Source organism: Tripterygium wilfordii, chromosome 12, assembly GCF_013401445.1.
Source record: "Tripterygium wilfordii isolate XIE 37 chromosome 12, ASM1340144v1, whole genome shotgun sequence".
Lineage (NCBI taxonomy): Eukaryota > Viridiplantae > Streptophyta > Magnoliopsida > Celastrales > Celastraceae > Tripterygium > Tripterygium wilfordii.
The window spans coordinates 9,186,141-9,330,319 of record NC_052243.1 but is presented as its reverse complement, the minus strand read 5'-3'; the positions used below and the strand labels follow the sequence as shown (position 1 = coordinate 9,330,319).

At 38.1% G+C, this 144,179-nt stretch overlaps 6 protein-coding genes, 1 long non-coding RNA gene and 2 pseudogenes across 9 annotated transcripts; 5 read left to right on the top strand and 4 right to left on the bottom strand.

The window, feature by feature from the left end:
* Positions 1-8,108: 8,108 nt before the first annotated feature.
* Positions 8,109-10,949, bottom strand: LOC120010534 (zinc finger MYM-type protein 1-like). Its single transcript, XM_038861321.1, has 7 exons — positions 10,944-10,949; positions 10,769-10,810; positions 10,474-10,551; positions 9,994-10,338; positions 9,520-9,855; positions 8,473-9,406; positions 8,109-8,320 (listed from the first exon to the last, which is right to left on the bottom strand). Exons 1-7 carry the CDS (start codon positions 10,947-10,949, stop codon positions 8,109-8,111), a joined length of 1,953 nt encoding a protein of 650 aa, XP_038717249.1.
* Positions 10,950-23,809: 12,860 nt separating this feature from the next.
* Positions 23,810-28,831, top strand: LOC120010135. Of its 2 annotated transcripts, none has more exons than XM_038860841.1 (5): positions 23,810-24,181; positions 24,359-24,489; positions 26,821-26,946; positions 27,288-27,403; positions 28,202-28,831. In XM_038860841.1, the coding sequence occupies exons 1-5, from the start codon at positions 23,977-23,979 to the stop codon at positions 28,503-28,505; spliced, it is 882 nt and encodes a 293-aa protein (XP_038716769.1). In that variant the 5' UTR covers positions 23,810-23,976; the 3' UTR covers positions 28,506-28,831. The 2 variants fall into 2 exon arrangements, with proteins under 2 accessions (XP_038716769.1, XP_038716768.1); XM_038860840.1 differs by having other exon boundaries at positions 23,812-24,181; positions 27,288-27,415.
* Positions 28,832-46,417: 17,586 nt separating this feature from the next.
* On the top strand, positions 46,418-50,091 carry LOC120010235 (rRNA-processing protein FYV7). Its single transcript, XM_038860963.1, has 4 exons — positions 46,418-46,477; positions 46,580-46,727; positions 47,909-48,021; positions 49,569-50,091. Exons 1-4 carry the CDS (start codon positions 46,475-46,477, stop codon positions 49,878-49,880), a joined length of 576 nt encoding a protein of 191 aa, XP_038716891.1. The 5' UTR covers positions 46,418-46,474; the 3' UTR covers positions 49,881-50,091.
* A 2,076-nt stretch (positions 50,092-52,167) lies between these two features.
* LOC120011478 (chloride channel protein CLC-b-like) lies at positions 52,168-55,952 on the top strand. Its single transcript, XM_038862603.1, has 6 exons — positions 52,168-52,521; positions 52,608-52,808; positions 52,896-53,073; positions 53,455-53,987; positions 54,347-55,496; positions 55,585-55,952. Exons 1-6 carry the CDS (start codon positions 52,328-52,330, stop codon positions 55,690-55,692), a joined length of 2,364 nt encoding a protein of 787 aa, XP_038718531.1. The 5' UTR covers positions 52,168-52,327; the 3' UTR covers positions 55,693-55,952.
* Positions 55,953-58,304: 2,352 nt separating this feature from the next.
* LOC120011479 lies at positions 58,305-60,208 on the bottom strand. Its single transcript, XR_005471038.1, has 5 exons — positions 60,181-60,208; positions 60,044-60,096; positions 59,863-59,930; positions 59,624-59,712; positions 58,305-58,727 (listed from the first exon to the last, which is right to left on the bottom strand). It is a non-coding gene; the product is annotated as an uncharacterized LOC120011479 (long non-coding RNA).
* Positions 60,209-68,857: 8,649 nt separating this feature from the next.
* On the top strand, positions 68,858-89,413 carry LOC120010532 (annotated as a pseudogene).
* On the bottom strand, positions 78,830-78,929 carry LOC120011619 (annotated as a pseudogene).
* Positions 89,414-97,251: 7,838 nt separating the features above from the next.
* On the top strand, positions 97,252-100,488 carry LOC120011222 (receptor-like protein EIX1). The gene has a single exon (XM_038862285.1). It carries the CDS (start codon positions 97,331-97,333, stop codon positions 100,274-100,276), a length of 2,946 nt encoding a protein of 981 aa, XP_038718213.1. The 5' UTR covers positions 97,252-97,330; the 3' UTR covers positions 100,277-100,488.
* Positions 100,489-100,814: 326 nt separating this feature from the next.
* LOC120011224 (uridine kinase-like protein 1, chloroplastic) lies at positions 100,815-111,373 on the bottom strand. Of its 2 annotated transcripts, XM_038862287.1 has the most exons (14): positions 110,997-111,371; positions 110,060-110,151; positions 109,852-109,921; positions 109,458-109,576; positions 108,847-108,943; positions 106,440-106,519; positions 104,912-105,106; positions 104,348-104,431; positions 104,185-104,245; positions 103,280-103,340; positions 102,396-102,489; positions 102,236-102,308; positions 101,325-101,407; positions 100,815-101,240 (listed from the first exon to the last, which is right to left on the bottom strand). In XM_038862287.1, exons 1-14 carry the CDS (start codon positions 111,184-111,186, stop codon positions 101,094-101,096), a joined length of 1,446 nt encoding a protein of 481 aa, XP_038718215.1. In that variant the 5' UTR covers positions 111,187-111,371; the 3' UTR covers positions 100,815-101,093. The 2 variants fall into 2 exon arrangements, with proteins under 2 accessions (XP_038718215.1, XP_038718214.1); XM_038862286.1 differs by having other exon boundaries at positions 102,236-102,489; positions 110,997-111,373.
* Positions 111,374-144,179: the final 32,806 nt, after the last annotated feature.

Here is a 144,179-nt window from a genome sequence, read left to right as displayed (position 1 = left end):
CCGAAGAGGACTACCCAAAATGGAACCTTTACGTTGATGGTTCTTCTAACCAAGAGGGTAGCGGAGCCGGAATACTCCTCCTTGGTCCGGGGGGCATATGTATTGAACATGCACTTCATTTTCACTTCAAAGCGTCAAATAATGAAGCAGAATACGAAGCGGTACTAGCTGGATTGAGACTTGCTGTCGAACTTGAAGTTAAGTATTTGTTGATCAACAGTGACTCTCAGTTAGTAACCGAACAGATGAAGGGAGACTATGAGGCGAGAGGCTCAAATATGGTCAAGTACTTAGCTGCGGTCAAGAAATTACTGGCCAAGATTCCCAAGGTAGAGATCAATCGAATACCTAGGGAGGAAAATGCAAAAGCAGATGTCCTTGCTCGATTAGCTTCAGCCTGTTCAGCCAAAGGACCTACTTCGGTCAGAATTGAAGTACTTCCTCAACCAAGTATTTCGGCTAAACTAGAAGTGGCTGCGGTTGAAGCTGAACCAAGTTGGAAGGACCCAATCAGAGAATTCCTACTTGAAGGGAAACTTCCTGAAGATAGGAATGAAGCAAGGAGTCTCCGGAAAAGGGCAGCAAGATATACTCTGATTGATGGAGAATTATACAGAAGATCCTTCACACTTCCATACCTGCGATGTTTGGCCCCCAGAGAGGCCGATTATGCCCTAAGGGAAGTGCATGAAGGGATTTGTGGAAGTCACATAGGGGGAAGAACATTAAGTTATCAGGTGCTACGTTGTGGATACTACTGGCCTACAATGGTGTCAGACGCCAAAATGCTTGTTCAAAAATGTGATAAGTGCCAAAGGCATTCAAATGTACCCCACCTTCCTCCTAGCCAGATGGTGCCTATTCAGAGTCCTTGTCCATTTGCTCAGTGGGGTATGGACATTCTTGGACCATTCCCACCAGCATCGGGTCAAAGGACATATCTGATAGTAGCCGTGGATTACTTCACTAAGTGGGTAGAAGTAGAGCCACTTGCAACTATTTCTGAAAATAAGATAATAGACTTCATCTGGAGAACCGTCGTCTGTAGATATGGGATACCAAGAGCCCTAATTGTTGATAACGGCAGACAATTTGTCGGAGGAAAGATGAAGAAGCTATGTGAAGAGTTGGGGGTTGATCTCAGAATCACTTCGGTCAGTCACCCACAAGCTAATGGGCAAGCTGAAGTGACAAACCGAGTGATCCTCCAAGGTTTGAAGACAAGATTAGATAGTGCCAAAGGAAGATGGGTCGAAGAACTACCGAGTGTGTTATGGTCCTACCGAACCACAGCACGGACTTCTACAGGAGAAACACCCTTCTCCCTGGCATTTGGGTCCGAAGCCGTGATACCTGTAGAAATTGGAATCCCGTCTACAAGGATCATTAACTTCAATATCCAAGAAAATAATGAAGCACTTCTGAATAATTTAGACTTGGTGGAGGAAGTTAGAGAAGAGGCTCGAATCAGAACTGCAGCATACAAGCAGAGGACGACCCGGTATTACAACCGAAGGGTCAAAGAAAGAAAGTTCGACCCATGGGATCTTGTCTTAAGAAAGATGGAGGCCGCAGGAAAACACCCTGGGAAGCTAGGGGAGACGTGGGAAGGACCTTTCAAAGTAATTGAAGCATTCAAGGAAGGAACCTACAGGATTGAAGACCCAGAACACCCTGGGAGGAAGATGCGTCCTTGGAATGCTGATAATTTACGCAAATATTTTGTTTAGTTAAACAATAATTTTTCAATAAGTTGTTACTTGTTAATCAGCTTAATAAAACAACAGTTCAGAAGTTGTTGCATAATCTCTTCGCCTCAAAAAATAGGCCACTTCGGCCCAATCAGACCCTTCGGTCCAAATAGGCCACATCGGCCCAAAACTTAGAAGAATTTTCTAAGTCCCAAAAATAGGCCACTTCGGCCCACAGACCCTTCGGTCCAAATAGGCCACATCGGCCCAAAGCTTAGAAGAATTTTCTAAGTCTCAAAAATAGGCCACTTCGGCCCAATCAGACCCTTCGGTCCAAATAGGCCACATTGGCCCAAAGCTTAGAAAAATTTTCTGAGTCTCAAAATTAGGCCACTTCGGCCCAGATACCCCTCGGTCCAAACAGCCACTTTGGCCCAAAGAATAATAAAATTTTTTAAGTATTTAAATGTTATGCTTAAGTCTTGAAGTGGACTTCATCCGAAGCTAACACTTCAACTACCAAAAAGTACCCCACGCCTGAAAAGCACTTCGGTCATGTGAGGTTCTTCATTAAAAGAAGCCACTTCGGTCAAAGAATTAACGTTAAGCAATATAATACTCTTCGAGCATCCCAAAAAGAGAAATATTATTACAAAATGGTATTAAACTGTTCATACAAAAAATAAAATAAAATAAAATTTCTAAAGTTAAATGTCTTCGGTTGAAGGGGGCAGCTCGGTCTCTGAAGGTTCATGCAGGGTAGCTTCTGGCAAGATCGGTTCAGGAGGATTTGGTGGAGGAATACCCTCTGGCGTAAAGGGACGAACTTCACCAAGCTCGGCTGAGTGAATGGGAGAATCACCTTCGGTAGGGATGACATGTGGGGGATCTTCATCCGAAGTAACTACGGTAAGATCAACAGTGGAAGGATGTTCATCCCCATCCTCGAAATCTTCTTCAGAATTCTCGTCATCTTCAGCCTGACGACGAACTTCTTCCTCAGCCTTAGCAAGTTCAGCATATATCTCCTCTTTGGACTCCTCCAGTCCGTCCTTTCCAACCAAAACTGGGCAAAGCTTATCAAGAACACTTGGATCTTGCCCAGCCTCAATTAGAGCCTTCCTGGCCATTTTAAAGGCACCACGACCACCGAAGTAACCTTCTTGACGAAGAGTTAACTTGAACTCCTCAGAGGCTTTGAACTCTTGAACCCCGAGGGCCTTGCCTTTGGCAATAGCCTTCACTCGTTCAGCTTCAGCAGCTTGGGAAAGCCTAGTGACCTCAGCCTCCAGCCTGGATTTTTCCTTACGGTATTTGAGCTCCTTGGCGTTAGCGGCATTTAGAGCTTCGGTCCTCTCCGTTAGTTCGGCCCGAAATGTCTCTAGCTCAGCTTCAGCTTTCGCCTTCGCCATGGCAGTTGCTTCGGCCCTTTCAATTGCTGTCGTTTCATTGTGAGCCATGTTCGCTATGCCTCCAGGAAGTGTAGCAAGAACAGAGCCAACCTACATAGGCATAATGAACTTCAGTACTTCGGGACCAATTTCATCTGTAAAAATACCAAGTCAAAAAAGGAGAACCGAAGTTAAATGAAATTATTATACCTTCATAGCTGCAACGTTCAGCTCTGACACCTTGTCTGACAAAGCAAGCGCTTCGTATCGACTGAAGTCAGCCGGAGTTGGAGCCTTCGCAACCATCCTGCCCGCAATAGTTGGGTTATTGGCTGAATCACTCACCAGAACATCCCAGTTCGGTGTATGAATAGTAAGGTCTTCAATTTCCATCCTTCGGGGAGGTTGGGTCACTGGAAGAGGGATGTTGGCATAATCTGAAGTCCGAGAGGGGTTTGAGCTCAGTTGAGTCACCCTGACCGAACTGTGAACAGTTGTGGGAGCGTTGAGCACATTGGCTGCAGTAGAAGTCTCTCCCGTTGTATTCTTCCTTGAACGCTTCGGGTTCGGCTTCCTCCTGTTTCCCTTACCAATGTCATGCTTCTTGCCCTTTGAAGCCCCAGCGCTGAACATGTTGACGTAGTCCTCCATGCTCGCCATATCTGCACAATGGATGACCGAACATGTTAATAAAGAAGTAATACAGACAAATGAATTTCTCTAAGTCTAAAAAGACCAACCGAAGCACACCTCTCTGTAGAATAACCGAAGAATAGGCATAAGCAGAATCAATTCTACTGAATGATAGAGAGACCGAAGGATTGGGAGGAAGGTAAGACTTCAATCGATCTAGTAATTCTCTATCAGTCTCAAGCCTGAGTTCGAGGGGATTATTGAACTGAAAAAGGTGAGGAATACCGAAGTTTGTTCGGAACGGAAGGTTCTCTCCGGGATGAAGGGGGGCCTTCACAAAAAAGTAACCCTTCTTCCAATCTTTAATTGAAGCTTGGTAGTGAGGGGCTTCAATTGGAGACCGAAACTGAAAGTAGTACAGCCCGACCTCCCTACCATGTCGACACAATCTAAAAAGGTGTTGAATGATAAAAGAATTGAAGGGTATTTTGTACTTGGCACACAGGTTGATGACGGTATTAAGGAATAACCAAGAGTTCGGGGTTAGGAGGGTCGGGCAAATACCGAAGATACGGAAAAAACTGGTCAGTGCATGGGGATAAGGAATCCTTGCACCATATTTTAGAGAGTGAAGCGAAACGGCGAATTCACCTTCCTGTGGATGAAGAGGGTGTTCGTCTGAAGGTATACGACGACATGCCCAGGGGATACCGAAGTCCCTCTTGATGTTTGACACCCCATGATCATCCAATCCTGAACCAGATAGACAGGTCGGTTCGGAATCGACCTCGTCTCCCCCCGCTTGTTGATTGGGTGGAAGCTCACTTGGATCAGCAATTTCGGGATAAGCTGACCGAAGTACTGAAGCCTCGCTAAGGCCGGGGGTAGGAGAATCGATGATGTTCACTTCAGAGTCAGACGCAGTCTGTTCACTCGAAGTAGAGGAAGAAGACGCGTCTCCCGAAGAGGAAGACGAAGCGGAGGAACTTACAGACATAATATAAAAAAAAAGAAAGGAGTAAAGACTGACCTTGTGAAAATTGAGAGAACTAGGGATTGAAGTATGTTCGGTTTTGCAAAGGAAGGCTTCGGTCGGTCAGTCAGATTAAACGCTCTAAATAGTAAAAATGAGGCGAGTAAAAATCGAAGAGAACTGCAGGCCACCTATTTATATAGGGGGAAAGATCTGATCTAACGGTACGTAGGTTGAGACGCTCTGCATCCTTCGATCTTGTCCGCAAAAATGAACCGTCGAACAAACATTATTACACTCATACCCAGTTCATCATTAAGATACCTCGGTACGAGTGTAGGGGGCAACTGATATTCCCAAAATACCCCCTCTAATGGGAGAAGGCCACGTGGCAGAGTAAGTTCCAGTGAGGACAATGTGGGTGACGTACCGAAGGGTAAACTTCGGTTCTTGACCGAAGTGTATACCTCTACACTATCAGACCGAAGACCACACTTCGGTAACCGTACTACAGAAGCATGTACGCACGAAGCTTCAACTAATGAAGAGTCCTCATAGGACGCCAATTCTAGGTAGAGTCCTACTCCCCTTTGGAGAGGGATACGGATGGAATTTACCATCCGAGAAACCCTCTGGAAAGCCAATGAGAGAGAGTCTGACTCCTACTACAACTTAAACACTTCAAACTCATATAAAAGGGGAACCTCTACTCTCAGGTAAGCTATCTAACTCCTGCACTCTAAAATACTTACTGAGCAAGAGGCAACGCTCGAAGCAACGAGCCATCCTCCCAAGTTTAGTACTGTACTGACTTGAGCGTCGGAGAGGTCCCCCCGAGTACACCCTCGGGGCCCTACCGAAGCTTACGTTCGTTTCTTGTGCAGGAAGGAAAGAAGAGATCACGTACCAGCAAAGGAGAAATTAGTTATTCCAGCTCAGTCTGACTTGGCTGATTTGTCTGATAGGGTAGACCTGTTTTAGACATCATCAAATTTATATTATAATGCATATAATTTAGAACAAAGTATGGTATACCTTATATTAATATAAATGACTTAATATTATATAATTTTTTTAAAAAAAACTGAGGGTGTTGGGCCCCCTAGTCCCGTGTGGCTCCGCCACTGCATGTCACATAGAAAAGTAATAGAAGATAAAGTTGCAAAACGTAATCTTTGTTTAATTATTCGTAATGGAATGTAAAAATTAGAGGTGTAAACAGTAGTTACGATCAATTTTATTTTTTTCCATTTCTTGACATGAACATAAATATTTAACCCACCAATCGGGCGGTCATTCCTGTTTCTTCAATTATTTTGGTCAGTTCTAAGTAAATTTTTTATTTAAAATTGGTCGATTTGATTTCTACCCTTTTTTTAAAACCCTAGTAAAAATTAACAACTTCTTCATTCAGAAGCATGCGACATATTCGTTGGCCAATTGCATTATAATACTATATACTTGTAGAGGAATAAAATCCAACAATACAAACTCAACTCAATAACCAATGGGGGAAGACATGTGTCATGATCCCACGTCTAAACTAGGGGATCGGATTGGATCACATGGCCAAGGCAGGGGATCGGACTGAACCAAAGGATTGGACGGACCAGTCCAAACCTTGAGATCGTGGCTCGTAATTAGTTATTAAGACAATAATAAATCTTTTAATTTAAGGAGGATTTACAAACTATAAATAAGAGGAGGAAACTCAGGTAAATGACTCTCTTTTCCTTTACAAAAATTTTAGTGACACTTCCTATGAGATTCTAACTTTAGTGTCGGAGTACGTCTTCAGTCACCACCGTGGTCATCGGACCTACTAAACTTATCGTTGCAGGTGATCAAGAATTGAAGTGAAGCATTCATATTCCATTGAAGGATAGGAGTTCAGGGACCTCATATTGCATTAAAGCCTAAGAAAGTTAGATTCTTGTTCCACAATACTAATCTCCACCATCTCTCAAACTTCAATGGTTTTATTTATAACTACTGGAGAGGAAACATGTAGCACGTAAACTCCTCATGGATGAAACAACCGAGGAAATTCATGCAGCAAGCAGATCCATTTTTTTACAAGCAACAAAAGGTAGGATTTGTTACAATTCTTCAGTCAAAGCATCTTAGGAGAAATCCAAAGCACAATAAAATTAAGAGGACCCTAAGATTTCTTTTCAATGTTCTCTCCGTCTGGCACATACCGCAAACCCCTATCTTTGTGAAAGAAGACAGACAATTGTTCAACTGCGGGATATACGTACAATGTATTGGGAACTCAAATCGATCTTACGTACATGGCTCGTATCATGAAGAATAAAACAATCCACATACGTCCACACAGTCCGGACGAAATGAGTCTAAAACAGCTAAAAAAAACAATGACCCAACCATTGGCTCAAACCAGCAAACATAAGTAGCATATATATTTTTTTTTCTTTATTAAAAAATAAGAAAGAAGATACTTAAAAGTTCTAAGATTCAAGTAAGATTCATTAAAAATTAGTAGCATATACGTCGACGACTTGTAACCTGAAGGCCCCGTTTGGATAACATTTTCTCCAACATTTATACTACTTGCTAGTATAAACGTTGGTGGTCATCCAAACAACATAATATGAGCACATGTTCCCAGAGATGTTTTTGAGAGCATTTATACTACTTCTGAAAATGTTACTACTTCATACAATTTTACCATATTTGACTAGTTTTTCTCCATTTTGTCCCCATCATAAAATGTTTTTTCCAATTTTACCCTCATATGTGTTAAATTGACGAAAAACTGCTGCCATGTTGATTTACTTTTTTGACTCTGATTCAAACGCTTACTGATGATAGTACCTGTCACTAAACTACCATGTTAAAAAAAATATATTAGATGATCTTTTTTTTTTTTTTGAAAGGCCCACAGGCCACACACACTAAGCCATGCCCGAGGGGCATGAAGGCCACCACTGCGGATGAAAAACTACCCAAATCCCAACTTATTATTGTGTTGCCTATGTTATTAATTAAAACTTTAATTATTTATTAATTGATAATTAAGTACGTATATTTAATTTATTAAAATTAATATATATTAATTTGCACAATTGGATACATGTATATTTGTCAATTACAATTAATATGAATAATACCCCTGCACGTAATGTATCATAATATGCTACACAACAAAAATGTTATCAGCAAAAGTTCTACCAAACACCACACAGCATTCAAGCAGCATATCTGCTACCAAATTGTCAAGCATTTTTTGTTAGCATATCTACTACTTTGCAAATACTTTACCAAACTAGCCTGAAGAATAAAATGTCCGTTTGGTATAGTGGTTTGAGTGATTTTCAACGCTAGCTAGAAAGCCGTGGGAAAAACATTGAGCTTAAAGTTGTAAAACAAACGAGCATAAACAATATAACATAATATCTATTGAAGTTGTGCCCGACGAGACTTCAAAGAATAGAAATCATCTATTACTGAATCTAAGTTGACTTTCTCTACAAGTTCTCGTTTAATGTAAAGAACCATACAATCTGCAAGAAATTCATCATCCGTTTTGTTGCGAAGTGTTGTCTTAACAAGTTTCATAGCTGAAAATGCTCTTTCTGTAGACGTCGTCGAAGCAGGAAGAGTTAACACTATTTGAAACTCACAATCAAGTATTACATCATACGGATAATGTTTCAACTCACATCTCAATGCATGGATTTCTTGCGAACTAAAATCTTGAGGATAAAATTTACGAGCTAGATTACATATGTCTTCAATGTTAAATGCTTGAAGGAGTCACTTGGATCCAAAGCAGAGCTGAGTGTAAGAAGTTCTATAGATTTCTCGTTGAATATACTATTTAACTCCATCAACTGAAAGTCAATTACCTCATTGAAGACATCAAAGTGATAATGGTGTTCAACTGTAATAGGATCTTGTCGTTGACAAGAATGACGCACTCTATAACAACCACCCATATCAAGAATATCAATGTCATGTTGGCCACAAAATAACTTCACTCTCTCAAAAAATGTATCCCAACCATCTTTTCTTAATTTCGAAAGGAGAGTTTTCATTGTTGAAATCAACCTCAAAGCATTTAAGATATCCAAAGATTTATGTTGTAGAGCTTGGCAAAGTACATTTGTGATTCCCATGATTTTATCAATCAAATGAAAGACAAATATGAACTCAAATGTCGTAATTGCTACATAAACACCACTAGTTTCCCCACGTATAGAGTCAAATGCCCCATTCTTACTGAGATTTTCAAGAACTTTGCATGATGCACCATACATTTCTAGCAAGCTCCTAGCAGAGTCATAGTGAGAGCTCCAACGAGTAGCTCCAGCTCGTTGTAGTGAACTCATTTGATTAGCTCCTCTACCAGACTGTCTTTCTCCACTAGCCAACATTATAGCAATCTCATCCCTTTGAGCATATTGTAACTCACTAATGCGTTTAGGAGAAGAAACCACAAGATTAACGACGAAAGTAAGATGTGAAAAGAATTGCCAAATGCAAGGCATCTCCTTGGCTACTGCCACTAATGCTAGTTGTAGTCGATAGGCAAAACAATGAACATAATATGCATATGGACAATCTTTGAGAAATAATTCTTGAAGTCCATTCCAGACACCCTGCATATTACTAGCACCGTCATACCCTTGACCATGCATCATGTGAACATGGAGATTGTACTTTGTAAGAATATTAGAAAGCTCAAACTGACGCTATAATTCATAAAATAATAATTGGTGACAATAAGCTATTAAATCAATAACATGGAGATTATACCTTGTAAGAATATTAGAAATTTCCTTTTTTAGAGTAACTGTTGCATAACATCAAAGAAATGCTCAATTAGAATGCCCTTGCGATTAACAAATCTTAACACAATGGCCATTTGCTCTCTTTTAGATTCATCTTGCGCTTCATCAACAAGAATACAAAAACTTGCATACCCAATTTCCTCACGAATCATCGTTCTCACTTTGTTAGCAAGAATGTTCAAAATTTCCTTTTGTATTTGTGGATTAGTATATTTGGAATTCTGAGGGACATTATCCAATACAACCTTTGCAATGTCCTCATTTAAGGCAGCCATCATCTGTAGCATTTCAATAAAATTTCCTTGATTTAATGACTGAGGGGATTCATCATGACCTCTAAAAGCACATCCCTGAAATGCAAGCCAATGAATACTCTGAATTATTTTCTTTAGGCGCAACCTATTCTTCATGACATCTTCCTTTGATTGTACAATGATTACCTTGTCAATATGTTGAGTTGGTTTCATTAAATCCTATACACATCTCACACAATTGTTATGTGATGAGGCTACACTCTCGACATGAACAAGAAATACACATTTCTCACCGTTATTAAATCTCTTCCAATTGTTGAACCCTTCATTAACTAAAGCATAGCTACTTCTAGTCTCAATGATGAAACACGAAAAACAATATGCTTTATCCTTAGAAAGAGAATACTCCAACCATGAAAATTGTTTGTACCAAGCATATTGAAATCGACGATGCTGGTCCCTAACTTCTGTCCCAAGATACTTAGAAAGTTTTGGTTGAAAAGGCCCTGCTTTTAGATATCTCCATCTGATCTCATCTCGTTGGGCTAACTGGATAATCACTAATTGGGATACGCAAGCCTGGATCTCGTTCAAAAGAAAAAGTGTTTGAAATGTGCACATTAGGAATTGAGCTTTCAACCACCACAGTTTCAGAAGTCCGCACATTAGGAATTGAAGTTTGTGCTGCCTCAGTTTGTTGATCATCATTAATACCATCTTTCTTTTTAAAGAAGGAAAAAAGAGTTTTAGTCTTTTAGTTGATGGTTGACGACGAGCCATTACGTTTATAACCTAAGTAAACAAAACAACTTTAACAATCAATTCAAATGCAATGGCATATCACCCACATGCCTGGGGCTAACAAAAAATGATATATGAAATTTAAATGCAATGGCATGTCACCCACATGCCTGGGATTAACAAAAAAAATGATAAATGGAATTTAAATGCAATGGCATGTCACCCACATGTCTAGGATTAACAAAAAATGTAACATTGATAGTGATACGTTGATATCTCCGCCGGCAACTTCAATAAACAAATGAACTTTCTACAATAACAAAATAATCAATTATCAATAGCGATCTCCATTCTAACCAAAGAAACACAAAATAGTAGAGAGAATGATTTCATAGATAGAACTATAAAAGTTACAATTTACAAAAAATAGGGATCTCACGTACCTTCATTGATCATTTGATCTCAAACTCCTCAAATTCCTCGTCATTGTAAAAGCACTAGTATGCTCTGGGGCTGGGCCAAGGAGGATTTGAGTAGAAACCCTAACTTTGTGAATCTAAAGCGAAGAAGTCAAAGCCTAGTATTATCTAAACTATAGTGTTAGCTACGGTGCTTGATAGAACGACAAAAATTGGGCTTACAACGAGATTCTTGTGTGCTGTGGGGCTGGGGATTCTTCAATTCTTTGTATTAGGCCACAATAAGATTAGGCCTTGGGCTATTGAATAGAGGAATGGGTCTCTAAGATGGGCTTCTTCAATTCTCAATATTATATATATGTAGAAACTTCAATATAACTAATACAAGTGAATTTGTAAAACTAAAAGTATATTATTACATCAGTATAACTAAAATATGAATAAGTGTATTTTTTAAAAAAAATCTGGGGGGGGCTACAGCCCAGTGCAGCCCCTCACCTCCGCCCCTGAATATGCCATGAACTGTCTGGTGAGATAAATACTTACGCTAGTGGATAAGCCATTAAATAAATGTATTATCTTAAACTTTATAATATTGTATTTTATGATTTTATAATAATTCTTGTTATTAATTTATTCTTAAATTTAATTTAGTAAGTATAGTTTATTACTAAAATTAATTTTAAGTATATATTTTAAATATATAATTATTTTAATAATTACTTAAATTATAAATATTTTAATTAAAATAATGTGTCAACTTAAAAAATATTTAACCAAAAAAATTAATTAAAAACGTGGCCCCATTGTTTACAAAAAGATAATTAAATTTCTTTATAGTTTATCAAGTAGTTTATGGGCCCCACATGACTTTTTGAAAAAATTAAAATATAGAAAGACATTAAATGCCTATCAGAAGCTCCTAACTAAAATTTTTGGTATGCCATCGAATCCACTGACATCTAAATCTCGTTTGGTGCAGCGGAGCCGTAAAGCAGAATCGGCGTGCAGTCAAGCGGTTCCGCTGCACTAAACAGGTATAAGGATTCGATGCACCGATGCACCATTTCCTCAACAATTGGTCTTTGGGGACACACTTCATTCTCAATTACAATAGATTACAACTTGGATTATTCATGCAGTTGGTTGATCTCGTTTGGTTGGTTTATTTAGAGGCTATTTGGTTTTTTATTTTCATTTTCATTTTCTAGAAAAGGAAACCTCGTTTTCTGAAAATATAGAAACGTTTAAAAGATGTTCTCAACGCAAGGATATAGGGGTCTCCATCAAAATTTTCATAAATATTAACTAAGAGATTGTGTGTTTTCTTCTTCAAGACTGATGGTGTTGGGCTATTTGAATTATGGGGCTTCTTTTAACTTTGAATAAAGATTGATTCTATGTAGGGGTGTACACTAGGTCGAAAACCCTGTCCGATCCGGTGACCCGGTCCGTTTCGAAGGTTATCAGGCTAACCCGATAACCTTTTTATCGGACCGGACTAAACCCGACCCAGACCTCTGTTAACAAGTCCGGGTATCGGGTCTAGATATATTTGGTTACCGGGTGACCCGATAACCCGATAACCAATTATAACAAATAAATTATTAGTTACAAATTAGTAATTATTATATGTTTATTAGTTAATAGCTATAACAATTAACAAATGAAAGTAAATCTAATTTCTTCGTGCAAAATTGAAAATTAGAAGATGGAGTCCTAAACAACTACTCAAGCCTCCAATGCCTCCCTCTCGTGCCGTTGTCTCTCATCAGTGAAGCAATTAGTAAACCTAATTTCTTTGCTGCTTCATCGCCATAGGAGAAGGCTTCCCTGACTCTTGGTGTGCGCCTATGATCTTCTCTTGGTATGCGACAGTCAGCATCTCACTTCTCCTCTACAGTGAGCATCTCATGTATCCTCTATTACTAGCTCTACATCTATGACCTGTTCGCCTCTGTCTATCCCTGTCTTGTAGTTGGTTAGATTGATGTTATGTTCACTTGTTCAGTTCAAAAAGGGAATTTCTTGGGGTTTTTTTCTTTTTGATATGCTATATTGAATTTGAATATTGGTTAATTCATTTGTTCTGGGTATTTTCATGTATGTTCAATCATCAATTTTCATTATTGGTTTATTTATCAAGCATTTACAAAGTTTATGTAAATTCAGTTTTCAAGGTTATCGGCTTTTGGGTGTGCACCACTGCACCCAAGCAAGCAATATGCAAACCTCACCACATGCATGTATCCTTTTTTAGCTATTTTTTTCGCCTTTCTGTGATACAATATTGGCTTTACCTGTGCCTCTCTCTTTCCACTATATTTGCTGGTTTGGTACTTGTTTGCCTACTGTTTATGTTTCTACAGTCTACACACACACATAGATATATAAACATTAAACAATATAGTCCAGTTTTGCTTTGGTACTTGTTAAGCCTTGTTACGATCTATCAATAACATATATAATTAGCTAGGCTTGCATAGTTGCATGCTAGACAGAGGAAGCTTCATTTTGTTGATGCAATAATGCATATATACATTATTCTGCAAATGTGGATCATTTTTTATATTTCAGTGTATATGTTGGTTGTAATATGCTTAAGGAATGGAGTTTATTAGCAATTTTAAAGTATACTTTTTATATATCTGAAATTTAGACAAATTGTTTCAAATTTCAATACAGATGGCTAGAACTAAAAAGAAGAATATGGGTCCTCCACAACCAGTACCTCCCCCTGTGAAACAAGTAGAAGAAGTAGACAATTCATATTCTTCTGAAGAAGAGCGTACGCCTTCGAGTCACCAAGCTAGTAGCCACGAAACCTAAAAATAGAAAGAAAATATCAGAAGCATGGGCGCATTATGATAGAATAGTGATTGAAGGGCAGGACCTACAAGCTGAGTGCAAGCATTGTGGTGCGAAGAATTTGAAGATGCATGTCAAGAAGTGCAAAGTTTTACTGTCTCAAAAAGGTCCAATGGACAACTACACCATATCTCATGATGGTGATACTACAAGCAATGAAATGAGGCTTCACAAATTTGATTCTAGTCTGATTCGTGTCGCTCTCATTGAGTGGATTATTTGCGAAGAGCTACCGTTCAGAATTGTTGAAATCGAGAAATTCAAAGAGTTTTATAAGGTTATGAAGCCACGATATGCGGTACCGTCGCGTATCACAGTTGCCAGACACATCTTCAAGATGTATAATGCTCAGAAGGAGAAATTGAAAGTTGCTTTGAAAGGTTTTGTTGGGCGAGTAAGTCTTACCACAAACATGTGGACTTCTTTAAATAATTCAAGCTATATGTGCATAACAGCTCACTTTATTGATAAAAGTTGGAAGTTGCACAAGAGGATCATTAGCTTTTGTATGGTTGAGGACCATAGGCGTGAGGGCATTGGGAAACAACTTGAGAAGGTGACTAAAGAGTGGGGGATAGAAAAGATCATGTGCATAACTATTGATAATGCTTCTGCAAATGAAGGTGCGGTGGAATGGATGAAAAAATATGGGTGTAAACATGTGTTGGGTGGAAATTATCTATATGATGTAAGATGTTTCGCTCATCTATTGATTATCATCGTGAAATTTGGATTACAGAATTGTATTATTTCTGTTGAAAGAATTAGAAATGTAGTGAAATATGTGAGATCGTCTCCTAAAAGGCTTTTCAAGTTCTTGGAGTGTACGAAACAAGTTGGAGTTACTTGTACTAAATTTTTGTGCCTTGATGTGGCTACAAGATGGAACTCTACTTATTTGATGTTGGAGGTTGTTGTGGAGTATGAGCTTGTGTTTGACTGTTTACATGATAAAGATCTGGGTTACCGAAACTCTCTCCCAAATGACATTGTTGTTGGTTCTCCTACCTTTAATGATTGGATGACTGCTCACGAGTTAATCCCTTTCTTAAGATCTTTTTATAATGCCACTATAGCATTATCGGGGAGTTCTTATGTCACTTTCAATAGCTATTTCTTCCAGTTCCAAGCAATTTGAGATCACTTGGAAAATGCTCAAATTGATAGCTACAAAGTGATTTCAGAGATAGCAGGAGAGATGATGGTGAAATATGATCAGTATTTTGGAAACATTTCAAAGCTGAATGTGTTAGTTTATGTTGTGTTGGTGCTTGATCCAAGGAGTAAGTTGGATATTTTTAAACGCTTTTTACAGCTAGCGTTTGATGAGAAAACTAGTGACAAATTGTATGAGGGGACAAAAAAATTATTGCAAGACTTATTTGAGGAATATCATTCAATTATAGGAGCTCCTCAATCACAATCACGTGTTTCACAAGTATTTGGAAGAAATGATACAAGTTTGTCGTCTTCTACATCAAGCACGCGGGTTTCAAACACGTGGGATATAGTTTGTGACCGCACTGAGTATGTCATTTCCCTTTCTAAATCTAAGTTAGAAAAGTACCTAGTTGATGATCGCGAGACACCATTAGATGACTTTGATTTATTGAATTTTTGAAAAATTATGGAGGGCAAATTTCCAATTCTTGCATCAATTGCACGTGATATTTTTTCTATCCCTACTTCAACTATTGCGTTAGAATATGCTTTCAGCACCGGTGGTCGTGTTATAATGCCTCGACACAGTTCTTTGCTACTAAGAACTGTTGAAGCATTGTTATGCATACAGAGTTGGATTAAAAGTTTCATTGCGATCGATGCCGATAAGGTGATTCTGGATGACGAAGATGCTCAAGAAGTGGAGAGGGCTGCTGAAGAAGGTACACATAAATCTTTTTGTTATTTTCTTCACTATTTACACTAATGTATATGCTTCCTGCTACAACAATTTTCCAGGTCCAACGATAGCAACTTTACCCAAAAACTCAAGAGAAGCCAAATACTAACTACGGCAATCTGCCATTAATTCCAGAGTGCTTACAATTAATGAACTCATTCTAAGAATCATAAAACCATCAATAGAGATAAATTCAAAAAATAGTAACTTGAAAGATATTCCATAGTTGCAGCAAACCAAGTAGCCAACAATAACAAGTTGAAAACATGTAATCTTGCTTCTAGGGAGAGGAAGGGAGCTGCCAGACAGTCACTATAAAGTATAACCTTCCAAGTTCCAAGTTCCAACCTTCCATGATGACACTATAAAGTATAAATCATAAAACATCAAAAAGTTAGCCAAATATGTAAATACCATGCAAAATCAATTAGCAAATATGCCATAGTTTGTGTAATTCACTCATTCTCACGTACCAATATACCATGTCCTCAATTAAGCTTCCCATACAACAATAGGTCCAGGCTCTTCATCGTCAGCTCCACCATCCAATTCTAGAACAAGGTTAAGAAGACGGTTAAGAACAAACAATCTTAAAATTATAAGGTGGAGAAATTTTTTTTGACTAGTTATATTGGTTTTATGATGCTCGTTGCTTACAGCAGAAGGCCTGGAAGCTGTTTTATGATGCTTGTTTTATGATGCATAGTTAGTGTGGGGAAGTCTCTCATGCACTTTGGAGTTTAGACCATGTTTTCTACTCTGAAGGAGTTGAAATGGAGGCCTGATATCAAGTCTCTTGTTGCCTAACACATTCACTTAGAGCAATGGTAGTTAAGTGCCATTTGAGCAAATGTTGTACCAATATGACTAGTCATTTGCTAGTTCATCTAGTAGGTTGATGAGGAGCTAGCTTAGGAAATAAAATCATGGTTCACTTGTTACTATATTTGCCCCTTCTTAAGTATAAATGTAGGTTCGATCTCGGTGTCAGTACATATGCTTGTAGAAGTATTTGTTTATCCTTTCCCAATTTTGTAATTAGGCTCAATTAGCATATCTTATGTACTTATAGTTTGATAAACATCACATTGTGGGAGATTGTGAAAGACTTTGAATTTTTGAGACTCAATCAAACTGGGTTACTCGAAACCCAAACCTGGTAACCCGATAACCCAGTGACCCGGTAACCCGGTTTTCCTTAACAGGGTTATCGGACTGGGTCTAGAGCTCCTAAAAAATATCGGATTGGGTTAGACCCAGTCCATAACCCGACCCGATATTCACCCTTAATTCTATGTTTGCTTTGGGCCTTTTATTAGTTAGCTCTTTGGACTTGTTTTACAATCCATTTTATCTGTTCCTTTTTTCAAAGCCTTTCTGCTCCTTGTAGTCACATCACAAATTCTACCGTTTATTTTTAATTCTCATTGTACAGCTTAGATGTTCAATGGTACTTCACTTTTAAATGAATACAATAATGTGCTTTCTTAATAACTATATTAACATAAATGCAAACAAAAACTTAAAAAACACTTTTTCAGTATTTCAAACCAAACATGTTTTTTGTTTTCATTTTTATGAAATGGAAATGAAAACAAAAATAGAAAATAGAAAATGGAAAATAGAAAACAAACCGAACGGACCCTTAATGTTTCACATACAAACAACGTTTTTAGGCAGAGAGTTGCACCTTTGGAGAAGTTGAGCTTGACTCTATGACTGGATAGACGATTTGCAGCATCCACAAACCCAAACACATTAAGATATTGTCCGTTCTACACCAAGACCCACACGGATTTGTTCCTCCAAACCCAACGTCCTCGCTTAGGCCTTGAAAATCTATCTTAAAGGTTTAGACTGTGGGTTATCCTTATCTATTGTCACTCCTCCCTCATTATCCTCGTTGTGTGATCTTATAGTTTAATCCCCCTTGAGGACTCTACACGTCATTGGGAAGTAAGTTGGAGAATGGTAAGGTTGTGCCCGAAATCTACCTAGCTACTACCAGAGGACGAGCAGACTCCTTAAGAAGGGGGAAATGATGAGATCCCATGTCAATTAAGAAAGGAAGGAGTGACTAGTAGATAATAAGTTTCCAAAACTTAACCCTGTATGACTGGTTTTTCAGGCCTAAGCGAGGACTTTGGGCCTGGAAGAACAAACCCGTAAGGTCTTTAGACACTTGATGTAGCAAGGAGATTTTGTGGCTAACCGTGTGTTCATTCTGTAGGAATTATGATTTTATCTAAGCTGAAATCCAAGATTCTATTGCTGGAAATCAGGAGTATTGTCCAAAATAGCTAAAATTCAGGGATTTCTTTTCAAAATCGTTTTCTTCTATTTAAATGTGGTTTGTTATTAAATGGGAGACATTCTAGATGGCTAAGCTCAAAGAAATTTAGAAGATCACGGAGTTTGACACTATCACGCTCCTAGTTTGTCTCAAACATGATTTCAACTAGGGGTGTCAAAAAAACTCGAAAAAATCGAACCGACAGATCGATTGGTCGGTTCTAATATTAATGTGCTAGAAAAAACCAATTGATCGGTTTTGTAGATGAATAAAACCAAATGTTTGGTCGATTTTTGGATTTTATACAAAACCGATCGATTAAAACCGACCAACCTTTATTAATTATATATACGTGTTTAATATTTATAGTTAGCTTAAGTTAATAAGTTATTAGTTATATTTGATATAGAAGTGGTTAACTTATAGTTGAAAATCAAACGGTTCTTAAAATGTTTCAACCCTATTAAGCCATAATTTATTCTATATGAGTTTTGTTTTTTCACTATTTACTAATAGTATACTAAGTCTAGAAATTAAAAAAAATAACAGTAGACTAAGTCTGATATTTACATAAATTAAAGAAAAATTTTGGACTTAAGAGTGCATTCATGCATAATGCTCTATTTGGAATAACATATTTAGGCCTTTTTTTTTGAAAGATATTGATTGAAAAAGTCATTTTTATAAAGGCCCGGCAAAAAATAGAAAACCGAAAATCGACCATAACCAAATGGTCGGTTAAGACCGAAATTTTCAGAAAACCGTTGGTAATTGGTTATTAGAAATTGGAAAAATCGAAATTTGGACTCAGGTTGAAATGTTATCAAAAAACGACCAAAACCGACCGTCAACACCCCTAATTTCAACTATAGCACATCAACCAGAGACTGTAATTGACTTTCTCATGCACTTTGAAAATCAAGCCACCTTTAAGGGGAATGGGACGAGCTACATGAAGAAGTCAAGGATGATAATTGTAAGCCTCAATTCATCAACAAACTACATGAAGCCTATCTTTCAGGGGAGTGGAACGAGCTACATGTTTTTAGTGCCTCAACAACTATAATGAAGGAAGACTATGATCCGGATCCATCACTACTGATTCACCAACTTTGAAGACATGAAGGTTATAGGGAAATATAGGCCAGTAGCCTAAGCAGCAAACCGATAAGTAGTTTCCCATGATCTACCACGTAATGACATGGCAAGATCATGCCTAGAAGCTAGGAGATGGTGACCACGATGAAGACTATAAGAAGAAGCAGAAGCAGAAGTTGCAAGCACTCTGTGTCAAACACAGATTCCATGTCTCTTAAATTTTATTCTTTACTTTGGTTGACTTCGATCAACTATTTTTAGTGCAATATATTTCATTTCAAGCTTCCATGACTATAGCCTCCGTGGCTATTATCTTGATTTAACTTGTAAAACATGCGTTTCATACATTTCAGAATGTATTCCTAATGAAAACTCTAATGCACTCCAGTAATGTATTATTTTATTTTAGTTCAATAGAAGTACTCTCATTTCAGTGTTTGTCTTTTATCTCCGGTTTCTCTCACTTGACACTTGATAAATTTTAAGTCATTTTCAAGAAGACACCCTCAAACCAATAGTTTTGTGTTTTCAAATTGCACACAACTCGTTTGATGACAAGTCAGATTGATGCGCACATTTCATATCAAATTTTTTGGATTGATAATACGTCCTAGAACGCTCAAACACCATAAACTCAAACAATCAAACTCCTACTCTTAAGAGTCAGAAGTAGTTGATCTCCTGCCTTAGTAGAAAGCACCAACAGTAATCATAATAAATGAATATACAATCACAAATCATTATTATTATTATTATTTTTTGTAATTTTTGAAATTATTTTATGAGGGCTTAAGAGCATCCACAATGAGACGATTTTAGAGTACTTGAGATGATACTTTCTTGATAAATTAAGTGGTAGATATTCACATTGGATACTTGAGATAATACTTTCTTGATAAGTTAAGCACTACATGCACACTTGTGATAAAAAATGACACTTGAAAAATTAATCCATACTTGATCTTTGAAGTTCATGGTAATTGATGAATAGTGAAGAGAGACATGATGAAAAAGGAATAGAGATGTGATAAAAAGTAAGAGAAAAATGATGGAAAGAAAGAGAGAGAGATGAAAAAGAAGAGAGAGGTGATGGAAAGTAAGAGAAAAATAATGAAAAGAAAAGGAGAGAAAATAAAGAAAATGGGTATAGAGTGTTGAAATGTATAGAGTGTTGATGATTAGTGTTTGTTATGGATCCATTCATTCAATTAAATTGTGTCATTTAAGAGAGAGGAGAAGAGAAAATATAATTTAAGGAAATTTAAAGTGTGCGAACAAGTTTTATCACTAGGGTTTTTTGGAAAAGTAGCCCTTTTTAAACCCCAATTTTGAAAACTAACCCGCTTTTTTAAAAACATGAAATCTAACACTTTTTTGAAAGGAAGTGTCCCAAATAACCTTATTTCACATGGTTTCATTCAAAACCCATTTTCCCTTCCTAGAACATCACTTTTCACCTTCGTTCTTCTTCTTCTTCGTCTTCGTTCTTCTTCACCTTCGCTCTTCTTCACCTTCGTTCTTTCATTGTATTCGATGCTGTTAATCTACTATTTTTGCCTCATTCGATCACCCCTCTGCACCTGGTTATTCATGGGTATGTTTTATTTAATTTTGTATTTGTGCTTCGAGTTTACAATGGTTAGGGTATGACTTTTTCAATCTAGTAATGCTTAGGGTTTCGAGTATTCATTCGAGCAGTTTAGGGTACTTTGTGTGCTATGTTCTAGGATTTCATATTTATTGTTTCGAGTATTTTGTTTTATCTGGTCGAGTATTTTGTTGTATCTGTTCGAATATTTCAGATTTGTTGTTCGAGTATTTTGTTTTATATATTCGAGTATTTTAGTTTTTCAACTTTGACCGCCCGTAACTTTTGATCCGCTCATGTGTTTCATTATTATAATATGTTTCCGAGGACTGATTTTGAAGACCTAAAAGTCAATTTGGGGTTTACCCCAGTTGAGATTCGAGAAGAGATCGAAAAGGCGTTGTTTTGAATTACATGTTATAGTAATTGTAATTATTTGTTCGAGTAATTGTAATTATCTGTTCGAGTATTTCAGATTTGTTGTTCGAGTATTTCATTTTATTGTTCGAGTATTTCAGATTTGTTGTTCGAGTATTTTGTTTTATATGTTCGAGTATTTCAGTTTTCTAACTTTGACCGTCCATAACTTTTGATCCGCTCGTGTGTTTCCTTATTATAATATGTTTCCGAGAACTGATTTTGAAGACCTAAAAGTCAATTTAGGGTTTACCCCAGTTGAGATTCTAAAAGAGATCGAAAAAGCGTCATTTTGAATTACATGTTAGAGTAATTGTAATTATTTGTTCGAGCAATTGTAATTATTTGTTCGAGTAATTGTAATTATCTGGTTGAGTATTTCAGATTTGTTGTTCGAGTATTTCATTTTATTGTTTGAGTATTTCAATTTTCCAACTTTAATCGTCCGTAACTTTTGATCTGCTCGTGTGTTTCCTTATTATAATATGTTTCCGAGGACTGATTTTGAAGACCTATAAGTCAATTTTGGGTTTACCCCAATTGAGACTCGGAAAGAGATAAAAAAGGCGTTATTTTGAATTCCATGTTAGAGTAATTGTAATTATCTGTTCAAGTAATTGTAATTATCTGTTCGCGTATTTCAGATTTGTTTTTCGAGTATTTCATTTTATTGTTCGAGTATTTTAGATTTGTTGTTCGAGTGTTTTGTTTTATATGTTTGTGTATTTCAGTTTTCCAACTTTGACCGTCCGTAACTTTTGATCCACTCGTGTGTTTTCTTCTTATAATATGTTTTCGATGATTGATTTTGAAGACCTAAAATTCTATTTGGAGTTCACCCCAGTTGAGATTCTGAAGAAGATCGAAAAGGCAACATTTTGAAGTCTAACGGAGTTAATAAGAGATGTGAAGAACATTTTTTTGTTATACATTTTCTTGTTCGAGTAAATGGTGTATATGTTGGAGTATTACAAATATTTGTTCGAGTAAATAGTTTATATGTTCGAGTAAAACATTTTTTTTTCTAAATGGAAATGGTGTATATGTTCCTATATTTGGTTCGAGTAATACAATCAACCGTTTCGTATGGAAATGTGTGTGAGGTGGTCATGAAATTTTTCTATATTTGGTTTGAGTAATACAATCAACCATTTCATATGGAAATGTGTGTTATAGAAAAATTTCATGACCACCTCATTCGAAGTTCAATCAATTCCTGTAATATTGTATATCTTCTCCAAAAAATCATCATATAAAATTGACTCATTCACTACTAAACATTTCCTAGTAACACCAATAAATTTATAAATTCCTCTTGAAAATTCTCAGTCTTCGCCGTATATAACAACAAGGTCAACAACACTCATTTCTGTAAAAGAAAATGTAAAATTCATTCAGAAACACTTTATAAATCAAAATGCTCGAACAGATAATTACAATTACTCGAACAGATAATTACAATTACTCGAACAGATAATTCAAAACGACGCCTTTTCGATATCTTTCCGAATCTCAATTGGGGTGAATCTTAAATTGACTTTTAGGTCTTCAAAATCAGTACTCGGAAACATATTATAATAAGGAAACACACGAGCGGATCAAAAGTTACGGACGATCAAAGTTGAAAAATTGAAATACTCGAACATATAAAACAAAATACTCGAACAACAAATTTGAAATACTCGAACAGATAATTACAATTACTCGAACAAATAATTACAATTACTCTAACAGGTAATTCAAAATGACGCATTTTCGATCTCTTTCCGAATCTCAACTGAGGTGAACCCTAAACTGACTTTTAGGTCTTCAAAATCAATCATCGGAAACATATTATAATAAGGAAACACACGAGCGGATCAAAAGTTATGGACGGTCAAAGTTGAAAAACTCAAATACTTGAACATATAAAACAAAATACTCGAACAACAAATCTAAAATACTCAAACAATAAAATGAAATACTCGAACAACAAATCTGAAATACTCGAACATATAATTACAATTACTCTAACATATAATTCAAAACGATGCCTTTTCGATCTCTTTCCGAATCTCAACTGGGGTAAACCCCGAATCGAATTTGTGGTCTTCAAAATCAGTCCTCGGAAACATATTATAATGAGAAAACGCACGAGCGGATCAAAAGTTACGGACGGTCAAAGTTGGAAAACTTAAATACTCGAACATATAAAACAAAATACTCGAACAACAAAATCTGAAATACTCGAACAGATACAACAAAATACTCGAACAATAAATATGAAATACTCGAACAGATAAAACAAAATACTCGAAACAACAAATATGAAATACTGGAACATAGCACACAAAGTATCCTAAACTGCTCGAATGAAAACTCGAAACCCAAATCACAACTACAAAATTAAATAAAACATACCCCGTGAATAATCAGGTGCAGAGGGATGGTCGAATGACACAAAAATCGTAGATTAACAGGGTTGAAGTGAAAGAAGAACGAAGAAAAAGAAGAACGAATTGAAAAGTGATGTCGCAGGGGAAAAGGTTTTTGAATGAAATCATGTGCAATAAGGGTATTTGGGATAATTTCTTTCAAAAATTATTAAATTTTATGTTTTAAAAAAAATGAGTTAGTTTTCAAAAAAGAGTTTTGGAAAGTGTTATTTTTCCAAAAAACCCATATCACTGAGCAGCGTGACCCAATCCTACAAACAAATAGATTATGTCAGACAAAAAAAAAAAACAAGTACATTATAAAAGAAAACAAGGGAAAGGGAATTAATTCGTCAACCTTTTGTCCGCTTCCTACACCCTCCGATCACCGGGGTTAATGGTCCCGGTGGCCGGATCCTAAATGCTATACATCTCTCCGTCATACTGTAATTTCCGACATCCCCAATCCAATACGATACATGGATACTCGAGGTACTCCTGAAAATGCGAAGAAGGGTTTCCGAATTCACTTCCTGCTGTTGCGACTCGCTCTCGCATTTCTCTTCCCTATCTTCGTCTTCGTCTTCTTATTGGTTCTAATCGGTTTCATAGCTGTTCTATTCGTGGACTTATCAGTGGTCAGCCCAACCTCTGTTCCCTCCCAGTGCAAAATAGTCTCCAGTAGTAAGCCTTTTTTTTTACTTGCTTTTCTGAACTAGCAATGTTATGGGCTTTTTTTTTTTCATTTCCCCAGTTTCTTCTTTTGTTCCATATGTATGTTGCGGGATTATAAGCTTAGGAGACTCGTGTTATCATCTTGACATGCTTGAATAGCTAAAATTTTGCCATTTTCTTTTGCAGGTGTGGATATTAGGTCATCTAAGGTTTGTGAACCTGAGCTGTTGAACAACGGGGGAAAACATGTGTTTTATCCCTTTGATAGAAATAAATTCGGTTGCCGTTACGATTACTATTGGGCTTCTGTATTTGAGGTAATGGTTTTTCGCTCCCAACAGCACACTCAAAGGATTATACGATCTACCAGGTGTGGAAGTAGGTCAACATTTCTATTGGGAAATAGGAGGTTTCCAAATGCATGGCCAATTTCTATATTTTTCTGCAGACATGTAAATGTGTTTTTGTTTTGTTCTGGTTAACTTACAGTTCCTGATGCCCATGTGTATTGCAAAATTTAACGTTCCTTAACATATTTTTGCAAATGTACACTAGAAAAGCTTTATAAGTGGACATCTGTATTCCTAATTTTGTAAGATAAACTCAAAAAGTTAAGTTCATTTAGGATCCTTTTTTTGCTACAGTGTAAAGTAAGTTGCATGTGGAACTTCGCTTGCAATTGCTCGATGTTATGAATGTATGCTAGTTGTTTTATTACCCAAGGTGGAATTGCTGTCTTGCTCTAGGCAATAGAAAGTCCATGGAAAAGAGATGTTTGAAGATCAAACAAAACTGTAGTTGTGTTCTAATTTGACAGATACTAGATTCAGGCCTTCGAGTCTTTTCAGTTTATTTGGTATCGCATTTTTTTCATTCTTATAAAGATTATTGTGTTTCTAATAATTTCTGTTTATGTTTTCTTTAATGATTGAAAGTTGTATTCTAGTTACTTCGTGATTTGCGTGAAATGTTATCTAACGGTGAGCATGGTCCGTCTCTTAGGTCTAACATTTTATTGGGCCTTTCAATGTGGTTCAAGATTGATTGTAAATCAAGATTTATTTGCTGCGTCTTTTGAGTTCAAGTTTTGTTGGTGCAGGATATATGATTGCCAACATTTATGCACTTTTTAATTTTCAATAAATGAATATATATATGGAAAGTCTTAGAACCCTTGCAGTTCCTCTCTTTTGATCGTGTAATGCAATTTCATTCCTTGGTAGCATACTGATGTGGTCATGAGTTTGATGCTCAAGGAACGATAGGGAAGGAAAGAACTTGAATTTGCTATAGCAGCTAGGGCTGCGCAAGAGGGTTGTTTGTTGGCTGCAACAGAGGCCATAAAATACACCCAAAAACAATGTTTAGCTTACGGTTTAAGGACACAAGGGATAATTAAGTCCATAGAATTTTAAAGAGCTTTCATTGATTAGTTTTTTTTTCAAAATAGGTTTAGGTTCTAATAGAGTGGGGAAAAACTACTGTCAGAATATACTGTTTTAACTAACTAGTTTTTCAATCAATGTTTTTCAGAATAAGAACTCAAGTGTTTTCAGAAACTTGTGCATGTAAATTCTGTTCTATCATCTTCTTCCTTCTTTTAGGGTTTAAGCTTTTCAGAGTGAAATTTGGTATTGCTAAAGTATCTGACATTTGGTATAAGATTGAAGACACTAACTGCAATTCAGGTTCCAGTTACTGGGAACAGATATTGTTATTGTTATTTAATTCAATTTGGACGAAGCAAGAAATGTATGTACCCATATTATTTGTATCTAGTTGTGTATGACGTTCATCTTGGTAGTCAAGATTGCCATTTGGTTCTTTTGACCAGGGGTCATATATCTAATCAGCTGCAAAACAAGAAAAGATATAAGATCAATTGTACTGTCCAGTTGTAATGTTTTCATGAGATGATTTTCGTTAACAAAGAAAGCAAGTGTTCTTTGTACTTTTACCAAGAGGATTTCATTTTCTAAATAAGGTTCTAAACCTTTCTGCTAAGATATGGAAAAAAAAAAAAGTTATAAAAACTGTTGGATCCGATGAAATTGTCCTTTGTAGGTAGGGTTGAAGCAAATGCCATGAAAACCAGAAGGCATAATTAGTATGGGGAGTGGAAAGAAGGCACAGTGGAAGGGGGATTACAGGCAGAATATTAAGATGTATAAAATCATCCTAGTTTTGAGTAGACATACTAAGCCAAAAATCATCCAAAATGTATTAAAAATTGGAGCATTTCATTCATTACAATGATAGAGTTGTAGAGGCGCAACCTAGAGGTCACAGGTTCAATTAGTGGAAACAACCTCTCCACATATTATATGGGGGTAAGGTCTGCGTATATCCTGTCTGTTCCCACTCTGCCTACCATGGAGTTGTTTACCTTTTTACAGGCGAACATGTGGCCCAAGGATAGAGTTACAATGATGCAACCTAGAGGTCACAAGCTCAATTCCTGGAATCTGTTCCCGACCCCACCCATTGCGGGAGCCTTGTGCGCAAGTGTTTTTTACCTTGCTTTGTTATACATACTATTTATAATATCTCATCATGAACTTGTTAGCTTTAGTAACTTCTTGACATTCAAATAATTTGAGTCAGTAGTCTAGTTATGCCAATAAATTAGTTCCTTTCTACCATTGCAGGTGGAATACAAACATCAGTCTTTAGGGGAGACACAGGTTGCACGTGCTGAGGCTCCAAATGAGGCCCTTCCTCTTGATTGCAGGCCTAGCTTTGGTGCTGCATGGTTGACTAAAGACAAATTTAAGGTAGGGCGCAAGGTCTTTGTTCTCACTCATGGCATGTTTTAAAGTGAGTTTCGAAAATCTATTGAACTATTAGAAAAGAGGAAGGTTACATGGCGAAAGAATTTGCTGTTTATTTTTTTTATTAGCACAGTTTACTGCTTATTGGGATTTTGAACACGAACTTGTGCAATATACCTGTATGTGTTTTTTGATTAGTACAGTTTACTGGTTATTGGGATTTTGAACATGAACATGCGCAATTACCTCTATGTGTGCATAACAACTCATGCTGCATGCATAATCCATAAAGTACTTGTGATTTGGCATGCTATTTCTGTTGAAACATTTTCTCCCCTTTTTAGGTCAATAAAACTTATGACTGCTGGTATACATCTGGAATTTCAAAAGTGAGCTTATATCGTGATGGCTTTTTCAATTGCCGAACAAAAGACCTTTCTTCAGCTGAGAAAATGAGATGGTATCCCATGCTGTGAGTAGAATGTTCTTTCCTTCCTTTCAATTTCCCTGGCCATGTTTGAATGTGTGCTATTTATTTCAGAAGATATAACTGGATAAACAGACCCAAAAGGAAGTTGGTTCAATGGAAAATCTGAAGATCTAATTTTGTCCAGTCTTTAGCAAAGATCACTCTGATACCATGAGCATAGTGTTAAACATCATCCAGCAGGGAAAGTAGATTTGACTACAAAATTTGACTTGGCGACCAAGTTTTCTCCAATCTGCATTTCCTAATTTATTTGGATCCTTATTGACTCAAAGTAGATCATACCTATCCCACTGTTAAAATAACTTATGAAAGTGACTTGATTCTGCTGCGAGCATAATTTCTAAATTTCCCAATAGTGAAAAAGAAACTCCAAAAATAACACTTCCTCCAAGACAACCAAGCGTCAAAAAACTTACAAAATTTTTCTAAAACAGTTACATGGCCTTTTTTGTTGTTTCCAACTGTGGTGAGCGTTTATTTCTTTCCTGTAGCTTGAACGCTCTTATCAAGCTCCATGTTGATTATGATGCTACTGAATCAATCTTAAATTTTCGAACTAGATTTGGTTGTTCTGATATGAAATATGATATAACCAATAGAGTAAGTACATAGCCTTACCCCGACATTGAAGTGTGTTATGGTTACCATATTACCTTGCAGTATCCCGTGTTCTTGAATTGAGTTGCAAAATGTGAGATAGTTGTGCATGTGTTTTTCTTTTTGTAAATGCACATTTGTCATCAATCTTATTTTCAGTTACTTTCTTAGGGTCAGGTCTACAAAGATTTTGCGCTCCTGGGTTTCCAATAAGAAGGGAAGAGCTGTATACTGGAGGTGGGAAACTATTGCTGGAGTTATTACTGGTTTTTTGACTTCCTTGATTACTATAAGCTTTGTAAAAGTCCTATCATGGTTGCCTCGATTAGCAAGGATGATTGCTGGGGCTGTCAATCGAGTTTGCTTAAAACGTGCTTGCTTTCTTGTGGCATACTTCTCTTTTATGGGTTGGTTGGCTGTCCAATATGGAAAAAGGCTCGGCTTCCCTGAGATTTACAGGATATATAATCATTAGGCATCACTTTCTTAGTTGTGTTTTGGGTGCTGAAGTACTACAAAGCAGCACCGAATGCAACATTTCTTGTGCAAAACTGTGTAATTGAATTGCTGCCTTGTGTGTCTTTACGGCAAAGACTCAAGGATGTACAGTAAAATTCGTCATGCCGGAAAAAATTGTTGTAAACATCATCCGACATAAAGCAGCAGCTTGACATATAATAATGTGTCAATGCATCTGAAAGAATTACGAATTAATAACAAATCACCCTTCATTTTCTGCCCCATGGAAGGATATATATTCTGTAGAATGAATTTATAAGATATCTATTACAGTTTCTTTTAGCTCTCTTTTCTTGCTTCTTTTCCTTTTTGGTGTCAATGCTTCAAAACTCAAGATTTAGGATTAAGTATGATATTAGTCTGATTTTTCATCTCTGAAGTACAATTAGTTATTTTGTTATTTTTGAGGGGTGTGCCGAAAGTATGTATTTGAATCGATATTATTATTGTGAAATCCTCGTGTTTATCTTGCGATATTTTTAGGGTTTCTTTCGCGTCGTATAATGAGAATCAGCTGCAATAAAATTGTCAATAGGATTTGCTGGTGACTGGTTAAATTGCTATCAATAAGCAGGCGATGGTAACTGTTAGTCATGGACAGTGTGTTGGTTTTACCTAACATGTTTTGAATGGTGAATTGTAAGAGTGATGTTGAATGGTAAGATTTGGCTGGGATTACACATGTAGGATGTTTGTACAGAATCTGTCTTCCTGGGGGAAGGCTGCTGCAATGTGTATTTTTTGCCGGAGCAGAACACTTTGCCATCCATGAGCAAATGTCTGAGCAAAAGCCCCCAGCAACCTAGCTTAAACACCCTAAACTGCAGTCCAAATAGATAAATATGACGTAGAATATGGAACTGCATGTACTCTGTTTCTTTGGACAGCAGAACAATGAACTCTATTAATTGGAGACTCTTTCTGTCATCTTCCAAATTGTCAATTATCTGTAGTCATTTTTGCAAATCAAACAGAACCTGTATCAGTTCACCATGTACTTTCAGGAATGCACATACCCTATAATTTGGATTGAAGAAACCTTCGGACGCTAGCATAAATGTGACAGAGAATCAAATTGTACAGATTTGAAGTTCTTGATATATTCATATGGCCCTAACTATCCATTATTCTCCATTCACTATAGTTCGCATAATGTTGATAAATGAATTAGCGGCGAGTAAATGATGATACATACGAAAAGTAGATATGTCTTTTAGTTTTCATTTGTTGACGCATGTGCAAGAAAAAGAATAGTCCGTGAAATGTGTCCAATCAATCATATAAGATCACTAGATCAAGCTATCCTTGTCTAGGCATCTTGATTGACTTTGATATATATCACTTTGGAGCAACTACAATGGTAATTTTTTATTGAGACAACAAAATAGGTTAAGAGATGTGTTTTGCTGATGAGGCTGAGACAACAAAATATATTGATACAATGGTGTAAATTTGGTGGCTTGATTTTTGTGTAATAGAGACTGAACTCAGTATTGATTTAAAGATAAAAATATGAGTCTGTGTGAGATGTGGATCCCATTTTGGATCAATATGTAGGCATTGTATGTTCCATGCCTTCATGTTTGGGTAATTAAAAAGATGCCAACAAATAGGCATTGTTGGAGCACAAAATTTTTTGATGGGTCAAGAAAAAGTCACTTTGTTGCTCCGATGCCTAAGGAAATGCATACCATTATAAGTGCTCTAAGAGTGTGTTTGGATAGAGAGATTTGGAGGGAATGAAAGAGAAGGGAAAGTGAGTTTCCTTCAAGTAATTGGTTCAAGTCACAAGACACATTTCATCTATGCACTAAGTCTGACAAGAGAGAAAAAGAATCATCGTCTATTATTTTGAAAAATGGTAGGGGATTGTTGGAAAATTTTCGAACATATTTTTTATGGTGTCTTATATGAAGAGTCACCATTGTAAAGACATGATCATTCATGGTAAAAACATATTTTTTTTATGGTGTTTTATATGAAGAGTCACCGCAAACTCTATGAATAGAGTCATCCTCCAACCATTTCAAGAATCCAAATTTTCTATCAAATCTCTCCCATTCTCTCTTAGTAAAAGATTTTCAATTACTACAAAAATAGAAAGACAAATATATCTCTATCTCTTGATTATTCTCAAATTATTCTGACATTTTACTGTCATTGCAATAAGAAGAATGCAGTCCATAAACCAGGCTTCATTATATCCTGGAGGCAGAATTGTTGTAACCCAATACAATCATTTGGTGTGGGCAAATATTGTTTCAAGGAAAACGACTACACACCTTAAAGCACCAATTTTTGTATAAAATTTGTTGCGATCACTACTAATCCTACCATCTTTTCCAACAAAAATTTTAGTATGTTACAATAACTCAATGATATAATGTTGTAAGAATGGTCACCTCAAACCTATTATTCAGTATTCATACCTAAAGCATAACGCGCGTAGCGTTGGTATCACCTAGTACACTCCGTATTCTTGAAACCTTTTTTTTCTTTTGCTAAATTAGTTTGTCAAAAAAATAAGGGGAATTGCTAAATACACATAATTTTTTTACTAAATACACACAACATTTCAATCAATCATTCTACAAAATTAATAGAAGATTAAAATAACCAAAGAATGATGTGATGGCATCGGGATCAGTATTTTACTTCTTTTTAATAAAATTATGTGTATTTAAACTAAAATACTTTTAATTATCATTTTTTATAAATATACAAGCATAGTTCATAAAAAATTACTTAGCAAAAACAATGGACATGCTTGAACACGTCTCCCAATAAATTGACTTCAATTTTATTAAAAAGAATGTTATATATATATATATATATGATCTCAATAAGATATGATACATATGATTTAATTACCTTATGTAAATTTATTTAAGCACAATAGCACATGTTACATTACTAATCTTCTACCACAATGGTTTCAGGAGAAAACCTAAAACGAGTATGATGCATGTATGCATCAAGTTGTTCCATATATGATAAAACTCATGCAGCTGTGCACTCATACTTGAAGTAATTCCACTAAGGCATAATGGTATGCATCGGGTAACCCCCAACTAAGGAAACTTGGATGTAGTGATTATTATTAACGTGTCCAATAGCGATAGCAACATGTTGATACTGCGGTGGAGGAGTTGATCAAGTGGTAAATATATGAAGCTCTGTGCAGAACTAAAAACGTGTAGTATGACATTGTACCTCGAAGCAATAAAGAGACTCATGTTTGGCATTATCATCCAGTGCTGAACTAGTGCTGCTCTATCTAATTCAAAGAAGTTTAGTGAGTTGTGAACACAATATGAATGCTCTTCACTACCAAACAATGCAACATATTCATGTCAGAATGCGCCCAACTCACCTATCAAGTCATGACGGATAATATCGCATGCATGTTCGCCAAAACCAAGACAAGCATCTATCACCCGAAAGCCGCAATTTCCATCAGGTATTACATCTTGTACAGACCCAATGTAAGGATGCAATATTGGCGGAAACTGACAAACATAAATATGGTCATGCTTAAAGTTACTTGATCTGGAACTCCTTTGTGTAGGGAGTGGTGGAGTACTGTAGAGGGATGAGCAACTGTGTCTCCCTGGTTGTTGGGAATGATGAAATTCATGGTGAATGAATTCAAACGTAGACGAATCTGTATAAGTTACTCCACTAGCCTTTTTCATCGAGGATGGGCGTCCCACTAAAATACTATGTCTACTTTGTTGGTAGGACTGAAGAAAATCATGTTCTATGGAGTCGGGTGTGATAGGATTACAATGAGTATGTATGTCTGCTTTTTTCTTCGAAGAGGGGCGTCCATGTGTACTTTTCCTAACAACCGGATCTTATACTATAGTAGTTGAGGGTTTAATTATCTCCCTGATCTTTCGTAGTATACTAAACTTTTATGGTCGTGAGTGATGCTTAAATTGTTCTACAAACATTTGTAGCTCAACGGTACAATCAATGTCATCGTCTCTAAGAGAAACACATGGCGATAGGTCAAGTTTCTATCAAAATGCATCGATGGAAGCAAGTGATATGGCTGAGTATCGTTCATGTATATTGAAAGCTCGTGCGTACACGGTAGTTCGTAGATTGTACGAAGTTTACATCCGTAGGCGTACGAATCTTCTCTGACACTTTAGATTGCTCATATTCTTTGAAAATCACATTCAACGCATCAATAGAAACAAAACCACGTAATTCCCCGAATTGATTTGTGTTAAGGACGATATGTCTACTTTTCTCCAAACTAGCCTTGATTGATGTGGCCTAAGCTTGAATGAGCTGATGAATTAAAGATAATACGGACTCAACATCTGACTGTGATGATCCCAGGTATTTCTTTAACTTTGCATGCTGACTCTCGACCCTATTAGTGGTCAAGTTCCCTAAATGCAAATACTTATTCGTCCAAGCGGAAACAAACATCTCCTTATATGATATCCACCACACATCTTTAATGTAACTAACCACAACTGCATAGTTTTGTAGGATTACCTCTAGGTGCGACAAATCGTACATGTAGGCAATCTCATTTTCAGATTCCACCAACGTATTCCAGGATGAGTAGAATGCATCCCATGATTCCTTGTCTTGAAATGATCTTTTGTAATTCGCCAAAACACTCCTATATATGTGCCATCTACAGAGTAGTTTCTTTGCACCATGAAATACCAGGGCACATGATTTCTTCAGCGTCAACTCTCTATCGACGACAATAACTCTTGGGGCAATGCTTTCCTCAATTGTTGACTGCAAACACCTTAAAACCCATGTATAATTGTCCTCCTTCTTGGAATTCAAGAGCATGAATGCTATGCAATATGTCATACTTGTTGGAGTCACCCCGACAATCTCAAGAAGAGGCATCCTGAACCTGCTCTATTAATGAAACATGCGGGAATGCACGTAGTAGTTTTAACGAGCCTGGATGAGCAAAGAATAAATCATGGAGCTCATTGGTTATATCATCGGTTCGATAATAGAAAATGTACATGTGCTCGTGTAGGAATGACATGAGAGCCTGAATGTGGGATTTATTGGCTTTTTTAGAAATTCAAAACTTATGTTGTGCATTGTATATTGTTTTAATAGTGGACGCATTATTCGGATCTCATTTCTTCAATGATGCCAATATGTCTCGTGGCTTCACATGATTGCTAGACATATCAACCGTTCAGGATCAGAAAGGTGATGCACGGGCATGGTTATGTGCTCCACATAGCACTCTTATCATCCAATCATCATCTTCACGTAGTTTCAACTCTTTAAGTCTGAAAGGACAATCAAGCTTTTTCGTGCCTGTTAGCTTCATGGAGGATTTTTTTTCCTTCTGTATGTGCCACCGTGATCGCATTGCAACAATAATGATGAGCTCGATGAGCTTCTTGTAACAATGATGAATCCCAAATTACTCCTTGTTTTTTGAACCCAATCAATCAACGATTGACGTGAATCGAACACCTGAAAATAAGTTATAAATGAAAACAGGTTTGCTAAATATGTTCAAAATAGAAGACATATTATTTCCCTAGTTGTTATATCGCCTCGATTAAAAATGGATTTGTAATGTCAACTTCAATTTTCTCTTCACAATCATCCGCAAGTTCTTCTTCTTTTTTCATAGTATAATCCTGTCAACAATAAATTTCACTTGAGTTTATGTAGTTAATCAAAATATTTTGTGAAACAAATAAAAAATGTCTTCATTATCTATATTTACCTGATCACTAGAACTACTACTTGACAATTGTAGATCTTCGACCCAAGCTCTCATTTCTTCCAAATGATCCATATTTGCAAGAACAAAAATTGAGTCCGGAGGTCGATTGAGTGTATGGAAGATGTTACCACCCTACAACACCCATTTAAAAATGGTTACCAAACTTAATCAAAGGCTAACTAAAATTTTTTTTTCCGTTATCCCTAAAACCAATTAAACTTATTAAGACTAGCCAACTCAAATAAAACAAACCAAATAATTTATGAACTTAATCCAATCTGCACATTTACCCAAAATTAACAAGTATGACCCATTTAATCATTCACACTTTATAAATAAAACCCATTTAATCTTGGCTGAAACATAACACTTACTGGGTTGGATAAGATAGATTATCAACATAAATTCCATAAAAATCAGGTTCATTTGAGAAGGAAAGCGTTGTGGATACCTTAACTGTATAGCTCTGTTGGCACCAAAAATATGTTGGGCCAAATGGGCTAAGAATATGTGCAAGGCCCATTGTGCTACCTATTTATGGTTTGGATTGTTATGGCCCATAAGCCCATATTATTGAAGAAGAGAAGCCCATTTGATGAGTAACTGCCAGGTGCAGTTGTGCTGAGAGTGATCCATGAAAAGAGGAAGAAGTGATGACAGTTATAACAAGATGGTCCAGGTGGCAGCTTGTGAGAGATTTAAGGGAAAACTAACATGAAGAGGTGGTAATGTGGTAATGGTTTCAAACTGACAGAAGATGGCATGAATCAAGGATAACTGCAGAGAAATCATGGTTTATGGAGGAGATTTTAGTGCAAAGACAGAAGATATATAAGATGGTAGACAGACGAAGGACAGACACACACAACCAGTCAATCAAACAAACTACTTAAGCCTAAAGGCAATTTCAACTTCCAACCTTCCTAGCATTCTTGCATTTCAATTACATTTTCCAAATCCTTGTCAATTTCAAGCTATGTCGTTCATTCCAAATTTTCTTGTATTTATTTCCTGTCAAGTTTCAACGCCAACCATCGTTGTGTAAATTGTTCTTGGTATCTGTTTTTGTTTCTTCATTTCAATCTCAACAAAGCGGACTTCAGTAGAATTGGGGAACCTAGAACTATTGAGGTCCCAAGATAGTTCGCTCAATCTTCTAGATAGAAGTCATATTTACGTTCGGTGCATTTCATTCACATTAGTGTAGGAAACTATAATCCTTGGCACACCAGCAAATCATCATCACCTTGGGCCACATTTTGGTGACAACAACCTTTTTTGGCACACCCGGTGGGACCAAAGAAGAAGCACTGCAAGTTATCATGTCTCCAAGCACTCGTTTGTCAAGAAAGGAACCAGTGGTTGGGGAGAATCTATAGGAGGAAAATCCACTGGTAGAAATGGAAGAGGCTGCCAATGATGGCGGTACTGAAGAAAAACAGGAGCTGATTGAACGACTAGCTGGCTTATCCGATGAAGCCGCTATCTTGTTTGAATATCTGGTCAAAACTATCAAAAATCTGGAGGCATGTTCAAATCAAACAATGGAAAATGCCATGAAGCAGATGGAGTGAAAGCTGGAGCAGAAGTTTGAGGATATGACTATGGGGGGGAAATTCCCATCACAGAAATGAGGCAAACTACCAGGCTGATGGTGGTTACAACAAATACACACCTCCCCCGATGCGCTCTCCATCTGGTAATGGTCAAAATTTCAGACCTGTTACATATGGGAATACTAATCCTATGAGTAATCTAGCTGCTTATGCAAATACTGAACCCACTGGATCTGGAGGTAACATGGCTACAAGAGTGGGTACTGCTTGTAGAGTTCAACCTATAATTCCACCAACACCACCGGTTGATCTCGAGATTCTCAAACAGCTAGTTCAAGACTTATATGGCTATGGCCATAGACAGGTTGGTCGACCAGAGTATCACAAACCTTATCCAGCTGTTGTGGATAGGGGGAATCCTTACCCAAGAGGATTTAGAGTGTCTGACTTCACTTTATTCTCTGGAGAAGAAGGCTGTCCACCGTGGAGCATATTGGTCGTTTCACAATGCAGTGTGGCGAATTGGCAAATTATGACAACTTTGACAACCTTCGTCTCAGGTTATTTCCAAACTCTTTGACAGGAGCTGCTTTTACTTGGTATTCCACATTACCAAGGAATTCCATCAATACATGGTGGGAGATGGAACGGTCATTTCATACTCAATTCTTTAGAGCTAAACCAGAGGTGTCTGTGGCTGAACTATCCAGATTGGTGCAGAATGCAGAAAAAACCACCAATGCTTATATTGCTCGTTTTAAAAAGCCGAGGAATAGATGCTGCATCTATCTGCCTGAGTCAGAATTTGTCAAGATGGCCCAGCGAGGATTGGATATTAAATTGCGTAAAAAGTTCCAAGGTGTGGAATTTTATGATTTTTATGAAATGGCAGCAAAGGTAGCAGAGTATGAAGAATTGTTGAAAGAAGAAAGTAGGAGAAATAAATCTTCTATGGGATCTTACTACCAGGAGATGGAGATGGCTGCTGCGGAGGTGACTTCAGAAAAGAAAGTGTGGGTTTGTCCCGCATTATCCAAACCAAAAGCAACTGAGCCAGTAAAGAAGCAGCCTATGGGTGGTAACATCAATTATACTTTTGATGTGACCAAAACAGAGGAGATTTTTTATTTTCTGTGGCAGGAAAAGTTTGTTACGTTTCCAGCTGGACACAAAATACCATCTCAGGAGGATATGAAAGGGAAGGAGTATTGCAAGTACCATGACCTATGGTCTCATACCACCAACAACTGCTGGACTCTGAAGAACATGATTCAGGAGAAAATAAACAAAGGTGTCCTACGATTCCCCGATAAGGAGTCCATGCTAGTAGATGAAGATCCATTTCCTCCGGTGGCAACCACAATGCATGCAATTGATGTAGATCTTCGTGACTACCTAGAGCTTAAAAGGAAACTAAAGGAGAAATCTCAGGTATGGGAACCAAAAGCTCATCATTCTCAGGTCCACAAGGAGAAGAAGGGATGTAAACCGCGCTATGTGCAACCACCAGCTAGCACCGTTACCAACAGATGGCAGTTGGTGAAACATAAAAAGTTTCCAGCACCTTTAACCAGAACTCAGTTGAGGAGAAAGCAGAGACAGTATGCTGCCTATATGAGGAGTCGCTATAAACCTCCAGTGGTTCAACGTAGAAATTGGACATGGGTTCGCAAAGAAAAGAAGCAAGAGGACAACCACCAAGTGAAAAAAGATCAACCGCCTGCAAAGGAATTCATGGTGGGAATAATTCAGGTACTATATGAATGTTCTACTACTACTTTAGTTTTGCCAGCTGCTTGGCAGGCTAAGAAGCACATAAAAGAAAATCAAAAGCCAAAGCTTGACCGGCTAGCAAAGAGTGATCAACCTTTCAGTTCAGTGACGGTGTAGATAGTGGATGAAGAGACCCCCAAAAGGGTTATCTTGAAGAAACCTTCAATCCAAATGTCATAACACATCAAGCCATTGTACGTCAGAGCACAGATAAATGGCAGGCCAATTGACAGAGTCTTGGTGGACAATGGCTCTACGGTCAATACCATCCCACGATCAGTTCTCAGGCTGCTGGGTAAGAAAGAAGATGATTTCATTCCAGCTGACGTGACTATGGCAGGTTTTACAGGGGAAGTTACTATGGCAGTTGGTATACTGCCAGTGCAGTTGACTGTCGGGCAAAAATCGTCCATGACTGCTTTCTTTGTCATTGACAGTCAGGCCAAATATCAAGCTTTATTGGGAAGAGATTGGATTCATTCCAATTGGTGCATTCCATCTTCACTACATCAGCTCTTGGTGTGCTGGAGAGGAAATGATGTGGAAATGATTTGGGCGGACAACCAGCCATTCAAGACTACATCAGTCAGGTGGAAGCTCTCTATTACCATGCCCAATGTGGACCAATCCAGTTCGGAACCCAGAAAGAAGAGATGCAGAAAATTGCAGAACAATTATTGCAACCAACGACCATTGTTCCTTACATGCCGAGGAGGTCAGAACCAACCATTGAAGAAGTTCCATGATGTGGTCGAAGGATGAAGAGAAGATAGTGGCAGCTGCAATAAATAAGATTATAGTACAAGCTGCCATTGATAAAGTTGTAATAGAAGAAATTAGTGAAAAAGAGATGATAATAGAAGATGATGGCTGTTTAGCCACTAATAATAAAGAAGAGTTGAGATGGAATGATTGGGAAATAGCATCGGCCAAATTAGATGATTTGAAGGCCGAAACCCAAGATCATTTGGAAGAAGTGAACTTGGGAGGGCAAGAAGAGTCCAGAATTACTTACATAAGTTCTACCTTGGATCCATCTATCAAGGTAAAACTAATAGCTTTACTTCATGAGTTTCGTGATTGTTTTGCTTGGGATTACCAGGAAATTCCAGGATTGAATAGAAAGGTGGTAGAACATAGACTGCCTATCAAGCCAGGATACAAACCATACCAGCAACCATCTAGAAGAATGTCTCCAGAAGTGGAGTTGCGTGTCAAAGAAGAAATACAGAAGTGGGTTAAGGTCGGCTTCATACGGCCAACCGGGTATGCTGAATGGTTATCCAATATTGTACCGGTAGTTAAGAAAAATGGCAAAATTCGTATCTGTGTTGATTTTCGTGATTTAAACACTGCTACACCTAAAGATGTGTATGGTATGCCAATTGCTGATATGCTAATAGATAGTGTGTCTCAACACGAGTTACTATCTATGATGGATGGTTACTCTGGGTACAACCAGATATTTATTGCAGAAGAAGATGTTTCAAAAACGACATTTAGATGTCCAGGAGCAGTGAGTACATATGAATGGGTAATAATGCCCTTTGGCCTAAAAAATGCCAGAGCAACCTACCAACGAGCAATGAATGCTATCTTCCATGACATGATAGGCATGAAACTGGAAGTTTATATTGATGATATCATTGTCAAGTCAGTTAAGGCCAATGACCATGTGGCCGATCTCAAACTTGCAGTTGAAAGGATGAGGCAGTACCAACTAAAGCTCAATCATTTGAAATGTGCCTTTGGAGTTAAAGCTGGAAACTTCCTGGGATTTTTGGTCCATCAAAGAGGCATGAAGGTTGACCAAAACAAAGCCAAAGCTATATGCCAAGCTCAACCACCGAAGAACAAACAACAGCTCCAAAGTTTCCTTGGTCAGGTAAATTACCTTAAAAGATTTATTTCTAATCTTGCAGGTAAAACCAAGGTATTCTCAGAGTTATTGAAGTTAAAGAAGGAGGATGCATTCAGATGGGAGACAAAACATGAAAAGGCCTTTCAAACCATCAAGGCCTACATAAGCAGACCTCCAGTTCTCATGCCACCTACCACGCACAAACCATTGAAGTTGTATATATCAGCTACTGACAATTCCATTGGGTGCCTACTAGCCCAGGATGATGATGTTGGAAGAGAAAGAGCAGTCTACTACCTGACCAGATTGCTGACAGATACTGAAGGATGATATTCTGCAGTGGAGAAGCTCTGCCTTGCATTATATTTTACATATACCAAGTTGAGGCACTACTTGCTTCAAACTAAGGTGTACATGATCTCAAAGATGGATTTGATCAAGCACATGCTGACCAAGCCATTGCTAACAAGAAGGATAGGTCGATGGTCATTGGCCTTGACAGAATTCAACCTCAAATGGACACCACAACAGGCAGTCAAAGGGCAAGCACATGCTGATTTCCTTGCTGACCACCCATGTCTGGAAATTCATGAGACCTTACAAGGCATGATAGATGCGCACATTACACCAAACCTTAAAGATGAAGGTGAATGGGTGCTAAAATTCGATGGGTCTAGTACAGAGATGGCTGCTGGAGCTGGGGTAGTCATTCAATCCCCAAGAGGTACAAAAATCACCTTAGCTTTTAATTTGGATTTTGATTGTACTAACAACCAGGCAGAATATGAAGCGCTCATCATTGGCTTGGAGATTTTGATTGAACTAAAAGCCAAAAATATTCTGGTGGTTGGAGACTCTCAGTTGGTGCTAAAACAACTGGCTAGAGAATACAAATGTGCTAGTTTCGCATTGGCACCATACTACAGTACAGCCTTGCAATTGCTTGATGATTTCCAGGAGGTGGAGTTGAAGTGCATTCCACGAAAGCAAAATCATGAGGCCAACGGATTGGCCCAATTAGCTTTTGGTTTAATACTCCCAGAAAGTTTGATACAACAAATCATCACGGTGGAAAGACGATCTCATCCATCTATCAGAGAAAGAGGTATGGCAGTTGAATGCCTAGCTCTTGACGATCAGATGGAAGATTGGAGGAGAGATATCATTAACCATCTGTCATATTCCAATGCTCCAGCATCCAGGAAGATCAAAGTGATGGCACAGAGCTATGTAATAATCGAGGGGGAACTCTTCAGAAAAGGAGCTGATGGTTTGTTACTTCGATGCCCTAGTTTTATTGAAAGTATGAAAATAATGCAATAGGTACATGAAGGTATCTGTGGTGCACATCAAAGCGGGCCAAAGATGAGATGGTTGATAAGAAGACACGGCTATTATTGGCCGACCATCCTGAAAGATTGCATTAAATATGCAAAAGGCTGTCAATAATGCCAGAAGTTTGGCAACATTCAAAAAGCACCAGCAGCAAACATGCAGCCTATCATTAAACCATGGCCATTTAGAGGGTGGGCACTTGATATCATTGGAAAGATTTTTCCTGTCTCATCTAAGGGTCATCATTTTATTCTGGTGGCTACTGACTATTTCACAAAATGGGTAGAGACAGTACCCCTGAAAAAGTTCGAGCGAGCAGAGGTAGTAGATTTCATCAAAGAACACCTCATTTTCATATTTGGCATTCCAGAAACCATCACAACTAACCAGGGGACAATGTTCACTGGAGGGGAAGTCAAAGCATTCCTAGAAGACTATGGAGTCAAGTTGCTTACATCTACTCCATACTATGCGCAGTCCAATGGACAAGCAAAAGCTTCAAATAAGGTAATCATTTATATTTTGCAGAAAACTATTGAGGATAATCCTAGAGCATGACATAAGATATTACAAGAAACATTATGGGCTTACCGCATATCCAAAAAGACAAGTACTGCCACCAGTCCTTTTGCTCTCACATATGGGCATGATGCAGTACTACCTATGGAGTTGGTAGTTCCATCTTTGAGGGTCATGAAACAACATGGTCTATCTGCTGGAGAATATTCAGAAGCCATGAACATGGAGCTGGAGCAGTTGGATGAAAGCATGATGGAGGCTCTAAACATAATGATAGTCCAAAAGGAGAAGATAGCAAAGGCCTACGACAAGAAAGTAAAGAAGAAGGTGTTCCATGAAGGCCAAATGGTGTGGAAGGTGATCCTACCACCAGAATTAAAGACAGAGAGCTAGGCAAATGGTTTTCCAACTAGGAGGGACCCTTCAAAGTGCACAGAATTCTCAAAGGCAATGCATACTGGTTGGTAGACTTAGATGGTCAACCACATAAGAGATTTATCAATGGCAAATACTTAAAAGCCATATTTCCCAAGCATTTGAGAATCTACATCTGTAATGGCATAAAGAATGTAAAAGCAGGCTATTTAGCTGCAGCCATGAGTTGGCCTTAGCGGCCGCATATTATGAATAAAATATTAGATGGCCATAGGGCACACAAAAGAAAGTGCAAATAAATGATTAGCAATTATAAAAGAAAATATTCAAAATTAAGGCCAAGTAATGGCCAAAGTCAAGTACTAGAAGTCTATAAAGTAAACCAACCAAGGCCGAACAATGGCCAAAATCCAACAGCCAAGTTAGCATGTGCTTTAAGGATGGCCAGGTATTTTGATGAGCCTAAAGACAAGCCTGAGTCAGTTGTAGATCTGAAGACCAAGCTTGAGCATCAGGTAGTCGGGACTTGATAGAAGAACCTAGAGTATTGATGCTTTGCTGAGCCTCTTGGAATTTTTCATGCACCTGGCCTCTTGCATCATGCTGCTGCAGAATCTTATCCTTCAAACTTTGGATTTTGAGCTCCAAAGCTTCAATCTCCTCTTGAGCAGCAATAATGTCTTTTTGAATCCCAAGGTCTTCAGCAGCCAGACTTTCAGAATTGGCAAGTAAAATTTCATAAGCAGCTCAGTCTTTAGATAAACCCTCTAATTTACTAGATAATGTTTGTTCCAGAGAGTAGTCGTGATGAAAAGCAGTGGGTAGATGATGCAAATCATGCTCCAAACGTATGAGCCTGCTTTTACTCTCTGGAGCTATTTGAGGATCTGCCAGCAAAGTCTTCACATGCTTCAAAGCTTCCTTACCATCTGCTTCTTGAACATCTGGAAGGTTTGTCTCAAAAAGCTGGACCAATCTGTCTGTTGCATGCTGTAGTTCTTCCTCAGTTGGCACTTTGCTAGCAAGAGGAGGTGGAGTCAGGAAGGAGAAATCCAAACCTGCTAATGAGTTTACTATGCTGGCTGGGATGATAGAGGTAAGCACTTTAAATGATGTTGCTGCCTGCATACATATAGTACTGTCATAAGCATCAAAGTATTATTTATGGTAGCAAAGTAAAAGAAAAATATCAACCTGGGAAGAGATAGGAGTAACTGAGCTAGATGGTGGGTTGGAGATTTTGGGGGCAACAATTGGCTCATATGTTGAAGGAACTCCTACATAGCTGGTGGAAATCTTTTCACTCTCATCTCTAGAAGCTTCACTGTCATCATCCCCTGAGATAGTAACAGGCTCTGAACTGGATTGTGTAGTCTTCTTTACTCTAGTGGAAGATCGTTGAGATCTTCTCATAGCCGTTACCTTCTTATGAGTTTTCGGTTTCTTCTTAGGAGAAAGTGGCTCACTCTTAATGTTCAATTTTTTAGAGGAGATTGGAATGGCAGGAATAGCTACATAACATACTGTCAGATCAGAATTTCATAGACAGATAAGCAAGTGAAAAGGAGAGCAAGAAACATACCAGGGGTAACATCTGCAATATCTGCCTCAGATTTAGTATTGAGAGGAGGAAGTGGTTCAAGTGGAAGCAAATTTATATAGTATCTTTCCTTCCAGGATTGATAGTCGGAGGTACTACCAGGACTAAATGGTGGTAGCAGTTGGAATACAAACCTCCTCAAAGTATTATTATTGGCAGCCACCTGGTTTTCAATCCTTTCTCTGGACTGAACACTGGTCCTCTCTTCTCCAGGAGGGTTGTAATGGAAAAGGCGGTTAAGAGGCACATTTTGGGTATAATCCAATTGCCTAGCACAAAGCTGAGGGTTGTAGGCTTCAAAGCCACAAAAAGGGTTCATAGGATTATCAATGTTGGCACCTTCATGAAGATACCTGGGTGTAACAAGACTGGCCCAAAAATCGCGAAGGAAATGGTCCATTACCATAGAGATGGTAACTTTTGAAGTCAACAAGGGCATCAAAGGACCACCAGGCAGGGTATCAGTAAACAAAAAAATATTCAGAATTAGGTCGGTCTGAAGGCAAGGACAAGAAGAAATTGAAAATTTCTACAAAAGATTTATCACTAGTACAAGTTAAGACAGACTGCCCATAGGAAGTGAATTTGGTAGGCAGTCGATAATCAGGAGAACGTAAAGCAGGGAAGTAAGTGAACAGCCAAGGCTGAAGAATCCAAAGGCTGCCAGAAAAGCGATGATAAAGGGGTTTTCAAAAGTAAGCAAAGAAGGACAGTGATAGACACGGCCTAGCCAAATGCTACCCAAAGCTACATTATAACCTTCTGCTAGGGCACATGCAAGAGGAAGATAATCTTTGGCAGGTTGATTAGCGAAGGTACCAAAAATGTACCTGCACAGTAGACACCACAGAAACAGAGTATGTTCTTTGAATGTAGGTTCTCCAAGATGCCTTGTGGAGCTCAGATCTTGGTAGGAGAAAATTTTCTTTTCCTCCATTACTCCTACCTCAGTGATCCTAATAGAAGAAAAGAGGCAGGGAGCATCTGGACCTGTGATGGGCAATCCAGTTAGGGCATACATATCCCTCAATGTGATGGTCATATGGCCACCGGGAAAGACAAAAGAATTCATCGAATGAGACCAGAAACAATAGGCCGCTGAAATCAAAGATGGGTCAAAAGGAATTGGCTCAAGGGTCATGTCAATAAACCGATCAAGTCCTTGCTTCATCCATTGTACACCGAAGGTAGTTCGAAGTCGATTGATCCAGTCTCTCCATCCCAGAGGAGGTTTGGGCCAGGAATGATGTCGTTCCAGTAAAGGTAACTCTTTTGCATGATTGACAAGGAGTTCTTCACGAAAAGATTATGAAAAGCTGTCAGTTTTTTGGGGGAAAGGTGGGAGTCAATAGGAGCAGTATTTGGAAGGAAAGAAGCCATTGTTAAGAGACGAAGAAAGGAGAAAGCTAGGGATTTCTCAAACAAGTGAGGAAGTAAAGATGCGTGCAGGAGAAAGAGATTAAGAGGCATCAACTCAAATTAAATGAGGTAAGGGAAGAGTTTGAATTTTAAATGGATTTTATTTGATAGTAATTGATATTTGAAGAATTGTTGAGAAGGGCTGAAAAATCAGCTTGAAATCCAACTTTGAATAGTTGAAATTCAAACGGGGGGGGGGGGGGGGGCAATTGTTGGCACCAAAAACCCACCAAATGGGCTAAGAATATGTGCAAGGCCCATTGTGCTACCTATTATGGTTTGGATTGTCATGGCCCATAAGCCCATATTATTGAAGAAGAGAAACCCATTTGATGAGTAACTGTCAGGTGCAGTTGTGCTGAGAGTGATCCATGAAAAGAGGAAGAAGTGGTGGCAGTTATAACAAGATGGTCCAGGTGGCAGCTTGTGAGAGATTTAAGGGAAAACTAACATGAAGAGGTGGTAATGTGGTAATGGTTTCAAACTGACAGAAGATGGCATGAATCAAGGATAACTGCAGAGAAATCATGGTTTATGGAGGAGATTTTCGTACAAAGACAGAAGATATATAAGATGGTAGACAGACGGAGGACAGACACACACAACCAATCAATCAAACAAACTACTCAAGCCTAAAGGCAATTTCAACTTCCAAGCTTCCTAGCATTCTAGCATTTCAATTACATTTTCCAAATCCTTGTCAATTTCAAGCTATGTCGTTCATTCCAAATTTTCTTGTATTTATTTCCTGTCAAGTTTCAATGCCAACCATCGTTGTGTAAATTGTTCTTGGTATCTGTTTTTGTTTCTTCATTTCAATCTCAACGAAGCGCACTTCAGTGGAGTTGGGGAACCTAGAACTATTGAGGTCCCAAGATAGTTCGCTCAATCATCTAGATAGAAGTCATATTTACGTTTGGTGCATTTCATTCACATTAGTGTAGGGGGCACACCCACAAATCATCATCACCTTGGGCCACATTTTGGTGACAACAAGCTCCACTCGTAAACGAGAACACTCTTCAAAAAATTGAACAAAAAAAAGAAAAAAAATCAAAAAAAGGGGGGAAAGACCGTGAAATGATGAAAAAGATCAAACAGAAGTTGAGCTATTTGAGGAGAATGAAAGAAGGTTAGGTTAATAACAAAGAGGTTGTGTCTGATTTATAAAAGAAAAAAGCTATCAAACTACTCATAAATGTTTCTAACGTTTGAAACAACTCTTTAAAGTCTGACGTACGTGAATTTCGTGGTCTTAATACCCCTATACTTGAGTCCAGTAGAATAACACATGTCAAACCAAAGACCACATACTAAGCAACCCATCATTTCACTTTTATTTTTCTTTTACTTTCTCCATTGGAACACCACTCCTCTCTCACATGAACTCATTGTCACAAAACACACATGACCCACCACACGTCTCTTCTCCGCAATCAAAGAGACAATTAGACAGATGCATTGATACTAGTAGACTATATTTGTCAAAACTAGCTTGACTGACTGTTTTTAGTAGGATCAAATCAATATTTGTGTGTTTAGCAAAAAATAATTTGTATTTAGAGGTGACAGAAAATAAAACAACTGAGAAAAAAACGATAGTTTCGGTTTTTTTGGTCACATAAAAACGACGTCGCCTTGAATGGGACCCACCGAATTCGGTGAACATTTTACATTTAGGCCGAGAAAGGCGAAACAGAGGCAGATTGGTTAGGGTTCGACTTCTGTTAGCTAAAAAGCGGCAGCCATGGTTAACAATTCTTGCTTCTCCTTACAAATTAAATTATCTTTTTCTTTTCAATGATTTTCGGATGATTGTAGCCTTGTTTTAATCTGTGGTTCTGATTATCAGAGTACACAACGGAAGGAAGATGAAGAGAATAGCAAGAGAACCAACCGTTACAAGAAGAACGAGAAGAGATTGGGAGGGCGTGGTCTTTCGTTACAAGCATTCGCTAATGCTAAATCAAGAGTGGACGGCTATAACCCTGCCTTAATGAGTATACATCCTTTTCTTTAATCCTATTTAATACGAAGCCTCGCTTTTAAGTTCTTAAATTATCTTTGGTGATTTTTATTTTAAGTGTGTAAATTATCTCATATGTTCAAGGGCTTATGTTACTGGAAGTTTTCATTAACTGTGTTACTGATGTTAATTAAAGAGAATCTATTTATTTTGTGTGAAACGTATAACCACATGTTTCAAGTCAAATTACGAATGCAGTTGGAGTTGGCATGATGTGCAGTGTTTTCAACTTTTTTTATTTTTACTCTCTCTGTAATAGAGTAATAGACTAGTTGCTAGCCTAATTTTTATGTTACTACTTTCAATTTTTGGAAAGAGCATGTTTGAGACGTTTGTTAGCATTGATAAAGGGGCGTTTGGTAGAAAAAATTCATTCGAAATACTAGCTTGACTGAATTCCCCGTGACTGGACTGAAATAAGTTGAGATTAATGATAAGTGACAATTATTGGCAACCATCCATTCCCTTCTCAGTTTCTGCGACGAGCTGACCACAAGTATGCCACTAATGTTTGTTGTGTGATAACTCCTTAGGAACAATGTCAGGAAAGAGTGGGATAATTAATCTCTCTCAGATGTCTTAAAGGGTTGGGAGAGATGAGAAGGTTAAATGGTTGTATGGTACCTGGATTGGTAGCTACCCTGAAAGCTCAATTACCATCACTGTTTGATAGAAGAGGAGCCAATTAAGAAGTTGACATTAAAGATAATGTTAGCTTCTCCTTTGGGAACCTTCTTCGCTTCTTAGGAACATCAATCTCTCTAGAAGCATTCATGAATGGGAAGTGGATTCAATTATGAGTTTATGGGAGCGGCTTTGCAAGCAAAGATTTGAATGTTATTGAGGAAGGCAAGACATGCTGGAAATTTTCCTACGACAGATAATTTTCTGTGAGTTCTTACCACCAGATTCTGGCTTTCCAGGAATACCTTACTGGATGCCACCTTTTTATGCTATTGTTTGACATCTGTGTTCTCTTCTTGTTTTGACTAGCACCTGCTTAGTACCTGGCCTTAATGAAAATTTCCTGCTTTAAAAAACAAAGAAAAAACAAATTTTTGTTGTGAGCAAGGGTGGAGTTAAAATGACAATTTTTTTCATGTGTTCTTTCGATCTAATATGTATGTTGGCTTTTTATGTATGTTTTACCAATAGAGAGACGAAGAGAGTTCTATAAGAATGCAAAGCATGTCAGCAAGTTTAAGAAGCTGGTCAAGCAACAGCAGCATCAGCAGAATGCTTCCTCCTCAACTCTAAAGGCACTGCAGGTTTGACATTTATCAACCTCATTGATTATCAGTTTGTTTTATTCTTTTTTTTTTTTTGTGAATTCCTTTTCATTAAATTCAAGGGTCTGTATGGATAGTCAAATACTGTATTGTTTCATGACTTTCATCAATGCTTTTGCTGCCTTCATCTTATTTTTTCTACATGTAAAGTATTCTTCCTTAGCATTTGGATTCATGATTTAGTCACTTATCCTTTCCTTGCCATTTGGGGAGGGGGAGCGCAAGGGACATGTACTATGAAGGTATTAGTCTGGACATGTACTATGAACTATGAAGGCAAGAGTCTGGATTTATGCACCACAATCGAAATGGTCTTTCCTGAATGATTCTTTGTCTTGCCTTTTCAATTTACGCGGGGGGAGCGCAAGGGACACGTGCTATGAAGATATTATAGTCTGGACGTACTATGAACTATGAAGACACTAGTCTGGGTTTAAGCACCGCAACTGAAACTTGTCTTTCCTAAATGATTCTTTGTCTTGCTTTTTCAATTTATGGGAGTGCTAGGTTGCATTTAAAAGATTCATACTAGCTGGACTTTTCACTAAACCATATCCTGAACCCAGAATTCCAATTCATGAACATAAGCACTTTATGCTGTACATGTTTCCTGTGGATCTACTTGTTATACCCCATTTGTACCTCTTCAACTATTAAAAGTAAAGGCTCTTGCAGTGGACGGGGTTGGGGGGCATGCAGGATGTAAGCAAACCTTAACCCCCACATAATATGTTTAGGGGGGGGGGGGGGGTGGAGGGGGCAAGGGACATGTACTATGAACTATGATCTGGGTTTAAGCACCACAATCAAAATTTGTCTTTCCTAAATGATTCTTTGTCTTGCTTTTTCAATTTACGGGAGTCCAGAATTCCAATTCATGAATGTAAGCACTTTAGGATGTACATGTTTCTAGTGGATCTACTTGTTATACCCCATTTGTGCCTCTTCAACTATTAAAACTAAAACAACTCTCGTGCACAAAGCTCCCGTGTACAAGGCTCCCGCAGTGGGCGGGGCCGGGGGTGGGGGGGCATGTAGGATGTAAGCAAAGCTTAACCCCACAGAATATGTGGAGAGGTTGTTTCCAGGAATTGAACCTGTGACCTTTAGGTTGCACTTGTACCCTTGCAATTCTACCACTGACCACATGGTTGCTTGTTTTTGTGCCTATTCTACAAATCTTCATTTTACATTAGAAAACGATGTGCATAAATACCATTGATGTCATGGTCTGATCTTTATCTGCAGTCATTTATGAATTGGTATTGGGCTCAAAATGTTTTTGAACAGTGACATTCAGGAATATCTCTCACTTAGTAAGTAGGCATAAATGAAGGCTACATTGCATTTAATAGATTCATGCTGCCTGGGCTATCAAAACCCATAACTTGAGGAATTCAAACACTTTCATATGTGTGCGTCAGTGCCATGAGCTCTTGATTTAATGCTATATGCCACTTTGTAAAAGTAGGCCACCTTGTATGCTTGGTTTAAGAATTTGATTTGCTGACTTGCAACATAATCAGCCATCGCAGGATGAAAATGAAGCTAGAGATGGCAATGAGATAATCAAAGAGAACCAGAAGAGAAAAAGGACTAGTTCATTCGGTTTGGAAGATGTGTATAAGAAAAAGTGTGAGGAGGAAGAGAAAGCAAGGATGGAGAGGGAGGCAATTGTTCAAGCAAAGAAAGAGGAAAGAGAAAAGGCTGAAGTGCGGAGAAAGGTTATGAAGGAAAAGATGTTTAAAAAGACGCGGCATGGGCAGCCAGTTATGAAATACAGAATTGAGAATCTCTTGCAGACCATTCAAAGTTCAACCAGAAGCTCCATTGGCTGAAACTTTTGCTAACGGTCAACTTCTGCTGCTGTACCTTAATCCCAGTTGGAGGTAGCTTTAGATTTATATCGATCATTCTGTGTGATAACGGATAACCAGAAGTTTGATACACCTTTTTTGTTTCATGGTTTTGAAGTTATATCAACACCTTTTGATTTGCTGCCAATGTACAACATCAAGTATATAAGTGGCCTTTTTGTTGCATTTTATAGCTTCTCTGGAGAGGATGAAAAGCTAAGTCATTGGCAATTCTTCTCATACCTGTCTTCAAAGTTAAAATCATTTTATTTATTCAGAAGAGGGTAAACTGTTATTGTTTCGTTACTCTAATTTTTTTTAATCATTTCTATCCTTGTTTAGATTGTAGGGTTAGTCCCTGGATGGATTATCCCATCACCTAATTTTTAAAGTCGCTAGTCTTTTTTGGTGGTAGGAGGATTGAAAGTTTGAAACCATGAGCTCATGGTTATGTGGTGGGTAATTTAGGGAGCCTAATCAACCAGATTAGGACTTAATCTCTTAGTCATTAGTCTTATCTATATGGTGCTGAATGTGTGTTGCCACGTCAGCCTCATGAATATTATTCAAATCTTTTCTTTTTCATTTCAAAAATACTAGTTTTTTAGTGTTAATTAAAAAGTGTTTCATTATCAAACAAAATTAGTTAGTTTACTCCATGGAAACAAAAATTATATTAAAATATGAATAATGTCGGGATTGGCGGCGTCCTTCGCGACGCTGATGGATTATTTGTATGTAGCATTGTTTTAAACTATTATATATAATTTTAAAAATATTAACCCAACTTCTCAAAATCTAATAAATTTGCCGGACGATTGCCTCATCGAGAATAAAAAATTAATTTATTATTGGCTACACTCTGTTTCGACAGATATGGTTGAAATTATAAATATATTCACACAAAAGACTTAAAGCAGATCATAATTAAAGGAAAAAAAAAAGAAGACGACAGAGATTCAATCAAGTGGTTGGCAGTGAGCGACATATGAGGATTTCTGCATGGATCCCATGCTCATCCAGTCAAAGAGGAAAATGATACAACATGAGCCAAAGTATGGGGGACCTCCTGGAATTCCTGATTGGTTTTGAGATCAAGAACCCACACTCGAGTAGAACAACCACAATGGTGTTGTTTTATTGGATCAACAAAGTATATTAATGAATTTGTTTTGTTGATGTGATTAGGTATTTTGATAATGTGGTTGGACCAACAAAATGTATTGGTACAATAGTATAAATTTGATGACTTATTTTTTATGTAATAGAGGTGAGGTTCAATATTAATTTTTAATGTAGTTGTGAATGTGGTTTAAGTGAAACCCATATGTTGGAACAAACATGGAGGCCAACCATCTCCCATGCCCCTATATTATCTACAACAAATTAAAGACAATAAATTATCACCATTAGAGCTATTTTATTCTCGTTCTCTATTAAAAGAAACAACAAAAGAGTTCCATGCCCCATTAAAATTGTAGTTGCTCTTGACAATCAACGATGCCAATATTTTCGGAATTAATAAAATAAAATAAAAAATGGATATATTTTCTACATGAGAATGTTCTAGAAGGGCAAAAATAATTTAAAAAATGGACAGGAATGGCGTTTCAATGACCTGAAGGGTCAGATTAACGTGGGCCGTTGATCACTTTCATTAACACATCAACAGCCGTTCATGAGGTGTTGTTACAAGTGGATGTAAAGTGGCTGGTGCTTATCTGCCACAAGTAAGACCTATACATGTTCAAACTGCAAAGCAACATGTGCATATAGATATGATGATTGTCATATTATTCAAAATCCCTTTACAACAGACAGTGTCATTGATTAAGGAGTAAGCAATAAACAATCATGGAGTAAGGGAATCACCTGCAGCTAAGCTGATAATGTATTACCACACCTAAACATTAGATTTAGCGTTCGATCCCCCTTCATCCAATGTATATTATCATTTTAAAAAAATGATGGAGCACGGAAAATTTGCTTTCAAGATTTTGGAGGAAAAAAAAATTGATATGCAACTAAAAAAATGCAGGAAAAAAAGTTAAGAACTACAATAAATCATTCACATACAAAGGTCTATCATCATCTACAAACCCAGATTACCTAATATGTAATCAAATAAAATTTCTCATGAATGGTGTGATACCTTTTGCCATCATAATTTATTACCAAAAGTCCAAGGCGGTCATCTTCAAGAAATGGGTCCCAAGTAATTTTTTTTAAAAAAAATTCCTTTTAACACAATTTTTGTACAATTGTATATGCCATAATCTTGGACAAAACTAGGAGAGGGACATCAGATTGCATTATAAGTGGATAACTGAATTCTTCAATTTCGTACTCCAAGAAAACAAGGAGCATAGTTTGCTTGAATCCAAAAACAGAAACAGAAGCACAAGCAAGAACTTCTAAGGGTGTTGGCAATGGAGGAAGGATCAAGGCAATTGTCAGAAACAACAACATCCAATTACCTGGAACGCCAAGCTGATGAAGGAGAAAGGGACCCGGAGAGCAACACACTGCAACAACCGCTCCTCAAGAGGAACAGAACACTCTCCTCCAATCCACTTGCCTTGGTTGGAGCCAAAGTCTCACATATTGAGAGCTTAGACTATGAGTAATAACACTCTCTAATCTTCTCCACTTTAGGCTCTGCACTGCTACAGGAGGCAACTTGAATTGACATGGATTGATTTTATGCAGGATCAATGAGAATGATCTCTTTAAGCATGATTGGAGAACCAGATCCAAAGTTCAGGTGCTGCAATACATATTCTCCAAATGGTCATTGGCCTTCCTTGTTGGACTCTTGACTGGCTTAATTGCCACCATTATCAATCTTGCTGTGGAAAACATTGCTGGCTACAAACTTCTTGCTGTTATCAGTCAAATAGAGAAGAAAAGGTTTTGTAACATCACCTTGTTCTTCTGATCACTAATTCCTCCAAATACTTTCAGCTTCATGGTTCTTACAATCTCAATAATCTGCAGGTACCTTACTGGGTTGCTCTATTTCACAGCAGTCAATTTTTTCCTGACCTTGTTTGCCTCTCTTCTCTGCGTGTGCTTCGCACCCACTGCGGCTGGTCCTGGGATACCTGAAATCAAAGCTTACCTTAATGGAGTTGATACCCCCAACATGTTTGGTGCTACAACATTGATTGTAAAGGTGGGTACACAAATTCTTCAGATTTGGCACAATGTATCTCTTGTTCCTCCCTTTCTTGGTGCCTGCTTTAAGAGAGACTGGATTTAATAAAATAAAAAAAGGTGAACTCCTGTGCACCAGCTTCTTGCAATGAGCGGGATTGGGGACAGGTTACCCCAACATAATATATGAAGACACTGTTTCTAGGAATTGAACCTATGACCTTTTGATTTACTCTTGTAACTCCTAGAAAGAGTCTCTCCGCATGTTCTTGTGTAAAGACTGGATTCAATATGATGCATATTTTGAAACTAACATGAAGCCAAACTGAGTGTAACATTATCGGAACTGAAATCAACTTGAATCTAAAATATCTAATCAGCTACCAATCATGTTTATCAGATATTTGGAAGCATCGGAGCCGTCTCTGCTGGCCTGGATCTGGGGAAAGAAGGACCTTTGGTGCACATTGGTAGCTGCATTGCTTCCTTGCTAGGACAAGGAGGGCCTGATAATTACCGTCTTAAATGGCGCTGGCTTCGTTACTTTAACAATGACAGAGACCGCCGAGATCTTATTACTTGTGGTTCATCCGCGGGGGTTTGTGCAGCTTTCCGCTCTCCAGTGGGCGGTGTCTTGTTTGCTCTCGAGGAGGTTGCGACATGGTGGAGAAGTGCACTCCTCTGGAGAACGTTTTGCAGCACAGCAGTTGTGGTGGTGGTTCTCAGGGCTTTTATTGAAATCTGCAACTCTGGAAAATGTGGACTTTTCGGGAGAGGAGGGCTCATCATGTTTGATGTGAGCAATGTTACAGTACGATACCATGTGATGGATATAATCCCTGTAACTCTCATTGGAATCATAGGAGGAGTTCTGGGAAGCCTTTACAATCACCTTCTACACAAGGTCCTCAGACTTTACAACATCATTAATGAGTAAGAATCCTGTTTCTGACCTCTCTGTCCAATCATTTTGCATATCCTCTAAAGGAGGGGAGCTACATTGCAGCCAAACACAAACTGAAAAAACAACTAAACCAAATTAGGAGCCAACCCCAAAATCAAGCACAGAATAGCCTAGTATTCGCCTGGACAACCAAACACTACACTTTAAGCTTAATCAAGTTTCTTTAGCAAGTAAGAAAAAATCCCTAGTTATCACTTTGATCTAAAACCTTAAAGTGAGTACTCAATTTCGGAATTAAGAATGCACTTGCATTCTTAAGGCTTTAAATAAAAACCCCACTATATTATGTTGATTTTGAAGCTAGTAACCACCCTCTTTTTTATTGCAGGAAGGGAAGAATTCATAAGCTGCTTCTCAGTCTGAGTGTCTCACTCTTCACCTCAGTGTGCCTATATTGCCTCCCTTTTCTCGCCAAATGCACACAATGTGATCAATCCTTCCCAGAGAAATGTCCCACCAATGGACGATCGGGCAACTTCAAGCAGTTCAACTGCCCAGATGGGTACTACAATGACCTAGCCACTCTCCTCCTTACCACCAGTGATGATGCTGTCCGGAATATCTTTTCCTCCAACACTTCGAATGAATTCCATCCTACATCCCTCCTAATATTCTTTGCACTGTATTGTGTCTTGGGATTAATTACATTCGGAATTGCAGTGCCTTCCGGACTCTTCCTTCCTATTATTCTCATGGGTTCAGCATACGGCCGCCTGCTTGGTCTTGCCATGGGAACTTCTACCACCATTGATCAGGGGCTTTTCGCTGTTCTTGGTGCAGCCTCCCTTATGGCAGGCTCAATGAGGATGACTGTCTCACTTTGTGTAATATTTCTTGAGCTAACCAATAACCTCTTGCTACTTCCAATAACCATGATAGTCCTTCTCATTGCCAAAACTGTCGGAGATAGCTTCAATCCAAGCATCTATGAGATTATTCTGCATCTCAAAGGTCTTCCTTTCTTGGATGCAAATCCTGAACCATGGATGAGAAATATCACTGTCGGTGAGCTTGCTGATGCCAAACCACCAGTAGTTACTCTCCGTGGAGTGGAAAAGGTCGCTCGTATTGTGGATGTCCTCAAAAATACTACACACAATGCCTTCCCTGTCATAGATAATGACGTGGTACCACCGACAGGATCGGCAATTGGCGCAACAGAACTACATGGGCTGATCCTACGAGCTCACCTTCTGAAAGTGCTTAAGAAAAAGTGGTTCCTGCAAGAAAAAAGGAGAACAGAAGAATGGGAAGTGAGAGAAAAATTTACCTGGGTTGACCTGGCCGAGCGGGAAGGAAAGATTGAGGAGGTTCCTGTGACGAGAGAAGAAATGGAGATGTATGTTGATTTACATCCTCTCACCAACACAACTCCATACACAGTGGTGGAGAGTATGTCAGTGGCAAAAGCTATGGTGCTCTTTAGACAAGTGGGTCTACGCCATTTGCTTATCGTGCCCAAGTATCAAGCAGCTGGGGTAAGTTCAAATTTCTATCCATACACATCACAATGAGCATTTTATTCTCTTTCAATTTACTTTATCTAATGGTATTACCCCCTTGCAGATCCCTCCAGTCATTGGTATCTTGACCAGACAGGATTTGAGGGCCCACAACATTTTGTCCGCCTTCCCTCATCTTGCAAACTCCAAGAGCAGGGAGAAGCAGGGCTAAATTTCTCTTGATGAAGATATGGCAGCAGCAGTTTTTCAGAACAGGACACATCAGCTTTATATTCCTTCTACGATTTTCTAAGTTTTGAGTTCCAAATTTTTTCAATCAAATTCTATAGAAGAGTTGTGGAAACAAAGATGGAGCATAATTTTATTCATTTACACCTTTCTTAGACATGTTTCTGTAAATTGGAAAACTCATCTTTTACCGGATTGCGAACGTGGCAAATATATAGCTTCTAGTGATATCTTTCTGATGCAGCCATGCCCAATCTGGTAATCCTACTCCTATGTTTTTGGCTGATTCTGCACATTTCCTCACCATCTTACATGCAACTGGCCCGAGTCATGCTCATGTTCGACCATCTCAAAAATTCAGCTGAGTCTACAATTGGTTCCTCACACATTTTTCTTTTTTCTTCCTTCCTGATTTCTTTCTTCTTTTTTTTTTTTGAGCCAAGACCTCAATGCTGCAATCATAACCAGAAAACACATCTAGTGCACATATAACAGAGAAAAATATAATAAAAAGAATATATACTAAATACATATAACTTATCTCATGGCATTAAAAAAACACAGTGGTTCCAGGAACGTTGTCTCAGCAATAACCAATATATACATATGCTTTCATCTACAGTTTAAAATGCAGGTAATATTTGCATAATCAAAGGTGGTTATCCTTTGTCACTGAACAGTAACAAGGAAAAACCATGCTATATGACTGATTGTTCTCCACAATTGCATTGCTTCCAATTTTAACTGAAGCTTCCCTTGCACGTAAAATCCATGGTCTCCTCTCTTCTTTCTCCTTTGCGTAAGAACTGAAATTGACCAAAAAAAAAAAAGCATTTGAAACTTGCATACAAAAAGGTTCTGCAATTTTGGCTCCAATTGAGCACTCCTATATGAACGAGTAATAAGTCCCTGAATTTTAGTAGTCAAAGCCAGATGAAATGTCCAACCTCTCTGATAATGACTTTGCTTTACGCTCCACCGATGATAGATCCCGCAATGCGCCAATAAGAGATGGATGCAGTCCTTTTCTCGAAGGATCAACAACCACCACATCTGATCCCATGAGCCAAGAAAGGGGTTCCTGTTTGATTTGTGACTGAAATCACCAGCTTCGAATAATTTGACAGGTGTAGTGAAAGTTAAATTTCTATAAGGATCAAAAATCTGATCTGGTTAATGCCTTGGAAAGTTCAATACAAATAAAGTCAAGAAAGTAGACAACACCCGAAAAGGCATCCGCAGTGGGTGGGATCGAGAACATATATGATGTACGCAAACCTTACCCTCATATAATATGTGAAGAGGCTGTTTCTAAGAATTGAATTTGTTTTCATGAATTGAACCTATCACTTCTAAGTTTCACTATTAAAAGAAGAAACCCAATAAAAATAAAAGCGGGTTGCTGGACATGTAAAATATTTTTATGATGAATTTTATGACGTAAAACTATAAATTGAATATGATAGTTCATACATTAAATACTGAAATGTCTACAAGATGCCAGCTGATGTTGCTATCCACAACGCTTGGATAGCGTTGCTGTTTTCTCAATAGCCAAGAGAGAGAGGACAGAAGTGTGTCAAATAAATATGTATGTCCGTTTGATAGAGCGGATAGTTTGATTTTCAATACTAACGGAAATGCTGTAGAAAAAATGTTGAGCTTAAAGCTGTGAAATATGCTATGAGGTGTTTGGTGAAGTAAAAGTTGATGCTGACGGAAAACTGTTGAAATAATATTAGTTTTTTATTTTTATATTAAAATTAATCTAATAAATATAATTCTTATTAAAATTAATTTTAAGTATTAATTAATAAATATTTTTAATTTGTAATTAATAAAATATTAATATTTCTTTATTTTAAGTTTTATAACTGTTAAAATATTTTTATAGTATTAAAACTGTTAAAAATAATTCTAAGTATTAAAATTATATTTAAGCTAATAAATATAATTTATTATTAAAATTAATTATAATTTGTTTTTATGTCAAAACTAAAATTAATGTTTTAAATATTAATAAAAAAGTAAAAGAAATTAATGTTATAAATATTACGAAATATTATCATTTGTAGGACCCACATTATTAAAAAATAATAAACTATAATCATAATGTGGGGTCCACATCATTAAAAAACAAAAAAATAATAAAAAGGGAGGCATTGTGGAAAGAAGCTCCCTCAGGGAGCTTCTTTTCCTCTAGCGGATCCGCTGGCACTTAGCTAGCTGATCCGCTAGTTCCGCTGCACCAAACGGGTGGTGTAATGGATCCGCTCCCAGATTCGCTGCACCAAACAGACAGATGATGTGTTAGGATTTGATCAAAGTTTCGGATCAAAGTCTCCAAGTAAAGAATGAAAGGACAAGCGGGACCACATGTGGGACCCAGCTGAAGTTAATGTGAAACAAATTTTAGTTTGTATTTGTGGGCAACTTGATTGCTCACTTGTGTTTGAAGAAGTAAAGGAAAAGTTTGTTTTTCCTCTTCTTCTTTATAAGAGTGGAGAGGAGAGCCGAGCATTGCAGTGCTGGTGTTAGCAGCGCCGAGTGTAAAAGCAATGGTGAGAGAGTTCAGTATAGAGATTTGTTTGTTAGTTCTCGAGTTCAATAACTCATCTTTTTTGTAATCTTCTTCATATTAGTAAAATTCTTCGTTGTTCTTTGTCCGAGAACGTAGACAAATTGTGCCGAACCTCGTTAAATCTTGTATCTTCTTACTCTATTTTGTTTTGACATATTTTGTATATTCGGAGTTTTGTCATCAAAAGCACAACATAATGCACACTGGTGCTTGTTTCCATGTGTTACTTTGTTCAGTTGTAATCTGACCTATAAGATAAAAAAATGTAAAAACCAAATAAAGAAAAAGGAATTGCAGAGTCGTAACTTCAGCATACTTGTGTGTTTGTTTGGCCAAAACTGGATGGAGCCATGGATATGTGATATGTCAGTTCCTCCAACATGTTCCCAAAAGTCTCTTTCACCAATAAGGTGTCTCCATCTAATGCCAAAAATTATCTGAATATCATAAAGAACTTTGTAAGGTATAAACTTCAAATATTTCAAAGAACAATATGACTCCAGAAAGAACCCCTCTCTGCATGTTCTTTGCAAATTATATTTTCACAATTGACAATATTCATTAGAAAGCTGTTCAACACTGGAAATAGGAAGACATGCTCCAAAATGACTTGAGACTAAAACCGACTAAAATACTAAAATAGAGTACAAGAAACCTTGATGATAATGTGTTATTCCTTCAACAATACTCTATAATATAAAATTCTAAACTGCTAAAACCTAAGAGGCAACATAGAAAAATTAATAACTAAAAGAATGCAGCAAATACGAGAATTTTTGATGTAGAGGTAATGAATATAACACAAAGAATTAAAGTGAAACTATTTGATGTAAGGCAAAGGTCACCCTAGTTGAAGATAAGAATGATGTTCATCATCAATAATTTTTTGTTTTCATGAACATAAAATTAATGGTCTTCCTGCATCAAGAGGACACAAACATGAATAACACAGGTATGAAGCATTGTGGTGCAAAAATTTTAGAAAATCAAAGTAGTTTTTTTCAATAATATATGAGTGAATAAAGACATAAATGGAATTATTAACATGGATATATACGTAAAGGAATTAATTGTCAGTGTAGCTTTAGATAAATTAAGCAAAGAAGAAAAATCAATTAATGGACCTCAAATAATATGAAAGATTCATGTTCTTGAAACAAAATTTGTTGGAAGCTTCTTCCAGTAATTACAGTTTATTCTTCCAGTTTCAGTGTTATTTATTGGTCTTTTATAATCAAGACAAAAGAAGTCTTCATCAAACGTATTATAAAAAAATGTGCTATTTTACGAATAATATGTTCCTACATTTCTAGGAAAAGAAATAATGACTCACATTGTTAGTTGAAGTCTGAAAGTTCGTCCATACAGAATGGATAAAACATTGCTTCTAGGCTCACCATTTCTCCATAGAAACTGAAATTGCTATACATAAAGAGAGACATAGTGAGAAATGAAAGTATTCAGTCCAACTGAAATAGTATTACACTATCAAATATCATTTCATAATAAAAAGATAAAAGGAAAGGAAAAAAGGTCCACAAAAGCAGTAAAAAGTTGATGAAACAATCTCACATTAGTCAATGGAGTTAACTTTTCTTAATTGGGAGAATTCTCATTTCTCGAATACAAACCAAAGCAACCTGGATGCAAAGAAATTAATTAACTTCAATCTTAACAAGGGAAATTTAAACAATTACAAAACTGAATATCAAACATACCAAAAAATAAAAAATAAAAAAGTTTAATGACTGACCATTTCTATCTCTCTCTGAGGCTGGAAGAGACGTGTTGTGTTGTAACAGCCATCTGTAACAATGAGTGGCTACAATCAGTAACCAAAGAATTGTCGAAGTTTATATACATGCTTACAATGCTACATGCATTACTCACTTGCACATATCTATAGTCACCAGTCCCCTCGTCTCCACATGGGAACCCAAGAGAGCAGACAAAGGAACACCAAGACTACACGCAGAAATCCGGAATGGGACCAAAGAGGGCAAATAGTAAGATTAACAGCAGCAAAACTCCGAGAAGGGACCCATCTCTAGAGAAGCCTTAAAAACGCAGTAAAAGGACTCCAAGAGAGGGCCGAGATCTTAGCACCAAGAGCGATGGTAGAAACAACAGGGAAAAGCAGCCAGAAACATGGACACCACCATACGGCAGCAGGAGGCCAAAGGAACGAACTGCGAGGAACCATGCTCAAACTGATGAAAAGGCAGAAGAAGCAATCGGGTCTAGCTAGGGGTCCGAGCAAAGGAGTACCCCTGGAAGAGCACGACTAACGGCGGAAGGAGCACCGCCACGGAGGACACCAAAACTCAAGAAAAGAGAAGAACATCTCAAAGGAGACCGCAACCGACTGAGGACGGACCCAAAACCAAGATCCCACCTAAGGAGTGTTGGACCAAGGCTGTAATAATATGTGCTGTATCAATGGTAGTACGTACACTACTCTGGATTGCCTCAACATGAGTGGCTTCGATACCATGTTAGAGAAGTGAAAGATCTGTATTTCACTATATGTTGATTGTGTACAACATGCCTTTATATAGGCGTTAGAAAGGAAAAGTAAGAAAAATAATGTCAATAAAGTAAATCAAAGATTTTGATGATATCTTTGACAACAATAACTCAATAAGGTTCAACATTCAACTCTCTAATCCCTAAAAGGATAGACAAATAACAACACATCATCTATTAGTCTGAAACTAACGAACATCAAACCAGATTATGGACAAACCTTGTCTTAGTGGCTCAATTGCTGCATTAATATTTGGATGATGAGCTGCAAATACCAAGATTTTGAACTTGAATTCCAGCAATATTAAAGATTAATTACAAAATCAAATGTCTAATCTTTTGATTAAAATTTGCACAAGCACCTTTACAGTCAGGGATATCTACTACATTGTGAGTGCCCTACTGGTCGAGCCCAATCAGCGGGTCCATTGATGAACCATGGACAACAAGCATTGTGCGGCACCTCCATCCCCACCGTGGATAGTAAGTGAAGCAAAGTGCGTTAAACCCAAAACCCTCAAAATTGACAACAGAAAAGCCACAATAATCAGGAACATACTAGAGCTATGAAACGAGAAATTAGAAAATCCTTGGCCCTTGAAAAATCTATCCACCTCGTTGAGGATAAGCGGACGGTGGAGATTGAATTCTTGGGTACATCTGGAGCAACTGAAAAGTAGAATCAGAAAAAAAAAACTTAATTACTGTACTTAAATACGGGAGATGGAGGTATAGTCAAGAAAAATGGAGGGGGTACATATGACTGGAAGTGAGGGCACTGGAGGGCGCATGTTAGAGATAGAGTGGAGTTTAGGGATAGCGGAGATGGAGGTGGAAGAGAAGGCGGATGATTCGAAGGAGGGCGGTTGCGCACACTTACCGCCGCAGACATGCGGCAGGTTATGATTGGAGATGGAGGACGAGCTATGAGGCAAAGAGACATTTTGTGCAATTGGCAACGTCGGTAATTGGAACATTGGCGGAAAAGACAATGGATTATCAAACCTCACAAAATATCTTGGTGGACAATGGATTGGCAAGCTTGTCATAAGCCCAAGCTCAAATATTGAATGATACTTAGAAGTTAGAAGGGTAAATGATATATTTGATCACTGACATATGTGAGGTCTGTAACAACTCAGTCCCTCAAGTTTCAACAGTAACAATTTGGTCACTGGACTTTGTGAGTTGTAACACGATCAGTTTTCATGCACGTCCAGTTAGTCAAATTGTTGACCGTGTTACAACTTACAAAGTCTAGTGATCAAATTATTATATTTGAAACTACATTATAAATAATAAATATAAAAATGCATTAATAATATAAAGCAATAAGTAACTACGTTATAATTTATCATAATTGTTATCTACGAGTTTTCATATTTTGAAAGCATCATTAGTAATATTTTCGAGCAACTCCTTTTCTATGTAACATACAAGACAATCATTAAAAAATTGATCATTGATCCGGTTGCATAAATCTGTCTTGACAATATTCATTCCAAAAAAACATCTTTCAACACTTACTGTTGCTATAGACAAAACCAATGCTAACTTTAGATGTCGATATACTAAAGGATATGAAATATGATTCCTTGTAGACACTAGTAGTCTAGAAAGATCATCAAGCCCTTTTGACTGACTAAATCTTTCATCTATTCGTAAATCTACAATATATGTCTCTAATTGATGCTCAAGAGTCATACAATTAGTACGAGAAAAGCCATCGGGATAAAATTGAGCCAACCTCATCAATTTGTAGAATCAAAATCATGAAATAAATCACAAGGATTCAAGGTAAGACACACAAAGAAGCAAATCAAAATTGACCTCATTGAAGTGGTCATGAAGCTCCAAAAGTTACATATCAACAATCATATAAAAACATTCCACGCGATAGTGATATGAATTAATAGTGTTACTTTTTCACCATGGATGATAAAAGTCAACATACTCTTCCTCCATATTCACCATTGAAATCTTGTGGACATTACAAAAGGCATAAATCTTACCTAGGAGAGATTCTCATCTCTCGTCCCTTACATTTTGCTAACGCCCTTTTACTACTTTGACAAGTGCAATAGCATTCAATATGTCTCCATCTTTCCTTTGCAAAGCCAATGATAATTCATTTGTAATCCCCAATATATTCAACATCAGTTGCAAATTGAAAACAAAATCAAATGATTGCAAATATCTCAAAAGGCCATGTGCTTGAGTTTTTTTTTTGTAGAATCTGTAGCGTCAGATGAAACAATTTCTAACACTTCAATAACAGCAGAGAATAAAGCAACCAAGTTCAATAAAGATTTGTAATGAGACCCCCAACGTGTGTCCCAGCGCTTTTGAAACTTAACTCTTGATTCAACCCTTTTCCGATTTCAATCTCACCATCCACTAATTTTTTGTGCAATTTGTTTTGCTTGATTTTGTTTAATCATGTCTCGACGCTTACACAATCTCCCACAACATTCAACAAAGTAGAGATCACATTGAAAAAATCCGCAATATCAACATGCTTTCTAGCAATGGCTACAAGAGCTAATTGAAGTTGATATGCAAAACAATGAACATAATAAGCAGACTCATTTTCATTCATAATCAAGCTTTTCAAGCTATTGAATTCACCTTTCATATTACTTGCCCCATCGTAGCCTTGACCCTTAACTTTCGTCAAACTCAACCCGTGATCAGCAAATAAAGAATCAATGGCAACCTTCAAGGACAAAGCTGAAGTCTTCATCACATGAACAACACCAATGAACCTCTCTTCAACAAGTCCATGCTCATCTACAAAATGCAAAACTACAGCCATTTGTTCTTTTTTCTTGGAAAATCATGTCCACAGGGCTGATAAGGCCCCTTAATCAAATATGCTCTCTTGATTTCATCAATTTGATTTGGATAATATTCTAAAAGTTTTTTCCCTTTCAACAGGATCCGAAGGGAGGTCATTCAAATCAACCTCTTTTGGGATCGAAAAAGAATTGTCGCTTGAACTTCCACTTTCATGTGTTTGTTTCCTTTTAAAAAATCTCTTCATTATATTTATCTAGTAAAAATAAATGATAAATTTTGATATCAATTGAAAGAATCTCATTCATTTAAATTAAACAAAAATTCTATTAAAAACACAAGAATTGCCATAAGAATCTCATACCTCTTGCCTTTGCAGCTCCCCTCTTGCAACTCCTTGTATCCTCCCAAGTTGCCAAGACACGGGACTATCAAAATATATCTATTCAAGGTCCACTAATTCACATCAAATATAATATAATGAAATTAGGCCCATATTCCACATCAAAATTGTGAAAAAGAAGTGAATCAATAGTAGATAAAGCAAATTGCTTTCAAATAAGACAACATTGAACAAGAATAAAACAAAATAAAACTGTATAGAACCTACTCATTCAATATATAACAACTTAACAAGTCAAAATCAAAGTCATAAATCAAAATACACTAACGCACAAATAGAATAAACAAAGGAACATAAGAATAGATGAATACCTTGTTACAAATTGTCCTTTGGGAGCTTTTTCCAATGATACGAGCGGCGGTGGGTGGCATGGAGGGTCGAAAAATGATGGTGGTGGTCAGACGCTTTCATTCGATGGGTCGACGACTCCAATCGGTGGCCAGACGGAAGAGATACAGTAGTGGTGGTGTTTCATGAGAGTGGGAGGGAGAAAAAGGAGAGAGAAGGAGAGGAAAGAGAAGAAGGAGAGAGAATGTGAGTGTTTGTATAGGGGATGGGGGGCCTGCAATATGGATTGCAGGAAATGTTTTTAATCCTTGTCATCCGTTTCATCTAATGGTGTGCAGGATAACAACTCATCAAGGCTAGAAGTCTAGATTCACTCTCAACAACCAGACTCTCCCTTTCCTCTTCTCTCTTTCTAGCCTTTTTTCTCTCCTTCCCCCTTTCCTCTTCTTTTTTTCTGGCCTTTCTCTTTCCTTCTACTAAACATAGAGAGAGACTTTATTAGGGCAGGGAGAAAAATCACAGGTATTCAATGATGGCTATTGTAGTACCCGGTTTTCGTTCGGCCCAAAAAAAAAATTAAAGAATTAAAGAATTAAAAAAAGGAAAAATTAAACAAAATTAAAAAATTAAAAAATACAATAATAATAATAATAATTCAAAAGCCCGTTCTGGAGCCCGTAATCTCACAAAAAAATTCAAAGCCTGTTTCTTGGACCCACAAGCATGCAAAAAATCCTAAAGCCTATTTCTTGAACCATAAGCCCATAAAAATTTCAACCCAAACCCAATATAACTAAACCCTAGAAAATATCTAAAAAATAGGAAAATTAAATAAATAATAAAGAAAATCCTTAAGAGGGAAAGGTGGTTCCTTTATTAGGGTTTCACAAAATAAGGAAAAGACAAAAATGTAAGTCTTGAGGGTTTGAGAGAAGGAGAGGAAAATAGGGTTTTTGGGGGCATTTTGAGATTTTTTTGAAATAGAGATAGTTTAAAAAGAGTGGCAGCCGCACAATTAAAGAAAAAAAGAAAAAAAGGAAACAAAGGGGAATCGGGGGCCAAGAAAAGAGAGGGGGCGGCACACTAGAAAGGAGAGGAAAAGGTCTTTGAGAGAGTGAAAACCAAGGGAGAAAGGCGGAAGGAGGCAGTAGAGATAGGGAGAAAAAAAAGGAAATAGCCGAACAAAAAGAAAAGGAGGGTTTTGGGGAAGAAAGGAGACGCCACACAAGGGGAGAAAGAAACACTACGATATTGCGATTTCTGCAGCTACAACGTTGAGCCTTCGCATCTCAACTCGTTTCAGGTAGTATTTCTTCTTTATATATCATGCAGTTGTATTAGTTGTAGTGCCTATTAGCATTTCATTCATTGCATGCTATATATCTGTTTGTGCTCTTCTTTGGATTGCTTGACCTTCTATTACAGATTTGTTCGAGTTTGCAAGGTTTTATTTTCTGAGTAAATGACTCATTATTTATTCTGTTGAGATTAAATGGAATTAATTGGGTTTGGCTTTTCCTTGTTTCTTGTACTCATTATCCGTTCTGTTATGCATCAATTGAATAAATCTGAAAAACCTAGTTCTATATTCCTTGTTATACACCTCGGGCCATTGTCATTTGTGCTTGGTTTTTGTTTTATTTTGTTAATGGAGCTACACCTTTTTGGTTGATTTGTGTGTTTATTTTCTCTAAAATTTTAGATTTACTTGTTGGTTAGCATATAGTTAGCAAGGATAAATGAAAGGATTTCGGTGTGTGCTTTAATGGCCGCCGGAGTGGCCTGCTGGAATCATGCCATAGGCTACTGCTGGTGACCGAAAAAGAGAGAGAGAGAGAGAGAGAGAGAGAGAGAGAGAGAGAGAGAGAGGAGATACCGAATGACGAGGAAAAGAGGAGAAGAAAATCGCGTAAAAAGGGGAAAGAAGAGCAAGAAGTCAAGAGAGAAGAAAGTTTAGTTTTATTTATTTATCTATTTTATTTTTTCGTTCTATTTTATGTTTAGATTATAGTGCATTCGGGCTTGAATTATGGGTTAGGTTAAGATGTTGGGCTAATATATCTCTATGGGTAATGGTTTTGTTATGACTTTTGATGTGTGTTCGATTTAATTTGAATCTTGATGTACATATGAGAATCCAATTTTGACCATTCTCTTGTTGATTTTTGAATGTGGACCGGGCTTGATTCAACTTGGGTCGGACTTGATTTCATTTGGGGCTGGAGAGTTCATTTGGAGATTGGACCGGGTTTGAGCAATTAATGAGCTCCATGGGCCATATTTATATTTGTATTTTTATCTTTATATTTCATTATTTGTATATATTTTTATCTTATTTTTATTTGGCATGTATATCTTTGTAAAGGCAAATATGTAATAGGGTAGTGAAAATAATGAAAATAGTGTAGAGTAGTGTAATTTACATTTACGCATGTTTAAATTGATTAAGTATGCATGTTAGAGGTTGTTAGTTTAAAATGCATGTTTAGAATGTATATTAGAATTGTATGCATAGATCATTTTTCGCAAATCAATCAATTCAACAATCACGTTTTTATCAATTCTTCATAAAAACAAATTAATGGATACTAAATTAAAGTTAATTAGGAGGAGGACTTGATGACATTCAGCTCCTGCCTAAACTTTAATTGTGTTATCTTTATTTGAACAAAAAAAATAAATGAAATTAATTTATTAGATACCTAAATTAAAGTTCATTAGGAGGAGGACTTGATGACATTCAGCTCCTGCCTAGGCTTTAATTATGCTATCTTTTCAAATTAAGGTATCATTTGTACTCGCAAAACCAATGGTAACTAAATTAAAGCTAATTAGGAGGAGGACTTGATGACATTCAGCTCCTGCCTATGCTTTAATTAATGTTATCTTTTCAAATCAAAATACCATTTATATTGGACCAACAACTTTTCAAGAAAAAGCACATAGATCAATCTAGGTAACCTTTTAGGGAGTTGTGGGGTGCCTAACACCTTCCCCACACTCAATAGACCCCTTACCCATTTTCTGGTTCGTAGACCATTTTTTAGTGTCCAATTGCACTTAAATCAATTGGTGGCGACTCTAAATCATTTTTCATCCTTTGATCGCCGGTCCACGTCGTGACCCCGGTTGCGACAACTGGCGACTCTGCTGGGGATGTTGGTTTTTTTACCAAAGGGGTGGAGCCTGTGTGATTGATTTTCGTGCTTTTCTTGTATAGTTTTTTATGTTAGTTTCTATTTGTATTTGTATATTAAATTTGAAGAATTTGATGGATTTGTTCAATGTTGTAGATTTCTTCATCAGATATGGGCATTCTGAGATTTAAATGTTAGGGATATTGGTTTGTATGCCCCCAGCACACACATTCACTTATCATTGCACACACATAACCCTATACCCGGGTTACTTAGTGATTAGTGAAGGTTGACCTACCACTTTCATGGGATTCACTTCCCTATATGGGTGGGGGAAGACACCTTCCTGGATTGACGTCCTCTTATGACATTAAGGGATGGGCTTTTGTGATCCAATGGAGCAAAAGCCACCTGATCCAGAGACCTCGTGATTAGTTAGTTAAACCACCCATATGCACCATAGATAAACCGTAGCCATGGTTCTAAACCTCCAGACATTTTTAGGCGGTATTACCCATTTTAGGAACAAAAGGGGGCATCTCTATCCCTAACTATTTATTTCGCATGTCCATACTATGTCGTATTTCTTGTTATATGCCTTAATCATGCTCATTATTTTTGGTGTAACTTATTCCCTCTCGTATATTGTTTTGCTTGTATCCTAACCTAGCCTGTGCAGGTTAATATCCATGATTGTTTTTCTTTTTCTTTCTTTATCATTGATCATGCATACATGTTAGATCACATCTTTGCAATCTAACTAGATAATATTGGCAGAATGATCAAGCCCATAGGAACAAGCACGGTGGAGTTGGGTGATCCAGTAGAAATCAGAGACAAGTTAGAAAAGCTACAAGAAGAGTTGGGAGATAGTTTGAAAGAAGATCAGTCGTTGAGACCAGTGAAGAAGGTTTCATTCCAGACTCGAGCACCGGAAGCTTTGTCTGAGTTTTGGCAGAAACAGGATATGAATACAAAGAAGGCGTTTAGGAGTATGTTTGGGAGAATTGATCATCTGTTGACTATTCAGACGCCAGTAACTCTCCTGAAGGCGGCTATGCAGTATTGGGATCCAGCATACCGTTGCTTCACTTTTGGGTCAATAGATTTATCACCATTGATGGAAGAATATGCCGAATTATTGGGGTACACCTTGCACGCTAATAAAATCTATAACCCAGGAGAAAAAACTTTTGCAGAAGCAGTTATCTCTAAGCTTTTGGGTTTACCAGTGAAGAAGATTAAAGAAATGGGAAGTACAAAGGGTGCAAGGTGGACTTTTCCAGAAGAAATATTGATGAATTTTGCTAAAGAGAATTTCCACAAGGAAGAAGGACGATTTGCTTTTGCAATTGTCATATATGGTACCGTGATTTTTCCATGTGCTGGTGGAAATATAGATAGAGGTGTGATTAAGATGGTTAATCATGTTAAGCATCAAGCGACTCCAGTGCCTGCCATATTATGTGAGACTTTCCGGTCCCTTAATCACTGTCGTGTTACTACAGAAGGGAGGTTTATTGGGTGTGCTCAGTTGCTTGGGATCTGGCTTATTAGTCACCTAAAGTATGACAAGACAGTTGGGGCTCCTTTTGTGCAGTTCCAAAAGGATGATTGTCAGTTGAAAGATCCTATTAGTGATTTCGAAAAGGCAAGATTGCAGCCTTTAAAGCCTTCAATGGAGAAGTGGAGCTGTTTTTTGTCTAGTTTGGATGAAAGGAAGGTATACATGAGAGCCCCATGACATAAAACAGACGGATTGATTTATAGGTGTGGTGATTTCGATTGGGTTCCATTTATAGGCCCTTGGGGAATTACAAGTCAGGCACCGACCATGTTTCTCCAACAAATAGGTGGGAATCCATGTAGACCAGTCACTTTTCAGTTGAAGGAGTTTGAATTCTCCCTTGAAGAGGAAAAAGCAAAGGCGTTAGTACGAAAGATAGTGGAGGCCTGGAGTACCCCTCAAGGAATAAGAAAAGGTCCGCGAAATATTTATGGAACTATTCAGTACAAGGCATGGCACGCAAAAAGAGGGAAATCTTATACAGATTATGATATGTCTGATGAGGGAAGAAGGAAAGGAAAAGGAAAGTTAGGCGGAAGAGATAATGGGGAAGAAAAGCATTCTCAGGAAAATGAAGCCATACTCAAGGAGGTCATTGAGGAAGAAGATGAGGATGGAAGGGTTTCTTATCCAGATCTTGTCCCAGACAGAGGTGTAGAAGTAATGGTGGAAGAAGAAATTCGGGAAATGGATGGAGATTTACAGATGGAGGACACATCAAGCGATGATGAAATGGTTAGAGGACCATCTGGATATCCTGACAAAGAGGCGAAGATAATGTGGAAAATGCTGCAAACTATGACTGAGAAATATAAAAAGTATAAAGGAAAGTTTAGAAGGATGAAAGCTGAGTTTGTCAAGAGCAAGAAAATGAAGCTGCAAGAAGATTTGCAAATGGAAAAAGAAAGGGGCAATCTTCAGGAAGAGTATACCAAGATGAAGGAGCAAGTGAGAAGTATGAAAGGAGAACTTCAAGAGGCGCGAAAGGAAATTACTCAAATGAAGGGAACAATTGTGACATTGGAGGAGTTAAGCAACAATACTAAGAAGGAGATAGTTGACAAGGTTGATAAGTTAAAGAGGAATAAGGTGGAGATCAACTCTCTGAAAAAACAAATGGAGTATGCCTTTTCAGAAAGTCAAAAATTCCAGAAGTTGTATGAGGCAGACGAAGATTTCATTCAGCAAAAAGAGGCTGAGGTAGAAGAACTGAATCAACAGAATGATTTCTTACATGATGAATTGAATGAATTTCAACAGAAGCAACAAGGCACAGAGGACAAGATCAAGTTAATTATGAGTCGAGCATTGCAATTATCAGAATGGGCTCACAGCTATGAAAAACGGGTACAAGATCTGAAAGTAAATCGGGCATTTAAGGCGCCAGAGTTGGCTGGAGTTTCCTTGTTTTTGACGGATTTACACAAAGACTTGTATGTACTTAGGGAGAAGATATTTCAAACGCAGTCAGCTAATTCTGATGTTATTGAGATTGATGATGAGTAAAGATGTAAACAATTCGAGCTACAATATTTTGAATGGAATGATATTTTGCCAATATTATTTTTTTTGGATTGCAAAGATTTCTTAGGATTTGCACAAATAATAACCACATGCATGCATGTTCTTAAAATAAAATAAATGAGGACTAATGTCATTGTTTTCAAAATGCACAGAAAATCATAAATAATCATAGCGTCCAAGAAGCACCATCGACACCCCTATCAGACTCGCCTACAATCAAGAATTATTCAGAATATGGAGCAGGAAATGGGTGAGCATAGCCAGAATCAGGACATAGCTGAACTGAAAGAGCAAATGGCCCTATTAATGAAGAATATGGCGTTGCTGATGAAAGGAAAGGGAGTAGTTGAAAATTCTGAAACACCAGAGGTTCCTGAGAATCATTTGCACCAAGAAGTACCAGTTTACCCACCCGGCTTCACTCCTGTCCGTAACCAATCTTTGCCTGGTTTGCACCAGCATCAATATGTTTCTCAACAGGCAACGACTCAAAACCCAGTTTACATTCATCATGTTGATCCTCATGGGCATGAGAATCCCTTCCCAGTCGGTGCTGATACCGCGGGAACTTTTATTGGCGGGGTAGTAACTGAGGGAGTCCAGAATGAAGAAAGTAGCTCAATGGATGCTATCAAGAAGTTGGAGAAGAGATTAAGAGCCATGGAGGGTTTCAATGCTGTAGGGACGCTGAACCCAGCCAATTTGTGCTTGGTGAAGAATTTGAATGTTGCACATGACTTTGTATTACCAAAATTCAGTTTGTTTGATGGCACTGGAGTCCCTTTGGATCATTTAACGATGTATTGTCGACGCATGCAGCCATATGCAAGCGATGAGAAAGTGTTGATGCATTATTTCCAAGATAGTCTGACTGGGACAGCTCAAAGGTGGTTCAATACCCTTAACCCTTCATCAGTAGCTTCGTGGGAGGATTTGGCTGAAATGTTTATGAAGCAGTATAAGCATAATGAAGAAAAGATTTCTACCATTTACGATCTGCAGAACACAACAATGAAGAGTGGGGAAAGCTTTAGGGAATTTGCCCATCGATGGAGGGATTTGGCAGCCCAGATAATTCCGCCCCTTTCAGAAAAAGATTTGTTGAACGCTTTCATTGATGCTCTTCAGGAGCCTTATACTTCTAATTTGGCGGGAGGTGGCCATAATAACTTGGCTGATATGATACAAGCAGGCGAACGAGTTGAACGGTGCATGAAGAGAGGTACTCTGTATTATCCCACCCTTGATAAATCAGACCCGGCTAAAGCAAGTAAAGGCAAGAAGGCGGAAGTGCATTCTGTGAATTTTGATTCAAATCCAGCTGTTTATGATGTGCCTACTTCAGATTATCGCCCTAGAAGCAATGCCTTGAGAATGTCAAGCCCAGGAGCCTACTATAATCATACCCACACCCAAAATCCTTATCCACCCCGATTCAATACACCATCACCCAATCAATACTCGCAAAACCCAAACACTTACCAAAACTTCCAAAGCCCAAACACTTACCAAAATTTTCCAAACCCAAACACTTACCAAAACCCTCGTCCAAATTTCCAAAACCAAAGACCCAAAAGGCCTATTGAGCATTTCGATCCTTTGCCCATAACTTATGCTGAATGCTTCACGAAACTTCAAGCGCAAGGAGCAGTGGCTCCTGTTCCGGGACGGGTCCACCAACCTCCATATCCCCATTGGTATGATCCTAATGCTACATGCTTATATCATGGAGGTACACCCGGGCACTCAACTGAAGGATGTTTACAATTCAAAAGGATAGTCCAGGGGATGATTGAAGCGAAATGGCTGGATCTTAGTGCAATCAATAAACCAAATGTCAACAATAATCCATTGCCTAATCATGAGAAGGAGGGGGTGAACGCCATTGAAGAATTTTGTGCTACAAAAAGATGGGTATCAGAGATTGCAATGCCGTTGGGCCAGTTGTTTACGGTGTTGAGGAAAGAAGGATTAGTTGAGGAAGTGGCAGTGGATACGCCCATTCAACGTGGACTTTTTGATGACATGAAGGCTTGTGAGTTCCATAGAGGACATAGGGGACATGCTATTGAGAATTGTTGTGGCTTTCAGGAGAAGGTACAAGAGTTGATGGATTTGAAGATAATAAAGTTTGAGGTGGAAGGCCAATCAAATGAAGTCAGTGTTATAGGAGGATATTATCAAGGGCCCAGGCCGAACCGTGCTCCGCAATTTGTCTTGCAGTATTATGTGGAAGATGCGCCACCAGTTGGGCCACTCAAACCAAAGATAGATCCTTTGTACAAAAATGACAAGGCTGTGCCATGGAATTATGAAGCTGAAATTAGAGGAAAGCAAGGAGAAATGGTAGATAATATTTCTGGTATTAGTGGAGTTACCCGGAGTGGGAGATGTTACACGAGAAATGAGCCAGAAGGGAATCCGGTAGTGGATCTTGAAGCTGAACGCAAAAGAAAAGGAAAAGCAATACCTGAAGTTGAAGGATCTGGCTCTATTCCGGAAGAAGGTCTTTTTGTACGCCCAGAGGAGAAAAAGAAAGTTGTAACTGATGTGGAAGTCCAGGAGTTCCTGAAAATTATTCGGCAGAGTGAGTACATGATAGTGGATCAATTGAAGAAAACCCCCGCAAAGATTTCGATCTTGGAGTTGATAATGAGTTCTGAACCGCATCGACAAGTCTTGATGAGAATGTTAAATCAGGCGTATGTATCAGACAAGATTCCTACAGATTCTTTTAATGGCATTGTGGGAAATGTGTTGGCGTCTCATTTGTTGTCCTTTACTGAGGATGATATTCCGCCTGAAGGGATGGGGCACAACAAAGCTTTGCATATTTCAGCCATGTGTCGTGGAAAGGAATTAGCAAGTATTTTGGTGGATAATGGGTCATCGCTCAATATTTTACCAAAGGAGACTTTTGAAAAGTTGCCGATTGACAGATCTTATTTAAGACCAGTGCCGATGGTAGTAAGGGCATTCGACGGAACACGTAGAGAGATTATGGGAGAAATTGAAATACCTTTACAGGTTGCAAGCGTAACTTTCAATGTACCATTTGTGGTAATGGATATCTCACCGACCTACAGTTGCCTGTTGGGACGACCTTGGATTCATACTGCAGGAGCCGTTCCCTCATCATTGCATCAGATGCTCAAGTTTGTTCATGATGGAAGGGTTTATATAGTAAAGGGCCAGTCAGAATGGATGGTTGCTAGTTTGTCTAATAATTCTCCTATTGATGCTCCGACAGAAGGGATTGAGAGTTCATTCCAATCTTTTGAAATTGCTAGTGCTAGCTATGTGAAGGAAGGACTTTCTCCCTTAAAGCCACAAGTATCCAAGGTTACGAAGAATGTAGCAAAATTTATGTTGGAAAAGGGGTTTCTCCCGGGAGAAGGACTCGGTAAGAATCAACAAGGAATTAAGAAGCCAGTAGAAATGGTGAAACATCCAGAACGTTGGGGTTTGGGTTATAAGCCAACTAGAGCTGACAAGAACCGTGCACAAGCAGAAAAGCAGGCAAAGAGGTTTGCTCGTCTGGAAGGAAAGGAGCTGGAAGTCGAAAAGAAATCGATTCCTTGGCTTTATGACAGTTTTGTGTATGGAGGGATGCAGAACAAGATAAGTTTGGTTGATACTGGGGCAGTTTTTGGAAAACTGCCAGTTGGAAACTCGACTGATGTAACTGGGGCAATTTTGACAAATATATGTGATCAGTTTGAGGAGTTCCAAGTTGCTGTGGTGGAAGAGGAACAGAGTTCAGCTGCTAGACCTTGCTTTGTCATCTCACGTCCTTCAAATTTCAAATTAGGCAACTGGACCAGTCTGGAGCTCCCAGTATCTCTCAAGAACCTGCAAGAGTAATCCCGAGTGCACTACCATCGTGGGCCCGGCTCACGGCCTTCGTTTGGGTCTTTTGTAATGAGCATGCTTTACTTTGCTTTCAATAAATCTTATAGTATGGCGATTGCATGTTCAATCTTTGTACATATTCCCTTTTCCATGAAATGAAAGTCTTTTGACAGTCATCCATATTCATTTTTCTCCATTTCCATTTAAGTTTTGTTCTCCATTCTCAAAACCATTTTTATTCATTTCTTTCACAGGATTGAAAATGATAATAACGAAGATGACGAACTTAATGAACCAGATTTTGATGCACCCGTTAGTAATGTTGAATCTGACTATGAAATAGAGGAAGAAATTGAGATTTTACCGGAAATGTTAAGACAAGTCAATCAGGAAGAGAAACTAATAAAGCCGCACCAAGAGATAACTGAAGTTGTTAATTTGGGAACTGAAACGGAGAAAAAGGAGGTTAAGGTAGGAGCTGCCTTCGAAGGAGAGAATAAGAAGAAATTGATAGATTTGTTGCATAGTTACCAGGATGTCTTTGCATGGTCTTATCAGGACATGCCCGGTCTTGATACAAGTATTGTTGTTCACAAGTTACCATTGATTCCAGAATGTACTCCAGTGAAACAAAAGCTAAGGAGATTAAAAGCAGATATGCTTTTGAAGATAAGAGATGAAGTGAAGAAGCAGTTCGATGCTGGTTTTTTAGCAGTGGCTAGATACCCTGAATGGGTGGCAAATATTGTACCTGTTCCCAAGAAGGATGGAAAAGTGCGGATGTGTGTAGATTATAGAGATCTCAATCGTGCAAGCCCGAAGGATAATTTTCCGCTTCCCCATATCGATGTTTTAGTGGATAATACAGCTAGACATTCAACTTTCTCTTTCATGGATGGATTTTCGGGTTACAATCAGATCAAGATGGCACCAGAGGATCGTGAGAAAACGACTTTCATTACCCTCTGGGGAACCTTTTGCTATAAAGTCATGCCGTTTGGTCTGAAGAATGCCGGTGCTACTTATCAACGAGCCATGGTCACTTTGTTTCATGACATGATGCATAGAGAAGTTGAAGTATATGTCGATGATATGATAGCAAAATCCAAAGAAGATGAAGATCATATTGTGAATCTCCAGAAGTTGTTTGATCGATTAAGGAAGCATCAATTGAAGTTGAATCCAGCTAAGTGCACATTTGGGGCGACCTCGGGGAAGTTGTTAGGTTTTATTGTAAGCAGGAAATGAATTGAGGTAGATCCTAATAAAGTGAAGGCGATCTTGGAGATGCCACCCCCTCGGACAGAAAAGGAAGTTAGAGGTTTCTTGGGAAGGTTAAATTACATTGCCAGATTCATTTCACAGTTGACAGCTACTTGTGAACCTATCTTTAAATTGTTGCGTAAGAGTAATTCTACTGAGTGGAACGAAGATTGTCAGATTGCATTCGAAAAGATCAAGCAATACTTGAAAAGTCCTCTAGTGTTGATGCCTCCTGTAGCTGGCAGGCCGCTTATTCTCTATTTGACTGTCTCGGATAGTTCGATGGGATGCGTGCTTGGACAGCATGATTCATCGGGAAGGATAGAGCATGCCATTTATTACTTAAGCAAGAAGTTTACTAGTTGTGAAGCAAATTATTCGATGTTGGAGAAAACTTGTTGCTCTTTGGTTTGGGCTGTGATCGTACCTCTATTTTGAGGTCCTAATATCATCTAATTAGGAGGTTCTAGTGCTTATAGTAATGCATTTGTGTTTAAATAAAGTAATTTTACCCTTATACATGTTTCCCGTTGGTTTTGCAGGAAATCGGGCTTAAATGACCGAATTGGGCACCTTTGGAGCTGAAAGAAGAAGCTGGGATTCAGCAAGTGTCCGGACACCTGTCCGGACAGTGGGTGTCCGGACACCTAAAGTGCCGTCCGGACGCTTTCTTCACAAATTGAGACAGAGGCTTCAAAGTTGATGGATGCATGAAGTGTCCGGACACCCGTCCGGACACCACCGCGGAACTGCAATTTTTCTGCACAACATTTCATGGGCATTTGGGGTAAATCATGTATATAACCAATGGGGAACGTTTGTATAAGGGTAGTTAGGTATTTTCAATGGTAAAAGGAGGAGAAAACCCTAAGATTTCTTCTTTCTTCATATAATTCATCTCCTACAACTTCTTGCCTCCATTGTCTTTCTCTCTCTTTCTCTCTCTAGGGTTTTACTTAGTTCTTGTGATCTTGATTGTAAACATTGGTTTTTATCTATAAAATTGATGTTTATTCTCATTATAATGAGTGGCTAAGTTCCCTCTCTAGTTTCTAGTCCCGAATGGTGGGTGCAAGGTTTCGATTACTCAAGGTATGCTCAAAGAATCGTAGCTTCGATTTCTCTCTTTTAATTTCATGATAGTTGTGTGATTGGATCTATGGGAATGACATATTTGATTGTATTCTTGGATTGTCTAGTCTAGGGATTGCATCTAATGTGTTCGATTGAGAATTGTTAAACCCATTGCATGATTTCCTTAATTAATTGAGTTTTTCATTGCATAGCTATTAATTATGTGTATTGATGATGGGGTTTTGGGTTAATTTAGGAATGTGCATGGGAGAGTTATGGTTAATTGATCTTTGAGTGTGAAACTAGGGTGTTAGCCAAGCCGAGCCCCAAGGGGGAACATTAATCCATAATATTAGGTGCTTATCCCTTTGCGTTCATCGTAGATTAAGAGACCTGATGACCTACATGTATGAATTGAAGTCTTATATCCCAATTCTCTTTGCATATGCATGATTGATTGTATCACACAATGCATTGTGTATGGTTGTGTGTGTTTGCAATGATACCTTGAGTATGAGAACCGAGTAGCCACCGGGACGGACTAGAGACTAGGTTTTTAATTAATTGTTTTAAATCCAATTTGTGCTTACTTTGATTACAAAATCGCTCATGCTACCGAGTCATTCGGCCCATTTCTTTTACTTGCTTTTATTTGATATTCATTGTGTTTATTAGTGTTAGCTAGTCATTTGCATATCATTCACTTCAAATTTGCATTGCTTCCTCGTGGATCGATACCGGACTCACTGGTTTATTACTTGACGATACCCTACACTTGGGGTAAGTACACACACACACTTTGGTGTCGGTCAAGTTTTTTGGCACCGTTGCCGGGGAAGCGAGTGTCAAAGACGGAGCTGGGTGGCTTGTAGATGCTAGCTTTATGCTATTAAACACCATCAAATAAGGAAGGAGCACGGTCACGCTTCAAGGGTAACTTCGTTCCTCCCTTTTACTTGCTTTATAGTGTAGTTGATTTAGTGTAGTTGCTGAAAAGAGCGAAAAAAAAAAATTTGTGAGGAGAACTTGGCGGATGGGGCTAACTTAGATTCCTGTGGGCGATGGATGCCACCTTGTTTGCTGCTTGGTAGTGATACGTTGTTTGAGAGAGCTTTGCGCATTTTTCTTTCTATCACTACTTGCTACATCTTGGTGTGTTATTGTTCCTAAGGTTGATCGTTGTTCTATTCCTATTTTTGCTCTCGTTTTTGGTAGTTGCTTGATTGAAAATCTTGTGTTACTTGACGTGGTTGATTGCTACTTTTGTGTGCTACTTGCTATTGTTCCTTGCCATCATGTCTCAACCTAGAGATAATGTTAGTGGGCATGGGTCTAATAGAGATGGGATAGGTGGTGATATAAATGTGTGTGATGCGGGGAGTGTACGTGGGGGTGATATGAATCTTGATGCATTGCGTCGTATTTTGCAACATGTGAACATTGATGAATTAATGAATCCTGTGCAAGGGCAAGATGCCCAAAATTTGCCAAATGTTCCAGTTGAGCATGCTTTGCAAAATGCACCTAAACCACTTCAACACGACAATGCGGTGCAATTTGCCCCACAAAATGTCTACCAACCTCCCAATATGCCTCCCGCATACCATATGCCTCCCCCATATAACTATGTGCATCCCATGTATTACAATATGCCTCAAATGCCACAAGTGCCACAATATGCTCTTTTTGGGCAAAACTTTCATGCACCTCCTCCTATGGAGTACCTTCATGCCCAAGCCCAAGAGCATCGCACTTTGAGGGAGCTTACACATCCCGCAAGGCAAACCCAACCTTCTTGCATCATCATGCCACCGAACCAACAAAATGTGAGCCTTAAACCATCCATGTTCCAAATGATTCCCAAATTCCATGGAATGGAATCGGAACGACCATATTCACATGTGCGTGATTTTGAATCGGTGTGTACTACTTTTGGTGATGTCACATGCTCACAAGAAATTTTGAGACTCAAACTTTTTCCATTCTCTTTGAAGGATCATGCAAAACAATGGTTTGAGAACTTACGCCCCCAATCCATTGCGACTTGGGTGGCAATGCAAGAAGAATTTCTCAACAAATATTTTCCTTCCCACCGTACCATCTCTTACCAAACACAAATCATGAATTTTCATTGCAAAGAACATGAAACCTTCTTCCAAGCTTGGGAGAGGTTTAAAGATTTGTTGTTTATGTGCTCTCACCATGGATTTCAAAATTTTCAAATTGTGAATTTTTTCCACAAATCTTTGACTCCATCTTTGAAGAAATTGGTCTCCACCATGACTCAAGGTGATTTTTTGAATAGGGATGCCAATGAAGCATTCACTTTCTTTGATGGGTTGGCGGAGGAATCTCGATCTTGGGAAGCTCCTCCACTAACCCGACATGATGTTGTGCCAAACTCTAGTGGCAAGTTTGTTTTGAATGAAAATGATGATGTGCATGCTAAACTTGCTTTGTTGTCCAAGAAATTGGAGTCCTTAGAGTCACAAAAGGCCCCTATAAATGTGGTTGGTGTTGATGAACAAGTTGCTTGTACTTTGTGTGAAAGTAGCGATCATAGGACGGATGAGTGTAATGCTCTACCGGCTTGTAAGGAAGTCCTATTTGGGCAAGGTTATAATGGGAACAATTCTCAAAACTTTAGAAAGCCCTACCCTACTAATAACCAAGGCAACAATTCTTACAATGAGAATTACCCTTGGAGGAATCATCCAAACTTTGGGTGGAGGAATGATGGGAATGCTCAATCTCAATGACTCCCCACTCCACCCCAGCAACAATTGCCTCCTCCAAGTGTTGCACAACCACCTCCACAACCTTACATTCCACCTCCTAAGAGGTCTCTTGAAGACACTCTTAACATTTTCATGCAAGCTCAAATAGGGGAGAATCAAAAGGCCACCAAATTCCAAGAACAAACCAATAGAGCCATTGAGGATATTAAGAGTCAAATCACTAAGGTCACCCAAGCTCTCACCACATATGAGAAGGGTAAATTCCCAGCTCAACCATATCCCAATCCATCCAAACCAGCCAATGTGGTGGAATCTACTAGTGGGGGGGGGGGTGAGTGGACATGAACAAGCCCAATCCATCCTCACTTTGAGAAATGGACGCATTGTGGATAGGCCCATACCAAATGAGAATGTTGATCAAAGTGATGAGGTGCAGAATTTTGGGGATAGTGTGGGGAGGAAAGACAAAGGAAATAGTGGAAAGGAGAATAGTTTGGAGAAAATTGTGCAGGAAAATGGTACACTTGATGCAAGTGTCCGGACACCTATTTTTGATCATCCGGACAATGCATCCAGAAATTTAGAGAAAGGTGAGAAAATACCAAGAAACGATGAGGCGAGTGAGGGACAATCACATAGGACAAGGGTAGACACGTCTAAGGATAAAGAGTGTATCCCAAGGCCACCATTTCCTCACCGATTAGGGAAGAAAACCAATGAGGCTCTACATAAAGAGATGTTTGAACTTTTCAAACAAGTGAAAGTGAACATACCTTTTTTAGATGCCATCAAACAAGTTCCCTCGTATGCAAAGTTCCTCAAGGATTTGTGTACCGTGAAACGCAAATTGAATGTGAAGGAGAAGGCATTTCTTACAGAGCAAGCAAGCTCCATCTTACAAGCCACCACTCCACCTAAATATAAGGATCCCGGTTGCCCTACCATTCCCATAGTCATAGGGAACCATAGGATTGAGCAAGCATTGTTGGATTTAGGTGCTAGTGTTAATCTCCTTCCATACTCGGTCTATCAACAAATGGGGTTAGGTGAGCTTAAGCCTACAAGAATTACTTTACAACTAGCCGATAGATCTGTCAAGATTCCTAGGGGAATAGTTAAAGACGTACTAGTTCAAGTGGATGAATTTTACTTCCTGGTTGACTTTGTGGTTTTAGATACTCAACCCCTCCCTAGCTTCAGCAAACCAATTTCGGTCCTTTTAGGTAGACCTTTCCTAGCAACCTCAAATGCTTTGATCAATTGTAGGAATGGTGTCATGGTGCTATCTTTTGGGAATATGACCGCGGAGATGAACATCTTTAATGTGTCTAAGCAAATGGGCGAGTTTGAAGACATTAGGGAAGTAGATTGGATCCATTCATATGTTGAGGAGAACTTCGAGAAAACTCTTGCTAGGGATTCGGTGGAAGGTGTGCTAGCTTTGAGCGAAAAAGGTAGTCAATTTCTAGTTGAGGAAGAGGAAATTCATGAGGTTTTGGAGTCTTTAGCTATCCATAGCATAGGACGATTCAACCCATCTATTGAGGAATTAGAACCTTCCAAGACTAAGCTTGAATCATCTCTAGAGCATCCACCAACACCGGAAAGGAAACCCTTACCAAGTGAATTAAAATATGTGTTTTTGGGCGAGAAGGAGTCATACCCCGTTGTGATATCTTCCCTACTTACTTCTCCCCAAGAAGAGAAACTTGTTCAAGTTTTGCAAAGGTATAGAAGGGCAATAGGTTGGACAATTGCTGATTTGAAGGGGATTAGTCCTTTGGTTTGTACTCATAGGATTTACATGGAAGAGGAAGCTAAGCCTGTTAGACAAATGCAAAGACGTTTGAATCCGAACATGAAGGAGGTAGTTAGGGGGCAGGTACTAAAATTGCTTGACGCGGGGATCATTTATCCCATTGCGGATTCCAAATGGGTATCTCCTACCCAAGTGGTCCCCAAAAAGTCCGGAGTTACGGTAGTTAAGAATGACAAGAACGAATTGGTGCCCACTCGAATTCAAACCGGGTGGCGTATGTGTATTGACTACCGTCGACTCAATATGGTTACTAGAAAGGACCATTTCCCCTTACCCTTCCTTGACCAAGTCCTTGAGAGCGTAGCGGGTAGAGCCTATTATTGCTTCCTTGATGGGTATTCCGGATATAATCAAATAGAGATTGCCTTCGAAGACCAAGACAAGACCACATTCACATGTCCATTCGGAACTTTTGCTTATAGACGCATGCCTTTTGGGTTATGCAATGCTCCGGCTACCTTTCAAAGGTGCATGATGAGTATCTTTAGTGACATGGTTGAGAAGATTGTGGAGGTCTTTATGGACGATTTCTCGGTTTACGGAGACACCTATGACCAATGCCTTGCTAATTTGGCAAGTGTGTTAAAAAGATGTGAGGAGAGCCAATTGGTTCTCAATTGGGAAAAGTGTCATTTCATGGTGACACATGGAATTGTATTGGGACACATTGTGTCATCCAAAGGGATAGAGGTTGACAAGGCAAAAATTGAATTAATTCAAAAGTTACCTCCCCCTACATGTGTTAAAGATGTGAGATCTTTTTTGGGTCATGCGAGTTTCTATAGATGGTTTATTAATTCTTTTAGTGCCATTGCCAAACCTTTAAGTAACTTGCTTGCTCAAGATGTCTCTTTTGAATGGACACCACAATGTCAACAAGCTTTTGATGATTTGAAAGGTGCCCTAACCACCGCACCCATTATGCAAACTCCCGATTGGAGTATGCCCTTTGAACTCATGTGTGATGCAAGTGATGTGGCGGTTGGGGCGGTCCTAGGACAAAGAAAAGAAAAACATGCTCATGTTATATACTATGCTAGTAAGACTTTGAATGATGCTCAAGTGAATTATACCACTACCGAAAAGGAATTACTAGCTATAGTTTTTGCCTTTGACAAGTTTAGGTCCTATTTGGTTGGCTCGAAAGTCATCATCTTTACCGACCATGTAGCTTTGAAGTATCTACTTTCAAAAGCTGATGCCAAGCCTAGGTTGTTAAGATGGATTCTCTTACTTCAAGAATTTGACCTTGAAATTAAAGATAAGAAAGGAGTGGAGAATGTAGTAGCCGACCATCTATCTAGACTTCCCGGACAAAATTTGATTTCACATGGCATACCCATCAATGAGCATTTCCCGGATGAACAACTTCTCCTCACTAATGCCATCTCTTCTAAATTGACTCCATGGTATGCGGACATTGCCAACTTTTTGGTGACCGGAAACATGCCATCTCATTGGAGTAAGATTGATAGATCCAAATTTCTTCGCAATGTGCGAAACTTCTTTTGGGATGACCCATATTTGTTCAAGTATTGTTCTGATCAAGTGATTAGGAGGTGCATTCCGGATAATGAATTTGAAAGTGTCATGGCCTTTTGCCATAAATATGCTTGTGGAGGCCATTTTTCCTCCAAAAAGACCGCAGCCAAAATTCTTCAAAGTGGCTTATATTGGCCTTCTTTGCACAAAGATGTCCATGCTTATTGCCTATCTTGTGACAATTGCCAAAGGCTAGGTAATTTAGGAAAACGTGAGATGATGCCCCTCCAACCTATTAACATTTTGGAAATTTTCGATTGTTGGGCCATTGACTTCATGGGACCCTTCCCTAATTCATTTGGTCATTTGTATATCTTGGTTGGTGTGGATTATGTGTCCAAGTGGGTAGAAGCCATCCCTTCTCGAACAAATGATCACCAAGTTGTGATAAAATTTTTAAAAGAAAACATTTTCTCAAGATTTGGGATGCCTCGAGCCATCATAAGTGATGGTGGGTCTCACTTTTGCAATGCCCCGGTTAGAACTTTGATGAAACGATATGGCATTTTGCACAAATTTGGCACCCCATATCATCCACAAACAAGTGGCCAAGCGGAATTGGCAAATAGGGAGATTAAACGTATTCTTGAAAAAACGGTTGGTCCCAATAGAAAAGATTGGTCTTCAAAATTGATTGATGCTTTGTGGGCTTACCGTACTGCGTATAAGACTGCCCTTGGAATGTCTCCTTATAGACTTGTCTATGGCAAGGCTTGGCACTTGCCAGTGGAATTGGAGCACAAGGCCTATTGGGCCATTCGCACTTTGAATGACTCCATCGATCAAGTTGGGGGGCATCGCAAACTCCAAATCCAAGAGATTGAGGAGTTGAGGAATGATGCTTTCGAAAATGCTAAAATTGCTAAGCTTAAAATGAAAAGATATCATGACAAGCACATTGTGAGGAAAGTTTTTCATGAGGGACAAAAGGTTCTTTTATACAACTCCCGGTTACACTTGTTTCCCGGGAAGTTACGTACCAAATGGACCGGACCTTTTATTATCCGTAAGGTTTCCCCATATGGAAGCATTGACATTGATGATCCTAGGAGTGGAAAAACTTTTAAGGTTAATGGCCAACGTTTGAAACCATACTTGGAAAATTTTAATGAATTGGCAGAAGAATGGGACCTTGTGGATCCCACTCCTTCCTAGTGTGCGTGAAAAGAGCTCTCTTGTAAATATGTAGTGTTAGATTATTTTTCATTCATTTTTGGTGTGTTTTTGTATGTTCACAATGCATTTCACAATTTGTTCTTGCCTTGTTTTCCATTCTTGACATTGGGGACAATGTCTCATTTAAGTTGGGGGGTGAGGGAATTGTGAATCCATTGTGAAACTTGCTTTATGTTGGTGTGCTTTTGTGAATATCAAAAATTTGAAAATTTTGAAAAAAAAAAAAAAAAAGTCTTGTTGTGTCATGCTTGGATAGTGTGGTTGGTATTAACTTTTTCAGGACATGCTTCGTTTCTCATGATTCCAACCACTTTTGAAGAGTATGGTATGACTTCCTACCCTTTATCCTATTGTGTTGTGCTTTGTTGTTCATACATGCTAGATGGACTTTAGGAGGGGAAGGGTAGAGGCCTTTGGGATTCACTACCAATTTGAATGTTAATTTCTTATTCTTGTTCAAACGTGCAAGTGTAGAGTAGGTTTCTTGATTTCTTTTGTAAAGTTGATACATGCAATTGAGTGGGATAATTGTAATCAATCTTTCTTGGGATGATTGGGACCTAGTTTGATATAAAATTGTGTAGTTAAGCAGACATCTTGACATTGAAGCATTTGTATGACTGCGTTTTTGGATTCTTTTGCCTGAAAAACTACCTTTTATCCCTTCTCATTCTTTTGAGCCATTCTTCATTGATACACATTGGGTTTCGGGTGATGTTTTTCATTGATATTCATTTGTCATCTTATGCGTGTGTTCTTCAATAGCTTTGCATCCATTACATTTGATTACTGAGAGGTGTGATTTTTGTATTTTGCCACTTGCTTGTGAACTTAGGATTGAAGGATTCATTAGGTTGAGAGATTTGAGCCTAACCTATTCATTTGTGAGTGATTATAAGCCAAAATTTCTTTAAGCTTATTGATTTCACTTACAAGCCTTGTGTGAGCTATTTTCCCAAATATTTCCCACCTTTGGTTGCAAGGTTGAGTAGAAGCTTGAAAAATAAATCGGTAGTGATATTACCCCTCCTTATTATGAAAAAATTATGAGGGTTGTTGTATAAATGATGTTATATTAAAAAAAAGAAAAAAAAAGAAGAAAAAAAAACAAAAAAAAGAAAAAAAAAAAAAGGTGTATGCAATAAAGTTAATCCTTTGTGTGTAAAGGATGAGAAGTGTTTGAAATTGTGGTACAATGGAAGGGGTGACAAAAAATGAGAGTTTAGCTCACATGTTTGAACTTAACCTTGCAACTTGTTACCTAGATCCAAATTCTTCCTACCTTGTCTCATGACCACATTACAACCCATTTAACCTTTTGATGAATTTGATCCAAGGTAAGCAAGTAAGTTGGTGAATGCATTAATTGCTCTTGTAGGTGATTTCTTTCTCAAAGCTATGCCCATCCAAATTATCTTTTATAAGCACATACATTTAATTCAATTGTGTAAGTCATTCACTTAGCACAATGCTTTCATGTTTTTGTGTACATTTGGGATTGGGAATTTATGAACACCAAAAGGGTCCATAACAAGGTTTTGCTTGTGTGAATGTGTTGAGTTGTCTAGTTTGATTGCACATATATTTTTCATAGTATAAAATGTTCTTGGTCATTTTTAAGGGGATTGAGATTGATTTTCCAAAGATTTTGCATGTTTTTGACCAAGCAGGGGAATTGGGAGATTAGCTCTATTTCTTGCATGTGAGAATTTAAGAATCATTATGGTACTTTCAAAGTAATAGTGGATCCCTTGGCAAGTGTTTGTGGGTATCGCTCTGATAAGCCCTCACGAGACTACAACTCGTCCACTAGGGTGACCTAGGGGTTTAAAGGCTTGTTGCATGCGCTAAATGCAACCGTGATTCCTACGTCAGTGAGTTAGGTTTTTATTTTTTTAGGTAGTGTTTGCATTGCTAGGGACTAGCATCGTCTAAGTTGGGGGGTGTGATCGGACCTCTATTTTGAGGTCCTAATATCATCTAATTAGGAGGTTCTAGTGCTTATAGTAATGCATTTGTGTTTAAATAAAGTAATTTTACCCTTATACATGTTTCCCGTTGGTTTTGCAGGAAATCGGGCTTAAATGACTGAATTGGGCACCTTTGGAGCTGAAAGAAGAAGCTGGGATTCAGCAAGTGTCCGGACACCTGTCCGGACAGTGGGTGTCCAGACAACTAAAGTGCCGTCCGGACGCTTTCTTTACAAATTGAGACAGAGGCTTCAAAGTTGATGGATGCATGAAGTGTCCGGACACCACCGCGGAACTGCAATTTTTCTGCACAACATTTCATGGGCATTTGGGGTAAATCATGTATATAACCAATGGGGAACGTTTGTATAAGGGTAGTTAGGTATTTTCAATGGTAAAAGGAGGAGAAAACCCTAAGATTTCTTCTTCCTTCATATAATTCATCTCCTACAACTTCTTGCCTCCATTGTCTTTCTCTCTCTTTCTCTCTCTAGGGTTTTACTTAGTTCTTGTGATCTTGATTGTAAACATTGGTTTTTATCTATAAAATTGATGTTTATTCTCATTATAATGAGTGGCTAAGTTCCCTCTCTAGTTTCTAGTCCCGAATGGTGGGTGCAAGGTTTCGATTACTCAAGGTATGCTCAAAGAATCGTAGCTTCGATTTCTCTCTTTTAATTTCGTGATAGTTGTGTGATTGGATCTATGGGAATGACATATTTGATTGTATTCTTGGATTGTCTAGTCTAGGGATTGCATCTAATGTGTTCGATTGAGAATTGTTAAACCCATTGCATGATTTCTTTAATTAATTGAGTTTTTCATTGCATAGCTATTAATTATGTGTATTGATGATGGGGTTTTGGGTTAATTTAGGAATGTGCATGGGAGAGTTATGGTTAATTGATCTTTGAGTGTGAAACTAGGGTGTTAGCCAAGCCGAGCCCCAAGGGGGAACATTAATCCATAATATTAGGTGCTTATCCCTTTGTGTTCATCGTAGATTAAGAGACCCGATGACCTACATGTATGAATTGAAGTCTTATATCCCAATTCTCTTTGCATATGCATGATTGATAGTATCACACAATGCATTGTGTATGGTTGTGTGTGTTTGCAATGATACCTTGAGTATGAGAACCAAGTAGCCACCGGGACGGACTAGAGACTAGGTTTTTAATTAATTGTTTTAAATCCAATTTGTGCTTACTTTGATTACAAAATCGCTCATGCTACCGAGTCATTCGGCCAATTTCTTTTACTTGCTTTTATTTGATATTCATTGTGTTTATTAGTGTTAGCTAGTCATTTGCATATCATTCACTTCAAATTTGCATTGCTTCCTCGTGGATCGATACCGGACTCACCGGTTTATTACTTGACGATACCCTACACTTGGGGTAAGTACACACACACACTTTGGTGTCGGTCAGGCTGCACATCGGCTTAGACAATATATGCTTTATCATACTACATGGTTGATTTCTAGGATGGATCCTATCAAATACATTTTTGAGAAACCTTCTCTTTCAGGGAGAATAGCAAAATGGCAGATGTTGTTATCAGAATATGATATTTTGTATGTTACACAGAAGGCAATCAAAGGGAGTGCAATAGCAGATTATTTGGCAGATGGAGCAATTGATGATACTCAGTCTATGGATTTGAAGTTTCCAGATATTGATGTCATGACTGTGTCGATAGAAGAGGGGAATCAGAAGGATTTGGCAAAATGGACTATGTTGTTCGATGGGGCTTCTAATATCATGGGATGTGGAATTGGTGCAGTGTTAATATCACCTGATGACAATATTATCCCGTTTACAGCTAAGTTGTATTTCGAATGTACTAACAATGTGGCTGAGTATGAAGCATGTACGATGGGAATTCAAGCTGCTATCGATATGAGGATTAGGAGGCTACAGGTCTATGGTGACTCACAGTTGGTGATTAGGCAATTGAATGATGAGTGGGAAACTAAAGATGACAAGCTCATTCCATATTACCAACATATCAAAAGGTTAGTCAAGTTTTTTGATTGGATTGAGTTTGATCATATCCCCAGGGAAGAAAATCAAATAGCAGATGCTTTGGCAACTTTGGCGGCAATGTTTGATGTGGACCCAAAAGGGGAAGTGCAGCTAATTAAAATTGAGAAACGAGAAATTCGAGGTTACTGTTCAAATTTAGAGGGAGAGCCTGATGGTAAACCGTGGTATCATGATATCCAACAGTACATTGAAAAGAAAGAATATCCATCAGGGGCATCAGAGAATGATAAGCGCACCATCCGGAGATTGGCGGGATCTTTCTTCTTGAATGGAAATGTGCTTTATAAAAGGAATGATGGGGTAGTTTTCTTGCGTTGTGTCGATATGGCGGAGGCTAAACTAATTATGGAGGAAATTCATGAAGGAATATGTGGACTCATTCCAGCGGATATGCAATGGCACGGAAGATTATACGTGCAGGGTATTATTGGTTAACCATGGAGAGGGATTGCATAAGTTATGCAAACCGATGCCATAAGTGCCAGATTTATGCAGACAGGACACATGTTTCCGTCAATCCATTACATGTGTTGACGTCACCATGGCCTTTCTCGATGTGGGGATTAGATGTCATCGGTCCAATTGAGCCGAAGGCTTCTAATGGGCATCGGTTTATTCTGGTTGCTATCGATTATTTTACCAAATGGGTGGAGGCTGCTTCGTATTCTAATGTGACAAGTAGCGTGGTTGTTCGGTTTTTGAGGAAAGAGATTGTTTGTCGATATGGAGTCCCAGAAAGAATTATCACTGACAATGGCACGAATTTCAACAGTAAAATGGTGAAGGATTTTTGTGACCAATTCAAAATTTATCACCATAATTCGACTCCTTACCGTCCGAAGATGAATGGGGCTGTCGAAGCGGCGAATAAGAATATCAAAAAGATCATTGGGAAGATGACAGAGAATTACAAAGATTGGCATGAAAAGCTCCCTTTTGCTCTATATGGTTATCGGACATCAACACGCACATCTACTGGGGAGACTCCTTTCTCTTTGGTGTATGGCATGGAAGCGGTTTTGCCTATCGAAGTGGAGATTCCATCCCTTCGAGTAGTTCTGGAGGCAGGATTGGAAGAATCAGAATGGACTCGAATGCGATATGAACAGTTGAATTTGATTGAAGAACGAAGATTACGAGCAATTTGTAAAGGGCAATTGTATCAAAGAAGATTGATGAAAGCACATAATAAGAAAGTTCGACCTCGCAGTTTCAGGGAGGGAGAGTTAGTGTTGAAGATGATTTTGCCACCTCAAAAGGATCACCGAGGGAAGTGGACACCGAACTATGAGGGACCATATGTGGTGAAAAAAGCTTTTGAAGGGGGTGCATTAATTTTGACAAGAATGGATGGAGAAGAATTGTCTAATCCGGTGAATGCAGACGCCATCAAAAAGTATTACCCATAGCAAAAAAAAAAAAAAAAAAAACTCGCTAGATTGAAAACCCGAAAGGGCGATCTAGGCAAAAATTAGAGTTAAAAAGCTCGCTAGATTGAAAACCCGAAAGGGCGGTCTAGGCAAAAATTAGAGCCATAAAAATCCCGCTGGAGTGAAAACCCTCGTGGGCACTTCAGGTAAAAATTAGGGAAAAAAGAAAAGTCTATACTAAAGTGAAAACCCTTCCTGGGAGCTTCAAATAATATTGAGATCAGAAAGGTGTGATGAAAACAACTAAGGAGAAGAAGGCAGAGGCCTTTCGGTGATTTGAGATGAATACAATGAATGACAGATAGCGAGGATGTACAAAGGTGAATTGGTTATGTTCAGGGGTATGCATGATGAGTCCATGAAGGAGGAGATTGATATGAAAGTAGTCAGATTCAATAATTGCAAAATGGGGGCACACAAAACTGGGGCAGTTTTATGCGGTATCAAAGTTATCTCATATCCTGTAAAAATTTCAGCTATTTCCTTTATTTCTAACCCTCTTGAATCATATATATAATTGATCAGTTTCTCCTGTTATCTATCTATTCTAAATAAAATTCTCTGAGGTTATTCAGTTCATTCCCAAATTCCTTATTCATTGCTCGTGTTCTTCACGATTTTATCGCTTATATATCTTGCCTTCAGAAATCTCGTGTAGTACAAGCATTGCCATACTATTGAATTTATTTGGAAGTTAAGTGAAGTAATAAAAGAATCATGACAAGTGTATTAGGACATTGTTCTTAGCAAGAACTTGAGAGATTTGGTGTTCTTGACTGTAAAGGAGCTAAAAGAAATTAAATGACGCTAAAAGGCATGGTAGAGCCGAAGAGATTTGGTGTTCTTGACTGTAAAGGAGCTAAAAGAAATTAAATGACGCTAAAAGGCATGGTAGAGCCGAAGAGATTTTGGTGTTCTTGAATGAAAAGGAGCTAAAAGAAATTAAATGGTGCTAAAAGGCATGGTGGAGCCTGAGAGATTGTGGTGTTCTTAATTTTAAGAGAGTTAAAAGAAATTAAATGACGTTAAAAGACATAGTGGGGCCCAAGAGATTCTGGAGCCGAAAAGCTTTGGTTTGGCATTAAAGGTATGTCGGATTTGATGGAAATAAGATGGAAGCAGCAAATCGATGGAAAAACCAGACAAAAAGAGGATGAAAGATACAAGCATAAGCGTAACATGGCAGATTGAAGATAGGGTGGAATCAAAAGATGTAGTCTTCTCATGATGGATGATTGTAGGATGATAGGGGTGATGGTGCTTACGACAATTAACCAAAATCAAATTTTCAAAATGATAAGAATAAAAGAAAATACAATTTTCTTCATTGCATTCATACATTCAGGGATATTTTCTTGCATAAATTCAAACAAACATTTGGCCAAGCCGGGAATGGCCTTGTGTTCCCGTGCCCTTTATTTTTCTGCACAAACATTTGGCCAAGCCGGGAATGGCCTTGTGATCCCGTGCCCTTTATTTTTCTGCACCAACATTTGGCCAAGCCGGGAATGGCCTTGTGATCCCGTGCCCTTTATTTTTCTGCACAAACATTTGGCCAAGCCGGGAATGGCCTTGTGATCCCGTGCCCTTTATTTTTCTACACAAACATTTGGCCAAGCCGGGAATGGCCTTGTGATCCCGTGCCCTTTATTTTTCTGCACCAACATTTGGCCTAGCCGGGAATGACCTTGTGATCCCGTGCCCTTTATTTTCTTGCACAAACAGTTGGCCAAGCCGGGAATGGCCACAGTGATCCCGCGTATTTCAGTTCCCGTACGAAACTCGGTTGACTACACCTTTGTTTGTCTTTTATTTCATAAAAGACATACAAAGGGGGGCAGCTGTAGTACCCGATTTTCGTCCGGCCCAAAAAAAAATTAAAGAATTAAAGAATTAAAAAAAGGAAAAATTAAACAAAATTAAAAAATACAATAATAATAATAATAATTCAAAAGCCCGTTCTGGAGCCCGTAATCTCACAAAAAAATTCAAAGCCTGTTTCTTGGACCCACAAGCATGCAAAAAATCCTAAAGCCTATGTCTTGGACCATAAGCCCATAAAAATTTCAACCCAAACCCAATATAACTAAACCCTAGAAAATATCTAAAAAATAGGAAAATTAAATAAATAATAAAGAAAATCCTTAAGAGGGAAAGGTGGTTCCTTTATTAGGGTTTCACAAAAATAAGGAAAAGACAAAAATGTAAGTCTTGAGGGTTTGAGAGAAGGAGAGGAAAATAGGGTTTTTGGGGGCATTTTGGGATTTTTTTTGAAATAGAGATAGTTTAAAAAGAGTGGCAGCCGCACAATTAAAGAAAAAAAGAAAAAAAGTAAACAAAGGGGAATCGGGGGCCAAGAAAAGAGAGGGGGCGGCACACTAGAAAGGAGAGGAAAAGGTCTTTGAGAGAGTGAAAACCAAGGGAGAAAGGCGGAAGGAGGCAGTAGAGATAGGGAGAAAAAAAAGGAAATAGCCGAACAAAAAGAAAAGGAGGGTTTTGGGGAAGAAAGGAGACGCCGCACAAGGGGAGAAAGAAACACTACGATATTGCGATTTCTGCAGCTACAACGTTGAGCCTTCGCATCTCAACTCGTTTCAGGTAGTATTTCTTCTTTATATATCATGCAGTTGTATTAGTTGCGGTGCCTATTAGCATTTCATTCATTGCATGCTATATATCTGTTTGTGCTCTTCTTTGGATTGCTTGACCTTCTATTACAGATTTGTTCGAGTCTGTAAGGTTTTATTTTCTGAGTAAATGACTCATTATTTATTCTGTTGAGATTAAATGGAATTAATTGGGTTTGGCTTTTCCTTGTTTCTTGTACTCATTATCTGTTCTGTTATGCATCAATTGAATAAATCTGAAAAACCTAGTTCTATATTCTTTGTTATACACCTCGGGCCATTGTCATTTGTGCTTGGTTTTTTTTTATTTTGTTAATGGAGCTACACCTTTTTGGTTGATTTGTGTGTTTATTTTCTCTAAAATTTTAGATTTACTTGTTGGTTAGCATATAGTTAGCAAGGATAAATGAAAGGATTTCGGTTTGTGCTTTAATGGCCGCCGGAGTGGCCTGCTGGAATCATGCCATAGGCTACTGCTGGTGACCGGAAAAGAGAGAGAGAGAGAGAGAGAGGAGATACCGAATGACGAGGAAAAGAGGAGAAGAAAATCGCGTAAAAAGGGGAAAGAAGAGCAAGAAGTCAAGAGAGAAGAAAGTTTAGTTTTATTTATTTATCTATTTTATTTTTTCGTTCTATTTTATGTTTAGATTATAGTGCATTCGGGCTTGAATTATGGGTTAGGTTAAGATGTTGGGCTAATATATCTCTATGGGTAATGGTTTTGTTATGACTTTTGATGTGTGTTCGATTTAATTTGAATCTTGATGTACATATGAGAATCCAATTTTGACCATTCTCTTGTTGATTTTTGAATGTGGACCGGGCTTGATTCAACTTGGGTCGGACTTGATTTCATTTGGGGCTGGAGAGTTCATTTGGAGATTGGACCGGGTTTGATCAATTAATGAGCTCCATGGGCCATATTTATATTTGTATTTTTATCTTTATATTTCATTATTTGTATATATTTTTATCTTATTTTTATTTGGCATGTATATCTTTGTAAAGGCAAATATGTAATAGGGTAGTGAAAATAATGAAAATAGTGTAGAGTAGTGTAATTTACATTTACGCATGTTTAAATTGATTAAGTATGCATGTTAGAGGTTGTTAGTTTAAAATGCATGTTTAGAATGTATATTAGAATTGTATGCATAGATCATTTTTCGCAAATCAATCAATTCAACAATCACGTTTTTATCAATTCTTCATAAAAACAAATTAATGGATACTAAATTAAAGTTAATTAGGAGGAGGACTTGATGACATTCAGCTCCTGCCTAAACTTTAATTGTGTTATCTTTATTTGAACAAAAAAAAATAAATGAAATTAATTTATTAGATACCTAAATTAAAGTTCATTAGGAAGAGGATTTGATGACATTCACCTGCTGCCTAGACTTTAATTATGCTATCTTTTCAAATTAAGGTATCATTTGTACTCGCAAAACCAATGGTAACTAAATTAAAGCTAATTAAGAGGAGGACTTGATGACATTCAGCTCCTGCCTATGCTTTAATTAATGTTATCTTTTCAAATCAAAATACCATTTATATTGGACCAACAACTTTTCAAGAAAAAGCACATAGATCAATCTAGATAACCTTTTAGGGAGTTGTGGGGTGCCTAACACCTTCCCCACACTCAATAGACCCCCTTACCCATTTTCCGGTTCGTAGACCATTTTTTAGTGTCCAATTGCACTTAAATCAATTGGTGGCGACTCTAAATCATTTTTCATCCTTTGATCGCCGGTCCGCGTCGTGACCCCGGTTGCGACAACTATCATTTACTTATCAAAAATCAAAATTAAAATCAAAGCATAAACACAGAGTGAGAGAGAATTTGAAATGGAGAACATAACAAAAAATTGGAAGATTAAAGAAGAGAGGGGCGGTTGTGAGGGAAGAGAATGATTAGTGGTGATGACTGCTGCGTGGCTGGTGGAGGATATCTGCGGTAGTAAACCCATGTTTGGAGTTGTCATTCACTAAACTCATCTCATCCATCCATTTTAAATGAATGGCTAAGAAATTTCTTGCAATATCTATTGCAGGCCCCCAATCCCTTTATATAGAGACAAAATAGTGATGTGGAATGCCATGTAGGATTGAGATAAATTGGGATAAAATTTGTTGGGTCATTTTGCACTACCGTTTCTATATTGTATGATGATTTACACTATAAATTGGAATACAATGTTTCATCAAAAGAGCGGAGCAAATGGTGGGCTTTGCATTCAAACCATATCAGGGGGCCTAACTAGAGCAAAGAAAAGCTTAATGGGCCCAAATGGAGATTTATACCATTAGTATTTGTGGTTTTCTCTTTATTATATCTTCTACATTCGTTTTTTGCGGGATAGGGGATACTAGAATGATTCCAGCTAAAATCGTAAATCTAAACCGTTGGATGCATTTTGTGTTGTAGACTAACAACAACATGAACCAACGGTTTAGGTTTACAAATTTCAATGATTTCAGCTGGAATCATTCCAGCCCCTATCCCTTGTTTTACAACGTAGTATTTATTCTCATGAATTACATGCCTGTAACTAATGCCCCCACGAGTTTTTGTGAGTTGCATGTCTCATGTGCACGTGCATTTCATTTATGGTAAAGAGTTGTTATCTAAAGATTACAATACCAATTTGTAGCATGAGGTGATAAATTCTCCTACAAATTAACTACTAAATATGTTAATAGCAATAAAAAGGGATCATATGTGGTCATTCAAATGACAAATCCCCAAAACATAGCATAGCAGGTTTATGATCCAAGTACATAACAATTTACACCACCAACCCAAAAACCTATCCTTATTTGCAATATTATCCATCACCTCCTATCTCTACTTTCAAATACTTCAAAAGAATACTAATGAGAGGTGGTTCAATTGACAATCGATTGGGTTAGACATATGTGTGTCCAAAGTTCGATTCTAATGAGAAACATATTTCTTAGTGGTATTTAAAAAAAAAAAGAGGTTGGTGGATGAGCACTATACAAGTTTTCCATCCGTACACACTCACACACTTAAATATTATTTGGTTTAAGGACTTTTATGAATGTTATGTGCTTATCAACATTATTTTCTAAAGCGGAATGGTGTATTCTTTTTCCAAAAAACAGAATGAAAGGCATTTTCTAAAAGCCGAGTGCTGTATTCTTTTTCCAAAAACAGAAGGAAAAGCATTTTCTAAGCAATTTCCGGTCAAGTCAAAGTCAACCCTAGCACAAAACCATTTTTATAATGTCAAATCATGATTCTATTTATAGTCAACATTTCCACAAGTTGACAATGACTCATCAGTGTATATTGCGTTCAACCATAAAACTAGCAGCCATGCTTTATTAGCAAGTGCATCCCAATTTCCTTTTTAAATGATATGTGAACAGAAATGTGGAACCAACTTGGCCAAAAACTGGATGGGTATGGTGTGTATCGATGCTTAGAGTCCAAATATGAGATCGGTTGTCGGAGATATCGCTGGAGGTGTCTAGATCGATGCGATTTGTGATGTGGTGATCTCGTCCTTTGAGAATTGTTTTCCACTATATGAGCGGCGATGGGTGGCATGGAGGGTCGGAAATGATGGTGGTGGTTAGGCTCTTCCATTCGGTAGGTCGACAACTCCGATCGATGGCCGGACAGAAAAGCTATAGTGGTGGTGGTGGTGGTATTTCGTGAGAGTGGGAGGGAGAAAGAGAGGAAAGAGAAGAAAGAGAGAGAATGTGAGTGTTTATATAGAGACAAAATAGTGATATGGCTGCTGATGTGGAATGCCTTGTAAAATTGCGAGAAATTGAGATAAAATTTGTTGGATCATTTTAGCACTACCGTTTCTATATTGTATGATGATTTACACTATAAATTGAAATACAATGTTTCATAAAAAGAGCTTCGCAAATGGTGGCCTTTGCATTCAAACCATATAGGGGGGCCTAACTAGAGCAAAAAAAAGCTTAATGGGCCCAAATGGAGATTTATACCATTAGTATTTGTGGTTTTCTCTTTATTATATCTTCTGCATTCGTTTTTTGCGGGATAGGGGATACTGGAATGATTCCAGTTAAAATCGTAAATCTAAATCGTTGGATGCATGTTGTGCTATAGACTAATAACAACATGAACCAATGGTCTAGATTTACAAATTTCAATGATTTCAGCTGGAATCATTCCAGCCCCTATCCCGTGTTTTACAACGTAGTATTTATTCTCATGAATTACATGCCTGTAACTAATGCCCCCACGAGTTTTTGTGAGTTGCATGTCTCATGTGCAAGTGCATTTCATTTATGGTAAAGAGTTGTTATCTAAAGATTACAATACCAATTTGTAGCATGAGGTGATAAATTCTGCTACAAATTAACTACTAAATATGTTAATAGCAATAAAAAGGGATCATATGTGGTCATTCAAATGACAAATCCCCAAAACATAGCATAGCAGGTTTATGATCCAAGAACATAACAATTTACACCAACCCAAAAACCTATCCTTATTGGCAATATTATCCATCACCTCCTATCTCTACTTTCAAATACTTAAAAAGAATACCAATAAGAGATGGTTCAGTTGATAATCAATTGGGTTAAACATATGTGTGTTCAAAGTTCATTGGAATATATGTGTGTCCAAAGTTCGATTCCAATGAGAAACATATTTCTTAATGGTATTTTTAAAAAAAAAAAAAAAAGAGGGTGGTGGATGAGCACTATACAAGTTTTTCATCCGTACACACTCACACACTTAAATATTATTTGGTTTAAGGACTTTTATGAATGTTATGTGCTTATCAACATTATTTTCTAAAGCCGAGTGGTGTATTCTTTTTCCAAAAAACAGAAAGAAAGAAATTTTCTAAAAGCCGAGTGGTGTATTCTTTTTCCAAAAACAGAAGGAAAATCATTTTCTAAGCAATTTCCGTTCAAGATCACAAAACCATTTTTATAATGCCAAATCATGATTCTATTTATAGTCAACATTTCCACAAGTTGACTATGACCATTAGTGTATATTGCATTCAACTATAAAACCAGCAGCCATGCGAGTGCATCCCAATTTCCTACCAATTTCCTTTTTAAATGATATGTGAACAGAAATGTGGAACCAACTTGGGCATCTAGCAGACAGAGAGGCAGTTTCCTCTTATTTTCCTCACAAAAGCAATATCCAATATCCTATCTGTTTTAAATACAACATTAGTCCTCTGCATTTCATTTCATTCCATTCCAATTATTAGTCACTCCAGGCATGGCTGCTTCTATCCATATTTTCTTTCTTGTAATGTTGTGCCCTGGATTTCTCTTTATTCAGACAATAAAAAATGCGTCCAGCTGCATAGACTTTGAGAGAGAATCTCTTCTCAGCTTCAAACAAGGCCTCACTGACCCTTCCGACCTGCTCTCGTCTTGGGTTGGCAACGATTGCTGCGGATGGACTGGCGTGACCTGCAACAACATCACCGGGAATGTGATCGAGCTCAAGCTGAGAAATGAGGTGCCAGAGGACCCTGATTTCGTCGACGCTCCCGCCAATGCATTGGGTGGTCAGATAAGTTCTTCTTTGCTTGAATTGAAACAATTGAGGTACTTAGATCTTAGCATGAACAATTTTGAAGGAACACCAATCCCAAACTTTTTTGGATCGATCGAGGAATTGAGATACCTCAATCTCTCTAGTGCATCATTTGGTGGGACTCTGCCTTCAAATCTAGGTAACCTATCAAGCTTGCAATATCTTGATCTAAGCTCCTTCTTTAATGAGTCAAAAGAGAATGACCTAAACTGGTTACCAAATCTTACTTCTTTGAAGTACCTCAACTTGGGAAATGTTGATCTTAGTACTGTTGGAAACGATTGGCTTGAAGCAGTGAACATGCTTCCTTCTCTGCAAGAGTTACATTTACCAACTTGTGGACTCTCCACTCTTCCTCTATCTGCTTCAGTTGTTAACCTTACTTCCCTATCCGTGCTCGACCTCTCCAACAATGGTTTCAATTCCTCAATACCTTCCTGGATTTTCAACTTGACTAGTCTTGTTTATCTTGACCTCAGTACTAATTCTCTCCATAGTGTTTTTCCTGACGAATTTGCGCAGCTGAAATATCTGGAACACATTGATCTGTCTGAGAACTCTTTCATCGAAGGCAATTTATCAAGAACACTAGGAAAGCTATGCAGTTTACGCGATTTTGATCTTTCTTTCAATAAGATGAGTGGGGAGATAACAGATGTTATTGATGGATTTTCTGATTGCTCGAACCCCAGCCTAGAGTTACTGCATTTGGGATACAATAACTTCAATGGGTTTATTCCAAATTCAATAGGGAACTTGAGGAATCTGAAATATTTTCGTCTTATGGGGAACTCGTTTTCTGGTTCGATTCCTGAAACCATTGGAAACTTGTTGTCCTTAGAAGAATTGTACCTCGCAAATAATTTGATGACAGGAACAATTCCAGTCAGTTTGAGGCAACTGTCAAAGTTGGTTTATGTTGATATCTCGAAAAATCAGTGGACGGGAGTCATCACAGAAGCTCATTTGTCAAACCTGACTAGCTTGAAAGAGCTGTCCATCGTTCAGTCTTCTCGCGAGATCACCTTGGTTTTCAATATTAGTACTGCCTGGTTGCCGCCTTTCAAACTCAGGTACATCGACCTCAAATCGTGTAAAGTCGGACCTGGTTTCCCGGCGTGGTTAAGGAATCAGAATGAGCTTAACTCTGTCGCAGTGTGGCGCGCTGAAATGTCAGGGACTATACCGAAGTGGTTCTGGGAATTAGATCTGTTGTTGAATGTGCTAGACTTCAGTTATAATCAGTTAACCGGGACAGTACCCAACACAATAAGGTTCAATCCTCAAGCAATTGTTTTCTTGAACTACAATCTCTTGACAGGTCCCATGCCATTACTGTCATCCAATGTCAGCTCACTGCATTTGGATAACAACTTGTTTTCTGGACCGATTCCTGAAGATTTTGGTGAAAGAATGCCAATGCTAGCAGATGTGGATCTCTCTTTTAACTCCTTAAATGGTTCCATTCCCACGTCTGTCGGAAACCTGGTTTCTCTTCTGACTTTTGTCGTCTCCAATAATCGATTGACGGGACATATTCCTGATTGTTGGGAAAGTGTACTGGACATCTTTGTTATAGACATGTCAAACAATAGTTTATCTGGAGAGATACCAAAATCATTTGGTTCTCTGATTGGACTCAAGTTCTTGACATTAAGCAACAACCGCCTCTCTGGGGAGCTCCCATCTGCTTTACAGAACTGCACTACGATGGAAGCACTCAAGCTCGGAGACAATAGAATCTCCGGACGAGTTCCCGGATGGATTGGAGAAACAATGCCATCATTGTTGATTCTGAGTCTACGATCCAACTTGTTCTCCGGATATATCTCTTCAAAGTTATGCAACCTCTCCTCCCTTCACATACTAGACCTTGCACATAACAATCTGTCAGGATCGATCCCGGCTTGTGTTGGAGATTTGATTGGTATGTCATCTATTCAAGAAGATGTTCGATACGAAGGACAGTTTGTCGTGGCGACGAAAGGGAGAGAATACTTCTATGAAACTACTTTGTATCTGGTGAATAGCATAGACCTTTCAGGCAATAGCCTGTCCGGTGAAGTACCGAAGCTAACAGAAAATCTCTCCAAATTAGGCATCTTGAACCTCTCTATTAATCATTTGACAGGGAAGATACCAGAGAGCATTAGTAGATTGCAGAGATTGGAGACGCTCGATCTCTCGAGAAACCAACTATCTGGGGCAATTCCCCAAGTCATGGCCTCCATAACTTCATTGAATCACCTTAACCTTTCTCACAACAATCTCACAGGAAACATCCCATCCACAAACCAGTTTCAGACCTTTATTGATCCGTCTATCTATGAAGGCAATCCTGCACTCTGTGGCTTCCCACTACCGACCAAATGTAACGGTGATGATGAAACATCTAATCATTCTCCAGAATTTGAAGACGATGACGATGAAGATGATAATGAAAGAGTGTGGTTCTTCATCAGCATGGGACCAGGATTTGTTGTGGGGTTTTGGGCTGTATTTGGGACTCTGCTATTCAAGCAGTCTTGGAGGGAAGCGTACTACAAGTTCTTTGATGACATGAAAGACAGGCTAATTGTGACTTATCGTCGAAGAAGGATGAGAGAAGCGAGAGGAACATAATCATCATGGTGATATAAATGGAATTGAGTGAAGTTTTACCACTGAAATCAATAACTAGATCCCTCATGTATTGTACTCATATGTAGCTTTTGCAGTAGAAGCAATGTATGATCTTCAACGATGCCTTACCTTAATTACTTCTTCAAAGAACATCCAATCATGGGAACAAATGTTTTGTCAAATATAGCAAGGATTCTACTCTTCAATGTCAACATACATCTTAATTTGGTGCTCAATCAATCAAAGAAACCAACCTTGTGTGACCTCAGGGGCCACAAAGGTTGGTGCTCAAAGATCCTCGATGCAGCTTGTTCAGGAAACTAACCATCAGAGAACACACAACATATGGCTCAAACAAGGAATACCCCTCTTCAGTAGGTATGGCGAAGAATACGTAATGCCTGAAAAGAATGTCCGATACATAGGACTCGGGCGCCAGCAGTAAACTTGAGGATATAGAGAAGTCACACTTATTTCTAGAAAGAAAAGCCATTTAAATTAATTATTCAAAAGATTCTCAGGCATTTGAGGCAAAAAGTTGATCAATGTTTCAAATCTCCATCTGGTAATTGCAAAATCAGGCAATTATGAAACAGACAAATTAATTTTGTATCCATGAGCCTTGTGCAAGGGATTTGTCCACCCTTTCCATAAGCAATGGGTGCAACACGGTGGTATTAATAATCATAGACAAGATGGCAACTGCCAAATTATAAGCAATGGGTGCACCTGTTTGTATTTCAGGCTAACAGTCTTAATCCAAGGGCAATACCTCATTTATGCAAATATTACAAATCTACATGTCGATTATCACTGGTTAGTCATCTGTGCCAAAGTACCGGTCACCAAACTCCCCCATACCTGGTATGACACGGAATTCTTCATTCAAAGCAACATCAATCTCTGAGGTGACAATTTTCAAGGAAGGAAACCTTTTGCATACACAATGGATCCCCTCAGGGGCCTGACATTACCAAAACAGTACATTGGCACATATTATAGGCAAAAAAGCAGCAGAACACAGCAAGTACCGCCAAGAAAAACTCACAGAGATGAGGTTTAGAAATATAATGTAAGATTCCGGAACTCCTTTTTGTATGAGTAATTCTATTGCTTGGTTTGCAGAGTTACCTGCATGGACATAACATGATTTGTTTCAATCGTCAGCAAGCATTACAATAAATGGGTTACTTGCATAAGACAATTTCAATAAATTGGCCTCCAGGCATGCAGCCTAACGAATAATGGGATGACAAAAGAGACGAAAATTAGTATAAGAAAACTCAAAAGGTTATTAAACCAATAATCATTAAGAACTTTCAAAACAGCATTATTTTTTCCCTCTCTTTCTTCTCTTCAGGCTATCTTTCCCTCTCCCGTATGCCTTCTCTCTTTTAGAAGAAGTAGCTCTTTCTTTCCTTTTTCGTAAATTACTATATTCCCCAAACTGTTTGGTACTAAGACTTTGATGATGATGACAAACAATACGATGAATAATCTTTCCAAACTGAACATGTGGACAAAGATGCCTTGTCAGTCCCCTGCTATGGCATTGCAATTGGAAGAGGAAGGTTTGGGTGATAGTAGTGAGCATCATGATAAGTTCTTTGGTGCATTCTGGATCCAGAGAAGGAATTACAAGAGTGGTCTTCAAAAGAAAGTCAAAAAACCAAAACGGCATCGCTTGTACAGTATGTGTGATGCCCTTTTGGCTCAAAGGATAGAAAATTAGGAAGTCTTTGATTGGGAGGAAACAACCGACGAAAATCATGAAGGATAGTTAAGGGGAATTCAATGTAAATGGCAATACCCTGAACAATATGGCATAATCTATGCTTTCATAGACCATTCTAGTAATGGGCTGCACATCCTTGGTGCCTTACATTGATATCTTTTTGACAATTCGAATAATAATAATGTGCAAATGGGCCATAATATATTCAAGTTAATGTTACTTACCTGTGGCAAGAACCGGGTCTAAAAGCAGGACATGCCGTTCTGAAATATCCTTTGGAAGCTTCTCATATATAAGCTGCTTAGTAACAGGGTGGAAAAAAAAGTCACAGAAAAAGCAATGCTCCATTCTACATAACTTCTTATTCATTAAAAAGTTCTTTACCTGTTTTCCATTGTCTCCATCACGGTGAATCAGAATTTTTCCAATTTTTATACCTTTGCAACATGCACGTAATGCATTTTCCATGCTCTCACCACTATGAAATACCAAACAAAGAAACTTGTCACCATATGTACACAGAAATTAGAGGAAACCAGGGGACCAAAGAAAAACTAAACATCTCAACTTTAAGAATAAAATTGGGCCTAGCATTTAGATTCTAGAGCCACATGCTTGAGGAAGTAATCGATACCTATCATTCTTGCAGCTATCATATAACATGTACCAAGAAAAACAAATATCCCTTAGCCAGGAGATGCTTCAAAAACTAACATATGGTCATATAGGCCCATGCTGCATTTCCCACTTGTCATTGAAAAAAAAATCTCTTTCTTTTTGTTTCTGATAGATCCAATCATTCTCTTTTATTTCCAATGACCCATCCAAATGTAACCCCCATAATTTTATCAATCTTTTATATCATGAACTTAAATTTATTATCCATTTTCACTCTAGGGAACAAGGTAAAATTACTATCCGAGATATTTTTCTCAACCTTAATTTTTAAACATGATTAATCCTATGCAGCAATACAAGTTTGAAATGCCCAATAAATATTTGATTAGAAAAGCACAAACATGTTTATGATTTATATAAACCAAAGAGCAAAGAGGTGATATATTTTTTTAAATGGAAAAAATAAATATAAACAAACATGTAATACATACACCGTTCTTCACTCAGGAAGCATGGAATAAACATTATGTATCAATATTTCAAAAACTATCCTGACATATCTGTTGCGTCCGCTAATAGTCGCAAAGTAAGATGCTGGCACAACTCAAACCCCAAAAAGAAACATCTAATTTGCGCCTGAAAGATCTTACCTTCGAACAATGGAAACTCCACACAATTTCTTGCAGAAGTCAACACCAGTATAAACAGATCCTGAAAGAGTGGAAAAGTTAAAATTTCTAACTCATTGATTTTCAACATTTGTGACATTAATTAAAGGTAGTGAAAAGTCAATTGAAGAGTGACTTGACCTTATCAAAACCCAAGAAGAAGACAAGAAATAAATTGAACAAATTAATTTTTAAAAGCTACTCACAATTAGGCAATTATTCAACAATCCACACGAACCAGTATTGAAAAGAGAGCCATATAGCATGTGCAAAGGAAACAAGATTACCTAACACCGGCTGCTGAACCTGGGTTGGCTTTAAAACGGATACTTCTCCCAGTTAGTATAAGCCTTACCTAACACCTTCTAAAGTCTTTTGGTCTATTTGATAAAAACAGACCTTTTCACATGGATATTAATCTTCTTTGCTTTTCTTTTTCTCTTTTTTTAATAAAGGAGGGCAGAACCTCAAATTTATTGATAATCCTCAATTATGAAGGAAAAATACCGTGCTTACAAGCGCTGAAAAAACCAGAAAACCCAATAAGACCGGCAAACCCAACCTACTATAAACAAAACCTGATCAGTCCAACATAAAGGAATTCAAAATTTTGGATCTTAATCGTGTAATCATATCTCAGGGGGTTAGACCTTGTGCCATTGGTTACAAAAAATGTCAGTAACACTCCCAGACCCGGCTTGTCCAAAGCAAAAGACTCAAAATTGCATAATCAGACGGTCTCTGTCCAGTTTATATTGCAACTTTCAGATCAACAAAGACAAGATTGAACATGAAAGGGAAGTAAATATCAATATCAAGGCATGGCAGCAAAATTCATGAAAAGGTCAGATAGAAATAAATAATGTAACTGAGCTCCATTTAAGAACCTGTTGGAGTAACTACTTGCTTCTCAGTAAAAGGCAAATGACCAAGACCATGCTCCACAACCTGAAAGCCAAAATCAACAAAAAGAACTGTCAAATTTGCAATCTTATAATAAAAGGGGCACTAATCAAACATGAACTTCAGCTAAGATGTAGTTAAAAGTACCAAACGTATAAGTCGATCAGAATAAAATACAAAATCATGCTTCGATATTTCCCGATCTCGAATCAACGTGTGCATACCTCTTATCTGCAACAGGTAGCATACATAAGCATCACAAACATCAATATAAAGATGAAATCATGAAGTAGAACAAAGCTGAAGTGTATGTAAAATTTCAAAGGCTCATACAAACAGAATTTGTAGTATGCTTAGTAGCTTACAGTATCTGCGAATCAATGCAAAATACAATTTGAAATATGGTATCAGTTCGGATATTTTCTGTTCATGAATCATTTTACTGAAACAAAAGCCATACTAATATAACTATCCTAACGAATGGTGTATTTCAATTGTGTTATTTTCAAAACTATTAAGTTCAAATAATCTTCATGTGGAACTTACTATATCAATATAAAATTGGATGAGGCTAATGGTCACAACTTCAAAAGACGGGACCTATTTTGCACCTACTATACTCTATATATACAAAATCAGGTAGCAAGTCCACAAAATAATACCTATTTATGGGAAACCACTCAAAATCAAGAAGAGGAAAACATAACACACCTGAAATGTTGACTGAATCACGCAAACATTTGGATATATTTTGCAGAGGTCATGCAGACCAAGCTTTGTGTGAATATGTTGCACAATCAGATCAACAGCAACATGATTACCACCACCCCGGGGTATGATCACGTCGGCATACTTCTTTGATGGCAGAACAAAATCATCAAAAGCCGGCTTCACGAATTTCGCATACTACATAATAACCAGAATGTAAAGATAAATTTTAGATGGCAGCTCAAAAGTTCACCGAGGAGATCATAGTCATAACAGTATTAAAGTCAATAACTCTAGATTAAACGAGCAACCTTTTTCATTGTGTCGTAATCTACAGGTAAAATAATTCACATTGTCGAGCACCGCACAATTTTTACTTCCATCTGAACTCAGAATTTTAGCCATTTTAATGCTCTCCCCAAATTAAGTGCATGCTACCCAAATACTAATTTTAAATGCTCCATAAGGTTAGAGCTTTCTTCCGTGAATACAAATAAGGGTCCATAAACAGCAGTGACTCGAACACTTTTAATTATTATGATACAGCTTCGGCAAAGAAGATTCCTTTACCGAAGCTAGCAGCTAGCATTAGAATTATAGTATACTTCAACATCTTAGAAGGACAAATTTTTCAATATAGAAATAATTACTTGCGCAACAGCCTGTTTTCCCTTCACTCAAAAGTAATTCTACCGCTGTAACACTTCTAATTCTAAGTTGCTAGCAGAACAGTTTTTTTTTACATGTTACTTGAATGCTTGTAATGTGTCCCAGTAACGCAACAATTTCGAATTTCCTTCATTTGCTAGTGGAGGACTGAATACCTCCACAAGCTAAGAAAGGATCTAGCTGAGCCGCACAATGAGTAAGGAGCATCATCTCAGAAATTGAAAGCTCAAGCAAGTTGTACAAGGGGGAAATAAATAGATTTTCATTATCATTTCATCATTATTGGGCCATAGAAAGTGTTACACTAGCGCATGATTGTTGACTACCCCTTAAACCAGGAGATCTTTGTCAAGAAGTTAAACAGGCATGGTCATAAGTGATGCTGCGATTGATACTTCTAAAACCTCACAGCATGTAGAATTTTAGATTTTCTTAAAAAAGTATCAATCGCAACATCACACTCATGCCTGTTAAACTTGCTTCACAAAGATGTCCCAGTAAAGCATTACGCCTGGATAGGTAAAAAAAAAAAGTGGCAAAGGAGGGCATATTATTGCATGCTAATCGAAAACAAGATTACTTTAAATTTAAAATTCCAGATCTATTAACGTGCTTATATCAAATAATATACATCGTAGGACGTGGTCAAACTGTAGAAAACAAGCAAAGGAGCAAAATTTATACTCAGAAAGGAAACAAAAACTGTTGATGGAATTAGATTAAGGAAACAAGCATTATGGTGATTATATGCTTCTGCCTCGGTCAGTAAAATGAAAAATATATAACAGTGATTTTCCAAATCATGTTGGACAAAATAATTAAGCAATAATTTAAAGAAATATTATTGACTAATGGAGAATACCTGCTCAAGAACAGAATTAATATCCCTTCCCCTCTCAACCGTATCACGTCTTATTCTTCGAGCAAGCCTCACATCAGCATCTATAAATAAATCACAAACAAGAAACATATGGTGACACCTAAGGGATAGAAAAGAGAAATCATAGTTCAATTGCAAATATTTCATTTAAGAGAAACAGGTAGGTGCATAACAAATCTTTGTGCTTTCTTACAGTCCGGCTCCAGAATAAACCCATAAACATTGATATTTTTTGGATTTAAGAAGGACTACTGGTCAACTAGCATAACAACTAACAAGGCACAATCATGTACAGATTCTCAACTCTCCAATATTACGAGGCCTCATCATCATCCGAGCATTTATCCCAAAAGTTTGGGGTCGGCTACAAGTTTATGAGAACATCACCGGAAATCCACCACATGTATTTGTTTTCTCCATTCATGTCTACTAATCAGAAAAGCACAATTGTTTGAGCTCAAAATTTTAATTAGCCACTCTATCTCAAACCAAGAAATACACCAAGTCGAAGTGTCATGGAAAGATAAGCTAACACTTCACATAAGTAATTAGCGTAGCGCGTGGTAAGTAGATTAAATAGCTCCCACCAAACACACACCACAGACTACTTTTTCAATACCCACACTGCAGATTGCTTCCTGAATGCACACACCGTAGATTGCTTTTTGTACACACACAGCAAATTACAATTTACAACTTGCCATTCATTTACTTATTGGCACCTTCTGAATGTACCATGGACACTGAATTTTCCAATAATTCATCTAGAGGGTTAGGGGGCATTCCAATTGCTATGTCATTCCCAAACTTTTCTTTGATAGATTGGAGCTGAAAAAAAGATCAAAGTACAGCAGAATGATATTGCCATGCTAAATATAACAGCAAGGATGGACCTTTAACATCTTTTAAACTTATTCGGAGTACTTATAGATACTCGGATTGAATTTAAAATTTTTCCCCTGATGGGCCAAAAAATTTTTAGAAGTTTGTAGTGTTCAAAAAAGCAGTAATTGAACTTAATAGGACTACTTAATGTCTGGACAGTACCCCCTTGTTGCCTTGTAATTTTAGATTTTTTTTCTCCATTCAAAAACAATAAAAAGTTAAGGGAAATAGATGTTACAAATATAAAAAACCACATCAGCATCCAACAAGCAGGAATAACACTTTGGGTGCGTTTGGTAAGAGGGTAAGAATTTGGGGGTATAATTTGTTACCCATGTAAATGTTACAAGGGTAATAATAATTATGGAGAATAAGTGTTACCCTTGTTTGGTAAAGAAGGGTAAAATTTACCCAAGTATTCATTACTCTTGTTTGTTACGACTATACATTACTGGTGTAATACCATTACCCTTGTTTGTTATTATTGTAATGAACCAAACTAGAAAAAAGTGAGATTATGTTTTTTATTGTTACGACTATCATGTACCAAAATTTTAAAAATATAGATACATATGCATATATATACACAGACAGCCAGACATATATATATATATAATAACAATTGTTAACAATTTCAACAAAATAATCTGGTAACATTCAAATCCATGACAAAGACGTAACACAAGAGTAGGGGTCATCATTTGGCCCGTGGGCCTAGGTCTGAGCTCGGCCCTGCCCGACCCCTTGGGTGGGCATGGGCTCTATTTTTTGGGTCAGCCCAACCCGAAGCCAGACACTTCAGGCCAATTTTGGCTCAGCCCGAGCACGACATTATTTATTTTTATATATATATAATATGTATATATTTATATTTATATTTATATTTATATATATATATATAAAATATGTATGTATATATATAATACACACACATACACAGACAGTGCATGCACTGTCCGTGTATATGTATATATGTATGTGTATTATATATATATATATGTATATATATAATATATATGTATATATATACACAGACAGTGCATATGTATATATTTATATGTGTGTATATGTATATGTGTGTATATATATGTATATATATACATATATATACACAGATAGTGCATATGTATATATATATATATATGTGTGTGTGTGTGTATATGTGTGTATATATATATATATGTATATATGTGTGTGTGTGTATATATATATGTGTGTGTGTGTGTGTATATATGTGTGTGTATATATAACTTATGGACTTTTAGAATTTTTTATTTAAAGGGGTAATAGGTTGGAGTAAAACTTCTTATTACTTTTTATTACCCAGGTCCCCCACTAGTAAACTTTATGTGTAAAAAATAAGCTCAATTACTAAAATTTATTACAGGAGTAAAAGTTATACTGACAAGTAAACTTAAAATTTAATTACCCTTGTAACTATTACACCCCATTACCCTCGTACCAAACGCACCATTTGTGTGATAAAAATGTTTTAAGTATGAACCTGTGTCAACAAAAATCTTCATGTTCATCAGGTTGCGAACACGCTGGTCATGGAAAACCAGAATTCCCTCCAATATGATAACATCAGAAGCATTTACCTAGCAAAAAAATACATCAATGTCAAAATGTTAGATTAAGAGAACATGAATAAATAAATAAATAAATAAAAATCAATAAGAACTGTTATTGAAGAGGTTAATTATTGCCGTGTTCTTCATATGCTAAGTATATCAAAGGTGTTTTGCTTTGAAAGAATGTATCACTAGTCCACTACAACAAAAGCGAAAGAAGCAAGAATGAACATATAGTATAACATCCTTTTTCCCATTGATGGCAACAGAAAGATGCACCATTGGGTATGCCATCGATACCCCAATCCATTCCATAGGTCAAACTTCATGTCTCCCTACTTTCAAGGTATAACAAGGTTAAAAAGCTCCAAGATGTTTATTTCTGGAGTTCACAATAATGCTTAGTTACTTACCTACTTTATTTTCTCCCAGTAATTCATCCTTAAAAAAACAAATAATTCATCCTTAAAGAAAAAACAAAGATTGCATGAACATAAAAGAAAAATAACCCCGACTCGGGAGAAAGACGTGAAGTTAGCACCTGCCGAAAACTATCCGCAGAACGACGGTGTTTTTTGAAATCATAAATTGGAACTTGATATGATTGCCCACTTTTGAGAGTCTGAACACAATCCAGAAGCTGCTCCGTGTCAAAAGCATCTGCAGAAAGACAACTATAAGATCAATGTGACTTTAAAAGAAAATCTATAAAAAGCAAAGCACCCTAAGACGCTGCTGCACCATACATTGGTTAAACATGCAAAATGACACTAGTCATCTTTTCTAGGGGACATTAGTTTTATTTGTCTTTTTCACACAATATTAGCAAATGCAACTACAAGGATTTAAACATCACTCATATGTCTATTTGATTCCCCTGTCTCCAAAAAATAACTGCAAATGCAAGACAAAGAAATTCAGGTTTTATAGATTACCAGGATGATCAAAATTATACTCATGCACACGTTTTGATTCTTCAGCTGTCAAGCCACGATAAAAAGAATCCTACAGAAGAACCATATAGTAAGATAAGAGTTCTACTCATAGTGAGTGATAATTGATAATAGTAATTGATAAATTGATAAAAGTGACATTTTACTAACAGTAGAGGATAAGTAGCAATAGAGTGAGATGTCCAAAAACCTGGTTGACAAGAACGACACGATGATCATGAAGCTGTTGAATGATCATGTCACAGACGGTGGTCTTACCAGAAGCCGTACCTCCAGAGACTCCTGCTCAAATAGGGATATTGAGAACCATACAAAAGTGCAAATACATTAGAAAAATGAAGATTTATGTACAATTCTTGTTAACAACAAAACAGAATACAAAATCCATTTCCAATGCAAATTTTCGTCGCATCCCTCAATCTTTCTAGGATTTTTCTACCAGTTACAGAAGATTCCGTTCATGTCTTCTTTTTCACTTTTATTTATTTATTATAACTGCCTCTTCTCTCCTTCAGATAGAACAAAATGCGATTTTGGAATTAACTGGAGTACATCATTCCTCAAAGCACTAAAATCGGTCCCAAGCTCTCCAGAAAACAAAATGCTTTGTCTGACCAAAAACAATAGAATTGAGCTATTAACACTTATCAAACCAAAATTCAACGCCAATTGTAAAGAGGAGCACTATCTCAGTTTAAAATCAACACAAACAGCTCATAAGCAAGAAATCCATTTCCAAATAAAGGAAGAAGACAGTACAGCTTGTCTGATCAAACGCCACATACATAATGCACTTAGAATTGAGAGATTAACACTTACGAAAAAAAAAATCAAAGCCAATTGCATATGTTATCAGCATTAAAAGAACTGAGAAACAGTTTCCCGGTTTTAAATCAAATCAAACATTGCCGCTCAAAAACATGAAAGTCAATGTCAGGATTAAAAGGAGAGAGAAACAGAAATCTCAAGTCTTAATCAGCGAGACAAAATAGCACATTGCATCACGAATCACCTCCAAACACACAAAACAAACAACAACGATAGAATACAAAAAGCATCCAGAGGCAATCAATTCAAACAAAGAAAGAGTTGAAAAGCAGTAGCCAAGATAATAAGGTGAATCGCACCAATAACGAAGGGCTGTTTGGGAGCGCCGGCATCAGCGGTAATTGCGGAGGCGGAGGAGGAGCGGTGAGCAGGAGAAGAGGTGGATGAGGAAGGCGGAGAAGAGAGGAGTCCGTCGAGGTGGAGGCCGGAGAAATGAGGTCCCGACGCCTTCTCCATCACGTAGTCAATTGAATCTGCTTTTTCCGGCATCGTGTAGCTTTCTGAAGTCCAATTTCACAGCGGATGGAGCCAAAAGGAAAACACTGCTTTCATGCTCTGTTGTATACTTGACGGGGAGTCAAACCAAGGCTGCTGCCCTCTGTGTCGTGATTTTGTGTCCCCGCGGTGCTTTTACGCTTTGTTTTTCTTTCTCGTTTGGACTTTGGAATGTGGCATATTCTCTTATTTTCAAGTTGTATTTTTTTTTATTGTATAAATATTTATAAGCTTAAAAGTAGGGATGGCAAAAAAAACCGACCCTAGCATTATCCATAGGGTACCCGATCCATTTAAAATCCGAAAACCGATCCTATAGGGTTTGGAAACGGTTTTGGTTTTGATTTTCAAACCCGTTATGGTTTAGGGTCGGGTTTGGTTTTTGATGTCGGGTTTAGGGTACCCGAACCGTTTAATTAAAAAAGTATATTATAGTAATAACATTATAAATCATTTATATAAAGATATATTACTAGGATGCTAAATTTTAGCATGATCAAACATATTAAATAAAATAAAATAATATATTATATAGATATTACATTCAAACTATAACAACATGATAAGTCATATTATTTTTTAAAAAAATTGAGTTATACATTTATAGAAAAATAAAAATATTAAAAATTAGACGGTAAACGGGTACCCGATGGTAAACGGTTATGGAACGGTTCCGGTTTTGGAAATTTAATTGGTTTTTTAAACGGTTTTGGAACGGTTTTGGTATTGAGTAACTTAAATGGAAACGGTTTTGGTATTCACTAATTGGAAGGGTACCCGACCCGTTGCCATCCCTACTTAAAAGGCTATCAGGAGGTACAAATAATTCCGGCTGTCGAGGATAGGAATGTTTGGGTTATGAATGATGTGTGTATGGTGCCAAACTTACTCTCAATCCAAAGATTTTTTATAAGCGTTGCACCAAATTTGACATGTTCACTAAACGAGCTGTGTACAGTCTAATAACATAAGACTATTGATTCGAGGTTGCATTTCGGGAAAATGACTTAGAATTGAGTGTCAAGCGAGAAAAACAAGAAATAGAAGACTAACAACGAAATGAAAGAACTATTGAAATGAAATGGAAAACAATACATTGTTGGATGAAAAATGATTTGGTTTAGAGTTGCCACCAATTGATTTAAGTGCAATTGGACACTAAAAAATGGTCTACGAACCAGAAAATGGGTAAGGGGGTCTATTGAGTGTGGGGAAGGTGTTAGACACCCCACAACTCCCTAAAAGGTTACCTAGATTGATCTATGTGCTTTTTCTTGAAAAGTTATTTGTCCAATATAGATGATATTTTGATTTGAAAAGATAACATAATTAAAGCATAGGCAGGAGCTGAATGTCATCAAGTTCTCCTCCTAATTAACTTCAATTTAGTTACTATTATGTTTTCGAGTACAAATGATACATTAATTTGAAGAGATAACATAATTAAAGCCTAGGCAGCAGCTGAATGTCATCAAGTCCTCCTCCTAATGAACTTTAATCTAGATATCTAGTAAATTAATTTATCATTGTGTTTAGAAATACAAATGACACTTTAATTTGAAAAGATAACATAATTAAAGCCTAGGCAGGAGCTGAATGTCATCAAGTACTCCTCCTAATGAACTTTAATTTAGGTATCTAGTAAATTAATTTATCATTTGTTTTTCGTTTAAATAAAGATAACACAATTAAAGTCTAGGCAGGAGCTGAATGTCATCAAGTCCTCCTCCTAATTGACTTTAATGTAGTATCCATTAATTTGTTTTTTGTGAAAAGTCGGTAAAGACGTGGTTGTTGAACTGACGGATTTGCGGAAAATGATCTATGCATACAATTCTAATATACATTCTAAACATGTATCCTAAACTAATAACCCCTAACATGCATACTAATCAATTTAAATATGCATAAATATAAATTACACTACTCTACACTATTTTCATTATTTCTTCCACTATCCTATTACATGGCTTATATTTACAAGGATAGACATATTCAAATAAAAACAAGATAAAACTATATACAAGATAACAAAAAATAAAGAATACAAATACAAATACAAATATGGCCACGGAGCCCGGTCCATTGCTCAAGCCCAATCCAATCTCCAAATATATGTTTCGGCCCAAATGAAGTCACGTCCGGCCCAAGTGGAATTAAGCCCGGTCCAGGCCCCAATATCAAACACAAAAATAATGGGGTCAAATGGGTATTCAAAACCAATATCAAATTCAAATTAAATTAAGTACAAATTCCCATACATTATAAATATATAAACTAGCATGTATACGTACACAAACACATATACCTATAAACCTGTACATATACGTAAACACATATACCCGCACGTATACATAAACACATACATACACATATAAACCTGTACATAATAGACCCATATCCATATACGAACAACATATACACCAATTACATATAGACATACATATTGAGCATAACAAGCAAATGTTTGTCCAGATCAAATTTTTATTCAATTTCTACAAGTACCCATAACCCACATACAAGCATCCTCCATATACTGGCAAACTAAGCCAAGTATTCAAACAAATATCACCATATTGAACAAAGGATTCAAACCGGACATCAACAGTCAAAGAACAAGCAAATATGTTTATTTCAAATCCAACACATACTATAGATCCAATATATCTGAATAGAACCAGGAGATAGACATCCCAAAGCTTTGCAAAATCAAAATCATGAAATAGAACCAGGGGTATTGAAACAAAGTCTGGTATGACACAATTAACACTGGTATGGATCAAAGAAATGGAACCAACTTAAACACAAAGGCAAAAAGCAACACATGGGTATATCAGAAATAAATGCAAAGGTGGAATGAAGAGACTGAACTAAGGTAATGGAACTACGGAGATCAAATGATTGCCCAAGAAATAGAACCAACACAATAACAAGAACATATGCAGATTATTGTTGTTTCAAAGATGAATTTCAAGAAACACCAAGATAAGAGAAAGATAAAATAAAAGATAGAACCTTACCTTCTCAGGAAAGTGGAGATGGAAATAGTGAAATCCTTTGCTTCTCTTCTTCTCTCCCTTTTTTTTTGTGAGCTTACGGGTTCCAGAACGGGCTTTTGAATTATTTATTATTGTTGTATTTTTTAATTTTTTCTATTTATTTATTATTATTATTATTTTTTTGGGCCGGACGAAAACCGGGTACTACAGCTGCCCCCCTTTGTATGTCTTTTATGAAATAAAAGACAAGCAAAGGTGTAGTCAACCGAGTTTCGTACGGGGACTGAAATGCGCGGGATCACTGTGGCCATTCCCGGCTTGGCCAACTATTTGTGCAAGAAAATAAAGGGCACGGGATCACAAGGCCATTCCCGGCTTGGCCAAATGTTGGTGCAGAAAAATAAAGGGCACGGGATCACAAGGTCATTCCCGGCTTGGCCAAATGTTTGTGCAGAAAAATAAAGGGCATGGGATCACAAGGCCATTCCCGGCTTGGCCAAATGTTTGTGCAGAAAAATAAAGGGCACGGGATCACAAGGCCATTCCCGGCTTGGCCAAATGTTGGTTTGAATTTATGCAAGAAAATATCCATGAATGTATGAATGCATGAAGAAAATTGTATTTTCTTTTATTTTCCTTATTTTGAAAAATTGATTTTGGTTAATTGTCGTAAGCACCATCACCCCTATCATCCTGTAATTATCCATCATGAGAAGACTGCATCTTTTGCCTCCATCCCATCTTGAATCTACCATGTTACACTTATTCTTGTATCTTTCATTGTTGTTTTGTCTTGTCTTTCCATCGATTTGTTGCTTCCATCTTATTTCCATCAAATCCGACATACCTTTAACGCCAAACCAAAGCTTTTCGGCTCCAGAATCTCTTGGGCCCCACTATGTCTTTTAACGTCATTTAATTTCTTTTAGCTTTCTTAGAATTAAGAACACCACAATCTCTCAGGCTCCACCATGCCTTTTAGCGTCATTTGATTTCTTTTAGCTCTTTTACAGTCAAGAACACCAAAATCTCTTCAGCTCCACCATGCCTTTTAGCGTCATTTAATTTATTTTAGCTCCTTTTCAGTCAAGAACACCAAATCTCACAGGTTCCTGCTAAGAACAATGTCCTAATGCACTTGTCATGATTCTTTTATTACCTTACTTAACCTTCAAATAAATTCAATAGTATGGCGATGCTTGTACTACACGAGATTTCTAAAGGCCAGATATATAAGCAATAAAAATCATGAAGAACACAAGCAATGAATAAGGAATTCAGAAATGAATTGAATGACCTCAGAGAATTTTATTTAGAATAAATAGATAACAGGAGAGACTGATCAAGTATATATATGATTCAAGAGGGTTAGGAATAGAGGAAATAGCAGAAATTTTTACAAGATATAAAATGAGATAACTTTGATTCCGCACAAAACTGCCCCAGTTTTGTGTGCCCCTATTTTGCAATTATTGAATCTAACTACTTCCATATGAAGCTTCTCTTTCATAGACTCATCATGCATACCCCTAAACATAACCAATTCACCTGTGTACAGCCTCGCTATCTGTCATTCATTGTATTTCCTTATATTCATCTCAAATCCTCGAAAGGCCTCTGCCTCCTTCTCCTTAGTTGTTTTCACCACACCTTTCTGATCTCAATATTATTTGAAGCTCCCAGGAAGGGTCTTCACTTTAGTAGAGACTTTTATATTTTCCCTAATTTTTGCCTGAAGCGCCCACGAGGGGTTTTCACTCCAGCGGGATTTTTATGGCTCTAATTTTTGCCTAGACCGCCCTGTCGGGTTTTCAATCTAGCGAGCTTTTAACTCTAATTTTTGCCTAGATCGCCCTTTCGGGTTTTCAATCTAGCGAGTTTTTTTTTTTTTTTCTATGGGTAATACTTTTTGATGGCGTCTGCATTCACCGGATTAGGCAATTCTTCTCCATCCATTCTTGTCAAAATTAATGCCCCTCCTTCAAAGGCTTTCTTCACCACATATGGTCCCTCATAATTCGGTGTCCACTTCGCTCGGTGATCCTTTTGAGGCGGCAAGATCATCTTCAACACTAAATCTCCTTCCCTGAAACTGCGAGATCGAACTTTCTTATTATGTGCTTTCATCAATCTTCTTTGATACAATTGCCCTTTACAAATTGCTCGTAATCTTCGTTCTTCAATCAAATTCAACTGTTCATGTTGCATTCGAGTCCATTCTGATTCTTCCAATCCTGCCTCCAGAACTACTCGAAGGGATGGAATCTCCACTTCGATAGGCAAAACCGCTTTCATGCCATACACCAAAGAGAAAGGAGTTTCCCCGGTAGATGTGCGTATTGATGTCCGATAACCATATAGAGCAAAAGGGAGCTTTTCATGCCAATCTTTGTAATTCTCTGTCATCTTCCCAATGATCTTCTTGATATTCTTATTCGCCGCTTCGACAGCCCCATTCATCTTCGGACGGTAAGGAGTCGAATTATGGTGATAAATTTTGAATTGGTCACAAAAATCCTTCACCATTTTACTGTTGAAATTCGTGCCATTATCAGTGATAATTCTTTCTGGGACTCCATATCGACAAACAATCTCTTTCCTCAAAAACCAAACAACCACGCTACTTGTCACATTAGAATACGAAGCAGCCTCCACCCATTTGGTAAAATAATCGATAGCAACCAGAATAAACCAATGCCCATTAGAAGCCTTCGGCTCAATTGGACCGATGACATCTAATCCCCACATCGAGAAAGGCCATGGTGACGTCAACACATGTAATAGATTGACGGAAACATGTGTCCTGTCTGCATAAATCTGGAACTTATGGCATCGGTTTGCATAACTTATGCAATCCCTCTCCATGGTTAACCAATAATACCCTGCACGTATAATCTTCCGTGCCATTGCATATCCGCTGGAATGAGTCCCACATATTCCTTCATGAATTTCCTCCATAATTAGTTTAGCCTCCACCATATCGACACAAAGCAAGAAAACTACCCCATCATTCCTTTTATAAAGCACATTTCCATTCAAGAAGAAAGATCCCGCCAATCTCCTGATGGTGCGCTTATCATTCTCTGATGCCCCTGATGGATATTCTTTCTTTTCAATGTACTGTTGGATATCATGATACCACGGTTTACCATCAGGCTCTTCCTCTAAATTTGAACAGTAACCTCGAACTTCTCGTTTCTCAATTTTAATTAGCTGCACTTCCCCTTTTGGGTCTACATCAAACATTGCCGCCGAAGTCGACAAAGCATCTGCTATTTGATTTTCTTCCCTGGGAATATGATCAAACTCAATCCAATCAAAAAACCTAACTAACTTTTTGATATGCTGGTAATATGGAATGAGCTTGTCATCTTTAGTTTCCCACTCATCATTCAATTGCCTAATCACCAACTGTGAGTCACCATAGACCTGTAGCCTCCTAATCCCCATATCGATAGCAGCTTGAATTCCCATCGTACATGCTTCATACTCAGCCACATTGTTAGTACATTCGAAATACAACTTAGCTGTAAACGGGATAATATTCTCATCAGGTGATATTAACACTGCACCAATTCCACATCCCATGATATTAGAAGCCCCATCGAACAACATAGTCCATTTCGCCAAATCCTTCTGATTCCCCTCTTCTATCGACACAGTCATGACATCAATATCTGGAAACTTCAAATCCATAGACTGAGTATCATCAATTGCTCCATCTGCCAAATAATATGCTATTGCACTCCCTTTGATTGCCTTCTGTGTAACATACAAAATATCATATTCTGATAACAACATCTGCCATTTAGCTATCCTCCCTGAAAGAGAAGGTTTCTCAAAAATGTATTTGATAGGATCCATCCTGGAAATCAACCACGTCGTATGATAAAGCATGTATTGTCTAAGCCGATGTGCAGCCCAAACCAAAGAGCAACACGTTTTCTCCAACATCGAATAATTTGCTTCACAACTAGTAAACTTCTTGCTTAAGTAATAAATGGCATGCTCTATCCTTCCCGATGAATCATGCTGTCCAAGCACACATCCCATCGAACTATCTGAGACAGTCAAATAGAGAATAAGCGGCCTGCCAGCTACAGGAGGCATCAACACTGGAGGACTTTTCAAGTATTGCTTGATCTTTTCGAATGCAATCTGACAATCTTCGTTCCACTCAGTAGAATTACTCTTACGCAACAATTTAAAGATAAGTTCACAAGTAGCTGTCAACTGTGAAATGAATCTGGCAATGTAATTTAACTTTCCCAAGAAACCCCTAACTTCCTTTTCTGTCCGAGGGGGTGGCATCTCCAAGATCGCCTTCACTTTATCAGGATCTACCTCAATTCCTTTCCTGCTTACAATAAAACCTAACAACTTCCCCGAGGTCGCCCCAAATGTGCACTTAGCTGGATTCAACTTCAATTGATGCTTCCTTAATCGATCAAACAACTTCTGAAGATTCATAATATGATCTTCATCTTCTTTGGATTTTGCTATCATATCATCGACATATACTTCAACTTCTCTATGCATCATGTCATGAAACAAAGTGACCATGGCTCGTTGATAAGTAGCACCGGCATTCTTCAGACCAAACGGCATGACTTTATAGCAAAAGGTTCCCCAGAGGGTAATAAAAGTCGTTTTCTCACGATCCTCTGGTGCCATCTTGATCTGATTGTAACCCGAAAATCCATCCATGAAAGAGAAAGTTGAATGTCTAGCTGTATTATCCACTAAAACATCGATATGGGGAAGCGGAAAATTATCCTTCGGGCTTGCACGATTGAGATCTCTATAATCGACACACATCCGCACTTTTCCATCCTTCTTGGGAACAGGCACAATATTTGCCACCCATTCAGGGTATCTAGCCACTGCTAAAAAAACCAGCATCGAACTGCTTCTTCACTTCATCTCTTATCTTCAAAAGCATATCTACTTTCAATCTCCTTAGCTTTTGTTTCACTGGGGTACATTCTGGAATCAATGGTAACTTGTGAACAACAATACTTGTATCAAGACCGGGCATGTCCTGATAAGACCATGCAAAGACATCCTGGTAACTATGCAACAAATCTATCAATTTCTTCTTATTCTCTCCTTCGAAGGCAGCTTCTACCTTAACCTCCTTTTTCTCCGTTTCAGTTCCCAAATTAACAACTTCAGTTATCTCTTGGTGCGGCTTTATTAGTTTCTCTTCCTGATTGACTTGTCTTAACATTTCAGGTAAAATCTCAATTTCTTCCTCTATTTCATAGTCAGATTCAACATTGCTAATGGGTGCATCAAAATCTGGTTCATTAAGTTCGTCATCTTCGTTATCATCATTTTCAATCATGTGAAAGAAATGAATAAAAATGGTTTTGAGAATGGAGAACAAAACTTAAATGAAAATGGAGAAACATGAATATGGATGATTGTCAAAAGACTTTCATTTCATGGAAAAGGGAATATGTATAAAGATTGAACATGCAATCGCCATACTATAAGATTTATTGAAAGCAAAGTAAAGCATGCTCATTACAAAAGACCCAAACGAAGGCCGTGAGCTGGGCCCACGATGGTAGTGCACTCGGGATTACTCTTGCAGGTTCTTGAGAGATACTGGGAGCTCCAGACTAGTCCAGTTGCCTAGTTTGAAATTTGAAGGACGCGAGATGACAAAGCAAGGTCTAGCAGCTGAACTCTGTTCCTCTTCCACCACAGCAACTTGGAACTCCTCAAACTGATCACATATATTTGTCAAAATTGGCCGAGTTACATCAGTTGAGTTTTCAACTGGCAGTTTTTCAAAAACTGCCCTGGTATCAGCCAAACTTATCTTGTTCTGCATCCCTCCATACACAAAACTGTCATAAAGCCAAGGAACCGATTTCTTTTCGACTTCCAGCTCCTTTCCTTCCAGACGAGCAAACCTCTTTGCCTGCTTTTCTGCTTGTGCACGATTCCTGTCAGCTGTAGTTGGCTTATAACCCAAACCCCAACGTTCGGGATGTTTCACCATTTCTACTGGCTTCTTAATTCCTTATTGATTCTTACCAAGTCCTTCTCCTGGGCGAAACCCCTTTTTCAACATAAATTTCGCTACATTCTTCGTAACCTTGGATATTTGTGGCTTTAAAGGAGAAAGTCCTTCCTTCACATAGCTAGCACTAGCAATTTCAAAAGATTGGAATGAACTCTCAATCCCTTCTGTCGGAGCATCAATAGGAGAATTATTAGACAAACTAGCAACCATCCATTCTGACTGGCCCTTTACTATATAAACCCTTCCATCATGAACAAACTTGAGCATCTGATGCAATGATGAGGGAACGGCTCCTGCAGTGTGAATCCAAGGTCGTCCCAACAGGCAACTGTAGGTTGGTGAGATATCCATTACCACAAATGCCACGTTGAAAGTTACGCTTGCAACCTGTAAAGGTATTTCAATTTCTCCCATAATCTCTCTACGTGTTCCGTCGAATGCCCTTACTACCATTGGCACTGGTCTTAAATAAGATCTGTCAATCGACAACTTTTCAAAAGTCTCCTTTGGTAAAATATTGAGCGATGACCCATTATCCACCAAAATGCTTGCTAATTCCTTTCCACGACACATGGCTGAAATATGCAAAGCTTTGTTATGCCCCATCCCTTCAGGTGGAATATCATCCTCAGTAAAGGACAACAAATGAGACGCCAACACATTTCCCACAATGCCATTAAAAGAATCTATAGGAATCTTGTCTGATACGTACGCCTGATTTAACATTCTCATCAAGACTTGTCGATGCGGTTCAGAACTCATTATCAACTCCAAGATCGAAATTTTTGCAGGGGTTTTCTTCAATTGATCCACTATCATGTACTCACTCTGCCGAATAATTTTCAGGAACTCCTGGACTTCCACATCAGTTACAACTTTCTTTTTCTCCTCTGGGCGTACAAAAACACCTTCTTCTGGAATAGAACCTGATCCTTCAACTTCAGGTATTGCTTTCCCTTTTCTTTTGCGTTCAACTTCAAGATCCATTACCGGATTCCCTTCTGGCTCATTTCTCGTGTAACATCTCCCACTCCGGGTAACTCCACTAACACCAGAAATATTATCTACCATTTCTCCTTGCTTTCCTCTAACTTCAGCCTCATAATTCCATGGCACAGCCTTGTCATTCTTGTACAAAGGATCTATCTTTGGTTTGAGTGGCCCAACCGGTGGCGCATCTTCCACATAATACTGCAAGACAAATTGCGGAGCACGGTTCGGCCTAGGCCCTTGATAATATCCTCCTATAACACTGACTTCATTTGATTGGCCTTTCACCTCAAACTTTATTATCTTCAAATCCATCAACTCTTGTACCTTCTCCTGAAAGCCACAACAATTCTCAATAGCATGTCCCCTTTGTCCTCTATGGAACTCACAAGTCTTCATGTCATCAAAAAGTCCACGTTGAATGGGCGTATCCATTGCCACTTCCTCAACTAATCCTTCTTTCCTCAACACCATAAACAACTGGCCCAACGGCATTGCAATCTCTGATACCCATCTTTTTGTAGCACAAAATTCTTCAATGGCTTTCACCCCCTCTTTGTCATGATTAGGCAATGGATTGTTGTTGACATTTGGTTTATTTATTGCACTAAGATCCAGCCATTTCGCTTCAATCATCCCCTGGACTATCCTTTTGAATTGTAAACATCCTTCAGTTGAGTGCCCGGGTGTACCTCCATGATATAAGCATGTAGCATTAGGATCATACCAATGGGGATATGGAGGTTGGTGGACCCGTCCCGGAACAGGAGCCACTGCTCCTTGCGCTTGAAGTTTCGTGAAGCATTCAGCATAAGTTATGGGCAAAGGATCGAAATGCTCAACAGGCCTTCTGGGTCTTTGGTTTTGGAAATTTGGACGAGGGTTTTGGTAAGTGTGTGGGTTTTGAAAATTTTGGTAAGTGTTTGGGTTTTGGAAGTTTTGGTAAGTGTTTGGGTTTTACGAGTATTGATTGGGTGATGGTGCATTGAATCGGGGTGGATAAGGATTTTGGGTGTGGGTATGATTATAGTAGGCTCCTGGGCTTGACATCCTTGGGGCATTGCTTCTAGGGCGATAATCTAAAGTAGGCACACCATAAACAGCTGGATTTGAATCAAAATTCACAGAATGCACTTCCGCCTTCTTGCCTTTACTTGCTTTAGCCGGGTCTGATTTATCAAGGGTGGGATAATACAGAGTACCTCTCTTCATGCACCGTTCGACTAGTTCGCCTGCTTGTATCATATCAGCCAAGTTATTATGGCCACCTCCCGCCAAATTGGAAGTATAAGGCTCCTGGAGAGCATCAATGAAAGCGTTCAACAAATCCTTTTCTGAAAGGGGTGGAATTATCTGGGCTGCCAAATCCCTCCATCGATGGGCAAATTCCCTAAAGCTTTCCCCACTCTTCATTGTAGTGTTTTGCAGATCGTAAATGGTAGGGATCTTTTCTTCATTATGCTTATACTACTTCATAAACATTTCAGCCAAATCCTCCCACGAAGCTACCGATGAAGGGTTAAGGGTATTGAACCACCTTTGAGCTGCCCCAGTCAGACTATCTTGGAAATAATGCATCAACACTTTCTCATTGCTTGCATATGGCTGCATGCGTCGACAATACATTGTTAAATGATCCAAAGGGACTCCAGTGCCATCAAACAAACTGAATTTTGGTAATACAAAGTCATGTGGAACATTCAAATTCTTCACCAAGCACAAATTGGCTGGGTTTAGCATCCCTACAGCATTGAAACCCTCCATGGCTCTTAATCTCTTCTCCAACTTCTTAATAGCATCCATTGAGCTACTTTCATCATTCTGAACTCCCTCAGTTACTACCCCGCCAATAAAAGCTCCCGCGGTATCAACACCAACTGGGAAGGGATTCTCATGCCCATGAGGATCAACTTGATGAATGTAAGCTGGGTTCTGAGTCGTTGCCTGTTGAGAAACATATTGATGCTGGTGCAAACCAGGCAAAGATTGGTTACGGACAGGAGTGAACCCCGGGTGGGTAATCTGGTACTTCTTGGTGCAAATGATTCTTAGGAACCTCTGGTGTTTCAGAATTTTCAACTACTCACTTTCCTTTCATCAGCAACGCCATATTCTTCATTAATAGGGCCATTTGCTCTTTCAGTTCAGCTATGTCCTGATTCTGGCTATGCTCACCCATTTCTTGCTCCATATTCTGAATAATTCTTGATTGTAGGCGAGTCTGATAGGGGTGTCGATGGTGCTTCTTGGGCGCTATGATTATTTATGATTTTTCTGTGCATTATGAAAACAACAACATTAGTTCTCATTTATTTTAATTTAAAGATGCGCATGCATGTGATTATTATTTATGCAAGTCCTAAGAAATCTTTGCAATCCAAAAAAAGATAATATTGGCAAAATATCATTCCATTCAAAATATTGTAGCTCGAATTGTTTACATCTTTACTCATCATCAATCTCAATAACATCAGAATTAGCTGATTGCGTTTGAAATATCTTCTCCCTAAGTACATACAAGTCTTTGTGTAAATCTGTCAAAAACAAGGAAACCCCAGCCAACTCTGGCGCCTTAAATGTCCGATTTACTTTCAGATCTTGTACCCGTTTTTCATAGCTGTGAGCCCATTCTGATAATTGCAATGCTCGACTCATAATTAACTTGATCTTGTCCTCTGTGCCTTGTTGCTTCTGTTGAAATTCATTCAATTCATCATGTAAGAAATCATTCTGTTGATTCAATTCTTCTACCTCAGCCTCTTTTTGCTGAATGAAATCTTCGTCTGCCTCATACAACTTCTGGAATTTTTGATTTTCTGAAAAGGCATACTCCATTTGTTCTTTCAGAGAGTTGATCTCCACCTTATTCCTCTTTAACTTATCAACTTTGTCAACTATCTCCTTCTTAGCATTGTAACTTAACTCCTCCAATGTCACAATTGTTCCCTTCATTTGAGTAATTTCCAATCGCGCCTCTTGAAGTTCTCCTTTCATACTTCTCACTTGCTCCTTCATCTTGGTATACTCTTCCTGAAGATTGCCCCTTTCTTTTTCCATTTGCAAATCTTCTTGCAGCTTCATTTTCTTGCTCTTGACAAACTCAGCTTTCATCCTTCTAAACTTTCCTTTATACTTTTTATATTTCTCAGTCACAGTTTGCAGCATTTTCCACATTATCTTCGCCTCTTTGTCAGGATATCCAGATGGTCCTCTAACCATTTCATCATCACTTGATGTGTTCTCCATCTGTAAATCTCCATCCATTTCCTGAATTTCTTCTTCCACCATTACTCCTACACCTCTGTCTGGGACAAAATCTGGATAAGAAACCCTTCCATCTTCATCTTCTTCCTCAATGACCTCCTTGAGTATGGCTTCATTTTCCTGAGAATGCTTTTCTTCCCCATTATCTCTTCCACCTAACTTTCCTTTTCCTTTCCTTCTTCCCTCATTAGACATATCATAATCTGTATAAGATTTTCCTCTTTTTGCGTGCCATGCCTTGTACTGAACAGTTCCGTAATATTTCGCGGACCTTTTCTTACTCCTTGAGGGGTACTCCAGGCCTCCACTATCTTTCGTACTAACGCCTTTGCTTTTTCCTCTTCAAGAGAGAATTCAAACTACTTCAACTGAAAAGTGACTGGTCTACATGGATTCCCACCTATTTGTTGGAGAAACATGGCCGGTGCCTGACTTGTAATTCCCCAAGGGCCTATAAGTGGAACCCAATCGAAATCACCACACCTATAAATCAATCCGTCTGTTTTATGCCATGCGGCTCTCATGTATACCTTCTTTTCATCCAAACTAGACAAAAAACAACTCCACTTCTCCATTGAAGGCTTTAAAGGCTGCAATCTTGCCTTTTCGAAATCACTAATAGGATCCCTCAACTGACAATCATCTTTTTGGAACTGCACAAAAGGAGCCCCAACTGTCTTGTCATACTTTAGGTGACTAATAAGCCAGATCCCAAGCAACTGAGCACACCCAATAAACCTCCCTTCCGTAGAAACACGACAGTGATTAAGGGACCGGAAAGTCTCACATAATATGGCAGGCACTGGAGTCGCTTGATGCTTAACATGATTAACCATCTTAATCACACCTCTATCTATATTTCCACCAGCACATGGAAAAATCACGGTACCATATATGATAATTGCAAAAGCAAATCGTCCTTCTTCCTTGTGGAAATTCTCTTTAGCAAAATTCATCAATATTTCTTCTGGAAAAGTCCACCTTGCACCCTTTGTACTTCCCATTTCTTTAATCTTCTTCACTGGTAAACCCAAAAGCTTAGAGATAACTGCTTCTGCAAAAGTTTTTTCTCCTGGGTTGTAGATTTTATTAGCGTGCAAGGTGTACCCCAATAATTCGGCATACTCTTCCATCAATGGTGATAAATCTATTGACCCAAAAGTGAAGCAACGGTATGCTGGATCCCAATACTGCATAGCCGCCTTCAGGAGAGTTACTGGCGTCTGGATAGTCAACAGATGATCAATTCTCCCAAACATACTCCTAAACGCTTTCTTTGTATTCATATCCTGCTTCTGCCAAAACTCAGACAAAGCTTCCGGTGCTCGAGTCTGGAATGAAACCTTCTTCACTGGTCTCAACGACTGATCTTCTTTCAAACTATCTCCCAACTCTTCTTGTAGCTTATCTAACTTGTCTCTGACTTCTACTGAATCACCCAACTCCACCGTTCTTGTTCCTATGGGCTTGATCATTCTGCCAATATTATCTAGTTAGATTGCAAAGATGTGCTCTAACGTGTATGCATGATCAATGATAAAGAAAGAAAAAGAAAAACAATCATGGATATTAACCTGCACAGGTTAGGTTAGGATACAAGCAAAACAATATACGAGAGGGAATAAGTTACACCAAAAATAATGAGCATGATTAAGGCATATAACAAGAAATATAACATAGTATGGACATGCGAAATAAATAGTTAGGGATAGAGATGCCCTCTTTTGTTCCTAAAATGGGTAATACCGCCTAAAAATGTCTGGAGGTTTAGAACCATGGCTACGGTTTATCTATGGTGCATATGGGTGGTTTAACTAACTAATCACGAGTGGAATCAAGCCCGGTCCAGGCCCCAATATCAAACACAAAAATAATGGGGTCAAATGGGTATTCAAAACCAATATCAAATTCAAATTAAATTAAGTACAAATTCCCATACATTATAAATATATAAACTTGCATGTATACGTACACAAACACATATACCTATAAACCTGTACATATACGTAAACACATATACCCACACGTATACATAAACACATACATACACATATAAACCTGTACATAATGACCCATATCCATATACGAACAACATATACACCAATTACATATAGATATACATATTGAGCATAACAAGCAAATGTTTGTCCAGATCAAATTTTTATTCAATTTCTACAAGTACCCATAACCCACATACAAGCATCCTCCATATACTGGCAAACTAAGCCAAGTATTCAAACAAATATCACCATATTGAACAACGGATTCAAACCGGACATCAACAGTCAAAGAACAAGCAAATATGTTTATTTCAAATCCAACACATACTATAGATCCAATATATCTGAATAGAACCAGGAGATAGACATCCCAAAGCTTTGCAAAATCAAAATCATGAAATAGAACCAGGGGTATTGAAACAGAGTCTGGTATGACACAATTAACACCGGTATGGATCAAAGAAATGGAACCAACTTAAACACAAAGGCAAGAAGCAACACATGGGTATATCAGAAATAAATGCAAAGGTGGAATGAAGAGACTGAACTAAGGTAATGGAACTACGGAGATCAAATGATTGCCCAAGAAATAGAACCAACACAATAACAAGAACATATGCAGATTATTGTTGTTTCAAAGATGAATTTCAAGAAACACCAAGATAAGAGAAAGATAAAATAAAAGATAGAACCTTACCTTCTCAGGAAAGTGGAGATGGAAATAGTGAAATCCTTTGCTTCTCTTCTTCTCTCCCTTTTTTTTTTGCCTCTATTGCTTTTTTTTTCTCACGCCACCCTTTTCTCTCTTCTCTTAGTTGTGCCGCCTCCTCTTTCAATTGTGTCCACCTTCTTTCTTTAACCTCTCTCTTTTTTTAATCCCAAAAATGCCCTCAAAAACCCTAGTTTTCTCTTCTTCTCTAAAACCTTCAAGACTTACATTTTTGTCTTTTCCTTATTTTTGTGAAACCTTAATAAAGGAACCACCTTTCTCTCTTAAGGATTTTCTTTTGTTTATTATTTATTTAAATGTCCTATTTTTAGATATTTTCTAGGGTTTAGTTATCTTGGGCTTGGGTTGGAATTTTTATGGGCTTCTGGTCCAAGAAATAGGCTTTAGGATTTTTTGCATGCTTGTGGGTCCAAGAAACAGGCTTTGAATTTTTTGTGAGCTTACGGGCTCCAGAACGGGCTTTTGAATTATTTATTATTGTTGTATTTTTTAATTTTTTCTATTTATTTTTTATTTATTTTTTTTTGGGCCGGACGAAAACCGGGTACTACAGGCGTCATTGCCTAAGAAAGCCGTAAAGTTTTATAGACGCGGAGTCTGTATTTGACGCGGGATCATTGTAGACTTCTCTTCTTCCTCCTTTTATACTCTTCACAGTGACCATAGTGGTCTTCAACTTTTGTTCCCTTGGCAAGTTCTGAACATGTGTAGACGTGAGAGATCATGGGAAACAACTCTCTTTCTTTTTGCTACAAATCATTGGGTTAGAATTCTTCATAATCACAACATCTTCCTAGTAATGGGCATCATGGTGGACATCTTGGGTCATACTCCTTCATGGAGATGTCGAAGTGTTTGAGGCATGCCTATTGTTCCACTCTCCTGGATTATAGGTCTTGTTCTTATCATTACGGGAAAATGGCTAGACATCCTTACTTTGATAGTACTTTTGTATGTTTGAACGTGGAAGGACTTCCTCTTTTTCAAAGTGCAGGACCAATGTGTTTTGGGTCTCTAGTTGTCGTACAGCTACTGAAAATATGTTTGAGATATTTCAGGGACATACAGACAACAAACTCTAGATTTTCCTACAAAATGAACAAACATTAATTCAAAATCTTCTTACCCTTGCCACGTGTCCCCTGGAGATTTGTTGATCATTATAGATTGTGAATCCCATACTACCACGTGTCAGCAGCAGATGACTAGAGGTCATTTTTGGTATAAACAATACCCCCTTCATGCCCACCTCTTATTTAAAGAGAATGATTTGAATTTTGATATTTAAAACAAACCCTAAAATACGCAAGGCCAATGAATGACAAGGCGTGCTACCAAACGCCTTTACTGTAGGCGGTTCACCTCCACAAGAATCCTAACAGAGATGAACGACTTCACTTCTCTTTTTGCCTCTTCGTCTCCATTCTCCCTCAAACTCTCTTCCTTATGAAGTTCTCCTCTATATTCTACTCCCATTCTATAATGGTTGACCCTAGCTTCAGTTATCGTGCCTCCAGTCTTAAAAATCAAATCCACAAAATAATAGTAAAATAGGGGATTCTTATCAATGCTCATCTTTTTCTTCAAGGACCAACTCTTGCCTTCGACCTGATCATTTTGGCCTGAATCCTTTTCCTGACTCTTTCCCTGATACTCTTCAACCATTTTATCCCCTCTCTGGCCAAAAACTTTCTTTTCAGCACCTTAACTCATGGAAGACCTACTTCAAGACTTCCCCTATCCATGTTGGGCCTACCAAGTACCCATGTTATGGGACCTGGTTGGGTCAGCTGTATCCTCATCAGGAAACATTATGGAAGAATTTAGGTATTCATGACTACTTACTAATCAGTGAGCAAAAGATCCATATGGATAAAGCCCTTCTTTGTGTTTCTACTGAAGTTTGGGATGTGGGAACAAATTCTTTCTACTTCAAAGCTGGATTCATGAGCCCCACATTTGAGGATTTAGCCTTTATTTTGGGAATACGATTTGATGGTCCAGAGGCTAACAACGCTATCAAAGCTTTTGAAGGCTTTTTGTTTTTCTTACCCCAAGGTTAGATATATGGCTTATTCTTATTGGTTGAAGACCTACATAGAGAACAAAGAAATTGCCTCATAGGAGAAGCATATCTGGTTCTTGATCTTCTGGCTCAATAAGTTCATCTTATGTGTAAGTTCTTGAAAGATCACTCAAGATTTCGTCAGGCTTGCCCTATGTTTGGGCTCACGAGGTTGTGTATTTCTTCACTATAATGGTTATGGTCCTTGTCTATAGAGGTATGAGGTCCTTTGTCGAGTATAGTTTTGAGAGATGTCCGAGTTTCTATGGATTATGCAACTTTGGTTATAGGCATACTTCAAACCTCTTCGTCCTAAGAGCAACTCCAACTCCTCTGATCTTGATTGTTTTGGCCTACAATACAAAGTCGTGACTCCCCTGAGTTATAAGTTCAAAGATTTTTTTTTAACTTTTACCTAGACTTCACTATCATGGATGATTTCTCCTGATTCCCTTTCGATCGATTTTAGGCTCCCGACTGGCTGAGTACTAACCCAAGTGACCTTGAGTTTAATGAAGATATTGAAAATGTGATACCATTGTGGATTAATTTTATGTCTTCAAAAGATTTACCTTACTACATTAGTGAATCCCCTCACAATAACAAGTTTGGGGTCGAGTACTACAATGCTGCCCAACTGGTATGGTAGTTTAGCCTAGTCCAAATGGCTCCCCTACCTAAGTACCTTTTATAAAACAAATTATTCTTGGGCAGGGGGTATGATCAATTGAGGTTCTGAGCAATATATACTTCTTTTGTGCCTCCATTCTATCCTCTGCCAAAATTTCTTCTTTTATCGTATGTCACTAGGCTACTCCAGAATTCACCCATTGGTGGGTAGAGTATATAAGGCAACAACTTGCACAAGACATGGAAGAAGTGCTAACTGATATGACTCTTGACCCTAGGGTGAACGGGACCAATGGCTCTGGTAAGCTTCGGAAACTTACTACTCCTTGATTGTGTGGTGCAAATATTGATTGCTTCTTTCCTTCTATAGGTTCTTCCCATGATTCCTCCAAAGGCAATGAGAGTTATGATGTTGAAGTTGATTCTTCCATATCAGTGTGAACCCATCTACATTTAAAAATGTTGGGAAGAGTTTGGCCGACAATTCTTTCGTCTAGAGAGCAGGGGTTGATCAATGTCTCCAATCAGCAAAAAGAACTCTATCTACTAGTGGTGCCCCAAAGGTCTACACTGTCACGCCCCGTCCCAGGAATGTGACTTATTGACAACACGTGTGCGCACCCACGTGCCGCCACCCAACAAGGACTCAAACTAAATCAACACACAATTTAACCACCATAAAATTTTAAAAAATTTGACAACATCTCCCCATATATCGGAGATCCCGTCCCTAACCAGGTATAACAAAACAAACCAAAATTCCACCACCACAGTCAAAATGGAATCTCATCATAACACAATTGAATAACAACTCCTAGGCAACTATCCAATACAACAAATCCAATCCAACAGGGCCTCAGGGCATATCCATCCAGAACCATCAGATAGCTTATATAACATTCTCATAAAGCTTAACATATCCAAATAATCTAGATGACACCATACATCGCCCATGAACTAATACCACATAACACATGCACTAACAAGTACATGACATAACACAAATCAACAATACCCAAGCCAACCACGTCACGCATCACCTCTCTGATCCGTAGTCGAGGCACTAGCGCTAATACATATATCACCTGAGAAAGGGAAAAAATAAAACAGTGTGCAGGAGGCCTAGTAGGGATATCGAATAGGAGCATAAAATGAGGAATAAAGCTAGAATATTATAAAGAAGTAACGCAATGCAGCAACATGCCATGTTGTCAAACAAATGCAATATGTACATATAATCGAGCCATGCCGCTAGAGCCAATTATCCGAAACCACTAGCCTATGCTTTCACAAATATTTCATACCATGCCACTAGAGCCGATTTTTCCCGGAACCACTAGTGCATAAACTTATAAATATTCCATCTCATGCCACTAGAGCCAATTAACTGGAACCACTAGTGCATGTCCATACAAGTGTTATCAACCATGTCACTAGAGCCAGATAACTGGAACCACTAGTACATGTTGACGTACGTACAAAATTCTATCCACTACTTCCACCATGCAACAAAAACAATATCACACATTCATGTTATGCAACTAAATTCATTGCGCACAATTTCATTAAAACATATTATCAAGAGCATCGACTACTCGATAGGTGATCGAGTGTCCAAGGGTAATGCATCCAACATCAAGCACACAATATAGTAAATTGAATTCATAATAGCACACAAACCAAGGTTTGTTTCCCCTTGAACAAAGAGGCGGAAATATTGATTTGAAACTCATTTCGATAGTCAATAGTGTTTCGAAATCAAAGAAAGGTAAGAAATCCCTACCTCGTTTGAGCAATACCTCACCACAACTCTAGCATTAATATACATGATCTATGGTTAATCATCAAGCATTTACCCCCAAACCATCAATTTCACGAAGTCAAACCCAAACCCATAAACCCTAGTTTCAAACCCATGAAAATCTTACCTCAATCTTGAAGAAATCTTGAAAGCCAAGCTTATACAAGATCCAAGCTTCGTTGTCCTTGATTTCCTTTACAATCATCCTTCTCTCTCTATTTCTCTCTCTCTCTCGGCCTTTCTTTTGTCAAATAAGTGAGAATGAGTCAAGATTTGCCCATTCGTGTCTTTTAAAAACCCAATTTCCCAATAGGTGTCCGAATAGTTCCAAAGAGTGTCTGGACACTTTGTGAAGAAAATGAGACAGAGTGTTACTCTGCTCGAGGTGTCCGAACACCTAGTATGGGTGTCTGGACACTTTCACCATTTTTTGCCATATTTGATTTATACAATCTCCAATCCAAGTTAAATGATGAAATAATGAATCATCACTATAATTAATCCCTAAAATTCACATTTTTTAGGTTGGGTTGTCACATCCTTCCCCCCTAGATAAATTTCGTCCTCGAAATTTAAAACATTCCTAAAGAATCGAATAAATATGGATACTTTTTATTCATTTCGGATTCCAACTCCCAACTTGCTTCCTTGGTTCCATGATGCATCCACAACACCTTCACCAATGGTATTGTTCTTGACCTTGTAACCTTATCTTGCCTATCCAGAATTCTCACCGATTGCACAAAATAGGTTTCGTCATCCTCCACCGTCAATGACTCCCAATCCAACACAAGTGAAGGGTCCGACTCATATTTTCGGAGTGTTGACACATGGAATACATTATTCACATTTGACAATTTTGGCGGCAATGCCAAACGGTATGCCACCTCCCCAACTCTCTCCAAAATTTCAAAAGGCACAACATATCGTGGTGCCAACTTGCCTTGCTTGTTAAAACGTTGTACTCCTCTTCTAGGGCTCACTTTAACAAACACCTTATCACCAACCGAGAACTCCAATGGTCTCCTTCTTCTATCCGTATAGGATTTTTGTCGGCTTTGGGCCGTAAACAACCTCTTCTTAATCTCTTCTACTTGAGGTTGGCCTCCTTCACAAATTCAAGCCTTAAAATTGCTTTCTCACCAACTTCAGCCCAACACAAGGGCGATCGACATGGCCTCCCATACAATGCCTCGAAAGGCGCCATTCCGGTACTATGGTACTACTTTGGTACGAGTTGTTATAAACAAACTTAACCAAATGCAAATAATCTTCCCAACTTCTACTAAAATCCATGACACAAGCCCACAACATGTCCTCAAGTATCTGAATTATTCTCTCGCTTTGTCCATCGGGCTTCGGATGGAACAAAGTAGACATAGTCAACTTGGTACCCAACGTTTCTTGCAAACTCTCCCAAAAATGTCCCGTGAAACGCGGATCTCTATCCGACACAATGCTCAACGAAACTCCATGCAACCTCACAATTTCCTGCACATACAATCTACTCAATGATTCAAGTGAATCAGTCTTGTTAATTGGAAGAAAACGTATCGACTTCGTCAACCTATCAACAATCACCCAAATGGTGTCCTTCCTCTTCGGTGTCAATGGTAGTGTTGTCACAAAATCCATGGTGATATTCTCCCATTTCCATTGAGCAACTGGAAGCGGTTGTAACAACCCTGTCGGCCTTTGGTGTTTCGCCTTCACCTGTTGATATGTGAAACACCTAGCAACATATTTACCAACATCCATTTTCATTCCACGCCACCAAAACTGACGCCTCAAATCCCGATACATTTTATTACCTCCCGGATGCATGGCAAACAAGGAATGGTGTGCCTCCCGTAAAATTTCCTCACTTAATTCTTTATCATTTGGCACCACCAATCTACCCTCAAATCTCACACCACCATCTCCGCCTCTAACCCATCCGGACTCCTCCTCAATCACATCAAATGTTGCATCCCCAATTTATGCTTCTAACACCTTTTGAATCAATGCCGGCCGAACAGAAACACATCCCACATACAACCTCTCTTCTCGCCCTTGCAATTCCAACCCAAATGTATTAATCAATTCCATAAACTCCCACTCCCACATAGAAATTGCTGCAATGGTATTTTTTCTACTCAAAGCATCGATCACAACATTAGCTTTTCCCGAGTGATAATTCAATCGAAAATCATAATCCTCCAGATATTCCATCCACCTTCGCAGTCTTTGATTCAACTCCTTTTGTTTGAAGAGATATTTGAGGCTTTTATGATCAGAGAACACCTCAAACCTCTTTCCATACAAGTAATATCTCCACTGCTTAAATGCAAACACCACAGCCGCCAACTCCAAGTCATGAACCGGATAATTCCGTTCATGCCGCTTCAACAACCGTGAACCATACTCCACCACCCTCTCCCGTTGCGTTAAAACACATCCCAAACTTACTTTAGAGGCATCACAGTAGACTTGGTATCCCACATTCCTCTCCGAAACAACTAATACTGGTAGAGATGTAAGTCTCCGCTTCAACTCTTCAAATGCCTTCTCGCACTCCTCAGACCATACAATACGTGAAAAGTCATAAATGAACTGTCCGTAGTATCCTGTCAAGCCAAGAGAACTTCGAATCTCGGTAATATTTTTTGGCTTTTCCCACTTCACTACTGACTCCACTTTGGACATATCCACCGCAATGCCCTCCTATGTGATAACATGTCCAAGAAACTTCACCTCCGTCTCCCAGAATTCACACTTGCTCAGTTTTGCATACAACTCATGTTGTCGTAATGTTTGTAACACTGCCCGTAAATGCAACTCACTCCTGGACCGTGGGTGAATACACCAATATATCATTAATAAATACAACCACAAAATAGTCCGAGAATGGTCGGAGTACACGCTGCATCAAATCCATAAACACAGGCGGCGCATTATTGAGTCCAAAAGGCATAACAAGAAACTCGTAATGGCCATACCGTGTTCGGAAAGCTGTCTTCTGCACATCTAACTCCCTAATCCTCAACTGATGGTAACCATATCTCAAGTCAATCTTAGAAAAGTGTCTTGCACCCCGTAATTGATCAAACAAATCATTGATTCTTGATAGTGGGTACTTATTCTTCACAGTAGCTCGATTGAGTTGTCGGTAATCAATACGTATTCTCAAAGTTCCATCTTTCTTCTCCTCTCCTTGTACAGGGAGATTTCTGTACCAGCCACCAGAGAGGCTCTTAAGATAGAGGCATATTTTTTCGATCTGCCATTCGTCTAAAATCCCCTATCACACCTCTCCCTAAGGATTGGAATTAGCAGCACAGTAGAAATTAAGCTTCTTGTACTTTTTTTTTTTCTCAGTCTCATCCCTAAAAATATTTAAACAGCTATCTATCTACCACATAACCTTGTTAGGAAAAGTAATGTTTCTAACATATTTATATTGCATAGAAGCTTTACATGTTCAGAATGATAAGAAAATAAGTTTTTTGGGAAGATAAAATTTGTCCTGTAAAACCTTGAATTAGACATGTTGATCCACTTTTCTGAACTGTTATTCTTTGATTGCAGGTCGTGTTTGTGTTCCAATCGACCCTAACCAATGTGATGAGTTTGATCCAAGCACTGCACCAACCCTGTCCCAGGTAATCTGTTTATGATCCTTATTTCAATTATCTGTACAACTGTTTGTACTTGCCCATCCCGAAATATGAAATTCTTAAAACAAGAAATAAATTTACGTAACTAAATTTTTTTGATGCATGAGTATGTTAAGTGTGACATAGCCTGGATGAGATACAACATTGTCTACTGATAATCCTTTGAAGTTTGGACAACGGTTCACCTGGAGCAATTTTTTGGAAACTAATTAAGATCATGTTTGGCGGCAGTTTCTGAGACTTCATTTTTTAACTACAAAATAAGTTTCCAATTATTGTCTCATAACCTTGAGAACAAATGAACAAAAGAAACATTGTGGCTTACATGGTTACATCACTTACATGTTGTCGTAGAATTGTTTCTATAAAAGTCTGAACCATGAAACATCTTTAACTTGTTTCGCACAATAGTTTCTACTTTTCACTGAATACGGGAAAGCTTGTGATTGAGAAATCTTGTGTCCAAAGTTATTCTTTCTCCAGGCCCCAAACACCCCCTATAGCGCTAAGCCCTGAATGAGCTATCCCCACAGTAGCATCACTTGCATTTACTTTCAGTTTGTGACTACTTGCCCATAGTACATTGTTTTGTAGGAATTATTGACATTGTCGCTAACATCAAGCCATTATCCAAGGGTTTTATTTTGATTTTCAAGTTGTTAATCTTTACGACTCATAGTTAAATACCCTAAGTATTGATTAGGGAACACTTATGCTGCAAAGTTGCTTATCAATCAGTATGGTTAAAGTTTCAGTGAGGAGCAAAAGTGAGTTGAAGTTTAGAATAGACATATAGTTTTGTTGTCAGATTTGTATTGCCCAATTGACTGCTTAATCATGTAATAATCAGTTCGAGGATATGGGAAAGTTCACCTTCATTTTGTACTTTAGCTTGTGAACAACACCAGAAAACCCCATAGAGAGACACTCGATCGAATAAACCCCTTTGACTCTAAATCCTTCAACTGAGCCTCCAATTCCCTCAACTCCATCGGTGCCATTCAGTAAGGAGTAATAGAAATTGGTTTGGTGTTCGAAACCAACTCGATAGTAAATTCTATCTCTCACCTTGGTGGTATCCCCGACAAGTCCCCAGGAAATACATCCATAAATTCCTCAACCATCGGTATCAGCTTGGCCACATCACCACTCGGTGTCGAAGTGGTCAAGCTTGCTACAAGACAATTAGTATATGCATGATTTTCCAGGAAGTGTGAGCACGACACTCCCTTGGATCCCTATAATTGGATCACCCCACCTCCAGGTACATTCAGAGTGACCTCTGCATCCAGAAATCAATCACAGCCCTATGCTTTGTCAACCAATCCACACCCAAAATCACATCAAAGTCCTTAAAATCAAGGACATATATAGCCGTCGTTAGTTCTATCTCACCAAACCTACACACAATTCCTTCCGCCCACCCTTCTAGTGAAGTAATGTACCCAAATGGAGAAGTCACTGCAAACATACGCCTTATCAGTGACACATCTAATTCTAGTGACTTTGCCAATGATGTAGAAATAAAAGATGTTGTTGCACCAGAGTCAAATAATACTCTCACCAAACAGTTTGAGACAAGAAAAGTACCTCCCACAAAGTTTGGGTGCTTAGGTTCTGTCTGGTGGCCTAAGGCAAATACTCTCCCCCTGAGTCAATGCAGGCTGAATCTGTGATTGCTGCTGCTGTATCCTGGTCTATGATCATCCTCTTCTAGCAGAGGCACCTGAGGAAACCCCAGATCTCTGTTGCTAATGAAACCCCAGATCTCTGTTGTGTGTCTCTCCTCCTCTGAGGACAATCTGTCCGCATATGGCCTATCTTGCCACACTCAAAACATTCAGTTCCAGAAGTGGTGCACTGGTTCCTTACATGACTTGTCTATCCACATCGATAACAAACTCTTGGTCCCTATTGTGATCCTCTACCTCCCTGGGACCTCTGCCCTCCACTGATATGTCCTGATCGGTTCTATGTGACGGATCGAGTTTAACACAAGAGGGGGGGTGAATTGTGTCCCCAAATTCCAATTGGAATCCCTTTTTCAATTTAAACAAATTAATGGCAATTAACAAGTAGCACACAAATTTGGACTCTAATGATTTTCCTAATCAATATTCAATCCAATGCAAGATGTGATACAATCTAGTGAATGACCAAATATCAAATAATCAAGAATTGCACAAAACAGATTTTCAAGTAACACACTGCACACAGATTTTTCAACTCAGATTTTACCTATCAAATGATGTCAAAATACAACGAAATTTTATATGCAATGTCACAACACCTTAATAAACACTATATCAAAATTTCAGATCAAAATTCAAAGTTTAAGTCAGTCTGCTAATCTCGGACAGATTAGGGTTTTGAAAATCCTGCAGTTTGAAACAAGTAGTAAATATAAACAAGTAAACAAAGAAATCAACACAGCGATTTATAGTAGTTCGGAGACCCTTCTCCTACGTCTACTACCTAGATTCACCAACCTAGGATTTTCCCAACTCCACTAAGGTGTGGTTTTAAGAGACCCACAAAACTCCTTACACCAAGGGTTTCTAAGAACTCCCTCAAACTTCAATGTTTACAATTTTCCCTAACAAAGGGAATTTCTCAATGGGATTTTCAGCCAAGGTTCTCACAGGTTACCTCAAAGGTATTTGCTATGGAACTCTCAAGATTACAGCAACACTCTCAAAGATAGGATTTTAAGAACAAGAGAGGTTTAGATTGTAAGTAAACAAAGCCTAAAGGATATAGGAACTTCCCTTTTGCAAAAGCAAGAGTAGTGAGAAGTCCTTGATTGTAGAGGCTTGTATTGGAGAAGATTGCTGTAGCAAATAGCAAGAAAGCTTGATGATTGATGAACTTGATAGCAAGAGGTTTCTCTCAAGGATAATTTTTCAATTTGCTTCTCCAAGTTGTATGAAAGGGAAGATCTTCTTTTAAAGGCAATTCTCTCCTATGCTTGCAGCCATTGGATCAAATTTCAAGAGTTGATCTCTACCATCCATTGCAGCTCCTAATCTTGGTCATTGATGATTTGAGCAAACAAATCTCCACCATAGAGCATATAGACGTTGCACATGCTCCTTTTTTTAAGTCAAAAATTGCAAGCAAGAAAGTTGTCTTATGCACAACCATTTGATCAATGTATGTCTTCAAATCTTGACCATTCAAACTCTCTTTAATTCTCAGCCATGGATGTAGATTGTACTATGCCATCTTGTCCCTTCATTTTGAATCAAAGACTTCAAAAGTGATCCCTTAGTCAATGATCTTGTTTGATTGCACCAACATAACTTTCTTGGTAGCACATGTCTTGAGTGAAAATGTCAAGGATCTTGTTTGATTTCACCAACCTAACTTTCTTGGTAGCACATGTCTTGAGTGAAAATGTCAAACAAGAATATATCACTAATGATAGAGAGGACAAGGTTTGTCCCACATGTTTGAAAAGAGTTGTATCTCCATGAAGACCACAACCAATAGCCTCAATGTTTGATTCATTCAACTTGATTAAGTGCCTTAGTGGAAAGTTGGCAAATATAGGATTTTTCATAGTTTCCTAGAGCTCCAAGCTCATTCTTAGAAACTGGACTTCGACCACTCTTGAACATACTGAATTCTGAGGCATATGAGACCACAATGATGATTAACCTACAAGGAAATAGGAGGTAGAACTCCCCAATTGCATGTAAGCTCAAAGAGCTTCATATAGAGCGCATAGGTTAATTACATTAGAAAAACAACCCAGAAAATTCATATTACTGGATGATAAATAATTTTATATGTATTAGAATGTCAATGTAAAATTTCATAACAATCGGAAATCGTTTGGTCACTCAACCAAGCAATTAGATCACTAATAGTGAAACCGATAAATTCTAAGTGTAAATTCAAAGTCATTTTGCAAACTCAGTGTAAATGGCCTTTTCTCTTGAACTTTACTAAATCAAATATGTTCATAGTGATGAAACTAAGATGCACACGAAATTTCATTTAAATCGGAGTTCATTTGGTTCACCACGTTCACAAAGAACACATATGCACAAAATTAGGTAAAACCTAGTTTTGGCGGAATTTAAGCATATGACCAAATATATATGTGATGCACTTAATTTCTCATGATTATAGTCCTAGAACATATATTAAACCTTCATGTATATGTGATTCAAGTTTCAAGTCATTTGGACCTAAGTTGGTTAAGATATGATAATTGGAAAATTAATGCTCTAACTTAGTTCATGTATGTTTGTTTTCAAAACTTAATTTCCAGCACTATCTCAAAAACATATAGTCATTTAAATTCAATTCATATAAATCAAATATTGCTTTAATGTTTCATTATCATTTATAAATGATTTAATATCATCAAAATTAGACATATAGGACCATAGGTCCAACACTATGAAGTCTGATTGTCTGTCCTCTGCCTCTTCTGACTAGACCACCCCTGCCTCTGTCCTCTGAAAGCCCCTCCAGTACCACCACTCAAGGATTGACCGTCATAAGTATCCCAATACTTCTTTGAATCCTTGTTAACCTGCTCCTGCTTCAGAGCTTCCTCTCTGATCTTATCATAGGCAACAATCTTCATATTTGCTAGTGGAGCACCAACATTCGACATCAAACCCTACCTGAATCTCTCCGCCTTGCTCTCCTCATCTGGGGTATACATCTTCCCAAATTCATACTACTCCTCAAACCTGTAACTATAATCTACCATTGACATATTCGGTATCTATACCAAAGTCAAGAACTCCTTCGCCTTTTCTGTGAGGTAGGAGTTTGGCACAAAATACTGCAGAAATAATCTCTCAAATGATGCCCAAGTAAGTTGCTCCTTCCTCTGTCCTAGAGCATACCACCAATCATAAGCCTTGTCCTTCAGGAAGTATGAGGCTACCATTCCCCGCTTCTCATCCGGAATGCCCACGGTATCTAGGCGTCTAGTCATCTCCTGAATCCAAGTATGAGCTTTTGCCACATCTGTATCACCATGAAATTTAGGAGGCTCCAATTTGCGTAGTCAGTCCACCTCACTCAAATGCCGTTGAATTCTGTTAGCCTCCCCCGAGGTCTGACCTCCACCACACCTTGAGTAGTTAGTCCAGCTCGTGCCTGAACTATCTGAGTAACATTCTTCATCATCTCTAACATCTCTTTCATCACTTGCACTTGAGCCTCAAACATCGAAGCCATCTGAGTAGTTGATAAAGTTTGCGCCTCTATAGGTGTGGCCTTAGGAGCAACTCCATCTCCACCTGCCACATTCACTGTAGGATTCTCTGCCTCCTTAGAATTCATCACGGCACTGCGCTGTCCCCTTTGTTGTACTCTACTCCATATAGGTAAATCAATAACTATTGTAGGAGTGGGTGAATTTTGTTCACCGCATCCCCTCCCGACTCCTCGACCTCGACCCCTACTCTGTCTACCATGACGGGTCCTAACACCCCCTCGTCCATGCCTCTATCTCCGGGACTCGAGTGAATGAGCACTCCTACGTGTATCCATCTACAACCATAACATAATTAACCAATGTTCAATATCACCATAACATACGTGGATTTGTGGAATTAGAATACAACCCCGTCCCATGAACGTGACTTATTGACAACATGTGTGTCACCCACATGCTGCCACCCAACAAGGACTCAAACTAAATCAACACACAATTTAACCACCATAAAATTTTAAAAAATTTGGAAAGCATCTCCCCGTATATCGGAGATCCCGCCCCTAACCAAGTATAACAAAACAAACCAAAATTCCATCACCATAGTCAAAATGGAATCTCATCATAACACAATTGAATAACAACTCCTAGGCAACTATCCAGTACAACAAATCCAATCCAACAGGGCCTCAGGCCATATCCATCCAGAACCATCAGATAGCATATATAACATTCTCATAAAACTTAACATATCCAAATAACCAAGATAACACCATACATCTCCCATGAACTAGTACCACATAACACATGCACTAACAAGTATAGGACATAACACAAATCAACAATACCCAAGCCAACCACGTCACGCGTCACCTCTCTGATCCGTAGTCGGGGCACTAGTGCTAGTACCTATATCACTTGAGGAGGAGGGAAAATAAAACAGTGAGCAGACTAAGTTTAATTCTTTGTTCTCTGGATTGATTGCTTATTTCCTATTGTTATGCATGCCTGATCAACATTATAATTCTAGGAATTGTTAGTTAAACATATTCGGCTGACCATGACCCAGTATTTGACGAAGTAACAAGAACTTGCGTAGGATCCAAGTTTTTTAAAGTATAAGCCTTTGATCTATCCATGCAATAAGGGCATGCTAATTTCCCAACTGTGCTCCACCCTGACAACATTCCATATGTAGCAAATTCATTATTTGTCCACATTAAAGCTGATGTCATTTGGAAGTTTTGCTTTCTTGAAATATCATATGTGAAGACACCCTCGTCCCATAGTAGTTTTAGCTCATCTATCAAAGGCTGCAAATACACATCTATCTTACTATTGGGGTTATGTGGGCCAGGAATAATACAGGTCAAAAACATGTATGGAGTAGTCACACACATCTCAGGAGGAAGATTGTATGGAGTAATAATTACTAGCCAGCACGAGTAAGGTGAAGCTGGTTGACCATACGGAGTAAAACCATCAGAACATAAACCAAGTCTAACATTTCATGGCTCAATAGCAAAATCAGGGTAAGTTTGATCAAAATGTTTTCCAATGTTCTTCATCTGATGGGTGACACAAAACACCTTCCTCCTGTCTTTTTTCATAGTGCCATCTCATGTGACTTGTAGAACTCATTGAGGCATATAGCCTCTTAAGTCTAGGAATGAGTGGCAAATAACGCATCCTTTTAAAAAGGACATCTTTCAACTTTCTCTTACAACTCTCACTTGGCTTATATTGAGCAGAACCACAAAACTTGCATTCCCTCAAATTTATATTATCCTTATAATATAATAAACAACCATTAATACAACAATCTATTTTTTGGGAGATGAGACCAATTTGGAGACTAATTTCTTTGATTGACAAAAATTAGAAGGTATGCAATTGTCAGGAGGATTTGTCTCTTTCATGAGTTGTATAACTTATTCAAAACACCATTGTGGCATATTATAATCAAATTTAATTCTCAACATCCTAACAGCGACTGACAACTCAAAGTGGTTAGATCCATGACACAATTGTTTTTGGCATGCATGCTACATATCATAAAATTTTTGAGCATCCATATTTGGAGCTTCCTCAACATTCTGTTCATATTGAGTAGTCAAATCAGGGCCTACAGCATCGAAAATCATTGTTTGATATCTATTCATTTCTTGATCATCACCGAAGTGCACACTACTTGAACCCAGTAAAGATTTGTCAACCTCAACATCTGTTTGAGGCTCTTCCTCTCCATGTGAAGTCCGATACCAATAATTAGGTGTGAACCCTTTTCTATAAAGATCAACCTTCACCTCATCAGGAGTTAAGTACTTCTAATTTTTGTGTTTTGAACATGGACACCTTAATTTTCCCTCACTTAAAAATATCTGATGTTGACATGCAAAAGAAATAAACTCCTCCACCCGAAGTAAAAAGTTATCTATAATTCCCTTTCGGCCTGGAAGAAGCCTATTATACATCTAGTTACGATGTTCAAGAATATCCATCCCTACATAGTGTTAAAAAGATATGAAAATTGCTTGCTAAAAATTTGTACTTCCTATAACTACTTGTAGAATTTTTCATAAAACTAGATGATTTATTATATTAGAAATAGGAGTGTAGGACTTTAAACAAAGACATCATAAAAGCCCTCACAAAAAAAAGACCCTGAAGGACACATGACCCCAAACAAAAGAGGAACCAAAAACCCCCTACAGCACAACATACAAAATTGAATAACATCAATGAAAAGCAAGTCTCCAAAGAAAGGCTGTAAAAATTGAACCAAAAAATGAAGGAAACAAGCAACCAACTGCTTAAAACAACTACAGAGACTCCACATGGACCCGGAAGAATATGTCACACGTCATCTAACACTCTAAATACACAACAAGAAATAAATGAACAAAAGGAGAGCCATCATGCACACCAGAGATGAGAAGAACCCAAATGGCAGCTGCTTAAGGAAAACTGCACACTTGCCCTTGAATCTACCAGCAAGGATGATAAGCACAGTACCTGAGGTGATGTTGGACCTACAGAACAACAAAATGAAATGAAAACTTACTAAGCACTAATAAAAATGAAAACTGACTAAGCACTAATAAAAAAAAAACCCACTAATGCACAACAATTATATCCATGCTCTCACGTTACATTTGCACATATTTGTACATATATCAGTAGTTGCTTGGCATTTTAATTGTGTAAAGACAGATATAATTGTAAGATTATTAAAAACAAAGGGCTACGACCATACTCCTTTAGAATTAAACCCCTCAGTATACATATAAAAAGAGCATATCTTTCACATAATCAGTAGGGAAAAAACAAACAAGATGGTAAACCCAAAAACGGTTATGTAAATACCAAACCAGATATCTGAGCTTGGTGATTCTTGGTTTGTGCTTGGTAAAAAACGGTTTCTTGACATCATCGGCAGGATAGAACTTCGACGGTTTTTTTGGGGCGATGATGGATGCATCAATGGCAAGTGATGATGAATGCAGCTGCTGTAATAGGGGTGGCGTTGGTGATGGGGTTGAGGCTGGGTCTGAGAAAATGGTGAATCCAAAATCAAAGAGAATAGAAATCTTACCAAGGAGAAGATAATTTTGTTTCCAAATGATGAAACCT

Excerpts from the sequence above, each read along its gene's own strand:
- LOC120011224 (XM_038862286.1), bottom strand. The coding sequence starts at position 111,186 with ATGCCGGAAAAAGCAGATTCAATTGACTACGTGATGGAGAAGGCGTCG. Across the intron at positions 106,520-108,846 it reads GAAGATTTTTGTTGACACAG|ATGCTGATGTGAGGCTTGCT; the intron begins GTTCATACTTAA and ends ATTTATTTATAG. Across the intron at positions 102,490-103,279 it reads GGAGTTTCCATTGTTCGAAG|TGGTGAGAGCATGGAAAATG; the intron begins GTAAGATCTTTC and ends GGTATTTCATAG.
- LOC120010235 (XM_038860963.1), top strand. Across the intron at positions 46,728-47,908 it reads CTATAACCCTGCCTTAATGA|AGAGACGAAGAGAGTTCTAT; the intron begins GTATACATCCTT and ends TTTTACCAATAG. Across the intron at positions 48,022-49,568 it reads CAACTCTAAAGGCACTGCAG|CCATCGCAGGATGAAAATGA; the intron begins GTTTGACATTTA and ends CAACATAATCAG.
- LOC120011478 (XM_038862603.1), top strand. The coding sequence starts at position 52,328 with ATGGAGGAAGGATCAAGGCAATTGTCAGAAACAACAACATCCAATTAC. Across the intron at positions 52,809-52,895 it reads AGTCAAATAGAGAAGAAAAG|GTACCTTACTGGGTTGCTCT; the intron begins GTTTTGTAACAT and ends AATAATCTGCAG. Across the intron at positions 55,497-55,584 it reads CCAAGTATCAAGCAGCTGGG|ATCCCTCCAGTCATTGGTAT; the intron begins GTAAGTTCAAAT and ends ACCCCCTTGCAG.
- LOC120011222 (XM_038862285.1), top strand. The coding sequence starts at position 97,331 with ATGGCTGCTTCTATCCATATTTTCTTTCTTGTAATGTTGTGCCCTGGA.
- LOC120010135 (XM_038860840.1), top strand. The coding sequence starts at position 23,977 with ATGGATACTCGAGGTACTCCTGAAAATGCGAAGAAGGGTTTCCGAATT. Across the intron at positions 26,947-27,287 it reads TGACTAAAGACAAATTTAAG|GTCAATAAAACTTATGACTG; the intron begins GTAGGGCGCAAG and ends TCCCCTTTTTAG. Across the intron at positions 27,416-28,201 it reads ATGAGATGGTATCCCATGCT|GGTCAGGTCTACAAAGATTT; the intron begins GTGAGTAGAATG and ends TTACTTTCTTAG.
- LOC120010534 (XM_038861321.1), bottom strand. Across the intron at positions 9,407-9,519 it reads TAATTGAGCATTTCTTTGAT|CGTCAGTTTGAGCTTTCTAA; the intron begins GTTATGCAACAG and ends TATGAATTATAG. Across the intron at positions 8,321-8,472 it reads CAGCTCTGCTTTGGATCCAA|TGTTAACTCTTCCTGCTTCG; the intron begins GTGACTCCTTCA and ends AGTTTCAAATAG.